This window comes from the organism of the source record quoted next, unplaced genomic scaffold, assembly GCF_019419815.1.
Source record: "Pyrus x bretschneideri cultivar Hongxiangsu unplaced genomic scaffold, Pyrus_bretschneideri_v1 Contig17, whole genome shotgun sequence".
NCBI lineage: Eukaryota > Viridiplantae > Streptophyta > Magnoliopsida > Rosales > Rosaceae > Pyrus > Pyrus x bretschneideri.
The window spans coordinates 6,448,575-6,554,031 of record NW_025999468.1 but is presented as its reverse complement, the minus strand read 5'-3'; the positions used below and the strand labels follow the sequence as shown (position 1 = coordinate 6,554,031).

Here is a 105,457-nt window from a genome sequence, read left to right as displayed (position 1 = left end):
CCAAGTTTATATATATATATATATATATATATATATAATACTAAAATAGTTATCAATATACTAACCCCCAAGTTTTATGAAAACATCAATAGTATAATATGTAATAGGTTTCTGAAAACCTAGCATGCCATACAACTTCTCATAAAACGTATCTCATATATAGTGGGCTAAATAGTGGTATCCAGTAATGATATCTCCCGACCCAATGCCAGCTCTATGTCTCTGCGCTCATAGCCAGAGATTATTTCTCCCTACCCAATGCCAGCTCCATTTCTCTCGGCCAGAAGCCAGAGATTATTTCTTCAGGCCTGTAGCCAACAACCATATCCCTCGCCCTTGACGGTATAGTGACCACTAGATAAGTACAAAACCATTGAACATAGTCTTTCCAAACATAGGTACATATATCTCAAAAACATCTTCGTAGCATATAGTCATCCATCATATATACTACAAAAAAGTGTGTAAAAGCATGTTTATAAGCAGTATATAGTCATCTATCATATATACGACAGACATGGGTTCGATAAAATATGGTAATTCAAAATATTCTCAGTAAGCATAATATTTCATAAAACATAATCATTAAATCATGTTTTTCATATATGCATTTCTACTATTAAAACATACATTTTAGAAGGGGTCGAGTCACAGATACTTAGCCGCCGAAGAGCCACGCAAATTAGCGAAGACGAAAACACCACAAATAATTACCCCTAAGCACATAAAGAGTCCAATTAATAAAACTCTATTAAAACGATTGAATTTGGGAAAACGGACATAAAAAATGGATTTAGGACATCAAATTACCCTAAGAAGGGTCCCCGGTAAATTTCAAAAAAGTTAACACTAAGAATATTCCATGAATATTCCTTGACAGAATATTCCATCCAGGTTGGGCTGGTGGGATTAGGCCAACGGGTCCTAGGCCCAAAGGCCTGGTTTCAAAGGGTCAAGGGTTTGGGTTCAACGGGCTAGGTTGGTGATGGGCCTGGGCCTAGATGCACGTCCTAAGGGCCTGGTTAGACTAGGGTTTTGGGCTTGAAAGCCCGGTTATTTAATTGGGTCCTTTGGTTTAAAAGGCTAAGGGATTGGGCTACCTAAATAGGTTAGGTAAAAAGGGCTTTGGATCTAAGGTTTATGGGTCACCAGACCAAACGAAGAAGAAGGCCAGAAATCGGCCGGAGAATTCCTAAGCTCCAACAGAGCTCGAAACTTAGTCAAAACAAGTGAACTAAAATACCAAAATGAAGCCCGTGAAGCAAGGAGTCGAAATATACCTTCCTTGTGGCCAGTCGTGGTCGGAATATGATTGGTAAACGTCTGCAAGTCCCGGCACCTCGCCGAAAAATTGGGAATATAGTCTTTGAAGGTGTTTCTTTGTATTTTAACGTCCAAAACACAACAATGTGGTCATAAAAGAACTATAGGGACGAAAAGAGAAGCATTTGGAGTGTTATGAGGCTTACCCAAATCAGAGAAGTTACAAAATCATTCGAAGTCGCGTCAGGGAACTTTGTTCTTTTTGGAGCTTGGAGTTAGAGTCTCACGGCTCAGTTTTTCCTACGTAACAGGGCTCAGGTTTAAGCTTGTGAGGTCTAAAGGGTGAAATGGGTGGTTTCTCAGGTGGTGCTTTCCCCTATGGCACCCTTCGGTGCTTGCCGATAGAGAAAGGAAAGAAGTGAGAATGAGAGAGATAAAGTGAGAGGGAGAGTAAGACTCATGGGAGGGAAGAAAGAGAGAGATGAAGGGAGAGAGAGAAGGGAGTGTGTCGGGGACAAACTCCAAAGGTGGACCCATTGGGGCACACCTATTAGGGCCCTCAAAAACAATATTTTAAACCAATATCCAAACCCAACATGAAATTACAACATTACCCTTTCGTTCCGTAAAAATCCGGGACGGGTTGTCACACCTTTTTCTAAGTAGAATTTTATTTTGTAGTAGTATAAATAAAGTTTTTTAGCCATTAGGAACAAACGCATCAATTTGGGAGAACGAAGGCATCAATTTGGAGAACTTAGCTAGGCTTTGACGATTTGTATTTCAAGGTGTTTTCTATCCTTTTTCTATTTCAATAAAATTCCTTTTGTGTTATGGTTGTTCATAACTAATTTCCGTTTGTTAAGGCGATGCCCTGAGCCTTAGCATGAATATGTAGTTTTTATTTAATTGCTTATGATATTATACATGCATACTTTGAATTATTAATCACTGTGTTTAAACTATCTCTATATCTTAATGCTTAGCTACCATTAAGATGTTTAATTAAGTAATCGGATGCAATTTGGTAGGAATGCCACTGGAGGATTGAGTATTGCTTCTTGTGATTGATAGTTGTAAGTTCGCCTAGGGCGAATGTCACATCTTAGGGGTTGCATGGTTTTTCAAAGGGTTTTCACAAAGCATAATGAGTCATGCATGTCTATATTTGATCTGAATGCCACAGATGGATTGCATGTTTGATCTATGTTCTAACTTGAATGCCACAAGTAGAATATGCATAAAAAAAAATAAAAAAAATAAAATTAACCTTCAAAGTTGCATGTGTAATTCGTAAATAATTGATAAAACTACATAAAATTGTTAAGGGGACGACAGAACCCTAGTGCTTAAATTTATTTTCAAAACTATGTTCTCTTGTTTTCTTTACTTTGACAATTTATTTATATGTTTTTAATTTAATTCGTTTTTAATATTCTAGGTCATAAAATCAACATTTTCGAAATGTTTAAATAGTTAGTTAAGAATTAGTTTAAACATAAATTATTCATTCAATCCCTGTGGAAACTACCTTATTTGAGCTGCTATACTTCGATAACTTTGTACTCTTGCAAGTCTTTTTAAGTGTTTTTATCCCTACTTTTGCAGGTGATAAAAATCTCCATCAATCATTTTCCCACTCCAAGATAAGATTTCATAATTACGCTGAGACTTTAGACATGAATTTGAAAGCAGAGAGAGAGATGGAAGGAGAGATATTAGGAAGAGTAGTGTGTGTAACAGGAGAGAGATTAGGAAGAGTAGTGTAAGATTTCATAATTACACTGACTTTTTAGATAAACAGTGCCAACCCAAAACTGGGTGATAATATATATAATTTGATTGAATTTGAAGAGGGAGAGAGAGCGAGAGATTGAGAGAGAGAGAGAGAGATAGAGAGAGAGAGAGATATAGAGAGATGGAAGGAGAGAGATTGGGAAGAGTAGTGTGTGTAACAGGTGGTTCTGGGTACGTAGGGTCTTGGCTGGTTATGAGGCTTCTTGATCAGGGCTACTATGTGAATACCACTCTTAGATCAGATCCTACAGGTAAAATATTACAAATTTTATTTATTATTTTTATGTCGGGTTTTTCTAAATAATGTGATAAGGCTTTATTGTGGTAGACTTGCAGTTGTAAATCGAATTTTTTGATTTTTTTTATATTTAATCTACACAAAGTATATTCATATCAATATATCTCGAATTTTTTTTCTTGTGCAGAAAATCCAAACAAAAAATTTAATTTTGGTAGAGAGTGTTTTAATTTTAGTTTTTTTCTTAAATTATATCTTTGCCTATTTCCATTTCCATCTCTGCTAAGATTAGTAGCAGATTTGATCAAAAAGATATCATTAGGGTAGTAAAGGCCCCAAACAAACTTATCCAAGGTATATTAATACTAACAATTTCCTTAACAAACCATATCATTAGGAAGAAGCATACTTTGACTTTTGAAATTTCAACCACCTTGAATTTCGAAACTGCCTGGAAGTTATCCAAGTTAAAAATAAAATTTATAAAGAGGAAAAATATAAAATGGTCACTAAATTTTTTTGTGACGATCTTTAAATGATGTTTTGTCATTAAAGAGGCCATTCATATCTTTAGCGATTGTTTTTAGATAACTATTTTGTCCGTAAAAGTTTATTTTTTATGGGAGAAAAACGTGAAAGACAAAATGGAGCATTTCAACAAAAATAATAAAACTATTTTGTGTTTAATTTACTATATTGTCCGTACCTTTTATTTTGGTTCTTTTCTTTAACTTTGTTGACATGGTTAATTTGGATTTTTCACCTTTTTTGGGTGACAAATAGATTTTGTAATAAGTAGTTTAGATTAACAAAAAGTGCTACTTTTACTATCTACTTGTACCATCTCTCTACCTCAATTTCTTCTTGTTGAGAATGAGTCCCATATTGACAGGTGGTAGGATCTTGCATGGGCTTATAAGAGTTGAATTACTCACCAAATTGCCATTTGTTCTTATGATGAAACCTCAACTTCTCCATAGTATCAGAGCAGGTTGTCCCACGTATGAAGCCAAACGGCTACACGCGTCCACGTCACCCTATTATGTTGTCCACGTGTTAGGATTGAAAATTCGCCACACGTGAGAGAACATGTTAAGAATGAATCTCATATTTATAAGATGAGAGACCTTGCATATAATTATAAGTAGTTGAGCCCCTCCCCATATTACCATTGGTTTTGTGGTGGAGCCCGAACTTTGTTCATGCACACCCTACCTGTTTAGAATGATGGTACAAATAAGTGGTAACTATGGAATCACTCTTAAATTAAACAATTAATTATGGTTTTAGTTTTCGATTGAGCTCCATGTTTGTGTCTCGTTCCATATTGAAACCGCTCTTAGTATATGCCAGAGAACCAGAGAGATCTAAGCTACCTCACTAGTCTACCAGGAGCAACCGAAAGGCTCAAAATTTTCACAGCGGATCTCAGCAACCCGGACAGCTTCTGTGCAGCCGTTGAAGGGTGCATGGGAGTGTTCCATGTTGCCACTCCAGTCGATTTCCAAGACAACGAACCTGAACAAGTAGTGACTAAAAGATCAATTGATGGAGCCCTAGGTATTCTAAGGGCGTGCTTAAACGCAAAAACAGTGAAACGAGTTGTGTACACTTCTAGTGTATTCGCTGTCGTGTTTGGCAGCGGCAAGGATGTGGAGGAAGTGGATGAAAATTTTTGGAGCGATACAGATTACATTAGATCTGTAAAGCCATTTGGAGGGTCATACGTGATTTCAAAGAGATTAACTGAGAAGGCAGTTCTTGAATTTTCAGAGAAATATGGGTTGGATGTTGTGACAATAATACCTTCTATTGTTGCTGGCCCGTTCATTTGTCCTAAGCTTCCCAGCTCCGTTCGCAGCACACTGGCTATGGTCTTTGGTAACCTTGAGGAGCTTAGATTTCTTATCAATATACCATTGGTGCATGTCGATGATGTTGCCAGCGCGCACATTTTCCTTTTAGAACATCATGATGCAAAAGGGAGGTACAATTGCTCATCACATGTCATAAACCTTGTACAACTGGCTGAGTTTCTTTCTGCCAAATACCCGGAATTTCAAATACCCTCAGTAAGGTACGTCAACTAGTATTCTTCATACTACAAATGTGATTCTCTCGTTGTGTTCCTACCTTGAGATTGAAATCAAAATATCATTATTTCTCGGTTCATTTGATCTTTCTGTGCAGCTATTTAAGGGAGGTTAAAGGTGATAAAACGCCTGGTCTGTCGTCAAAGAAGCTCTTGGATTCTGGTTTCAGATTCAAGTATGGGGTTGATGAGATTCTCAGCGACGCAATTCAGTGCTGCAAAGAAAATAATTATTTATAGTTTTCCGTTTTTGGATTATAATTAAGACTCGTATGTGATTATATGCACGTTTCGTTCCATACCAGAAAAACATCACCCTTGTTGGATGGAAAAGGAACTTGTACGAACGAATATATACATTGTGTGTTGTAAGAATAAAATGCATGCCCATATATACCCTCATATGTACCGGCATATGGCCATCTCGATTCTGATTCAAGTTCACAAGTTACCTTAGCTTTTTCAATTTCAAGTTCACATGTCACATGTGTATCGGCATATGGCTTCTCTCGATTCTGAATGAACATTATAAATAATTATTGAAAATGCATGCACATAATTAGTAAAATAATTAAGAAGAACGAAATTAGGATTTACCCCGCCAGATGTCTTGGTCTTGAAAAGCTGAAACCTGTCCAACGGACTATTACAGTAAATTATATCACGAAAACGAGACTGGGAGATGAACTGAGTAAATTATACATAATTGAGTAAATGTAGGAAATGGCATACCTGGATGTAGACAGAAATGAGCTGATAGTCCTCCCCTTTCTCGAGTAGACAGGCCAACGCTCTTGACACCGGTGGCGTGTACACTTTCACCAGACGCACGAAAATGAACAAAGAAATAAGCTAATCATATCAGAAATTTGTTCCGATAACTTGATCTTTAACATTAGTAGTTACCTTCACTACTCATTAAACTGAGTGGAAAAGGTACACAATTAAGGAATATCAAAGTTCCAATGATTGTGCGTAGTTAATACAAAAACGAGCATCACCTGCAAACTTTTCAGTGCTGGGGACATCTATTTTTGAGATTCCTTCCGAAGGCAGTCGGACGGAACAAGGACTTTGCATGTTGATATGTCAGTAATAAGATCTTGTAGTTGATCGATAAGAAATTTGATACAAACGTTCCTGTCCACAGGCTCCTATAAATAAAAACAAGGTAAGTAGAAAATTTTAAGGAGTTATTGGAACAAGACAAGTAGAGCTCTTCTCTCAAATTTACATTCAGCATTGTTAAATACATGAGCTCTAGGAGGGCAGAAATTTTCAGCTAAGCTGTCATCAAGATTGTTTCACTTGTTCATCTCGGTGATCCATCTGGCAGAATCAGCATTATGTTTCACAAATGGTGATATCAATAATGACGTTCGATCTGATGAGATAAGGTCCCGTATATTCATGTACATAAGCTCGTAGAAAATCAACTAGTTAAAACATATATACCTGAAGGTTTTGGCAATATGGGAGTAGCCTAACTTACTTATAAGCCCATGCAAGACCCCACCCCCCATTAATGTGGGATTTATTCTCAACAATATATATAATTTTGTGCGACTTTCCTTATACATGTCTTCTACATCTCTCTCATTTATCCGCCATCCACTCTCATCATTCCTCTTATGTTCCATGTATGCGTTTTCCTTCTAAAAAAAGGTAAAAACTGAAAAAGAAATTGTCATGCCTAGTGGTGGATGGAAATAGGGACCAAGGTGGTCCAAAACCACTTGAGTCTAGAAAATATATATGTGAAGGTCTTCAGAGGATCCTTAGAATGTTTGGTACGGGTCCATTTTGTGCCTAATAAATGTTTGACATAATGCATGCTAAGCATATCTCGGCATGTTGTGTTCGTAGCACTCAATAAGTTCTCTCTATATAACTGATCAGATAGCTTCAGCATATGCTAATATCTATTGACATGTGCATAACAAGCCCACTAAGTGAATAAATTGATTTTTTTTTTTTTTTTTTACACGCTTCGCACTCTTTTCCTATCTAAAAAATTTGTATTTCATACTGGTACCATTCAAAGTTCAATCCCGAATATGCCACTGGTTATACCCCTTAAATGAAACGGTTGAATACGGTGTTCAAGCCTTGTTCCATGCTACAAGGAGAGTTTTTTTTTTTTTTTTTTTTTTTTTTGTACGTATAAATAATCATTGTGCAATCCTCATTCCTCATTAGGGGTGGGCAAACGGGTCTTCGACCCGCGGGTTGGGATAGGTACAAGGCGGGTTTTAATATTGTGTAAAAGAAATGGGGCAAACGAGTCATGGACCCATGGGTTAGGGCAGGTACAAGACGGGTCTTAATATTGTGTAGAATAAATAGGGCAGGGCGGACCCCAAAGTTACAAGAAATGGGCCCCCAGATCGAACCGTGCAACCGTTGGATTCGATTGGATTTAATCCAGAACATATGTGGCAAGACTTTCTGCCAAGAAAATGCGTGCCTTCACCAAACCCAATGAAGGCTTTTCTTCTTCCTGCCAAGTCGCGTGTCCATCATCAAAGCAAATGAAATTATGTAACTTTTCTTCTTCCTGCCAGGAAACCAAAACCATTTCCTAAAAATCCCACAAAACCCACAAATTCCGAGAATCTAATACAGGAATCGTCTTCAAAACCGGGCTTTTCTCCCACAGAACAGCTCCTTTCCCAACCCAAATATTCTTTCTTTCTTTAATTTTAGATGGATCTTCACAAAAATTCAACAGCTATTGTTCTGGTTTGTTTCTTTGATTCTTTCCATGTTGTTTTCCGATGCATGACAAGCTTCGTGTTCTTTGTTGGCCATAAGTTCAACGGCTTTGCTTTTGAGATGGATCTGCAATTCGACCACAATGGCCATTCGTTCGAAATCGTTACTTCGCCAAGCTTGGATTGGACCCGTGGACCCGACCTGTTTTAAATAGGTCGGGTTAGGCCATCTCCAACTGAAGAAAGGTCAAGAGGCTCGTTTTAGTGGTACAAGTAGATAATCATATTGTATAGTCCTCATTTCTCACCCCAGGTAGGGGTGCAACTTAGGCACATTTGATGGTCAATCCAACCTTTACAGTTAGGGCTTGAGTTGGGTTTGGATTCATGTGCGTTCTTTCGGGCTCCAAGTTCAACTGTTTCGAGTTTTCCAAGTTTATCGAGTTTAATCTTGTAACACTTTATTTTGTAAGAGTTCTTAAATTTATGTATACTAAAGCGGAATGAGAAAAATATTGTTCATAAGAAACAGTATTTTGACGTTTTTGCCCTCATTTTAATGTTTCTGGGTTCCTACGTTTTGTGCTTTTACAGTGAAATTCCCAAATTACCCTATAGGCATACGTGTATATGGAAAAAAGTTTGAGATTTGCGTCACCGCTTCATTCCTCTCCTCTGCACCATTTCCTCTGCACCGTTTCCATTTCGTTCCGTACTTCTCCACCTCTTCATTCGTGCTACACCATGAATCGAAACAAAAAACTGCTCATCGAAATCAATTTCAGTTCAAATCCCTAAAACCCAAATTTCTCCAGATCGTTGGAATCAGTTTGCTTTTGTTGTTGCTAATCCACAGGTAAGGCTTAAATTTACGTACAATTTTTTATTTTTCTTGATTGGAGTTCGGAAAGAATTAGTTGTTTACAGAACATAGGAAAAGGGAAATGGGAAAGCGAGGAAATGCATGCAAATGGGTTTGGGAAAAAGACTTTTCACTGGCATTCGCTTTTGGCTTTCATCCTTTCTGCGTATGTCTTCATTGGATGAGCTTTGTTTTCCTTTTTTGATCTTATTGATTTTTTCTTTTCCCCCTTTGGGCTAAATAGTTCTCAAACTTCTGAGCGGTTAACGATAATCGTTGTTTCTGTGAAAAAATTTAGTCAATGACTTACTAAAACACCAATTATCCATAGATTCTCCATAGCCAGAGCACTATTAGATGACGCTGAATCTGTGGGAAAAAAAATTGGGATAGACAGGGCTCACAAGGAAATTTGAGCTTTTGTCAAATAAAATGTCTTTTTTTTTTTTTATTCATGTTAATTTGCGGTAATTTATTTTATTTAATTTGGTTTTTAATTATTTTGTTGTTGTTTTATGATTTTGGGTCCGTTGTCTTCCGAAGTCCTCTGTAATCAAGGTAAGCAATTTGAAAATTTTGGCGGATTGAAATCAGAGTTTCAATTTACACATTTGTTTAGATTGGACTTTATTTTCCATCAGCTTTTTCTTCTGTTACTTTGGATAGGTCCTGTTGTCTAGATTTTGAGCATCTTCTTTTGGGATTGATTAATATAGCTGCTGTGACAGCTTAGTTTTATACTCTTTTTTTTAAAAAAAAATTATTATGCATGGTATTTAAATGTTGTGGCATTTTAAAATTATTGCTTCTATGGTTGTGATATGATATTATTTATGAAATATAAACTAAAAGAATGTTGTAGTGTGAGAAAATGTCTTCAAAATTGGATTTTCCAATTTCTAGGCAAAGGAAAACAGGGAGAGAACACCAATGGTGGTGACGATGGAGAATCCCTTCTTTGCCGTGGAAATTGATGATCCATGTACATCATTCAGTCCAGTTTATAAGAGCAGGGGTCAAAATGAAGAACGGATGAGATGGAGATTTGTTTAATTTTATCAAGTTTTGTATTGAGTTAAAACTCTCCCATTTAACATGCTGATTAGTATTTGTGTAAATAGGATTGTGAGTATGGTTGTATATATGTAGTAGTAGAATTGGAAACATTGTTGTAATTATGTGTAACTACTAAAGTTGTAAACCCGCGGCATCGCGCGGGTTTTTTTGCTTGTTTGTTACTGGGGGTGGGAAAAAATCCAAAAATCTCAAACAGTCCCAAACCCAAACCAAAAAAAAAAACTCTTTAACAAAAAATCTCAAAATGTTCGGTATTTGAAACCGAACTGAACCGAAATTTTCAGTATTGGATTCGATTACTCTTTGTAGTGGTTCGGTAATCCCGAAGATTTACCAAAAATCCCAACGTATATAATTTCTTTATAATATCTGTAGCAAACAAATTAAGGAAGATTGGAAGACAGGTTTACAATGGAATCTGGTTGAGCAATTATGAATGCGAATATGAATTTAAACTTTACCAACGTGCATTAGTTTAGCATTTCGTCCAATTGCAGAAATGAGGTTGTGGGCATAGGAATGAGATTAATAAGTTTTAGGGTTAAGTTTGGGAATTGTTATTAGCACTCACATTTGGCACTCCAAACTTTTCATAATTGGAAAGAAAAATACATTTGTGAGGAGTGTAGAATGAGATTTTTAAAGTGCTAATAACAATTCTCTTAAGTTTTACTACTTTTTTATTTCTGGGTCAGCATGTTATTTCTGGGAATTGGATCCCATTTGGATTCAAATTGTGGGTATTTTAGGGATCCTCACATCTTAGTTATTTATCGTGTATTGTGCGGTTAGAAATCATTTGACTTTTTTTTTATTTAAAATTAAACACAAATAGTATCGATGAAAACTAGCAGTTCGATATGTGATGAAATTACAAATACAACATTATGGGAAAACAAAATGATGGCCATATCTAGCAGAAAAGAGAGGGCAAGATTGGTTTTGGCTGTATTCTTTGAAAAATGGAAAATTGCTTGAATAGGCTTTCATAATTAAGGCATTTGGAAGGGGCTGTGGACTAATCAATTGGTCATCTTTTATAGTTTTTAAGAATTAAAATGGCTAAATACGACATCGTTCTTTTGCCTATAAATTTTTTAAATAAAAATGGAATTAACTTGTATTGCTGCTAGGAATCACGATAATTCGGTTTGGTTTTGGGTTATAAAATTTCTTCCCGAAAATTATTGGCTTGGGATTCAGGTTTCTGTTTGGGATATCCTGACCCAAACCACCCCTATTTGTAACCAAAACAACGTCAATATTAATTAAAATTCAATTTATACATCATCATCCACGCAAAGCATAAACAATATAACTTAAAGACTTTTTCTAATGTTTCAACCATACGAAGTTGAAATTAAATTACTAAACAACACCAAGCCTTCAATTAAAAGAAATGTAAAAACAACATTATCAATTATTTTCTAATTGAAAATCAACAACAAGCTTCAAATATAATCATCGCAAAACATAGCCTTGATTTTTATCTATGCCCTCTCTACTCCACATAAAATCTCACTTTACCCCTACATTCTATAATGTCTCACTTTACACCCTCTACTCTTCTTAAGACATGTTTTGGATGTAAACGGACTTTGTCAATGAAGAAACATGTCAAGCAGTGCCACTCAACCACTACGAAAATTACTAGACAGAGACAGTTAAGGTGGAAAGAGTCCCCACCAAGATCAACTTTCATGATTACACTGAGGCTTCAATGACCTGGCAAATTATCAACCAGCCTTGATTTGATTGAACTTGAAGGCAGGGGAGAGAGAGAGAGAGAGAGAGAGAGAGAGAGAGAGAGAGAGAAATGGAAGGAGAGAGATCAGGAAGAGTTGTATGTGTAACAGGTGGTTCAGGGTTCTTAGGTTCTTGGCTGGTTATGAGGCTTCTTGATCAAGGCTACTCTGTGAATACTACTGTTAGATCACACCCTGCAGGTAAAGTTAAAAAATTATGAAGGTTTTTTATTTTTTATTTTATATTGGATCCGGCTTTTGAAATATTGAAATAAAGGTTTGTTTTTGTTGCTGTTTATCGGGTTTTTGATTTGTTGATTTTTTTTTTATTAAATCTATACAACTATAATTCATATCAACATATCTTGAAAAATTTTCCCTTGTATTATAAGTTCTATGTGCAGGAAATTCCAAACAAAAATTTTATTTCTGGGAGAGTGTTTCGATTTTTATTTTTTCTTAAACTATTCCTTTGTTTATTTCCATTTCCATCGCTGCTAAGGCTAGTAGCAGTTTGATAAAAAAGATAATAGGGTAAAGGCCTTAGACGAACTGATCCAAGGGAAATGATATGCATGTGCTTATTAAAATTAAAAAATAAATAAATAAAAAGTTTACTGAGAGACAAAATATAAAATGGCCATTAAGTTTTTGGGTGACGATCTTAAATTATGTTTCATCGCTGAAGAGGCAGTTCATATATTTAATGACTGTTTCTAGATAACTATTTCATCCCTAAAAGTTTATTATATTTGGGAAAAAAAAAAACATAAAGTGGAAGCAACTGATATGGTTACTTGGCTGTGAGACTTTGAACAAAACCAATAAAACTATTTTGTGTTTAATTTACTATTAGAAATTAGGGATAATTTGATATAGATCCAATTTTGTGAGAGATTAGTAGAATTAGTCCACTTCATTGAAATAGGTTCAATAATTGAGATTCCATGTATGTTTATTTGTGGTTTGTACCATATTTACCCCTTAGGCTTACGAATTGTAGTAAATACACAAAATTTCTTAATTATGAGATAATTTATGGTTTAACTAATCCCTTAATTGTAGGATTAGTTATAGCCATATAATCACCTCAACCCCCAGTCTGTTTCATCCCTCATTTTTTCCTTCTTCCAAACAATCCCCTCTATCAATCCTCCTCTTTTTTGTCTCTTCTTTTCATGGGTGATATTTTTACGTTCTTCCCTCCAAATTCGTTCCTTTAATGGAGGTATATTATATCATATTTATATTTTTATGTTCCACCATGTAGGTTCCCAGCATTTTTCTTCCAATACAATAGGTAGTTTATTTTTGTTTTGCGAGTAGATTATATCTGCTTTGTAGGTATAAAGCATTTTCTTCCTATACAATAGGTAGGTAGTTACTATATTATATCGGTCTTGTTTTCTTCATAAATAGTAGGTAGTTACTAGATAATATTTTAGTTTGAGTATTTAAATATTCAAAATTTAAAAACTGAATAAATGATAAAAAATTAAAGAATTTAAATATTTTTATCTGAAGGGGCAAAATTGATATCAAAATATGTAATTGGATAACTGGACCCGGTCCCAAAAACTATCTAAGTTTTTGGACCTAGATCCAAAAGCCCCTAGAAATTATTACTGACATTCCAAAAATTTCATTTTGCACTCCAAACTTTCTATAATTAGAAAGAAAAATACATTTGTGAAGAGTGGAGAATGAGATTTTTGCAGTTAATAACAGTTCCCTTTACTATATTACCTAGAACTTTAATTTTGGTTGTTTTTCTTAGTTTTGTTGACATGGTTAATTTGGATATTTTACCTTCTTTTGATTGACAAATAGAGTTTGTTAATACGTAGTTTAGATTAAACAATTAATTATGGTTTTAGTTTTCGATTGAGCTCCATGTTTGTGTCTCGTTCCATATTGAAACCGCTCTTAGTATATGCCAGAGAACCAGAGAGATCTAAGCTACCTCACAAGTCTACCAGGAGCAACCGAAAGGCTCAAAATTTTCACAGCGGATCTCAGCAACCCGGACAGCTTCAATGCAGCCGTTGAAGGATGCATCGGAGTGTTCCATGTTGCCACTCCAGTCGATTTCCAAGACAAGGAACCAGAACAAGTAGTGACCAAAAGATCAATTGATGGAGCTCTCGGCATTCTGAAGGCGTGCTTAAATGCAAAAACAGTGAAACGAGTTGTGTACACTTCTAGTGCATCCGCTGTCGTGTTTGGCAGCGGCAATGATGTGGAGGAAGTGGATGAAAGTTTTTGGAGCGACGTAGATTACATTAAAGCTAAAATTTCATATGGAGGGTCATACATGATTTCAAAGACATTAACTGAGAAGGCAGTTCTTGAATTTTCAGAGAAATATGGGTTGGATGTTGTGACAGTAATACCTTCTTTTGTTGTTGGCCCCTTCATTTGTCCTAAGCTTCCCGGCTCCGTTCACAGTACACTGGCTCTGGTCTTTGGTAACCTTGATCAGCTTAGCTTTCATATTAATACGCCTATGGCGCATGTCGATGATGTTGCCAGAGCGCACATTTTCCTTTTCGAACATCATAATGCAAAAGGGAGGTACAATTGCTCATCACATGTCATAACCCTTGTACAAATGGCTGAGTTTCTTTCTGCCAAATACCCGGAGTTTCAAATACCCTCAGTAAGGTACGTCAAATGTTATTCTTCATATTATGAACGTGATTCTCTCGTTGTGTTCCAATCTCGAGATTGAAATCAAAATATCTTTCGTATCGGTTCATTTGATCATTCTGTGCAGCTATTTAAGGGAGGTTAAAGGTGAGAAAGCACCTGGTCTGTCGTCAAAGAAGCTCTTGGATTCAGGTTTCAGATTCAAGTACGGGGTTGATGAGATGCTCATCGATGCAATTCAATGCTGCAAAGAAAAGCATTATTTGTAGTTCCGTTTACGGATTATAATTAAGGCTCATATATGATTATATGCACATTCCGTTCCATACCAGAAAATCATCACCTTTGTTTGATGGGAAAGGAATTTGTACAAACGATATATACATTGTATGTGTGTTGTAAGAATAAAATGCATGCCCCTATTTACCAGCATATGTTCTGGCATATGGCTCTCTAGATTCTGATTCAAGTTTACAAGTTACCTAATCTTTTTTAATTTCATGTTCACATGTCATGTGTAACGGCATGTGGCTCTCCTGATTTTGAATGAATATTGTACAGAAAGATTGAAAATGCATGCCCATAATTAGTAAAATAAGAAGAACGAAATTAGGATTTACTGCGCGAAGAGGGAGATATCTTGATCTTGAAAAGCTGGAACTGTCCAAACGGCTGTTACAGTAAATTATATCACGAAAATGAAACAGAGAGAGATTAACTGTGTAAATTATACTTAGTTGAGTAAAAGTAGGAAATGGCATACCTGGATGTTGACAGAAATGAGCTGATAGTCCACCCTTTCTCAAGGAGACAGGCAAACACTCTTGACACCGTTGGCATGTACATTTCACTGGAGTCCCCCGTCATTAGATTGACAATTTTAAAACTTGGGTGGTGTTTTCTTTTTGTTTCTACAGAATATCTATAGGAATTCTGGCGTTTCCAACATGCACGCACGAAAATGAACAAAGAAATAAGCTAATCATACCAGAAATTTGTTCCGATAACTTGATCTTTAACATCAGAAGTACAAACCTTCACTACTCATTAAACTGATTGGAAAAGGTACGTACACAAGTGAGGAATATCAAAGCTCCGTTGATTGTGCAAAGTTAATACAAAAAAACAGCATCACCTGCAAACTTTCCAGTGCTGAGGACACCTATTTTTGAGATTCCTTCCGAAGCCAGTCAGATGGAACAAGGACTTTGCCATGTTGATATGTCAGTAATAAGATGTCGTAGTTGATCGATAAGAAATTTGATACAATCTGGCAGAATGAGCATTATGTTTAACAAATGGTGATATCAATGACATTCAAGCTGAGAGAAGGTCCGTATATACATGCACATAAGCACGTAGATAATGAACGAGTCAAAACAAAGGGATTGATTGTTATGACATTTCAGGTTATGTATTGACACTTTTTGCTGCACTTTACCAAGCTTGAGATTCCAAGTACGAAGCGAGGCCACATAGTTCTTATACCGAAATCCAGCCTCTTCAAGAGATCTCCAGTACCAGGGCCACCAGCACCAACTAAGTCTCCATGGTGATGGGTACAAGCGTTTTCAGAAGAAGATGAATCGCCATTATTGACACCATTTGAGTGGGAAGAAGGACCATTTGCAGCGTTAGTAGCAGCTGGAGCGGTGGACTGGGGTTGCAGAGCTCATCACCCAACAGAGCAGCACAACAAAGGCTCTTACGAGCCAGCAACCGAAAAAAACAACCTGCATTAACCAGGAACAACGCAACTAAGCAGCAACCCACCGACCCCGAAAACAAACTGAATCAAATTACAAGGGAAGTGATACACCATACCTCCCCATCGTTGTCCCACCTTTCAATTCTCCTCGCCAGCAGATCTCCCTTATGTCCAGCAGATCTCTTCCTTATGTCACAGGTTTCAATATTTTCCAGCTCTTATATGTATAGGTTGATAGATGATTTGTATTTTCTTTAAATTTTGTATTTAAACAAAGAGAAAGTGAAAACGATGGGGCTCTCCTGTCTGTGTTTCGATTACAGTCGAAGGTGAGGCGGTCACGATTGATTTTCGACCGATTCACATTTTCGAGCTTGATTGAATCACAACGGAGGAGAGAATGTCCAAGGTTTTGCTACATTGTATTAGGAAAGCTTGGTAAATGCAGGTTCTGCAGAAAAGCAACTACTTTATTATTTTAGGATCTTAAACTCTCAAGTGCTATAAAATGTAGGGTTTAAACTGGAAAATTATACCCAAAAAAGAAACTGAATAGCTTGCACTAAAAAATTATACAATCCTCCGAAATAAACAGGAAATGGAACAATGTCGAGGGAAAGGGTTTATACAATGTGATTTGTACTATTCATCGTCATCGTCATCATCATCAGAATCTGGTTCTAGAGATCTAACAAGATTGCGGTACTTTTCAGGCGAATCATACGCAGTTGGGGTGGTGAGAATGGCCTTCTCCAACCAGAACTTATCATATTCCTTCTTCTCAGTCAACGTGTGGAAGAACCTTCCCCACTTGTACATTGCACGCTGCAAACGGATACTCTTGGACCCTGAAAACACAAACTTGATGTAGTCCTTTGCCAGCCGAGTAATCTCCTCACCACTGATGATGTAAACATACTGCAAGAAAACCATTCGAGTATGAAATGTAAATACATATTGGGTAAAAGAATAATATTACACATCCAGATTCTTTATCTGATGATCTACAACTACTAGCAATTATCATAGCTCTCATTGAAAACATTAGGATAAATAGGCTTGGCTTTTTTGCACAGAAGCCCTCCATTCAGAAAAATAAAATAGCCCGAAAAGAATTATTTTTGAACTCTGAAGACACCGACGCTCTAAATCCAACCCTATCCCCCACAAGTAATCCACCTCCTCACACACTAGCTCCTACAAAAATCCTCACATTCCTTTCCATCCACAATACTGAAAAACTTCCCATCGTCCCTGCACTATATCCTTCTTTCTCCCTCCGAAGAACTTATACTTCTCACACAATACAGCCTTGCATGAAACTGGAATATCCAAGCTTATTAGACTCCCTAAACGATCCCTGCCACAAGGACAGAGCAATGACCAATAAAGGAGCAAACGATTACACATACTCATACACCTTTGGAATCAAAGACGCCAAGACGACCATCTCCTCCGAACCATATCACAAGTATTCATCCTCCAACTAACAATAATCAAACCTAAGACTAGTATCTTAAAAGGTACTATAGACTTCCAAATGTATGATAGGGAACCAGTAAAACATCTTCTAAACAAGCCAACTTTATGAAAACAATCCAACAATTCTGTTAACAGTCAAGAGGATTAGAAGGACGGACTCAAACACAACCTTGCACTGAGAGCAGTATCAAGATGAGATGATTTGTATGAACGACAAAAAAAGTTACAGAAGCTGTTACCCCCGGCCCAACACTGTTCCCAAAGACTCATTGTTTTCCTATTTCCCAGCCTAAATCAACAAAAAGAGGTGAAACTGTAAAGGCCTTGAGAAATGTCTTTCCAAAGGCATCAACTTGAACCTCTTAACCAAAGCATGTTATTCAAAACATCACATTGAAGAAATTAAAACAGAAATCATAACTGTTTTACTCGAATACTCAATGACATTATTGCTTCTTGAAAATCCTAAATCACCCTTTGCTAAGAAAATAGTTAGAAGAACATAATTTATTGATGAGGATAAAATGGTAAAACACAAGATATACACAAAGCCTGATCAAGAAACAGCAAGAGTGTGGGATTATTACCAGAAAAATAAACCCAACAGTTGCTAGAATCACTTGCAGTGTTTCATCCATGATTCCAGCAAAGCCTTCATCTTCTGTTCCACCAGAGCCACCTAAACCATCACCACCGCCACCACCGCCCCTTCCTTTGCCACCTTCGCCCCCACCTTTCTCTTCATAGAATTCGTTCTTTTCAATCTGCTGACGTAGCACATCCTCTATCGACCCTTCCTTTTTGAAATTACCCATTGCTTTCTCAAGAGCCTTCCAGGGGGAACCCTGTTTGCATTAAGAAGTGCAGTGAGAATATGGTGTCACTGGAATGCATTTGCACGCTTACAAGAAACTTGCAGAAGTTAATGAGCATCCATCCTTCTCAACTCTTCCCTTTTTATATTTTGGGCACACATATTCATACATATGCCATAAAATACATAATAATTCCTCCCATCAATACCCAACACCAATTACTCTGCAAAATTGACTTTGATTAAGCAAAAAACATAAAAAAATCATGATAATTTTAATAAAAATGCATACAAAGCATCATTTCAAATTCAAAGAAGAAACATTACAATGATGACAAGGAAAACATGATAGGAAAATGTAGGATTTTTTTTCTTTTCATAAAGCCCTAAAAAGAGTAAGTAGAAGACAAAAAGTTTGTGCTTCTGACCCTGTTTAGTCTATATGCTTGTGTGAAGACTTAGAGATTGATGTATAAGATAGGTAATGCACCAAATACTTGCAAATTTTAAGTAAACAATAAATGTCAACACTGCTCTCTTAACTTAGAAAATGTACCATATGTTGTTGAACTTCAAAATAACACATTTATAATTTAACCCAATTAAGTGACATTATTGAGTTTAGCGGGTAAATTGTGTATTATAATTTTGCTTTTATTTTTGGTGATCATCTAAAGCATCACATGGTCATATTTACGAGCAAACTGATCTTCACTATTCATGCTAAACAAAGAGCAATTATTGTGCATGTAACCTAAAATCTGTTTGATCATGTGAATAAGAATCGCTTATTTATTTTTCTTATTATGCATGTGATTTCTTCGAAATTTCTCCTCCCACTCTAAGAATAATGATTTAATTGGTCTATATGTTATGCTGACATAACAACTGGCACTCAAAGGACTTTCTGTTAAAAAAGTACATCATAAGTTACAATTTGGACCGACTAAATATATGAATGTTAAATTAGGGAAGCGTCGGTGAAATTAACTCATTAAGTGAATGAAAGCAGGTCATGTGATTGATGCTACTTTTAAATACAGCAGATGCTCTACTTAAGAAGAATCGGGAGGGATGATTAAGAGAAAGACAAGACTTATGAGAAGATAAAGCTATCATTCGACTTAAGATCTACAGACTAATCATTCACGTAACTACTTGCATTCAATGTGGTGCGTGAAAGGTACAAAATTGGCCCCTAGCAGAACAATCCTGATATTTCTACGGTAAAGCACTGGAATCTCAATAATTTAGGTGAGGAAGATTAGATGGTTCCTATGGGACATTTGAACCAATATCAACATGGAAAGGCAGAAACTTTGAAGACAGTTAGTAACTTGAATGAAATTTCCATTACATTTAAAGGAAGACAGTTCAAGCATAATAAATAACTCAAGTATTTTGTAGCAGCATGCAGAAAGGTCACTTACCTCATCACCGTTTTCATTCTTTCCCTTGCCACCCAATAAGCAGACAGGTGCAGATCGGTGGTACTTAGATACGACCCCGCATTGCTGGTTCTTCAGTACAGCCACACATTGCTGCTGGATTCGTGCATTACGTTTTGGTTTCAATGAAGTTCCAAGGAGACATTTAGCACGGTTTGGAAGCAAATACGGATTAGAATAGAGTCGGAGAGATTGAGATGGGTTCCAGAAATAGATGCTAGGTTGGCAGGATGATAACTGAACGGTGTTCATCCTCGGAAAATAATCTTCGGGTGCCTTCTAACTCTCACATGAAGCTTCAAACTTCTAAACTAGCATTCTTCAAATGTCATTGAACAATTAGCCCGTATGAATTTGTCGAAAAACACGAAAACTAAATACAAACCAGATAGTATCAAATGCCCAATTACATAATAACTATAAACAATGCAACAAAACCAAGTAAACATCATTCCTATTCTATTAACACAACCAAATAATAGGAGAAATAAATCCCAAATTATGACGAAAATCGCAAAGGGTCCTAAAAATTCTGGAAAAAAAGGGGTTAGTTTTATGGGTTCTGAAAATCCAAGAAAAAAAAAAATTTGGAAACGCATGATCAAAAGCGAACAAATTTATTAAAAAAAATTGAAAGAAATTCAAATCACCTTCAAAAAAGAAAAGAAAAATCAGAGAGCAAAGTTATGATATTAATCTCCATGAACACAGAAAGCTGAGAGGAGGATATCGTACCTTGCTGCGTCGGGTTGTAAACTGTAATTGTGAATTGTGATGGAGGAGGAGGAGCACAAAGCCTCCTTCCTTCTCGACCCTTCTTCTTGTTCCAAAGCTTTTCGGGTCGCAGTTTGGATAATACGCGGGTTTAAGGGTTTTAGCATCTACGCCGCTCCTTTTAACTTATTCAAATCAACAGTCAGTTGCGATGTCCGGCCCATTTAAAACAGTCAACATACTTGTCTATCTCCACTCATTTTTTATTTTTTATTTTGTATGTTAAAGATTGAACTCTCAAATTTTATTAATATTACAATCTCAAACGTTATCATTAAAACAATACAATGTTATACACAAAATTGTAACTTAATTGTAATGGCATACACTTAATAAAAAGTCAATTACATAAGTTCTTTGGTGATGACGTGGTAAATAAAAACAAAGTTAAAAAAATCATTATTTAAAGGAATTACATTGTTGATGGACAGAATTGTTAAGTTCGGTGAATTGTCTTCATTTATGGAAATATAATATATCTATATATATATATATGTATGTATGTATGTATGTATGTATGTATGTATAAACCCTGCTGAAGATGAATTAGGCGCCGTTTGGTTGCAGAAAAATGATGATATAGCAGTGCTTTCGGTTTCTTAGTGTTTGGTTGATTTCTTCATTAGTTTTCGTTTTTGATAGATTGAGCTAAATAAGAGGACAAAGGAAACAATGCAGAGAGTAGCATCACATTTAGAAAGGAGATTTAATTGACAAAAGGAACAATTATATATAATTTCATTATTACAAGCAATGTTACTATTCTAAGCTACCTTGGGTGGGGGTGGGAGAGTGTCTGAATCTGGGACGCACTGGGTTGAAGAGGAAGTCCCTAACCGCTTTAAGAATTATATTATTTAAGCAGAATTGTCCCTGGCCTAAAAAGCCAAGATTGGTCTGTATAAATCTAACCTGTAAACCACTTGTTCAAAACTTTCATGAACAGGGTAATCTCTCCTTGACATATACGTCTGTCAGCTTGCTATGGCAGCTGCTGAACCTGCTTGTGCATCCCTTTTTCTGAACACATTTCATTTAACCTATACCGGTTCTTTAGAATTATTGCAATAGCAAGGTTTAGTGCAATATTTCCCTTATTCGGGTTTGAATGCTAATTTCTGGATGCATCTTTTTCGAAAATGTTCATAGTTATGCCTGCACAAGCTACCGTGTTTGACAAGAAGTGCGATCCTCTTCTTGAGCTTGGAACAGGGCCATACAATACTATCCGATGGAATCCGAAGGGAAAATGTATCCTTGACAATTGTTGCTTACTTCTTGAGAACATTAACCAACATAAGAAATAATTATATTTCTTTCTTAGAGGAGACAAAGCAAAAAAAGTCTATGATTGTGGCCTTAATTATCTGGTTTGCAGTTCTGTGTTTGGGTGGCTTTGGTAACTTACCTGGTGATATGGTAAGTTATTAAGTTACTATTTGCTGTTTTGAACTTTTGAGATAGCATTCTTTGTGCTCACCGTATATTAAATTTTATGCAAGAAACTCTATCATATGTTATTTTTACTGGTTTTCACATTTGCATCATATGCTCATTATGATTTCTCAAGTCCAATTGTCTTTTGTTTGCCACATAGGCATTTTGGGACTATATAGAGAAAAAACAGCTTGGGACAACTAGGGCTGAACTGTTTGTGACAAGCGAATGGTCTCTAGATCAGTGGCGGAGCCAGCATGAGGTCATTGGTTGTCATTGACCCCAATAACTTTAAAAACTCTATGTATATTTACTTGTATATTGTATTTGACCCCTACAAACAGCTAAGGCAAACTAAATTACGACCTCCTCGTCTTACTTCTTCTATTTTCTTCTATCATATTTGTCTTCATGTTCTTTCTTATTGTGTGAAATGTTTTAGTTGAAAAGCCTTGAAAGTCTTCAACATAACTCCACAATATCCTGCATCCACCCTCAACAAGCCTATACAAGTAATAGTAGTCGTCGACATATGTTGACATAAAATTTAAGCATATGTTGGCAGGAATTGACAAGTGCCTACTAGGTGCTCGACGAAATGATCCAATGCAGCTTTTTGGTTGATATTATGACCCCATTATTTGAAAATCCTGGCTACGCCACTGCTCCAGATGGACGCTATTTCATGACTGTGACAACGGCTCCCAGACTACAAGTTGACAATGGGTATGTTTACTATTGTGTAGATTTTCGGGGTTTGAAAGAGGGCCGAGTATATAGTATTGCACTTCTTCAAACTGATTTAGTGCACTAAAACAATTTTTACCATGTGCCTATCGAAAATTTCTCTCATGCATTTTAACTGTTTATCAATTTCCAAGTTGTGTTTATCATATTCTTCTATCTATGGTCACAAAATTTGTTCATCTTCACGTTATAGACTATTCTTACCTTCCCGGCCAATAAGAAGAAATCTATTCTCACTTTTGTATCAGTTTGGATTGTTTCATTTGAGAAAGCAGCCTGAGCATATTTGCTCATCTCTTGCATATTACGTTGGTGGTGTGTGAACATTTTTCATACCTGTTCGATTGAATACTTAGTCTGTTGTTCTTCTTCAAACAAGCTTATTTACCAGTTCACCACTTCATATTTATTCTTCTCTGCATTGAAGGATTAAGATTATTCCACTACAACGGGTCGTTATCCTTCAAGAAGATGTTTGACAAGTTGTACCAGGTCAGTTTTGCACCCCCATTTCGGATGAATTTTCCTACTTGGGGTATAAATTTAGTAGCCTCCATTGGGATATGCTTTTAGACTGTCCAAAAACAACTCTTCTATTTTGTTCACACCTGACTGACTTTTTCTTTTCTTTCCTGGCGCTAACTATTTGTTCAGGCTGATTGGAAACCAGAGTCACCAGAAAAATTCGGTGACATTGCCGAATTTGTCAAGTCCATTGAGTCATTAAAAGTTGTAGAAACAAAACCTCAAGGTTGCTCTTGTGTAGAATTCTCAAAACTTTGTTGATTGTGGATTTGAATTATCACCTGTATGTTTTGAAGTTCACTGAGGAACTTTTATAAATTTTTCAAGAAAGGTCAAAAAATTCTCAAGCTTCTGTAAAAGCTAGCACTAGCAACCCTCCTGCACAAAAGCCTGCTGCATATCGGCCCCCACATGCTAAGGCTGCTGCTGCTGTTCAGGCTCAGGTTTACATGACTTGTATTGCTTAATTTGGTTTCTGTTTTTCTAAGTTGGTTCTATCCATATCATGGCCGAGTTCATAATACATAAAATGTTGACAACCGTGTGTAAAACCTTTTGTTCTTTTTGTTGTAATGAACCATTTGCTTGACGTGACGGTGATGCTGATGGCGTCAATAATTGTTTACTGGCAGCTGTTTGGAGAGAGCCCTACGGAGTAAGTACTTACATAACGTTTTTTGTTTCCTCTTTCCTTAATGACCTGGATTTTCATATTCTTATGAAATGCTTGTCCATGCTAATTTAACGAAGGAGATTGAGCAAGAATGCGTTGCGAAACAAGAAGAAAAGGGAGAAGAAAAAGGCTGGTGAGGCAACCAGTGGTACTTGATAGAGAGGCAGGATATCTGACCGAGCGATTCCTATTACGCGTCCAACAGGATCAGTTTACAGGAAGTGGAGTTCTAGGCTTGAGCGGTGGATTTGACAGTTACCATTCGTCCCTACTCAGATCTAAGTGTGGATTTGTTCCTTCAGAGGGATTTTTTGTTTGTAGCCGAGAAATGTCCGAGCTTGTCATAGAACATCTGCAAGTAGGAGATGGAAGAAAGGTGATTTTTATGACATGTTCTGTTTTACCAAATCTGTAACAATACGAAGGAATATGCAGTTGTTGCAAAAGAACGTTCTTTTTTGTCTGTTGTTCATATGATCGATTACTTGTATTGACTGAATCTGCAAAGAATTTCCAATATTGGAATATGTTTTGCCACTTACCCAGTAGAATATAACTAACAACTTCTTTAACTTATCCCCATATTCATCGTTGAAAAGATCAAACGGCCGCTGCCACATTTGCGAAGCGGACGCTTCTCTAATTTCGTTGACGAAATAGGGTAAAGTGGGACAAATTAAAGTGAAGTATACGAATTTGAATTAAAAAAAAAAGAAAACTAATGAAAAGTTTAAAAAACTTCTCTTTTAATGAAAAGCCCTTTTTAAAAGTATGGTGAATAGTACTTGAAAAATGTATAAATGTGGTTTTGTTAAACCTTCCTTAAAAGAATGATATTAAACAGCTTACAGGAACCAAAGAATGAGATCAAAATATCTTTCTCTTTGAAGACACATGAGGAACGAAAAGAGAGTAATACAAACCTGGCTTGATTGTGCCAACAAAATAACAAAAATAATTAATAAGTAATTAGTCGACATATCAAAGAATCTGGGTCATTTCGTTAGTTGACTGCAGAACACATGCGGCGGATTTCACCATTTGCAGCAGATTTTACACCGATGTTACTCATTTTCACCATCGACTTTCCAAACTCGATGTTGAAATTCAATGCTTGTAAGCCTCTCACGCCCAAAAATCGTTGGACAAAACTTTTAGTGGTGGCGTCGGTCCATAACTTCTGATCCGACTCAAGTATTCCGCGACCATTCTTCAAATTTGTGAAGAAAGTTGCATCGAATCGACTTGCGCTGCCCGTGTCTAAATCAACACGCCTGGCCGTGTCACCATTTTCAGGGCAAATTGATCTGAGTTGAGCGAGGAATAAAGGGTTTATTGTTTCGTCGGCGCCATTTCCGGTGGTGGTGAAGTTATACAGCCTGTACCTGAAGAACTGGCATGCTGAGGTGCCAATGGTGTGTGCACCAACGAGCGTGACAAGATCTTGAGTGTCGAGACCCAATTCTTGGAACTTGGCCTTTTGTACATCAACCGAATCTCTAAAGCCAGGCAAATTACTAGTCTCTGTGGCCAGCGAAACTCGTCCATCTTTTCTTCCAGTGGGCACATTCCAAGTGAATCCTTTAGTCTGCAATAAGTAAAATTATGTACGTTAGAGGAGAGTACGAATGTATAGTTGTTTTTACCGATATATCAACTCAAAATTAACAAGCACAAGAGGAACAATCAAATAAATAATGATACTTACGAGAACCACGGAATCACGGGCAGCGATGGCGAGAATATCCGCACAAGAAACAACCCCGGGGCATGCAGCTTCGAGTTTGGCCTTTGCATCGTCAATGACTTCCCAACCTCTTAAACCGAGGTTAGGCCCAGCGGTTTTCTCAGTATTAGGGCCGTCAAGAAGGACAGAAGCATCACAACCTTGGACAAAGCAGTCATGGAAGTGCATCCTTAACAAGCCAGGAGCAACGGAAGGGTTGGAGTTGAAATGAGTTTGAATTGTTTGTTTGACAATAGACTCAGCTGCCGGACATGTACGCGAATAGAATCCAACGCGCGTAAGTTGGCCCTGGCCTTGCACCATCACCAAGGTGGTAGCCAAACCAACAAGTAGCTGTAGAAAGTACATTAATAACATTCTGGAGGAGCTCATCTTGTGGTAGATTTTGGTGCTTAAGGATGCGTGTGTGTGTGTGTGTATTGCAAGCTAGATGCAGCTTATGGCTTTGGTTTTGCGAGTAGCTAGCTAGCACGAAGATGATTACAGTGTTTTTGGCTCTGTGAATATTGTAATCTGCTGGTTATGTTTAGGAGTGAATGAAGCCTCAAGTATTTATAGGAGGTGGTCAAATAATTAAACGCGTAGAAATTGGATGAATTATATTATATATGCATGTATCGTATATGTGAGGGTAAACAAAGTCGGGCTACAACTTGCTCGCACTTGGCAGTAATAAGTTTTGGTTTACTCTTTTTCCTCACTTCTAACGCCCACACCCGCGCGTGGATGCATGGTGGGTGCTGTTGGCTTTTGATGCAGCCCAATATAATAAGAAGGATCCAATGAAATGTTTTCTCTTACACGCCCTAGAATTCACTAGGAAAAGAGAGAAAAAAACTTATGTTTATTGAATAATAGTCGAAAAAATTACAAATTTAAGACCAAAATGACCTATTTATGTTGTTCTTAACCATAGAAACTCTAGGTATCTAAATAGGAAAGGGAATGAACACATAACAAAATATTAAAACATCCTACGATATTAAATTCCGAATTTAATATTGTAAACAACTTAATTTGCCCAAATTCTATCTGAATTTATTGTGTAATAAGTCGTTTGTTAAATCTCATTGTTTTCTTTGAATACATATATTATATCGGTCTAAAACAGGCATGCAAAGCTAAAGTTGCGTCAATCTGAACAGTATAAAAGTCCAAAACATCCACTTTCGGGATATGATAACAATAAATAACTTATTAACACATAAATTACCAATTATCTAATTACTTTTCTTGATTATTTATTGTTTTCTTCTTTTAATTTTTGTTACTGTGAAATAACTTAATTTTTGTCCTACATCACTTTTTTATTGTTTTTTGTTCAAACAAGGAACCCTTCCACAGTTCCACTTCTGAAATTTCTATACCTACTTTGTCAACCATATATATATACAGTATTTTTTTTTTTAATTGGTGGGTTACTTTACAGCGTATCTTTGGCTAATTGCCAACCGTAGTCGCTTTCAGCCAATCATTTCTTTAATCGTCGCCATGAAATGCTGGAAACAATATTGTATGTCATCAGCACTCTGCATGGAGAGAGGAAAATGATTACCAAGGATTTGGTGAACACATGCTATGGTGCTAACCAAGTCTGATTAAAATATAATACAATTAAAATGACTCATTTACCATATATGAAATTTTCTTTTGAAACAAATAAACTTTATTAAAATTGACTTAAGAACATACACAGAGAAGACACGTCAAATGTAACCAAGAGGTCACATAAGTGAAAAAAAACCCACAACTTTGCAATTACAAACTTATTAAGGATACAAGACAAATCCAACCAATTAACATTCATGCTGACTAAACTTGCAAATTGTAGAACTATGGTAAAAGCACCACGAGAAAATGACCATTGCACCCTTTGACCATACAATCATCAGCAAAGAAGCACTCTATGAGTTACCTCCAAGGCTCCAACAAACGCTAAGCTTTCTTTTCATATGCACAAAAGCTTATCGCCTCCATTACCTCTAAGTATTAAAAGGAAATATAACAGCCATGCCCGTGAATGCATGGTGAGTGATGTTCCTTTTTGACGCAGCGAAATATAATAAGGAAAATCAAACGAAATGTTTTCGCTTGAACGTCCCAGAGTGCATTAGAAAAATAGAGAGAAAGCTCACGTTTATTGGATAATAGTCGAAAAGACTATAAATCTAAGACCAATATGACCTATTTATAATGTTCTTAATCCTAGAAAACCTAGGTATCTAATTAGGAAGGGAAATAACCAGCAAATAACAAAATATAAAAACATCCTACAATATTAAATTCTGAATTAAATATAATATACCACCTAATTCGCTCAAATTATATATGAACTCATTGTGTAATAACAAATCTCGTAGATCTCATTGTTTTCTTTGAATCTAAATATTATACGAGCCCAAAATAGACATGGGAAACTAAAAGCTGCATCAATCCGGCAGTATGAAAAGTCCCAAACATCCACTTCCAGAATATGACAGCAACAAATAATTTATTAACACGTGAATTAGTAATTCTTCAGTTACATTTCTTAATTATTTATCACTTTCTTCTTTTAATTTTATTGCATATACAATAGCCTAATTTCTATCCTACCTCACTTTTCTTGTTTTTGTTCAAACATGGAACCCTTCCACAGTTCCACTTCTGAATTTTCTGTACCTACTTTGTCAACCACATATAAATACATAACCTATTGTTTTATTGGTGGTGTTCTTTTCTTTACCGCGTATCTTTGGCTAATTGCCAACCGTAGTCGTTTTCAGCCAATCATTTCTTTAATCACCGCCATGAAATGCTGGAAACGTATTGCATAGTGAGGGTCATCAGCACTCTGCATGGAGATAGGAATTGATCACCAGGGATTATGTGAACACATTCTATGGTGCCAACGAAGTCAGATTAAAATATAATACAGTTTTCTTTTTTTTTAAAGGGAGAAAATTGATGGCAAGCCACAATTGTCCACCATTTCCGGGGACCAGAAAAACTAATAGAGGCATTTCAGTTTCTCCCTGACTACAAATCTAGCTTCCACACTAGTAGTGGATTAAAATGACTCATTTACCATATGGAATTTTCTTTTGAAACAAATTAAACTTTATTAAAAGAAAAACCACAACTAAAACTATAGTAAAACTATAAAATCACCACGTGGAAATGACCGCTCCACCCTTTGATGATCATACAATCATTAGCAAAGAAGCACTATGTGAGTTATCTTCAATAAACGTTGAGCTTCCTTTTCCATATACACAAAAGCTCACCACCTTCATTAAATCTAAACAACAGTTGGCATTCAAAAATTCGAGTTTGAGTAGTAAGTCATAGTTGCTACAAGGCTCTCATTGATAAAACGAAAGAGCTACATGCACAACTTAACTTTGTTAATATAAGCAATATCTCTTTCCCTTCACCAAAGCACCTAAGCAATTTCTCTTTCTCTTCACCACTTGCATGTTATGACACAATTCTCTACATATGTAAATCCGTAATAGGCAAGGTAAAAAAAGAACTTAAAGTTGAATCACTCCCACTTAATGGTACAATTTTTTGGTTAGAAGTCAATTAAGTGCAATCTCCATTACTCAAATCTCATTTACTAGCGATATCTAGTAGTAGCACACTGGCAATCACCAAATTCATGTTCAAATAAATTCCCAACCCACACGCAAGGCCCATGGCAAATTAGGGAGTGAACAACTACTAATTTTATCTTATCATATTTCACTAGCATATTTCTGCCTATATATATATATATATTTATCTATATATATATATATAATGTGAGTAATTAACTCTCTATTGTTTTAGTAACTTTCTAGTCTTCTAGTTTTTTTGAAAAAAAAAAAAAGAAAGAAAAGAAAAGAAAACAGAAAACTAGATTAACATCCTTTCATAAGATTCATTTAAAAAAATAAAAAAAAAATAAAAAAAATAAAAAAAACCGAGTTTAAGATCTAATATTTAATTTTGATCGTTTAACTTTATATTCAATTCAGCAACTTTCCATATAGGAGTTGAAGAGTCAATTGATTAAAAAAACTATTTTTGTTTGTTCCTAAATCGCCCTTTTTCTATGATTTAGCTAATAAATATTGACTAATATGCCTTTGAGCTTACATGTTTATTTTGAAATCAATAAAAAAAAAAATTTTACTAAATGTCTATACAAGTTGCACAATTGGGTCTCATTTATGAAGAGCAACATGTCCAACTCACATACACACTTCTCCTTTATATTATCTCGTATCTCTTTCAATTGTATATTCTCATGATTCGTATGTTTCTTGCATTATGGAACAATTAAGGTTTGCAAATCTATTTTTTACTTATGAATTGTGTTTATTTGTGTATGATAATTTTTTGTCATTGACAAGTACGTATTTTTAAATCTATGATTTGTGTACTTATATGCAGATACATGGAGTAAAGTTTGCATACCAAAATTATGTACCTATGTTTATGCCCTGATACTTTTGTACCTATGCCTATGCATTTATACTTCCGTACCTATGCCTATGCACTTATACTTCCATACCTATGCCTATGCACTGATACTTCCGTACCTATACTTATGCAATTATACTTCCGTACCTATGCTTATGCACTTATACTTCCGTACCCATGTATAGCACTTTGTTAATGTACTTATAATTTTTATGGGTGTTCTTCTTCTTTTTTTTTTTTTTTTTTTTTTTTTTTATGGAGATGGGAATTGTGTTAGTGATGATGTTTTGCTTTTCTTTTGTAATGTATTTTTGTCATTTCTTTCACGTTTATATTCACAATTAATCAATATAAAAATTTTCATTTATTTTCTTGTACCTATTTGTACTTTCCAACAAATTTAAAACTTTAGAATTTTGATTTAAGTGTATTAATGGGTGATTTGAGTGTGAAAGTCAATTTCCAATTTATAGTCTTAATTATGAATTGAACAGAAAAATGTAGATGGCAATTTTGTAAAGTATATGTGATAGGGGCAATTAAATATGACATGGCGTTAAGATTTTAAAATAGGGACTTAAACTGGATAGAGAAAACCATGCAAATTATAATCTAAAAATAATCTTATTTAGGTCATAAAATCTAAAAGCCCCCCCAAAAAAATATATAAATGTTAATTACTGGGCCTCATTCTTTGGTGAATATCTCTTAGTATTTCTTCAGTTCTAATGGTTTCTCTAACTCCTTATTAGGGGTTTTCAGGAAAATGCAGGGGCATGGCGACCCCCGTCCCTTGTATATATGCTCTCCGTCCCTGATTTTCTGGATAAAATTCGTCACTGAAAGTAATTTAAAACTATCATGAAAATATATATGAGGATAAAGAAAGTCGGCCACAAAAAATGAGGTCAACCAGAAGACTAGAAGAGGAAAGATCAACTCTCTAAGACTCTATATATCTATATACTTATCTTAGCAGTTGGCAGTACGTATACTATGTTTTGGTTTATTCTTTCCTCAATTGTAACGCCCGTAGCCGTGAATGCATGCATGGTGCTGTTTCCTTTTCTTGTTATAAGTTTTGGTCAAACATGGAGCCCTTCCACTGCTGAATTTTCTACTCCAACTTTGTCAACCATGTGTGTGTATATATATTATTTACTGCTGTGCATTGGTGGAGTGTACCGCGTATCATTGGCTTTTTCCCAAACATAGACGTTTTCAGCCAATTCTTTCTTTAATCTCTGTCAAATGATACTAGAATCTAAAGTGTCAATGAAATCAGGAGAAATTTTTAGTTGTGACGGGAATACGGATGGTACATCACGTGTTTTTATGTAAGTGGTGAAAATTTTTAATTTTTAAGTTATTAACCTTTTAACACACATAACCCATCATTTATATAAGGACACGTGGTGTACCATCTCATGTGACGGTCACACTAAAAAATCTCTCTGAAATCAGGGTCGCCTCCGATATTTTCAAAGACCTATGTGAATTTAATAAGAAAATCCTCCTCATTTTAAAACATAATAATTTTTTAGACAATAAATTCATACATAACTCAACAATCAATATTCAAATTAATTGAAATCAACATCTCACTCTTTCCAGTTAATCAGAGGTGTGAATAACGGCCAAGAAGTTCCAATATTGGAATATGTTTTGCCACCACCTGAGTAGAATGTAACTTACAGTTTCTTTTACCTTATCCCCATATTCATTGTTCAAAATATCAAATAGCCTCTGCCACATTGGCAAAGCTAAAGCTTCTCTAATCTCGTTGATAGGATAGAGTAAAGTGGGCCACAAGAGAAGAGTATATGGGGCAAAGTGAGACTAAACAACGTGAAGAGTACATAAGCCATAGTTAAAAATAAGTACTCTTTAATGTAATACAAGATTGTCGCACAATTCCTCCTTTCTTTGTTCGTCCCTCATGAGGAATCCTATCAATAATCACCATTTCTTCAATTTGGTAATGAAAACTGAAAACTTTTTCGAGGTCTTGTTTTCGTAAGTATTTTCCTTAAAAAAAAGTTGTCAATGTCCTTATAGGTTCGACTCCCTAGCATATACACATTATCCAGTAATACAAAAAGAGTAGTATGCAAGAAAAATTTAAAAAGTACTTGAAATATAAAACTTTCAGGTAAAAGAATGATATATTTAACATTTAACAGCTTACAGAAACCAAAGAATGAGCTCAAAGTATCTTTCTCTTTGAAGACACATGACAAAAGAAATGAAAGTAATACAACATGGCTTGATTGTGCCAACAAAAGAATAAAACTAATTAATTAATTAGTAGAAATATCCAACAATCTTGGTCATTGACTTCGTTAGTTGACTGCAGAACAAATGCGGCGGATTTCACCATTTGTGGTAGATTTTACACCGATGTTACTCATTTTCACCATCGACTTTCCGAACTCGATGTTGAAATTCAATGCTTGTAAGCCTCTCACGCCCAAAAATCGTTGGACAAAACTTTTAGTGGTTGCATCGGTCCATAACTTCTGATCCGACTCAAGTATTCCGCGACCATTCTTCAAATTTGTGAAGAAAGTTGCATCGAATCGACTTGCGCTGCCCGTGTCTAAATCAACACGCCTGGCCGTGTCACCATTTTCAGGGCAAATTGATCGTAATTGGGCAAGGAATAAAGGGTTGATTGTTTCATCAGCGCCATTTCCGGTGGTGGTGAAGTTGTACAGTCTGTACCTGAAGAACAGGCAAGCTGAAGTGCCAATGGTGTGTGCACCAACGAGCGTGACAAGATCTTGAGTGTTGAGACCCAAATCTTGGAACTTGCGCTTTTGTACATCAATCGAATCTCTAAAGCCAGGCAAATTACTAGTCTCTGTGGCCAGCGAAACTCGTCCATCTTTTCTTCCAGTAGGCACATTCCAAGTGAATCCTTTGGTCTGCAATAAGTAAAATTATGTACATTAGAGGAGGGTATGAATATATAGTTGTTTTTACCGATATATCAACTCAAAATTAACAAGCACAAGAGGAACAATCAAATAAATAATGAATACTTACAAGAACTACGGAATCACGGGCAGCGAGGGCGAGAATATCTGCACAAGAAACAACTCCTGGGCATGCAGCTTCGAGCTTGGTCTTTGCATCGTCAATGACTTCCCAACCTCTTAAACCGAGGTTAGGCCCAGCGGTTTTCTCAGTATTAGGGCCGTCAAGAAGGACAGAAGCATCACAACCTTGGACAAAGCAGTCATGGAAGTGCATCCTTAACAAGCCAGGAGCAACGGAAGGGTTGGAGTTGAAATGAGTTTGAACTGTTTGTTTGACAATAGACTCTGCTGCTGGACATATACCCGAGTAGAATCCAACTCGTGTAAGTTTGCCCTGACCTTGCACCATCACCAAGGTGGTAGCCAAACCAACAAGTAGCTGTAGAAAGTACATCAATAACATTTTGGAGGAGCTCATCTTGTGGTAAATTTTGGTAAAGGATGTGTGTGGGTGTGTATATATATATACTGCAAGCTAGACGCAGCTTACAGCTTTGGTTTTGCTAGTAGCTAGCTAGCACGAAGATGATATCTGCTGTGAAATAAAGTGCTTTTGGCTCTGCGAGTATTGTAATCCGCTGGTTGTGTTTAGGAGTGAATGAAGCCTCAAGTATTTATAGGAGGTGGTCAAATAATTAAACGCGTAGAAATGGAATGAATTATTTATTATATGCATGCATCGTATTTCGTATATATGTGAGGGTAAACAAAGTCGGGCTACAACTTGCTCGGACTTGGCGGTAATATGTTTTGGTTTACTCTTTCCTCACTTGTGACGCCCATACCCGTCAATGTGTGGTGGGTGCTGTTTCATTTTGACGCAGCGGGATATAATAAGGAAAAATCAAACGAAATTTCTTCGCCAGCAAGCCCTAGAGTCCACTAGAAAATAGAGAGAAAACTCATGTTTATTGAATAAAAGTAAAAAGGATTGCAAATCTAACACCAAAATGATCTATTTATAATGTTCTTAATCTTAGAAACCCTAGGTATCTAAATAGGAAAGGAAATAAACAAATAACAAAATATAAAGAAATCTTAAATATTAAATTCTAAATTAAATATAGTAAACGACTTATATTAATTACGAGCCCAAAACAAACATGCCATCAAATTAGTTGCGTTAATCCGCACAACACGAAAAGTCCAAAACATTCATCTTTGGAATATTACAACAACAAATAATTTATTAACACCTGAATTACTAATTTTGTAATGACTTTTCTTGATTGTTAATTGCTTTCTTCTTTTAATTTTATTGTATATAAGAAAATTTTAATTTATGCCGAATATCACTTTTCTTGTTTATTTCAAACATGTAACCCTTCCACAGCACTTCAGAATTTTCCATTCCTACTTTGTCAACCATATATGAATATGTACACATTTTTATTGGTGGTGTAATTTACCGTGTATCTTTGGCTAATTGCCAACCGTTGTCTTTCTTTAATCACCGCCATGAAATTCTAGAAACATATTAATTGCATAACGAGGGTCATCAGCACTCTGCATGGAGAGAGGAAATGATTACCAATGATTAGGTGAACACATGCTATGGTGCCAACCAAGTCAAATTAAAATATAATACAATTAAAAGAACTCATTTACCATAATTTGAAACAAATTACTTTATTAAAACTGATTAAAGAACGTACAGAAGACATGTAAAACATAATTAAGAGGTCACACAAGTTAAAAGAAAAACCAACAACTTTACAATTACAAACTTATCAAGAATACGATACAATTCCTACCATTAACACTCATGATGGCTAAACCTTGCAAGTTGTAGAACTATAGGAAAAGCACCAAGTGGAAATGACAGCTCCACCCTTTGATGATCATACAATCATTAGCAAAGAAACACTCTATGAGTTACTTTAGATAAACGTTGAGCTTCCTTTTGCTAAGTAATTTCTCTCTCTTCACCAAAGTACTTATGTAATTTCTCTTTCTCTTCACCCCTTGCATATTGTGATATAATTCTCTACATACGTAAAGTCCTCAATAGGTAAGGCCAAGAAAGAAATTAAAGTTAAGTCACTCCGACTTAATGGCACTGTATTTGGTTAGGCGTCAATTGATTAAGTGCAATCTTCATCAGTCAAATCCATCTAATAGCGGTAACTAGTAGCAGCACACTCGCAATCACCAAATTCATATTCAAGTAAATTACCGACCTATATGCAAGATTCATGGTGAATTTAGGGAGCGAACATTAATTTGCATCTTATTATATTTCACTAGCATAATTCTGCCTATATATAATGTGAGCAACTCTATCGTTTTAGACTTTTAGTAACCTTCTAGTATCCAGGTTTTCTGAAGAAAAAAAAAAATTATATATATATATATATATATATATAATGTTTATTACTGGGCCTCATCTTAGGTGAACATCAATTAGTCTTTCTTCAGTTCTAATGGTTTCTCTAGTTTGTTATTAGGGTTTTTCAGGAAAATGCAGGGGACATGCCCAACCACCGTCCCTCACGTGCTCCGCCCCTGATTTCCTGGATAAATTCGTCACTGAAAGTTTACAAAACTAGCTATCCATGAAAATGTTTGTGAGGGTAAAAAAAGTCGGCCACAAAAAATGGGTCAACCAGATGAGGAAAGATCAACTCTCTTTCTATATGCTTATCTTAGCGGTTGGCAGTTTCCTATAAAATAAAAAAATCTTAGCAGTTGGCAGTACGTACTAAGTTTTGGTTTTACTATTTCCTCGCTCGTAACGCTCGTGCCCGTGAATGCATGTGCTGTTTCCTTTTCTTGTTTTAATTCTAGTCAAACATGGAGCCCTTCCACTTCTGTATTTTATATTCCCACTTTGTCAACCATGTATGTGTGTGGGTGTGTGTATGCATATACATACATATGTATGTATACACTGTTGTTTTTTGGTGTGCTTTACCGCGTATCTTTGGCTTTTTGCGTAGTCATTTTCTGACGATTCTTTCTTTAATCGCGGCCAAAAGACAAAATCTAAACTGTCAACGAAAGAAATTAAAGTTTTACTTTAAAATAATTAATTGGTAATATAAGGAGTAATTTAATTATTTATAAGCATATATAAGTCCTTCATTTCATGAGTATAGGATTTGACCTCAATATGTCTCTCATATGTGGCGAACTGTCAGCCTAGCATATGAACAACACAAACACAATGACATGGAGCACTTGCAGCAGTTTGGTTTTACACATGGGACAACCTATGATAATACCATGAAGAAAATTGAGGTTCCACCATATAAAACTAATTGGCAATATGAAGGTAGTCTAATTACTTATAACCACATATAATATTCCTTCTTCCATCAATGTGAGATTCATTTTTTAATTTGTGTTCCAAATCATTTCTAGGGATGGGTTCTATTTGGACAAATTGTATATCAAAACTGAAGCGATATACAATTTTTGGGTTTTTTGGTATTTGGGTCGGGATTTTTCGAATCAGTTATATTTCGGTACGAAAATCCCAATCCTAATCACTTCCCCTCTTCACGTAAAGGGAATTTTCTAATATAACCAAGAGTATGGAATACTACAAGTATTTTAACAGTAGATTTTTGTTAAATATAGAAAAATTAAGATTTAATAATTGAAACACCCGGGTATCTCCATTTCTAATATTTTATGGCGACGATTAAATAAATAATTGGATGAAAACGACAACGGTCGGTCAAAAGCAAAAGATTCGCGGTTGACAAAGTACACCAATCATGCATGTATGGCTTTGCATCCATCTCCCGGGGTGGACTATTCACCATTCTAATACCAAGTTATTTCGTCATTCACGTGTATGAAATAAATAAAAGAATAATCACGAACATGAACGAAAATAAAAATATTTTTGAGTGGGGTCAACTTTGAATAATAAAATTATGTTAAAACTTTGATACATGCTATTAGTTTATTGTTCAACAACACAATTTTGTGTAATTGGTGTTTACAACAGTAATATTGTAAAGATAATTAATACTTATGTACTTACCTTTTTTATTTTGGTCCAATTATATTTAACACATGTTTTATTTTATTGTTTTAAAAAAGTAGACAATTTGAGTTTTAAAAAATAAAGAACATATGACATCTTTTGATTGAACAAAATCAAAAAAGTGAGTATCTAAGGAACTCACCTAACCATATTGTAAATTATTAGCTAATGGAAAAACTACTTGGCTCGGAAGGGTAAGAGAGGGAAGTTATCGATGTCGTTTAGACTATCAATCACAATATGTGTGAGGATATGAATCAAAGAGTGAGAACAATTATATGTTGGAATTGAATGCTCTGACAAGAAAGGTATTTGGTGAATATATAGAGATGAGATATCCTTTTTGGAGAAGTTGTAATCTTCAGGGAAAGTTACAACTTTTCTTGTTGAATACAACTGTTCAATTATATCCAAAAATCATATCCTTTAGAATTAATTAATTAATTAATTAATTAATAATTGTATTACTTTCTTTATTGAATAATCAACTTATTCAACTACAATCATATGTATATTAGTACACCAGTATTATGATGTATCTTCACACATGATTACACATATTGTGAAAACTATGTTATCATAATCATATTGCAACATAAGAGGGTAGAAAAAGTATAGAAGATCAAAGCATATTTCTAGTTGAGCATTTAGGCTGAGACTCATTTCTGAATATATAGGAATTTTATAGCTCTAATTGGAGCATTTTATGGGAAAAAAAAGGTTGGGTAGGGAAAACTGTCTCAGTGGGCATATTCTGCCTTCGATCGTGAATATGTTGGTTATGGTTGACAAACTAGGGATAGAAAGTTCTGAGGTGGAACAGTTCCATGTTTGACCAAAAACAAGAAAGGAAACAGCAACATGCCACCATGCATTCCCAAGTAATGGTCCTAATAAAAAATATTACTCTTATCATATACTTGAACCATTATTTGTATCATTTGTTTAATAAAGATGATACATATGTGTTGGTAAGTTATATCTCTATTAGAAATGGTATATTAATAATACAAATAAGTAATAAGTGATAAATGTAGCATTAGTCGGTCATAAGATATCATTCTGAACATTACAAGTGGTAACCGCCAAGTGCCAGCCAGCTGAGCAGATAAATATATAGATAAAGAGTTGATCTTTTCTCTTCTGGTTGACCCCCATACAATTGTAGCCCCATTTTGTTTACCCTCTCATATATATGCTTGCGTACAATTTAATATCTACGCGTTTAATAATTTGACCAGCTCCTATAAATACCTGAGGCTTCATTCTCTCCAACACACACAGAGCAGATTACAGTACTCACACAGCCAAAAGCACTTTTGATCGAGAGTCTGAAAATAATCCCTCACCCTAGCTAGTTATATATATTATCTTCCTCCAAACTGCAAGCTGCGTCTAGCTTGCAATATACACACACACATCCTTTAACCACAAAGTGTACCACAACATGAGCTCCTCCAAATTGTTACTAATGTTCTTTCTACAGCTACTTGTTGGTTTTGCTACCACCTTGGTGATGGTGCAAGGCCAAGGCCACCTTACGCGCGTTGGATTCTATTCGCGTACATGTCCCACGGCAGAGTCTATTGTCAAACAAACAGTTCAAACTCATTTCAACTCCAACCCTTCCGTAGCTCCTGGCTTGTTAAGGATGCATTTCCATGACTGCTTTGTCCAAGGTTGTGATGCTTCTGTCCTTCTTGACGGCCCAAATACTGAGAAAACCGCTGGGCCTAACCTCGGTTTAAGAGGTTGGGAAGTCATTGACGATGCAAAGACCAAGCTCGAAGCTGCATGTCCCGGGGTTGTTTCCTGTGCAGATATTCTCGCTCTTGCTGCCCGTGATTCCGTGGTTCTGGTAAGTATTATTAATTTGATTGCAGCTCGTGTGCTTGTTAATTTTAAGTTGATATTATCGGTAAAAACGGATAGTCATACACTAATATTAAAACACTAACGGAAGGAATGCATAATTACATTCCAAGTTTGGGAATAACATTGCTCAATATTTATGTATCTAGCTAAATTATAATGTCTAGTTAATTAATCATCTCCTTCTAATGAACATAAATTTAAGGATTCTTTAGATATAAGCTCATGCAACACTTATTTTCTTAACAAAAACCCATCTCATTTTAAACATTCAAATAAAACCCAAATTTGAAGTAGACTGTCATGTAAACAAATAAATACCTATTATTTTCAAACTATTTACAATTGTGCCACAACACTCTAATTATGTTAATGAATTTAATTATCCACCATAATTGTGGGAAATAAGTGCCTTATTATTATAAAAGTATCTACTTTATACTTCCCTTACCATCATATGTTTCATTTCTTTTATTTGTTTGACAATCATTGTAGATAAATTATTTTGCATGTATGTATTAAACACATTTTTGTTAAAATTATATATATGCGTACAAATAATTTATCTATATTTTTATGTAAAATAATATGTAATTAATTAATTTGAATTTATTGGCTGAAAAAAAAATTATTTATTTTGTAGTTAAATTATTTTTCCTGTGATATTACATATATACTAGCCACATTTTGTTATTATTAGATAGAGTGTGCAATCAATCGACATTCTTTTATTTTGTAGGTAAATTGTTTTATATATTTTTTTTTGTTGCAAAATATTGGTATTTAATTAATTTTGAATAAAAAAATATTTATTTATTTTGTAGGTAAATTATTTTGCATGTATCATTACATAATTTACTAGGCACTTATATTGTTATATATGTTGTGCAAAATAATTTACCTACGTTACATTTAAAATATTGATATTTTTGAATAAAATAATTTTTTTATGTTGTAAGATATACTAATTTACGTGTTAGCATCATGTGAAAATAACTATATAAGGAACATTGGTATCATGTAAATTTTTTTCTATTAAATGCATAGGAATCATGGCATTTAAATTTTTTTCCAAATCCCCATAAGGTATTTGAACATTTAATTGAATGAAATAATGTAAAATAAATGTAACTAATAAGTGAGAGACCCAAGGTAAGTGTCATTAGTTGGAGCCTAGTCATTGGGTTTTTGTTAGAGAAATTTATTATGATGGGTTTTAATTAAAGAAAATTGAATTTCAAGGGGTGTACTCATATTTTCAGTAAATTTAATTCTACAGACCAAAGGATTCACTTGGAATGTGCCTACTGGAAGAAGAGATGGACGAGTTTCTCTGGCAACCGAGACTACTAATTTGCCTGGCTTTAGAGATTCCATTGATGTACAAAAGGCCAAGTTCCAAGATTTGGGTCTCAACACTCAAGATCTTGTCACGCTAGTTGGCGCACACACCATTGGCACCTCAGCTTGCCAGTTCTTCAGGTACAGACTGTATAACTTCACCACTACCGGAAATGGCGCTGACGAGACAATCAACCCTTTATTCCTTGCCCAACTACGATCAATTTGCCCTGAAAATGGTGACGCGGCCAGGCGTGTTGATTTAGACACGGGCAGCGCAAGTCGATTTGATGCAACTTTCTTCACAAACTTGAAGAATGGTCGTGGGATACTTGAGTCGGATCAGAAGTTGTGGACCGACGCCACCACTAAAAGTTTTGTCCAACGGTTTTTGGGCTTGAGAGGCTTACAAGCATTGAATTTCAACCTCGAGTTCGGAAAGTCGATGGTAAAAATGAGTAACATCGGCGTAAAATCTGCCACAAATGGTGAAATCCGCCGCATTTGTTCTGCGGTCAACTAACGAAATGACCCTGATTGTTGGATATTTCTACTAATTAATTAGTTTTATTATTTTGTTGGCACAATCAAGCCATGTTGTATTACTGTCTTTTCGTTTCTCATGTGTCTTCGAAGAGAAAGATACTTTGAGCTCATATTATCGTTTCTGTAAGCTGTTAAATATATCATTCTTTTAATTGAAAGTCATATATTTCAAGTACTTATTTACTTTTCTTGCATAGTATGTGCTTATTTTGCTGGATAATGTGTATATGCTAGGGAATCTAACCTATCAGGACAATTTTGAAAAAGAAAACTTCAAGACCACGAACAAGTTTTCAGTTTTCAATACCAAATTGAAGAAATGGTGATTATCGGTAGGTTTCCTGATGTGGGACGAACAAAGAAAGGATGAGAAAGCGGTAATCTGACAATCTTATGTTGCATTAGTTAGTTTCATTATAGTTTATTATTTTTAATAAGATGTTTTATTAAACATCATAAGATAGTACACATGATAACATAATCCAAACGTGAATATCATGAACTAAAGTTGCGTCTTAATTAAAAGACACGCTATCTGATTAATATCAAGGGGCATAAACAAAAAGGTCTTACAAATATAAGCACAACTAACTATAGATACAAAGTCTTCGAAGAAAGAATACATCAAGCTGGATTATGTTCGCTAATAATGTGAATCTCGGTAAAAAAAAAAAAAAAAAATCCCAAAAAAACCACTTAGAAAAAAACTTTGAGATGGAAAATAAAAATAAAAAAAGAGCACCGAACATGCTTGAAGTACTATATAAACCAACTTTATCATTAGTCTACACCACTTCCATGGCAGCAACACTGGTATAAGGACATCCTCAATGTTAACTCTCCAAACCTCATCAAATTATTAAGAAGTCTTCCAGAAGAAAACCATGTAGAACAAAACACCGGGCCAGGGAAAAGAGCTCCGCAAACTTAAATGAATTGAGTCATAAGCTTGTTTCCATTACAGTAATTCAGGGTAACACCGTATTAACAAAGGGTTACATTGTATTAATAATCTTTCATTATGTTGATTTTTTTTTTAATGAACAAACGATATATTGTTGATTTGACTAAGTAAAGTTATTCACGGTCACATTTTACTAGTATATAATATAGATTACACTTATGCAGTAGTGTTAGTGTGAAGGTATATTGAACGCTCGAGTAATATTATGTTAAAAGTAATTTAGATAAACCAATCCATATGGTACTAAAAGAAAACCCTAGTCTCTAGAGAGAAAAATAGTAAAAAAAGAAAAGAAAAAAAAATCCTCCGGCAGCGTGTCAGGGACAAGTCCTCTTGGTCTCTTCTTTTTCTTTCCTTCGTGTTTCGCCTACCTTTTAACTACCTTTAGTTCTTGGGTGCGGTCATTCTCTCGCTATGTTGATGAGAGGCTATGATGTTCAAACTCGAATCAATGAACAATGGTTGTTGTTTAGAGTTAAGGTGGTAGCTTTTGTATTTCTTTTGATTTTGTGAGCATGCAAAAAAGACTATGAGGAAGAAGCTCGACATTTATTGGAAAACAAATAACAGTGCTTCTTGGCTAATGATTGTATGATTATCATAGAGTGCAGTACTCTTTTCATCGCGGTTCCTTTACAGTTTTAGTCTTCGTAAGTGTTATCTTTCATGTCAGTAGGATTTGTATCGTATTCCTTATAATCAATTTGTAATTGTAAGGGTATGATGTTTGTTGTTGGTTTATGTGACCACTTAATTACGTGTGACATATCTTTTCTAGATTTACCTACGTTCTTGATCGATTTTAATTAAGTTTCATTTGATTTAAAAGAAAAATCCATATGGTATATGAATCACTATAGTTGTGTGTGTGTGTGTGTGTGTGTGTGTATGTATATATTTGAATCTGACTTGGCGCCATAACAGTCTTCACCTAATCCTTGTTCGTAGTCATTTCCTCCATCCATGCAGATTGACGTCCCTCTTTATGCAATATTGTCCTAGTATTTTATGGCCGCGATTTTAAAGAAATGATTGGCTGATACGACTACGGTTGGCAATTAGTCAAAGATACGCGGTAAAGTACACCAATAAAACAGGTTAGGGTCGGAGTCACATGCATACATATAGGGTCGGAGTCAAAGGTTTAACCAGTCTTTAAATTATTTATGCAAAAGAAAAAAAAAGAAAAAAAAAGACAAATATAGAATTATTAGAGATTTATTTATAATGAAAAAAATGGACGAATACAGTTAAATAAAAAACTAATATAACAATCAATGAATTCAGCGATTATACGGTTTCAATTCGGATGATTATTTGTAAACATGATCTTTGAAAAAAAATCTAAACAGAAAATAATTGAATCGATAAAATACATTACAGAATAAGTTTGTGTCAAAAATTCGATATCCACTATCCAAACCCATATATATATGGTTGACAAAGTAGGAATAGAAAATTCAGAAGCGGACCGCTCCAAGTTTGACCAAAAACAAGCGAAGGAACAGCACCAAACATTCAGGGGTAACTGCCAAGGGCGAGCCAGCCGATAAGATAAATATATAGATAGAGAGAGTTGATCTTTCCTCTTCTGGTTGACCCATGCATTATTGCATCTTGTAGCCCGACTTTGTTTACCCTCACATACATACATGCATATGAATCAATTTCTCCTCCGCGTTATCTCCTATATATACTTGAAGCTTGAAGGCTTCATTCACTCCAAAACACAACCAGCAGATTACAATACTCACAGAGACAAAAGCACTTTGTTTCACAGCAGATATCATCTTCCTACTAGCAAAGCCAAAAGCTACAAGCTGCGTCTAGCTTGCACTATTTACACATCATTTTAACCACCAAGCTGTACCACAAGATGAGCTCCTCCAAATTATTGTTACTGCACTTTCTACAGATGCTTATTGTGGGTTTGGTGGTGCAATGCCAAGGCCAACTTACGCGCATTGGATTCTATTCGCGTACATGTCCCACGGCAGAGTCTATTGTCAAACAAACAGTTCAAACTCATTTCAACTCCAACCCCTCCGTTGCTCCTGGCTTGCTGAGGATGCACTTCCATGACTGCTTTGTCCAAGGTTGTGATGCTTCTGTCCTTCTTGACGGCCCCAACACTGAGAAAACTGCTGGACCTAACCGCGGTTTAAGAGGTTGGGAAGTTATTGACGATGCAAAGACCGAGCTCGAAGCTGCATGTCCCGGGGTTGTTTCTTGTGCAGATATTCTCGCTCTTGCTGCCCGTGATTCCGTGGTTCTGGTAAGTATTATTAATTTGTTTGCAGCTCTTGTGTGCTTGTTAATTTTAAGTTGATATATCGTTAAAAACGGATAGTCATACACTAATATTAAAACACTAACGGAAGGAATGCATAATTACATTCCAAGTTTGGGAATAACATTGCTCAATATTTATGTATCTAGATAAATTATAATGTCTAGTTAATTAATTATCTCCTTCTAATGTGCATAAATTTAATTCTACAGACCAAAGGATTCGCTTGGAATGTGCCTACTGGAAGAAGAGATGGACGAGTTTCGCTGGCAACCGAGACTACTAATCTGCCTGGCTTTAGAGATTCCATTGATGTACAGAAGGCCAAGTTCCAAGATTTGGGTCTCAACACTCAAGATCTTGTCACGCTAGTTGGCGCACACACCATTGGCACCTCAGCTTGCCAGTTCTTCAGGTACAGACTGTATAACTTCACCACCACCGGAAATGGCGCTGACGAAACAATCGACCCTTTATTCCTTGCTCAACTACGATCAATTTGCCCTGAAAATGGTGACACGGCCAGGCGTGTTGATTTAGACACGGGCAGCTCAAGTCGATTCGATGCAACTTTCTTCACAAACATGAAGAATGGTCGTGGGATACTTGAGTCGGATCAGAAGTTATGGACCGACGCCACCACTAAAAGTTTTGTCCAACGGTTTTTGGGCGTGAGAGGCTTACAAGCATTGAATTTCAACATCGAGTTCGGAAAGTCGATGGTGAAAATGAGTAACATCGGTGTAAAATCTGCCACAAATGGTGAAATCCGCCGCATTTGTTCTGCAGTCAACTAACGAAATTACCCATTTTGTTCTAATTAATTTATTAATTAGATTCATTATTATTTTGTTGGCACAATCAAGCCATTTTGTGTTACTTTCTTTTCGTTTCTCATGTGTCTTCAAAGAGAAAGATACTTTGAGCTCATTCTTTGGTTTCTGTAAGTTGTTTAATATCATTCGTTCCATTGAAAGTTATATAGGCTTATTTTTAGTTATGATACCGGTACTTTTCAGCAAGTCTCACTTTAGTCCCATATATTTTATATTGACTCACTTTACACTTGCACTCTTTCTCTGTGTTGCACTTTACCCTTACACTCTATATTGTCTCACTTTAACACATACACTCTTCCTCAATGTCTCACTTTATCTTATTTCGTCAAATAAGTTAAAAAGAGCTGTTAATTGTGATAACGTGACATGGACAATTTAATCCTTTCAACTTTGTTAGTAAGACCCATGAGTGCAAGATGTGGGTTAAACTCAAAGTCTGATTTCTCTAGATTAAGAAAAATAAAGAAGGGTAGAGCGATAGAGGTAGAGATTCCCACGACTGAACCCTAAGAATCTTTGCAAAAGCATCCAATAACATTGAAATTGATATTCGCGAATCTTGAAATTCAACCTTCTCTTATATTTTTTTTCTTAAATATGGAGAAATCAAACCCTAATTTGAGTTTAACCCACCTCTCTGTATTCTTTATTAAGTCTCCCATAATCTTATACACTCTGTTGTGTCACCCCATCGTATGTGCTCTTGTTCTGTGGCTCAGTTTACCTTATTCCGACAACTCCGTCAACAAAACCATCAAGTACTAATGTGGCATGGGCATTATAGGCGAAACTAATTAGAATTACAAATAAAAAAAGTGAACCCAAGAAGATAAAAATTTAATATTTTCAACCCACACATCTCTTTAACGATTTTGTTGACGGAATTGACAGAACAGGGACAAGAAACAATAGCATGGGAGTAAAGTGAGACGCAACACAGTGCAGTGTGAAGTGAGATTTGGGTGAAGATTATGGAAGCGTTGCTAAAAATAAGCCTTTTTTTCTATTTTCTCGATGATAAGCAGTCACTTTCCATGTAAGCATCCAATTGAGAATATCATAATCTCGAACAGCATCTTGATGAGGTTAAATTATTTGATCAAGAACATAATACCATATTCATAGAAGAGAAGCTGCTAAAGTAAACAACTGACTTGACTACCAATTCCGAACTATAGTCCACAACTGCTCGGAAACACACCAGAAGAAACTGTTTGCGATGCGATTGTTTCTTGTGCTTCAAAACTTTACGTCAGTTGTCCAGGTACCTTGCACGCTGGGATGTTTGGTTACATGTCTAGTCTTCAGCTTCACCACTTTTCTCCCCAGTTGGTTTCTTAGCCTGTTTGCATATTGAAGAACCTCTTCTGAATCCATGTTCTTCACACATACCACCTTTTCAGTCTTGTTCTCTGTGCATTGACAAAGAAAACTCTCATGAGGATTTAAGGTGTTATGCAGTGACCATGAGTGCAAGTGACTGCATGCACGGGTATTTGATAAGAGAGAGATAGGGAGAGAAAGTTACTGTATAAGCCCTTCAGATGTGGGTGCTGACCGCGGATGAGTTCAGTAATCACCTCTAGCTGAGGATTCTTCTCCTTAAATGTCGGTAGATATGTCTCCATAAATGATCTACCATGTAAACAACTAAATTCATCAAAACTTGAAAAACAAAGCAGTAAAGTTTAACATTCCATTATTATCCATCAATATAATGAAATGAAAAAGGATTCAATTCCCTTCTTGAACACCAGGAAAGAATTAGAGCCTCGCTTAGGGGGATGCGATGTTGGGAACCCCAAAAAGATTGGAATAAAATGAAAGAGAATGTGCTATTAAATGAAAATATCACCTAAATATCCTAAGAGACCCATAAATTCATTTGTGTGTGTTACGATTTAAGAAGGTCCTAAAGGCTAAAGGCTAAAAGATTATAAATATGCCTCGTAAAGAGTTCCAGTAGCTGGACCGACGATGCCATGATGACCTTCACTTCAGTTCAGCTCTTAGTCTATTAACCTCCAAACTTAACATTGTAATGCAAAATACCAGAGCACCTCCTAACACATAACACAAACCCATTCCCCAGCTGCAACCCAAAAGTCATGTCCTAAAAGTGCAAAGAATGCGGCCAAGTCACGAAGCTTAGGCCCTAGTGTCCAATTTCATACTGCGCCTAGAGAAACACATTCCCTTCCTATATTATCAAGAAAACTAACAAAAACAGTTTCCCTTCAAAATGATCTTGCAATAAATTATAATTTCCAAATTTTAAGCCACATTTGCATGGAAAAAGTGCCACTCAATACTTTATCAGAGTAGTTATGCGGATTCCAGTAAATTTGAAAAAAAATAAACACCCTGACAACTACAAGTTCTATAAAAATACAATCCAAGAACTCAGTTGGAGAATAAAAAACCACTTCTTCCATTGCAAAGAAAGAAGGGTGTTTTTCTTAAATATTGGGTTCAAAGTGTTTTTCTTAAATATTGGGTTCAAAGTGTTTTTCTCTGAACTATAATGGTATTGAGTACTTAGAGCTCACGGAAGATTTGGTGCAAAATCGAGAGCAGTGGCGTTCTAGGATTCATACAGCCAACCCCATTTAGTGGGATAAGGCTTTGTTGTTGGTGTTGTTCTAATGGTATCGAGGGCTTCTATGAGAAATTCCCATAAGTTTTCGAAATTGATAAAATCAGATAATCTAACTTGATAAGAATACACGGAGAATTGCAAGCAGTGGTGGGGTTTTGACGAACAAACCTGATGCCCCTACTGCTTCCTCCCCAATCAGAATAGCTCACAACCAGTTTTTGCAATTGCCACACTCCTCTCAACGCCATCTGCCACGCATTCATTCCCAATTTCAACATAAATCATTTCAATCAGAAATTTAAACCAAAAATTAAAACAAATAATGAGTTCAAATTTTGTTAAATTCATATAAGAATTTCAAATTACAAAAACACTAAAATATCATTTCATAAAAAGTTATCAGTCATAAGAATTACCCTTTTCTCGAATCTCTGTTACTGTGAAGCCTGTATACGGCGGAGATGGTGGAGGCGGAGATGGTGGAGGCGGAGATGGCGTCGACCAGTGCTTTGGGGTGGTGGTGGACCGGTGGCGGCGGCGCAGCAAACAGAGAGAAAATAGACAGAAAGCGAGCGAGAGATGGAGTTGGAGGAGGAAGAGTTGTGTGGCGTGGGCTTCGTACTTAGTTGAAACGATGGGCTTCTTGGTTGTGGGCCTTTAAGACTGCATGAGATTGAGCCCACTTCAACCAAACCCAAGCCAGTTTGTTACTGTGAATTTCCCACCTTGCCCCAGGTTTTATTTATTTTTTGGTAGAACACCTTGCCCCAAGTTGGCTAAGCGTGAATTGTTATGGAGAGTTAACAGCAACGTTAGCGACTTCTAATGAAGAAGTTTGAAGAAGACCAATTAGCTCTTAAGGCCTATCTGGGAATGCGAAAGCACTTTTGTTCATATGTGCTTCTATCATTTTATATGTCACTTTAGTGCTAGTTGGAAATGTGTTTGAATTAGGTGTCTATCATGCTGAAAGTTTCGTAGTTCAACACATGGTTATGGTTTTACACTCCACTCCCAGATCTAAATCCAAAAAACAATCGAGGGCTTGCCCATGATTATCAGCCTAGAACACCAAGTCTATTGACTTCTAATGCTGAGAAGTACCGTAGCATTTTTATTACAGAATGTTATTGGGACAATATTTCAAACCTATCAAATGTTGTCGATTGATGAGAAGTATATATGGTACATCACATAAATTGGGAGTTCTCAAGTTAAAAAGGTCCTCACAATTGTATGATCATGAAAACCTTGTGATCAAACCAACTGGAGATTGCCCTTACCCGTAGAATGTAACTATCTAAAGAAGAAAGATAGACAGATTAGGCACTAAGAAGCGAACAATCTTTAGGTCTAATCGTCACAAAAATGATCATTCATGCGTAAAATCTCAGCTTTTTCAACGAAACAAACAACGCACGCGTAAAATCTCAGACACCCTTCACTGCGTACTTAAATTGCATTATATGTGAAAACAAAGCGAACTCCTCGATTAATAAGTCGACATGGAGACCGCATTGTTTGCATCTTTCTCACCTATCACCACAGAATTATCTCCAATCTCCCTCACCCATTTCTTAACTACAACTGTCTTGATCACTGCCCTAGTTCTCTATTTTCTTTTACGATCCAAGAGTATATACCTTGTCGATTTCACCTGCTACCTGCCTCCTGAGAGCCTGCGGGTTCCAGCTTCGAAATTCATCGAACACATTGAAATATCGGGAATTCATGATAAAGAAAGTGTCAACTTCCAAGCCAAGGTATTGGAAAGATCAGGCATCGGATCGGAGAGTTGCATGCCTGTTACAGTGCATGAGATCCCATCTTATTCTTCATTGGAAGCTACTAGAAAAGAAACTGAACTGGTTCTCTTCACTGTTGTTGAAGACCTTCTTTCCAAACACAACATAAATCCGAAAAGCATTGACATTCTTGTATCGAACTGCAGCCTTTTCTGCCCTACGGTGTCCATTTCATCAATGGTCATTAACAAGTTTGGATTTCGAAGCAACATAAAGAGCATCAGCCTCGGTGGAATGGGTTGTAGTGCGGGAATCTTGTCGATAAGTTTGGCTAAAGATCTTCTAAAAGTTCACAAGAATTCATTGGCTTTAGTTCTCAGCATGGAAGCTGTAACTCCCAACGGTTATAATGGTAAAAGAAAATCAATGCTTCTTCCAAACATTTTGTTCCGAATGGGAGGAGCTGCTATCCTACTATCAAATAGGAAACAAGACGAGGGAATAGCTAAGTACGAGCTCCAGCATCTTGTTCGAACCCACATTGGTTCGGATGACCAAGCATACGAATCTGTTTTCCAGCAACCTGATGAAGCAGGACATGTAGGGGTCTCACTGTCGCGGGAACTTGTACATGTGGCCACCAAAGCTCTGAGAATTAACTTATCGGAGTTGGGGCCACTCGTGTTACCATATTCTGAGCTGCTTCGATATGGATGGTCAATGATCCACAAGAAGCTTTGGTTTTTTCCAAAGCAAAAGGCAATTTACGTTCCGAAATTCAACAAGGCTCTCCAGCATTTCTGTATACATGCCGGTGGAAGGGCGGTGATTGATGGAATTGTAGATAGTCTCAAGCTGCAGAAAGAAGATGGAGAAGCTTCGAAGATGACGTTACACAGATTTGGCAACACTTCATCATCTTCGGTGTGGTACGAGCTATGCTACTTGGAGGCAAAAGGAAGGGTGAAGAAAGGAAACCGAGTTTGGCAAATTGCGTTTGGAAGTGGCTTCAAGTGTAACAGTGCAATCTGGAAATGCAATAAGGATATTGATCGGACAGAAAGAAATGCGTGGTCGGACAGCATCCATTCGTATCCCATTGACGATGAGGCCCCAAATGTAACCAAATGACATAGTGTAGATGCAACCAATGATAATCTATGTCTATACTTAAAAGAACTCTTCATGTTAACCTAATGAAATCCATTATACTTGCTTTAGCCTTTGTTGCATCACATTTTCAATTCATGAGAAGTTCATATTTTCGTCCATTGCATCCATCGCACGTCGGACATTGTATTTTTTGGGTAACATGTTTAAAGTTCTTCAGTTCTTACTCTCTTGATAATCATTCGACTGAAGCTCGATAAAATATTCAATTTGGAGTGCCAAAATTGCAACCAGTTACAAGTCCATGCCACATCATTTATATGTTCATGGCTTCGCCAAACATTTTTTGAAAAAAATTATGATGAGAAATTTTTCTAGGCGTGTTTTTAATACAAATGACAAGAGGCCTAATTAGGAAGTTGTTTTCACTGCTAATATTGCGGAGAGATTTAGTTGGTTTCACACAAAATTGTAGTTGTCAAGTTAAAAGGATTCCTAATTGTATGCACATGAAAACTTTATGACTAAACAAACTAGAGATTGACTTTACCCATGGGATGCTAACATCTACAAAAGAAAGATTGACGACTAACATGGACACTTGGGATGAGGGGTCTCTCTCCGTTTTTATCGACAAAGGTAAGAGAATTCGAATTTGAAACCTCTTCCAATATAGTTTAGAGAAGTACCAGTAGACAAATAGTTGTATGGCAAAATAAGTCCTAAGGTTGGACTAAAACAATCAAGTACTACGTTTTTATTGATGGAGGGAGGTCAGGGAATTCGAACTTGAAACCTCTTCCAACGTCAAGATGACCCGAAAGGCTCCAACGTCAAGATGACCCGAAAGGCCGAGCATGTCAACAAATTAATCCCGAATTTGAAAGTAGCGTATCCGAAATAATCCAATCCCTAAACAACAATTAAATCCAACCCCATGTAGTGAGTACCCTAAGGCTAATTAGCACAAGTAAAATGCACTCTGCATGAATCTTAGGTAAGTTAGAAAGAATTTCAGACTTTCTTTCCTACTAATATATAAGCAAACAACATATAATCAAATCAAAACAAAACAATTTGAGATGGAGACTTCATTGCTTGGATACATTACAGAATCTCCAATCTCCATCGCACATTTCTTAACCGCGACTGTCCTTATCATTGTGGTTCTCGGTTTCAAATTCAAATCCAAGAGTATATACCTTGTCGACTTCACTTGCTATCTGCCTCCCAATAGCTTGCGAATCGCAAAGGAGAGCTACATTGAACACCTTGAAATTTCAAACCTCTATGACGAAGAAAGCCGAAATTTCCAAATCAAGGTAATGGAAAGATCGGGAATCGGAGAGGAGAGTTGCATGCCTATTACAATCCATGAGTTCCCTCCACATTCTTCTTTAAACGCTACTAGAAAAGAAACCGAAACAGTTCTCTTCTCTGTAGTCGAAGACCTTCTTTCCAAGCACAAAATAAATCCAACAAGCATTGACATCCTTGTCTCAAACTGTAGCCTTTTCTGCCCAACTCCGTCCATTACATCAATGGTCATAAACAAGTTTGGATTCCGTAGCAACATAAAGAGCATCAGCCTCAGCGGAATGGGTTGCAGTGCTGGACTGTTGTCGATAAGTTTGGCTAAAGATCTTCTACTAGTCCACAAGAACTCATTGGCTTTAGTTCTCAGCATGGAAGCTATAACTCCAAATGGTTATATAGGTAGAAGAAAGTCCATGCTTATTCCCAACCTTTTGTTTCGGATGGGAGGAGCTGCTATCCTATTGTCCAGTAGGAAGCAGGACAAGAAAATAGCAAAGTACGAGCTCCAGCATCTTGTCCGAACACACATCGGTTCGGATGATGAAGCATACCAATCTGTCTTCCAGCAACCAGATGAAGATGGTGTTGTAGGGGTCTCACTGTCAAGGGCACTTGTACCTGTCGCCACCAAAGCTTTAAGAATTAACATATCCAAGTTGGGGCCACTCGTGCTGCCATATTCCGAGCAGCTACGATATGTATGGTCAGTAATCCGCAAGAAACTGTTATTTTCACCACGCCAGAAGGGAACTTATGTGCCGAATTTCAAGAAGGCTCTCCAGCATTTCTGCATCCATGCTGGCGGAAGGGCAGTCATCGACGGCATAGTAGCTAGTCTGAAGCTGGACAAGGAAGATGGAGAAGCTTCAAGGATGACATTACATAGATTTGGCAATACTTCATCGTCTTCAGTTTGGTATGAGCTCTGCTACTTGGAGGCAAAAGGAAGGATGAAGAAAGGAAACCGAGTGTGGCAAATAGCCTTCGGAAGTGGCTTCAAGTGTAATAGTGCAATTTGGAAATGCATTTCGGACGTTGATCCAACGGTAAGAAATGCATGGTCCGATAGAATCTATTTGTATCCCGTCGATGAGATCTCAAATGAATCCTTTTGAGGTCAATTGTGTCGTAAACTATTTGTATCTGATTACATGCGTCGAACGTTATGTGATAAACCTAATTCATTTCTTTCACTGTACAAAGGGTCAGCCAAAACCAGTCGAACCCCGGGTTTTTATACACCAAGCAACTAGCTCGAATATGTTGATGGCAATGCCAAGCTTTGACCTCAACCATCAAATTGCACTATTTTTCTCACTAAGTGTTGAGCTAGGATGGAATACACCTGGTATTTCACAGATTTCAAACCTTTTATCCTTCTTGCGAGATTTCGAAGCTTTCGAAATCATATGCTGCTTTGAGAACATCTCCGCAATTTGTTGGCGACCAAGTAAGTGAGAGCTATTCGGTATCGGGTTTCTTGTAGCTGAATCAGCAACAGAACCTTGTCCTGGCATCCAGCGTAGCATTTGAAAAAGCATGTCTTCTTCTCAGGGAGTGAAAAATAGTCCCTGTGGAATGCAGGAAGGAAACTGAGAGTGATTTGAAAAGGTCAAAGCTGAAACAGAAGAGGTGAAAAGCTTCCACTGAACATTTTATAGACATTGAAGATTTCATTGCTCATTGAGATTTTTCGCCGCAACTCGGCATATCTATTGACATTGTTTACGCCAGCCCGCGTACCTGAGGGAAAGCGGTAGGGTTTGTTAGCAGCAAAGCAGGGTTTGATGATTCCACCATGCTAGCAAAAAATGTGACCATGACCGACTTGCATTGTCCTGACCAGGAAAGAAAAAATTAGTATTGTTACAGCAGTCGTACGATACGGGAAGAAACAGTAAGGAGGAACACAGTTCCTGAAATACAAATACCGCCACAGTTTCAAAACTAAAGTTTCTCGCATAATCCCTTTATGTATGTGTGTAGGTATTTTATGCATCTATGTATGTGTGTAAATACAAAAAAAAACACTTATGCACAAGGGGATCATATTCAAAATCTAAGAAAAATCCTGCAAGAATACAGTCACTTATTTTTGTGGAAAAGGGATTCATGTACATTTTACTGTTGGAGTGAATCCCACATCGCGAGAAATAATAGATCTTGCGTGTACTTATAACTAATTGGCTACTTTTTATATTGCCAACTGATTTTATGGTAGAATCTCAACTTTCTTCAGTTACTTAAGGTAATTTGAGAGGACCTATCTTGCACATATCATTTGTACAAACCAGTGATCTGGCATGAGCGGCCTTACCGAAGAATTAGAGAGTATGGTATTGACTGCCTGTTTGCGTCACATGTTCGTTTTGAAATTGAGTCTCAGGCAAACTCATTTTGATTGATCCGAATTTTTATAAGGGGGATGCCTCAAATTGGACAGCAATATATAAAATGCGTTTACTCTCACGTGCAATTTCTATTTAATAATACATTTTTATATGAAAAATAATTTGCACATAATAATACATTATTAGATAAGAATGTGGTAATAATTTATCCGTTGTATGTAAGTTTTTTCAAACGAATTAAAAGAGTAAATGTTATTATTACCATAATTTTATATCACATTTCTTTACCATCTTAGGTAGCGGATGAGTTGAACAAGCTACATCATTTAATTTCAATCTTTTTATTAATTAAAATACTTAAATAGTCTTAGGTGGAAGAATGAGACTTCTCGTATACCACAATCATCATTTAATTAATAATTTTTTCATTAATTATTGATTAAAATTTTGATTAAATGCTAATTAATTTAGATCGTTGTCCAACTTATTTGCCACCTAAGATGGTAAAAAAATATAATAAGAATAACATTATTGGAATTAAAATACAATTGTGAGAGAATCCGGTAAGTTGCAAGCAGAGGCTATTCCACATGGCTTTTAGGTTTAGCGGAAGACTGAAGCGACCAATGGAATCCAATTCCCCACGGGAATCACGACTCGTTTGGTGCGCCGAGATACACCCGATCCGACCCCCTCAGCCCCTAGTTAAACTATACTTTTCGTGGCTGTGAACTTGGTGTGAGTCGGCGGCTGCTTTTAGGATTCTAGATCGGGTACAACGCAGGTACACGCTTTTCCCGTCCTTTCTGGAGATATTTTTCTGTGATCGGAATCACTTGTCATTATATAACAGTGAGATATGTGTTAATTTTTTAACACATACATTATCATTTGTATAATGACAGGTGATATATTATTTCGTGTACCGATCACACTGAAAAATCTCTCGTCCCTTCCTTTCGGTCTATTTGTCAGCCAATCACATTCCATGTGGTCCCACGTGATGATGCCCAGAGCTTTTTTTGCTCACCACCATTTAGTGTGGTGTATACTCACCATCTTATTTATCATCGTTAGATGAGTTTGAATTTCAAAAATTTTATTTATCATCGTTTGATGAGTTTGAATTTCGAAAATCATGTAGTAGATAGACACAAATCTCCAAATTCAAATTCATATAACGATGATAAATGAGGTAGTGACCATATATCACACTAAATATTGATAATCCCATAAAGTAGAAGGTGAAAGAAAACAAAGATGTGGGGCCCAATCTACGGTTGCATTACACGTGGCAGGATTCCTTAGCAACGGAATCAAGGCTCTGTTTTTGGGATGGTTTTGTTCACCTTCCCCTTGTTTTCCTTGATTCTGCATTCTTCATTCCCAGCTGGCGAAAAAACAGGAAACAGCTTCAAACCAAATGATCACTTATCGGTTCTCGATTCGAGTTTTTCTTCTGGACCCGGGTGAGTTCATGCTGTTCCTCCTCGTTTAACTCACTAATTATTTACTTGTTTGTTTATGCATTTGTATACGTTGAAGCTTGTCGTACATCGGAAACCGGGTTAAATCTCTTTTATATTGAATGGTTCTACTACTAATTACGCATACGCCTTTTTGTATAAAACTCTGCACATGTTGGATTGCCGCATGTGGCGGTTAAGTTGAGGATAATATCGATGGTGATTATTCGTTAGTGGAGCCATTCAAGATTGGCAACCGTTATACAAATGTGTGATAACCTAAAAGGATCGTGCTTCTTGTCGCTAGTGCAGAAGTAAAATCAGAATCTGGCATCACAAAATGGGAAATATGATCTATGACTTTTTGTTTGATGTATGTGCTTTAATTACTGAGTCCCAAAACCCGCTTGCTGCTTCTATTGTAGATAGTGAAGCTGATTGAAGAGTATTTGTTACTACTTGATGATCTGTCTATAGTTAGAAAGCCTGTACGAGATGAAGTTTGTGAATGCTAGCTGAGTTAATTATTATATGCTGTCATGGAGTATGCTGTGAGGTAATAATTCTCAGGTTATCTCTCTATCTTCTCTCCTCTGATATATAAACCAAGTTCCATAAATGACATCTTTCTTTTTTTCATATGTTGCGTAGCGAGAAAGCCTTCTCAAATGGAGATGTCTACGTTGGAAATTTCAAGGGAACTCTGCCTCATGGTAACGGTAAATACACATGGTGTGATGGAACAGTATACGAGGGTGATTGGGAAGAAGGGAAAATGACAGGTAAGGGGAAGCTGATTTGGACATCAGGAGCACAATATGTTGGTGATTTCTCTGGAGGTTACCTTCATGGTGATGGCATTTTTAATGGACCTGATGGTTCTTTCTACCAGGGTTCCTGGAGGATGAATATTCAGCACGGGATGGGAAAAAAACAGTACAGGAATTCAGATATCTATGAAGGATCGTGGAAGGAAGGAGTACAGGAAGGTAGTGGTAGGTATTTGTGGAGTAGTGGGAATACATATACTGGGAGTTGGAAAGGCGGGAAAATGTGTGGAAGGGGGGTCATGAAATGGGAAAATGGTGATCTGTACAATGGCTCTTGGTTAAATGGGTTAAGAGACGGGTGTGGAGTTTACAGGTTTGCTGATGGAGGATATTATTTTGGAACGTGGAGTCGGGGCCTAAAGGATGGAAAAGGAACATTTTATCCAGCAGGAACTAAACATCCGTCCCTAAAGGAGTGGTGCAGCTCTGTAGGATATAGCAGTGACGGATCAAGCTCGTTGTCTCGACATTTGCTAAATTCAACGGAAGGCAACGCTAGACCAACTGTCAAGTGCAGTTTTTCAGAGAAAATATCTATTGGTGGAATTTTAAGAAATTCAAGGCGTATATCACACAAGGCCATGTCATTAGATAAAAATTGGACCGATCGCTATCCTTCTAGAGATTTTATACGTTATGACTCCTTAAGCTCAATGTCCCAAGCCTCTGAGGATATTGAACATGAGATGCGAGATAACAACACTTCAGTTTATGAGAGAGAATACGTGCAAGGGGTGTTCGTTAGAGAGAGAGAGAGTAATCATACAGAGATATCCCGGAAAAGTAAACAACGAAATAATGTTTCTGTGATGCCAAAGAGTTCATGTATTGACATGTTTGGAGCCAACAGAAGCTATTATCTAATGCTTAATTTGCAACTCGGTATCAGGTAAATCGCGTGACCCACACCTTTGTAGTCTTAAATTTTAGTACTACGATGTTCACAAAAGTGACGGTTTGATATTCAACATCTGGTTTGCATGTGTGTTCAATCTTCAATGTTTCTGATTTCATGCATATTCACCGGCACTGATCTCTCAATATTTTACCTGAAGTCTGCCAGTATAAAAATTAAAAATATTTGGCAGATCTGTTTCTGCTGAAGTCATTATTTTACACTTACTAGATATTCTGCTTGAAGCTCACAGGTACACTGTTGGGAAGATCACACCAGTGCCTGTACGTGAAGTTCGACCTTCTGATTTTGGAGATCGAGCCAGAATAAGGATGTATTTCCCTAGAAAGGGTTCTCAGTTTACACCTCCGCATTATTCAGTTGATTTCTATTGGAAAGATTATTGTCCGATGGTCTTCAGGTAATAGTTGTCATATCCACGTTTCCTAACCTCTGAAAGTGAGTGACATAATGAGCATCATGCATTTGGATTGTTTGGTTTCTGATCAGTGCATTTTTGTCTATATATGTCTCAATGAATGGAAAAATCTTAAAACCAGATTTGTTATCTTTCATCCAGCACAATACATGAACCATTAACCCATCGGTTTTGGATTAACAGCACAGTACATTTCGTCGCTACAAGTATAGACGGATTTGTCTTATTTTTCCAAGGATGATCTATGAATGATGAATTGAAATATAGACATTTCGGATCCTTGAAAAAAGTTACACAATGGGAACCACAAAAATGTGTCAACACATCTGTTGACCGCAACAGTGCTTCTCTTGGCATCTCTCTTTTTTCAATGTTATATAACTGCCTTCTGTCCTGCTCCTATGTTTTTTCTTTACTGTCCATCACCAACACACCACTTTTAAATTTATTTGAGTGAATTACATTGATTTATGGGACTAATGAAAAACAATGTAACTTCCCACTATTTGTAACATAACACTAGCCTCCTCCGTCACAGCAGATTTTAGCAGAGCTTTTAGTACTGGTTTATGCACATGAATAAGGTAACTATAGGATGCTACCTACACTTAATGATTTCCTGGCGTCGGAAGTACCAATTGGCCCTTATATTCGAGCTTGCTTGCACACTTCCAGAATGTAGAATAATTGTCAGGTGTTGGTTCAAGCTCTAATAGGTTAAGCATTTGGGAATAATAGTAACGAACAGTTGAAGATGTTACCTATGGAGGGAGAGTTTCGGTTCCCTCATGCGGCTTACTGCTTTGAAATTAAACTATTATTGGTCCATGTCCTAATAGCTAAGCTCAAGCATTTGGAAGCACTAAAAATAGACTAGCAGATAATAGCTCTATCACAAGAAGGCCTAATCGACTTATTTGCTTTTGGTAATGTGCTTGTTGTACCTGCATTTTACATGGTTGGCCTCCGTAATTGTGATATTTGTGGAGAATCTGCAGATATAGAGCTTTAAAAATGACGCTGTTTCTGTTAAATCTGTAAATTTGATTCGTTTATATTTCGACTTAATTTCTTGTTTAATTGGAGTCATATTCAAATATGTTCAAGTTAATTGGAGTCATATATGTCTTAACCATATGAACATTGTATGGTTGCAAGTTTATGTTTATGCTGTATCTGCGCAAATGAGCAATTGGATCTCTTTCTGCCTGATGAAACTTTCGCATTTCAGGAATTTAAGGGAGATGTTTAAATTAGATGCAGCAGAGTACATGATGTCCATTTGTGGCGACAATGGTTTACGAGAGATTTCTTCTCCAGGGAAAAGTGGCAGTATTTTCTATATTTCTCATGATGATAGATTTTTCGTCAAAACTTTAAGAAAAACTGAACTGAAGGTTTGAACTCATGCAAACTTCTACGCTCCATACACACACATGATAACTTCTGTGTACTCAAAATTCCTGTCGTGCCAAGCCGTTTAATTACCCTTTATATTCCTTTTGCTTCTTACTCGAACAGAATGATCAATCAGCTCCATGTGAGGACTTAGATTTTGCTTTTCTCTGTTTATTTTATTTTTAGCTTTATCTTCGGCAACTAACTTATCTCGTCCAAGTTTGGGAAGGATGTTGAAAGGAATTATGAATCATTTTCTTTTTCCCAATTCATATGCAGGTTATGCTGAAGATGCTACCTAGATATTATAGCCATGTAGACGAACATGAAAACACTCTCATCACAAAAAAATTTGGGCTCCATCGGATAACATTAAAAGGTGGAAAAAAGGTATTGAGCTACTTACCACTCTCCCGGATTGCAATTCTGCATTGGATGTCGCCTCAGTTGGTGTGACTTATTCTAAATGCATTGTTTTTAGGTACGGTTTATGGTCATGGGGAATATGTTTTGCACTGAATTACGAATTCATCGCCGTTATGATTTGAAGGGTTCAACTATTGGAAGATGTACAGACGAAGATAAAATTGATGAGAATACCACATTGAAAGATCTTGATCTGAAATTTGAATTTCATATGGACAAACTGTTGCGAGGAGAACTTTTTAAGTAAGTCCTTGTGAGTTTTTATGTGTTGCAGTCTTTTTAATTTCATTTATTACGTTTTAGAAAAGGTATTAGTGATTACCAGTGAGTGATTTTCATTGCTTAAGCATCCTTCTGGAATAACTTTTTTTTTTTTTCGGTTACAATCTCTCTGGAATAACTTCATTGATCATAAGATTAATAAACTTATGCAATATAACATACTTGGTCCGAGGTCTAATTCTCCAAAACCACTTGCAAAAGAATCTAACCCTTAGATACATGTCCTGCATTAGTTTCTTCTTCCGGTCCTCTGCATCTTATCTTTGGATTCTGACCTGTAAAGCTTGCCTTGAGCAAGAGCCAAGCCGGTTGGAGGGATATTTCAACCTCACCAGTAAATTTGTATAATGCATCTTGGTACATGGAAACTGTATAGTCCCTGGAAATCAATTCTTTGCCTTGTTGATTCGTAAGTTAAAATGCTTCAAATCTCCTGTGGTTGATTAGTTTATTTACTTTCAACGTTAAGACAGGAAACGTTTAACATGTTCCAAATGCTATTAGTCAGTTCAATAAGCTTTAAATCAATTTTAGATTTCCGAACAAAATGGATTTGATATAAGAATTCTCTTATGTTTCTGCAATTTACGTTGTTGTTTTTCATTTATAAGTTATAACACTACTTTTCAGTACTATATTTTGTTCTTCCAGTAACAAGCTTGATATTCTTATGAAGTCTTAACGCTATATGTAGATCTACAATCAATAATACATTGTTTGTTCACATATCGTAGATTTGCTGCTTATCGATTATGCATGTGTCCCCAAAAAGCTAATGTTAATTAGAATTGGCTGATGTAAGCTCTTCCACATTTTAATCATCTCTTGGAATCTTTCCTCCTCTTTGTTTTGCAGACAAATATCACTAGACTGCAAGTTTCTACAATCTCAGCAAATTATCGATTATAGCCTTCTGTTGGGTCTACATTTTAGAGCTCCCAAGGATCTGAAGGGATTTTCACAACCTCCTGCTACAATGCACAACCATGAGAGTTTACTTGCTGACGATGGTAAGCTTCTCTTTCTGATTACAAATACTTTTCAAAGGAACTTGTATTTGTTTTACGTATGTTCTGATTTCTTTTCTATTTGGTGATGCGAATAGTTTTCCGATTAATGATTTCTTTCCCTGGAAACAGTAAAGTCATACACTAATAAACGCAGAAAAAGGACTGTAGGAAAAGAATGAGCACTTAATGACAACTCGGCAGCTGGCCTAGTTCTTATTACAATTTAAAATTCTAGCTAACAGACTTCAGTACTGGTCGACATTTTGGGATTTGGAACATCCTCACGCCACAAAAGGGGTGGAACATGTACCCTTACCATGTTATTGACAACTAGGCGGCCGACTAGCGCCTAGCGACTTTTAGAACCTTGATTTTCATAACTTTGAAATGGCACGCACTTGGAAGAATGAGGAAATGGGAAAGAAACATAATGAAAATGACATCGAATGGAACAATGTTGTCTTTCCCTCCAGCCATGCTTTTAATACCAACCGAATTCCCTTATCTCCTTGCATTTTACCGTATGTCATATTTGAACTTATATTCCAATTTGAATAGGTGTGACTTTGCAAGGGGAGCTTTTGATTCCTCCTAAAGGTCTTCAACTGGTAACCCATGAACCTGGCTCTGTCAGTACTGCACCAGGTCCTCACATCAGAGGAAGTCCTTTGAAAGCTTATTCTCTTGGTGACAAAGAAGTCGATCTCTTGCTCCCTGGTACAGGAAGGTACTTCTATTATTTGTACTTTACACTTACTATTTGCACTTTTGCGCTCTGATACATTTTGAAGTTTGACGCCGTAAGCATTTGGATCTTCTGTTACCTTGGTATGAGTGAAACGACACCCTAAAAGATTCATGATACGCGGCCTAACCTTCTAATCAACTTTCATCTGGTTTGGATAGTTATGCTTATGCGAGTAACTTAGTAGCACGGTCAAGCGACAGTAATTAGATTGCTGAAAACGTAGAAATTCATTGCTCGAAAACTGTTGTTGGATTCGGTGTTTCATTCATTGTTCGAGGAGCACATAGTTACCGTCAGCTGAATCTTTCTCAGGTTAACGGTGCAACTAGGCGTAAACATGCCGGCCCGGGCCAAACGTAAGATTGCGCAGGAAGAGATCGATTCAACAGAAGTAGAACCCTTTGAATTCTACGACGTGGTTCTTTATATGGGAATAATCGACATATTGCAGGAATACAATGCGAAAAAGATACTTGAGCATGCGTACAAATCGTTGAAGTTTGACCCTCAACGCATTTCTGCTGTCGAACCGGAGCTGTACGTTAAGCGTTTCATCAATTTCTTGGAGAAAGTTTTCCCGGACCTGCCGTAACATTTTCTTACCTTCTTTCATGTTCATAGTCACTTGCGTGATCATTTGTTTGTAAAGTTGTACAATCTAAGATTTCAATGTATGAATATCAGTATTGAGTAAATAAAATCTAGAGTAAATTACGTTTTACCTCGAGAATTTATCAATAATAGTCAAAATTTAACACTCAATTTCATAAATGTCATTTTTTATAAATTCTTTCAAATATAACAGAAAAAACCACTTAGATAGACCTAAATACCCTTATAATTAAAACCAAATAAACACAAGACACAACACCTTATTAGATCAGAATTAAGAAAAAATGAGAGGCACATTTTGTGATGTCAAACCAACTGTAAATTTGGAAACAAAAAGAAGTCCTCATATGAAATTGAGAAACTCCATGTCACCAAGAAGAGAAGAAAAGAAAGACTTAAAAGGGGAGAACAAGAAACAACGCGAGCAAAAAATGTTAGGACTGTAGTAGTACTATCGACAAAAATTTTCATGCCAATGAAAATTTAGTGTCCAAAGCTGAGACGGAACAGAAGAGTAGAGGGTCTAGGCTTGGAGGAGTTTGAGTTGCTGCGGACAAAACAAGACCATAAGGAGGTGGTACAGGATACAAAGATCTTCGGGGCTTCCATCTTTCCATTTCAAAACATTGAGTTCCTAGCTCCCCAAATAATTGCCCAACTCAACATCAAAAAGTGGTCAAAATTTGGGGATGATCTGTAAAACACTAACACAGATACAACGATATGATACAACACGACATGGCGATACGAAAAATCTCTAAAAAGTAGGATACGATACGCGATAGATAAGACAATGAAATTTATATAATAATAAACAAAGATAAAAATATAATTTAGAACATATTTTGATAACAAAAGATCATTCAAATTCAAGTTCATTTGATTTATCGGAGAAGAAAAGTTGGAAATCTAATTCCCTTAATATATATAAAAGAAGGATGACATTTGTACTCATAGTTTCAATTAGAGGTTGCTCTTCATTATTCACATTCACTAATTTCAAATAAAGCTTTGTCTCTTATTAATTTTTTCTTTTTAATTTTTTATTTGAAAGTGTAAAAGTATTCTAAAAGCATGATACTTGTATCCCAAATGTGGGATACGTGTATCTGTCCAGTCAAAGTGTATCCATTAACCATGATATGTATCCAACAAGTATCCGAGAGTATCCAGCAAGTATCATTTCCAAAAAGTATCGAACACGGGACATGCAACCAAAGTAAAGTATCCGGGCATCAGAGGGGAGATGTAGATGAGATCTATTCCATTGTTTTGGTTTTTATGTGTAAATGGGTTTTGGATTTTGAGGGCATTTAGGAATATTCATGTGAATTTTCTGTTATATTTGAAAGATTTTATAAAAAGTGACATTTATGAAAGTGAGTGTTAAATTTTGGCTATTATTGATAAATTCTCTTTTACGTCATCAAGTTTTTTTTTTTTTTTTTTTTTTTGGTGAAAAGTTGCTTTATTCCAACACCATAATTACACAAGAAAATGCTCAAATACATACACATAAACAAAAATAAGGACCTCAGAAGCAACTAAAGACCCCAAAACAAAGAAAACACCGAAACAAACCCTAGCAGCTTCAACCCGTCGTCGCCAAAAAGCCGTTTACCAACCAACAGAAACAAACGTTCCTTGCACACACTTGAAAACGAGCTGAATACAGCCCTAAAACTAGAAGAAAATGGAGTGAAAACAGAATCCCAAAACAAAGCCCCAAACATCGCCGAGCACCACACTAGTAGTTGTCATGCTCCGATCCCGACATACATCCAAGACTGAGATGTGACGTCATCAAAAACCTGTATATCTAACATACCCCGCCTCCAGGATATGTACCAAGCTTAACTCATGCCTTGAATTTGTGTAGTCATTTTTTTTCGTATACTTTATGGTTGCATTTAACCTAAAAAGGGATCAAGTCATTCGTAGTTCGCCCTTTCACTACACTCGAATATTTATCATATAAACCGTCATGTATCAACATAATACACAATTCAATGCAAGCAACATCTCAAGGAACAATCGACGAAGTGCAATAATAATCTATAGCCATATTGGTCAACGGTCTATCATAATCATAACAATTACATCCAACAGAATCCAATAATCACACGAAATAATAACACATACAATACATTGAAATGCAGGGCTAAAGCGACACAGTTCGGCTGAAGCCTACATCTCTGAAGCTGAAATCAAATCCAAGGAACCAAGACACCAAAGGGATTCTAGACCTCTTAACGGAATCCAAACCAGGATACGATTCCGGACCATCACTCAACGGAATTGAGGAGTAGAAGGGATTCCGGACCATCACTCAATGGAATCGCAGAGTACAATGCATAACGAACCACTCAACAAAATCCAAGGCAGGATACGATTCTGGACCATTACTTAACGGAATCGCGGAGTATAAGGGATTCCGGACCATCACTCAACGGAATCTAGACAAAGCAGGGAACCAGACCTCTCAACGGAACCCTAGTGGATAGCCAGTTCTGGATCACTCAACAGAACTGAGCAGAGGGGCAAGGACATATCAACGACTCGAAGAAATAATATAGGAACCAAGTACTCGATTTAGAAAGGCTGAACGAAGCAAAAAGTGAAATAAGGAAAACAAGTGTCAAAACAACAAACCCCATGACAATGGGTTAACGGTCCACTAATAGCCCTCACATTTCATCACATCAAGCCAATCATACAAATCAACCACACATTCCACAACAAGTTCAATACACAAGTCAAATCACATAAAATAAACAAGCATATCACCATATAATGCCATCATTATGTAAATCGAGGTGCACGTCAATCGAGGAGACACGTCATCACGATGAGCCCATCAAGCTCCATAAAATCTCAACTGCACTCTAAGATCAGCAACACGCTAGAAGAACTCATGCTAGTTGACTAAAAAGTCAACCGTCGATCAAGGTCTAAATTAGGGTCCATAACCCTAGAAATCTAAACCGGAAGATCTTCCTATCAGACTCCTATCCGTAACTTCCCAAAGTCCACATTATGCTTCTAGAATAACATACTAAAACATCATTACGATCCAACGGTCGAATCTCCGCCAATCGCAAATTCAAGGGGCGGTCAACGTTTAACTTTACAAACTTTGAAATCCAATTCGGGAAGATACATACGTTAGATTCCCAATCCTTAAGTTTCTATGATCCTCAAATATTATGTTCTATAATGCATTAAGGTTTGGTGACGATCCAACGGTCGGATCGTCGATTCATATTTCAATCAAGTAAGGTATCGTAATGAAACTAAGTTCAAAAAATAAAATTACGTCATACAGATATCAAATATGAACTCAAGCCACCTAATAGTACTTAAAAAGACATCGTCGGCCCACTGGCCACGCATCGCCGCAGGTGGCGGTCGGCCGTCCCGACTCACCGAAAAATTCAACTATTTCCAAAAATTCTCAAATTTAACTACAATGAGGATCTCAATGAGTAAAGTAAGTTTCATACCTGTGACCAGGGCCAATTTAGCCAGGAAACACCTTAATTTTACACAAACATGCTGAAAACTTAAAAAATGGTGTGCTTCGATTCGACCCCCATACTCGCTCCGATGCCTCTAATACCGCTTGGGCTTTGTTCCTGAGGTTGAGGGGAGCCTAGCCATTTTGGTAGTCAATGGTGTTGCTTTCCCAAATGGTGGAATCGCCGCTTCCATCCCGCGCACCCACCGACGCGGTTTCACCCAAAATCAATCCAATTTTCACAATTTTGCGATTGGAAATAGGTGACAGAACGATTGGGTTAGTAGCAAAAATCATTTTGGCACTGGTCCCATTGTCAACGGTGGCCGGAATCGGAAAATATGGCCGGGTCGGGTCAACATACAACCGGGTCGAATGAGGGATCTGGTTCCCCTTATTCTCCCCTTTCTCATTTCCCCTGCTTCTTTTTTCGATTGGTCCTTCTTCCCCCTCATTTTCTCTCCTTTCTCTCCTTTCTTTTCTTTCCTTTCTATCACAGCCGTCCATCTCTTCTTTTGCTTTCATCCTAGCCACACACATGGCACATCCTTTGCTCCAGATTTTTGGAGCCTTCTAAATGAGGGGAAATTACAAAAATGCCCCTAACTTCAAACGTTAATAACTCTTTCGTTATAACTCCGTTTCACGAATGGTTTGTGCCTACGCTTTTATAAGATTGAGCTCTATTCGAAAATATAAATTGTGACCTCGAACGGTCTACGAATTTTAAACAATTAATTCCCAAACTTCACTTTTCGTAACTAGTTTAATTAAAATCTAAATTCAATTAAATTAATATAAATTCTTTAAAAATAATATAAAATATCAATAATACAAATATGTAGATTATAACAGTGAAATCCAGGAACGGGATTTCACAATAACTGCCACACTTCGGAAGAAGCTTGCGGGAAGAAGCAACCAGTTAGCAACAAGGCCAACAAAGTGAGACCCAAAACGAAGGAAACCAGTGGGAAAGAGCAACCCACTAGCAACAGTGCCATCTGACATGCCTCGACCCCGATATTCCTCGAATACCAGGATAGGCACGTGCTGGCCGACACCTGAGGGTGACGAAAACCATTTATTGAGTGCAAATGCTAAAAATAAGGGATAAATAAGGTTTATAAATATAAAAGAATAATGAATATGCAAATAAGGACCGTGTTCAGAGAACACCACTAATCTAGAACCTTAAAAGAAAATAATATAAAATTGAATAAAATCAAGGAGAGGGTCCTACACCAAGAGGACTCAAAGATGCCGATGCGGAAGTGCCTGAACGCCGGGATTGTATGCCTCGATTCTAAGTCCTGAAGGGGGCGCAAAACAAACATAAGTGGACCAAGTTGATATATATATAATAAAACAGTTATCAACATACTAACCCCCAGGTTTTATGAAAACACAAATATAATGATTAACATAAGTTTTCCGAAACCTAGCATGTCGTGCAATATCTCAAATCATAACATGTAAATATCATAAACACTAGTGAATGTCCAATACAACTCTCCAGGCCCCATGCCGGCTCTCCGTCTCTGAGCACACAGTCAGAGGAAAATACACTTCAGGCCCCATGCCGGCTCCCCGTCTCTGAGCAGACAGTCAGAGGAAAACACACTCCAGGCCCTATGCCAACACCAAATCGTCGCCCGGGACGGACCAGATCTATCTCTACGTCCCGTAGCGGAAAGGACCACTAGGTAAGTACAAAACCAGTGAACATACATATATTGAAAATCAACTTCATAGTATAAAGTCATGCATCATCTATACACTATACTATAAAGAGGTATTCTAAACATGTTCTAAATATCATATTGTCATCCATCAGATATTCTATAAGAATATGGATTATAGGAAAAATAGTAATAATTCAAACTAGCCTCAGTAAGCATGTTATCTCGTAAAACGTTTCATAAAACATAATCATTAAATCATGCTTTTCATGTATGCATTTATATTATCAAAACATGCATTTTTAGAAGGGGTCCACTCACGGTACTTCGCCATCGAAAAGCCACGCCATCAAGCGAAGAAGGAAACACCACAGATAAACGCCCCTAAGCACATAAATGGTACATTTAGTCAAACTCTACTCAAATGATTGAATTTGGGAAAACGGATTTCGAAAACGGGTTCAAGACATCGAAATTAGCCTAAGAGGGGTCCCGCACGAAAACCCAAAAAGTCAACGGTCAAAGACAACGTTGACCGTTGACTGGTCAAAGTCAAAGTCAACGCTGCGTTGACCGGGTTAGTGGTCAACCGGTCAAGGGTCAATGGGTCAGGGTCACACGTTTGGGCTTTAGGGTTTGGGTTAGGGTAATTGGGTTTAGGTTTTAGGTGGGTTGGGTTTGGGTTAGAAGGAAAGTGGGTTTGGGTTTGAAACCTCACGACCTAATGGCCCAATTAAAAGGGTAATGGGTTTGGGCTTGCAACCAGGGCCCTAAGTGACACGCCCCGATCCCGATATTCCCCGAATACCAGGATAGGCACGTGCTGGCCGACACCCGAGGGTGACGAAAGCCATTTATTGAGTGCAAATGCTGAAAACAAAGGATATATAAGGCTTATAAATATAAAAGAATAATTAATATGGAAATAAGGACCGTGTTCAGAGCACACCACTAATCTAGAACACTAAAAGAAAATAATATAAAATTGAATGAAACAAATAGTGGGTCATACACCGAGAGGACTCGAAGATGCCGATGCGGAAGTGCCTGGACATCGGGATTGTATGCCTCGATTCTAAGTCCTGAAGGGGGCGCAAAACAAACATGAGTGGACCAAGTTGATATATATATATAATAAAACAGTTATCAACGTACTAACCCCCAAGTTTTTATGAAAACACAAATATAATGATAAACATAGGTTTTCCGAAACCTAGCATGTCGTGCAATATCTCAAATCATAACATGTAAATATCATAAACACTAGTGAATGTCCGATACAACTCTCCAGGCCCCATGCCGGCTCCCCGTCTCTGAGCACACAGTCAGAGGAAAATACACTTCAGGCCCCATGCCGGCTCCCCGTCTCTGAGCAGACAGTCAGAGGAAAACACACTCCAGGCCCTATGCGAACACCAAACCGTCGCCCGGGACGGACCAGATCTATCCCTACGTCCCGTAGTGGAAAGGACCACTAGGTAAGTACAAAACCAGTGAACATACATATATTTGAAAATCAACTTCATAGTATTAAGTCATCCATCATCTATACTATAAAGAGGTGTTCTAAACATGTTCTAAATATCATATCGTCATCCATCAGATATTCTACAAGAACATGGGTTATAGGAAAAAAAGTAATAATTCAAACTAGCCTCAGTAAGCATGTTGTCTCGTAAAACGTTTCATAAAACATAATCATCAAATCATGCTTTTCATCATTTCATGTATGCATTTATACTATCAAAACATGCATTTTTAGAAGGGGTCCACTCACAGTACTTCGCCGTCGAAAAGCCACGCCATCTAGCAAAGAAGGAAACGCCACAGATAATCGCCCCTAAGCACATAAACGGTACATTTAGTCAAACTCTACTGAAACGATTAAATTTGGGAAAACGGACATCGGAAACAGGTTCAGAAAGTCGAAATTAGCCTAAGAGGGGTCCCGTACAAAAACCCAAAAAGTCAACCCCGAGGTCAAAGTCAACGCTGACCGTTGACCCTGACCGTTGACCGTTGACCCAATCAACGGTCGGCGTTGACTTTGACCTCGGGGTTGACTTTTTGGGTTTTCGTGCAGGACCCCTCCTAGGCTAATTTCGATGTTCTGAACCCGTTTTCGATATCCGTTTTCCCAAATTTAATCGTTTGAGTAGAGTTTGACTAAATGTACTGTTTATGTGCTTAGGGGCGATTATCTGTGGCGTTTCCTTCTTTGCTAGATGGCGTGACTTTTCGACGGCGAAGTACTGTGAGTGGACCCCTTCTAAAAATGCATGTTTTGATAGTATAAATGCATACATGAAAAGCATGATTTGATGATTATGTTTTATGAAACGTTTTACGAGACAACATGCTTACTGAGGCTAGTTTGAATTATTACTATTTTTCCTATAACCCATGTTCTTGTAGAATATCTGATGGATGACGATATGATATTTAGAACATGTTTAGAACACCTCTTTATAGTATAGATGATGGATGACTTTATACTATGAAGTTGATTTTCAAATATATGTATGTTCACTGGTTTTGTACTTACCTAGTGGTCCTTTCCGCTACGGGACGTAGGGATAGATCCGGTCTGTCCCGGGCGACGGTTTGGTGTTGGCATAGGGCCTGGAGTGTGTTTTCCTCTGACTGTCTGCTCAGAGACGGGGAGCCAGCATGGGGCCTGAAGTGTATTTTCCTCTGACTGTGTGCTCAGAGACGGGGAGCCGGCATGGGGCCTGGAGAGTTGTATCGGACATTCACTAGTGTTTATGATATTTACATGTTATGATTTGAGATATTGCACGACATGCTAGGTTTCAGAAAACCTATGTTTATCATTATATTTGTGTTTTCATAAAAACTTGGGGGTTAGTACGTTGATAACTGTTTTATTATATATATATCAACTTGGTCCACTCATGTTTGTTTTGCGCCCCCTTCAGGACTTAGAATCGAGGCATACAATCCCGACGTCCAGGCACTTCCGCATCGGCATCTTCGAGTCCTCTCGGTGTAGGACCCATTATTTGTTTCATTCAATTTTATATTATTTTCTTTTAGTGTTCTATATTAGTGGTGTGCTCTGAACACGGTCCTTATTTCCATATTAATTATTCTTTTATATTTATAAGCCTTATATATCCTTTGTTTTCAGCATTTGCACTCAATAAATGGCTTTCGTCACCCTCAGGTGTCGGCCAGCACGTGCCTATCCTGGTATTAGGGGAATATCGGGGTCGGGGCGTGTCACTAAGGCCTTTGGGTTTGGTGGTCGCCGGATTCCAAGGAGGGAGAAGGCCGGTTTTCGGCCGGAGAATTCCCAAGCTCCGTTGGAGCTCAAAACTCAACCAAAACATGTCATTCAATATACCAAAATGAAGCCCCGAAGGTAAGGAATCGAAATATACCCTTGGTTCCCAACATCGTGGCCGGAGTTGGCCGAAAAATAGCCTGGAAGCCACGGGTGTCTGCCGGAAACTGGGTAAGATTCAAATGAGTATAACTTCTTCAATACTTAATGAAATTGGGTGAAACAAAAAGGAAAGTTGTAGTACTCAGCGAGACGAAGAGATTGATACCTTGCACGCCGGCCAACTCGCAGTGGTTTGTCCGAAAATTGCCTCGAAAGGGGCGGTGCTTGCCGGAAACTGGGAAATGTTTCTGAGGTGGTTTCTTCGTGATTTGACATCCAAAACATAACCACGGGGTTAGAAAAGAGCTATAGGTGTGGGCATGGGTGTGTGTGTGTGTGTGTGTGTGTGTTCTTGTCGGAGAAAAGAGCACCGAGAGGGGGAAAAGGAGAGAGCACGGGTAGAGAAGAGAGAGAGTGAGGGAAAAGAAAGAGACTTTTCAGAAAACAATAAAAGAGAAGGGAAAAGGAAGGAACCGGGGGAACAAAACAGGGGGGTGGGCCTCTTGGGCTCACCAATTAAGACTCAAAAACAATTTTAAAAAGGAAGGTATCCCCCAAACTTAGTGAAAAATACAAAAAAACCCATTTTCTTACGTAAATCCCGGGACGGATTGTTACACCATCAAGGGAAATCCCAAGGAAAGTGGTGATGTGAACACCCGAGTGAAAACTCTACACACCTTCCTAGTAAAACAAGAAAAATCGCAGTACAAAGATGGAGAAGCCAAACCAGGATGTGAAGTCGAAGAATAATGGGGCTGATTGGGTGGAATATGGAGTAAAGAGCAAAGGAAAGTGGAAGAAAAATGAGAAAAAGATGGAAAGAAGATGCAAAGAAAGGGCAAAAGGAAGAAATGACAAAATGACAAAAAGGGAAAAATAAGTAGAAGGAAGGAAGAAGGAAAGTGGAAGGGGGGGAAGGGAGAAAAAAAGGGGAAAAGTGGAAAAGAAGTGGAAGAAAGGAAGGAAACTAGGGAAAAATGGGTTACAGACAGAGAAATCAGGGGCACAAGAAGTTGGAAGAAAGTGGCTATCATGCCCTTGGAGAGCGGGAAACATAAGCTCAGGGTGAAGGAAAGGAAAAGAAAAGTGGAAAAGGAAAAGAAGAGGACTGCCACCAATCCTGGCCATAATCAGGGTTGGCGGCTACATGAGGGACGAAATGGAGAACCCTCAAACACTATTGAGAAGGGCTCTCACAAGGAGAGAAAAGCTGAGAGCTTACCTCATCAAGTTGGAGGTTAATTACAACCGCTTACAACATCTTGAAAACATTTCAATGTCATATTACTTATCATTTCATTTCAATATCATACATCCAATAGAAATTCTGTTTAATTAACCATGAAATAATGAATGGAAAATATAGGGTACATATTTGTACTGAAGTGGTTGACACTTTTGTGCCACGTGAAAAAATAATTAAAAAAATTTAATTAGTACTTTGGAAAAAAAAATTATTGATAGAAAAAAACAAAGAGTGTTCATCTTGTTCTTCCCCTCCCACTCGAGCAACCACTTCCATCTCCATCTCCTCTTCTCTATCTATCACCACCCCTATTCGAACTTTGAACAACCAGAAAAACGATCTCTGTAATAAAATTATAATTTGGTACCAAATTTTAAATTTATTACAATATGATAGGTAGTTTAAAAAAATTAGGCATAAGAAATGAGTATGAAAGAACAAAAGACTCTTACTACTTATGTATATCATCATTTGTATCATTTTTCTAATAAAGAAAGAACTTACATGATTTGACGTGCCCTACCTCTATTAGAGAGATAGGTATAAACATTGGGCAAGTAATTATACAAAATTATTAAGAGAAGACGAGAAAACTACAATCCGTGAATGCTCGTGGGCCTAGGCCTTGTAATTTTCCAAATCGCACCAGTGTGCGAACCCGTTCCACAAAGTGAAATTTGAGCATCTGCTTCTCTTTGACCGACACCGTTGTTTCTTGGAAGAAGATGCGAAAAACATAAAGCATTCCTTTCCTATTCCCCTTTCCCTCCAATTTGCAGGTCAATCGAGTGTTTCTGTTCTTAAAATCCTCTTCATCTTTGATGCTCATCGGTGACCAGGTGCGATCGATCAATGGCTGCTTCTTCTTCTTCTGGCCGTCAATGGAAATACGATGTGTTCATCAATTTCAGAGGGGAAGACACTCGCAAGGACTTCGTCAACCATCTTGACAGAGCTCTGCGTCAGAAATCAATCAACACCTTCATCGATGCCCAAGAGATCAGAAAAGGCGACCACCTTTCCGAGCTCCTGACAGCGATTCGAGAGTCAAGGCTTTCGATTGTTGTTTTCTCTCAAAACTATGCTTCTTCCACTTGGTGCTTGAAGGAACTCGTGGAAATCTTGAAATGCAAGGCTACCAAGGAACAGATTGTACTCCCTATTTTCTACGAAGTTGATCCGTCTGATGTTCGTAAACTCAAGAGTAGATTCGGTGAAGCTTTTGTTCAGCACGATCACGATTCTAACGCCGAAATGGAAGAGGTTCAGAGCTGGAGATCCGCTCTTACAACTGCCACCAGTTTATCCGGCTGGGATTCGCGAAACTATGAGTAAATTCTAATTTGTTTTAGTTTCCTATTAATTTTGAGATTTTTGTAGGCTTTAGGGTTATTGTTTTATGTTTTTACTTTTCATTTTTCATATTTTTTTAAACTAGCAGATGAAAACTTGTTATTTGATGTTGTTATTATATTGTTATTTATTTATTTATTAATTTGACAGGGAGGATGCAAAGCTTATTGAGGAAATTGTGGAAGATGTTTTTAGAAAATTGATCCACATTTCATCAACACCACGCAAAGATAATGGCTTGGTTGAAATGGATTCTCATATGCACGAAATGCATTTATTATTACATCCTGATCCTTCTGGGGTGGAGTTGGATGATGTTCGTGTTGTTGGAATATGGGGTATGGGTGGTTTAGGCAAAACAACCATCGCTAGAGCTGTTTACGACGAAATCGCTTGTCGATTTGAAGCTTGTTGCTTTCTTGCAAATGTTAAGGAGGGTTTCATGAAGCATGGTGAACTACATATGCAGACACAACTTCTATCTAGTATCTCGGGCAACAAGGTAGGGAGTTCCGACATATTGAAAAAAGGTTTCCACGTGATGTTAAAAAGCCTTGGTCACAAAAAAGTTCTTGTTGTTGTTGATGATATAGACAAATTAGCTCAAGTTGAAGCCTTACTCGGAAAGGAACATTCTTTTGGTGGTGGAAGTAGAATCATTATAACAACTAGAGATGTGCAATTACTAAGCAGAGCTAATGCGATATATAGCCCCAAGATTTTATGTGGTGCTGGAGCTCTGGAACTCTTTAAGCGGTATGCCTTCAGAACAAGCCAACCCACCAGAGATTATGATTATCTTTCGTGGTGTGTCATACAATATGCTCAAGGTCTGCCTTTAGCACTCAAAGTCTTGGGAGCTTTTCTTGATAACAAAACTGTACGCGAGTGGGAAGATGTGTTAGAAAAGATAAGGAATATCCCACAAAGGGAAATTCATGATGTGCTTAAAACAAGCTTCGATGGACTAGATGACACAAAGAAGGACATCTTTCTAGATATTGCATGTTTCTTTAAAGGAATGCAAAAGGACTATGCAATTGAAATTATGGACGGTTGTGGTTTCTATCCTCATACTGGTATAAGAGTTCTAATTGATCGAGCTCTCATAACTGTCTCATGGAGGGGGGAACTGGAGATGCATGATTCACTACAGGAAATGGGTCGGGAAATAGTTCGCCAAGAATCTATCAAAGAGCCAGGGAGACGAAGCAGGTTGTGGAGTTATGGAGATGTTCATCATGTGCTAACTCAAAATACGGTGAGAAATCATTTTCTTATGCAATGTTTAGTAGAAAGCTTCAACTTTTGATCAAATCTATTTCTTAGGCCCGTTTGGTAACGATTTTGTTTACAATTTTTAATTTTTAGTTTTGATTTTTTTTTTAATAATTGAAAATTGAAAACCATTACCAAACAAGTTATGTGTTTCAATTTTCAGATTTCTAAAAAAATAATTAGAACGAAATGATTATAAAATGGCTCCTTAAGAAACAAGCATTAACTTCATAATCTAAACAAAGGTTCTCTGTTTTTTCCTTCACTTTGATTTGCACAGGGTACAGAAGCAGTTGAAAGCATAATCCTGGATTTGTCGAACTCAGATGAGGTATGCTTAAATGCTGAAGCTTTTGATAGTATGACTCAACTAAGACTTCTCAGGATCAGTCATTCTTACGGCAAACAACACCTGATTGGGCACTTAAAGTTTCTTTCTCATGAGTTGAGGTGTCTTTCCTGGCCTGGATCCCCCCTTAAGTCTTTGCCATCCAACTTTCAATTCAAAAATCTTGTTGACCTTGACATGCAATATAGTCGCATTGAACAACTTTGGGAAGGAACACAGGTACCTACAATCACCATTTACATGTGTATGTTTCTTTTAAATGTTTGGGTTCTGATTGAGATGTCTTACCAAGTAATGCTTGTTTTCATGAATGTTTTAGCAGACGCTGGGAAAGTTGAAATTCATCAATTTAAGATATTGTGAATACCTTAAGGAAACGCCTGACTTTACAAAGGTGCCAAATCTTGAGAGGCTAATTTGTGCAAGTTGTATAAGTTTGGTTGAGGTTCACCCATCTATTTTGACTCTTACAAACCTTGTTTTATTGGATCTGAGTGGGTGCAACAAACTTACGATTCTAGCCAGCAACATTCGTATGCAATCTCTTGAAACCCTTGATCTTTCTAGGTGCTCAAGTCTTGAGATGTTTCCAGAGATTTTAGAAGTTATGGAGGAACTACAAGAGCTTAATTTATCCCAGTCAAAAATTAAAGAGCTGCCCTCGTCAATTAATAATCTCACGAGGTTGAGATATTTGAAACTAAAAGATTGCAAGGAACTTAAGAGCCTTCCTAGCATTCGTATGAAATCTCTCAAAACCCTTGATCTTTCTGGTTGCTCGAGTCTTGAGATGTTTCCAGAGATTTTAGAAGTTATGGAGGAACTACCAGAGCTTGATTTATCCGGATCAAAAATTAAAGAACTGCCCTCGTCAATTAATAATCTCACGGGATTGAGGTATTTGAACCTAAAATATTGCATGGAACTCAAGAGTCTTCCAAGCCTCATTCATATGAGATCTCTCATAACGCTTGATCTTTCTATCTACTTGAGTCTTGAAATGTTTCCAGAGATTTTAGAAGTTATGGAGGAACTACTTGAGCTTAATTTATCTGGGTCAAAAATTAAAGAACTGCCCTCGTCAATTAATAATCTCACGGGATTGAGATATTTGAACCTAAAAGATTGTAAGGAACTCAAGAGTCTTCCAAGCGTCAATCATATGAGATCTCTCATAACCCTTGATCTTTCTGGCTGCTCAAGTCTTGAGATGTTTCCGGAGGTTTTAGAAGTTATGGAGGAACTACAAGCACTTAAGTTATCCGGGTCAAAAATTAAAGAACTTCCGTCATCAATTAATAATCTCACGAGGTTGAGATATTTAAAACTGAAAGATTGCAAGGAACTTAAGAGTCTTCCAAGCATCAATCGTATGAGATCTCTCGTAACCCTTGATCTTTCTGGCTGCTCGAGTCTTGAGATGTTTCCAGAGATTTTAGAAGTTATGGAGAAACTACAAGCGCTTAATTTTTCCAGATCAAAAATTAAAGAGCTGCCCTCGTCAATTAATAATCTCACAGGGTTGGGGTATTTGGTCCTAAAAGATTGCAAGGAAATTAAGAGTCTTCCAAGTAGCATTTGTCAACTTAAATCCCTATGTTATCTCTCTCTTTCTGGTTGTACAAACTTTGAGGTGTTTCCAAGCATTGAAGAAAATATGGAAGGATTAACAGAGCTTCATTTGGATGGAACATCTATCAAAGAGCTTCCTCCCTCGATTGAACGGCTTCAGCAGCTTGTGCTATTAAATCTGAGAAATTGCAAAAGCCTTGTACATCTTCCCGACACTTTAAGTAACTTGGCGCACCATTTAGCTCTTAATCTCAGTGGGTGCACAAATCTTTCTCAATTTCCTGTCAACAGTGAGGATTCAGTATTGTGGGGTTATCTAGTAGATTTTGATGATGACATGCTGACATTTTGACACGTGTACCACTCTCCAAAACATCATCGGCATCCACTACAGAGCTCCGTCTTGGCTCCACTCCGCCCCAACCCCCAAATTTCTTGGTAATCAAAATCCAAACTCAATATCTCTACATATGGAATACATTTGTTGCCGATCTTTTCGTTTGCGTTTGGCGGGGTTTCAATTGCTTTTTTCCTGCTTTTCTTATACTTTTGATTTGTGCTTGTGCAGAAACTGTGAAGATTTTGCTGTGTCAATTCCTGTTGCAAATTTGGGTGAAAGGTAGCTTGCATTTCCTTTTATCTTAACGTTTCTATATCTGCAAATTACAGTGGACGAGCCCTCTGAATTTGTGTAAATGAAGTCTTTCTCGCCAAGTGAAACCATAGTATTCATTAAAACAAGCAAGAGCTGCTATACAGCCTTTAAGTTTATAGAGCATTGCATGGTTAACATCCATCTCGCCTTAAAATCTTTCCCAATATGTGGACAGATTACTTCGTACATGTTGTGTTGAGATTGCTTCCCTTTATGTTTTTCCGCCACTCTTTGTGCACCATTGCTAGCGAGTTTGATCTTTAAGTTTCTTTGGTAGGAAAAATATCTTGGAAGTCTGGCACACAGCAAGAGGAGGAATAAATAAGAGCTTCAATGATTTCTTCTCCCGCTTCGGAAGAATGTCCCTTGTACCAACTAATGTTAAAGTTGTAGATGCTAGAACTGAATGGTTCTGGTAGTTTCAGGTTGGTATACTGCTTGGAGTATTTGTGTATATATTTGTTTCAAGAGATGAAATCGATGGGCGAAGCTCTCTAACAGACGTCTCATCCAAGCAAAGCTCTCGTAATCCTTCCATATTTCAGACATTTTCTGGAAGGGCCTCAAGCTTTGAACAACTAGAAAGATTATGAAATTTAAGAGACTTGAGTTGAACAATGTTACTTGGAAGAATCTAGAGTTCTCTTCAAGGACTTTCCGGAAAGTGTCGGAAATATGGAAGGATGGAAGGATTAAGAGAGCTTCTCTTAGTTCCTTTCCATAGGTGTTGAATGTGACTATAGTGTGTGTCAAGGTCAACAAGATTCTTAGGGTTACAGTCGGATGACAAAGATTTAGGGGACAATTAGGCCAGAATAGACAACTTAACTTTCCAGAAATAAACTTCAAATCCTTGCTTTGTCCTTGAGCAGCGTCCAAGTCGTCTTGTTGTTGGTAAATAGTATGAGTGGACTTAGTTCTGTCATTTTAACAAAAGCTGCACCACATTGTTTGAGTGCGGCCAAAGCACAATTATGCTTTCAACTGCTTTCGTAGACTAGATAACCAAGAATTGCATGTTTCTCATGAATTGGTTCTTGGTCGAAGTTGAATATAATATATATCTCACTGTGTATTTTTGAGTTAATGCATGACAAACGTCTTCGTAGCTCCACAACCTACTGCGCCTCCCCAGCTCTTTAATACACTCCTGTTGTACCATTTTGCAACCCATATCCTCTGGTAAATCATGCATCTACGTAATGACTGTTTATCTCTAGTTGTAAGAATGATTCGACTTCCGCCACCAAATGAAGGTTGCTTTCCAATTAAGGCTTCAATTTGGGATGAATTCTTCACGTTATCGAGAACTGCCGGAGCTGCTTCCTTTTCTTTCTCAAGTTGCACTGCCACTTCAGTAAGAAGCTTCTTCCGTCCTTCCTCCAACTGCCTCTGTATTTCCACTTTAATCTCATCAGAGTTTAAGCTCTCCTCAACCTTCCTAGAATTGCTTCTTCCACTCTCCTTGAAGTCTCTTCTTCTAGCAGTTTCAATTCTGCTTCCTGTTGCCGCCTGAGAGCACGAGCAGAAAAGTTAAGCAATCAAGTGGTCTCTCATATAAAGAGGGGAACCGCCGCCTGAGTACAAATAAAATGCCAATTAACGTATACTGCTTCCCTTATTTTACCCCTCCCCCTCCCCTTCTCTCTTGTCATTATCCAACTGAATAAATGGCAAATTAACCTTCATGAGGACGAAGGCACTACAGATATGCTTATACTTTTAAGACATACCTCAAAATGTATTCTAATCCAAACAAACGAGTTTCAAAACTGGTGAACAGTAGATAAACGATTCACCCATTCTGATCATCAAATATACAAGTTGAACCAAAGCAGTATCATCATTCAGAAAAGCCTGTGGAGGAGAATGTCAAGTAAACCGGCTGCATTTTAAAACAGTGTTTTACCTGTTGAATCAAAGGACAAAACTGAAAACCCATGTCCCTTTGTCCCCCTTCCCGCACCTCCCTGCCGAAAATCCTCTCCCCTAAATCCCAGCGAACCTCTCCCTCCAACCTGTCAACCCTTATGTTCCCCTTCCTTCTCTCGGTGCAGCCCATACCGCTGCTGGCTTTGCTGCACCTAGGTCTGCAAGACTTCTCATTCTCTCTTCTTCTCTATGTGCAGGCCAGAACTTCGTCTGCAACAACACTCCCACAATCCCATCGAACAAAGCAGACAACATGGCCCCAAACCCCAAACATGCAATCACAAAACTACCCCCACAATCTTCACCCCTGTCCGTCCAATCCGATATCTAAAGCAGCAAAAGAGTAGTTTTGCTTGCTTCAAGACTGGGCCGTTTTGGTCCAGGCCTTTAGGCCTCTGTCTGGGCCCCTTTGAATGCAAGCCGAACTGGAAAATCCATAACAAAGCAAAAAATCTTGTAGAATGGCAATTTGGTAAATAAATCAAAATCAGGAAATTTGTACGGTAGCTTGTGAATATCAGCGTGGTGGTAATTTTGTAAATAAAGTGCAACCCAAAATTGCACAGTGCTATACTCCCCTTACTTTGGGAACAGATCCTTTCCTCAGCTTAAGAGGTTGAGCCTCGTGAGCAAAGGATCCGGATCGTTGAAATTTGATCAAACAGCTGCAATTATCATAACTTTTAGAGAGACTCTATGTTTGTAGTCGTTGGATCAAATTTCAGCGATCTGGATCATTTGCACGGAAGGCTCAGCCTCCTAAGCTCAGGAGGGGATTCATTCCCCCTACTTTAGACTAAAGTGTTGTAGCTTAAGAATATGAGCCTGGTGGTAATTTTGTAAAGAAAGTGAAATCAACCCAAAATTGCACAGTGACATCCTTTTCCCTATTTAGACTAGAGAGTTGCTAGACTCACTTCATTGTCTTATTTCCCTACTCATGTTATATTTAGGGATAAACCCACTATAAAAAGTTAAAAAATTAAAATGTTATTTTCTCACCCACTATTATTCCTCAAATAACCCTTAATATATATATATATATATATATATATATAATTAGAGATAAACTTTTCTCTTAAAAAAAGAAGGGGATTTGTGTGTAGGTTTTAAAGACAACACATCAAGTTGGACGATTATCAGTGCCAGTTGTGACAAACATGTCTTGCTTGAATTATTACCCTAACCTAATGAAAACGAATTCCAAGAATTCTCATAGGAAAACGTGAAACAAATTGCACCCTAACCTAATGAAAATTCAAATTAAAGGTCACAGAGCTATAATTCAATTGCACGATGTCAACAAATCAAGATAACCCACATAAAATTATCTTTTTGCTCTTCGACAGAAACATAATCATCCACTTCTTCCATAGAAACGTCATCTTCTAAGTTCATTTTTTTTGCTCTCTTTGAATGATTTTGCTTTCTCTGAATGAAAAGAGATGAGAATGATGAGTTAGGGTTTAAGAGAGATAAATCGTCTAAACATAGCGTGAGAGTTATCACTCCCAAACTTTTCTTTTTCATTTTTTTATTAAAAAAAAAAAGTAATGCAAAGGGGGTTACTAGGGTCTTATTAGTTATTTTACAAATAGACAAATTTTGTAATTAAAAATTTCATAAAAGGATGGATGGAAAGATAAGACATTTAACTGTTATCTTAAACTAAAGTAATAATAGCCAAGTAGACGAACATGAAAACACCCTCGTCACAAAAAAATTTGGGCTCCATCGGATGACGTTAAAAGGTGGAAAAAAGGTTTGAGCTACTTATCACTCTGCCAGATTGCAGTTCTGCATTGGATGTCACCTCGGTTGGTGTGACTTATTCTAAATGCATTGTTTTTAGGTAGGGTTTATGGTCATGGGAAATATGTTTTGCATTGAATTACGAATTCATTGCCGTAATGATTTGAAGGCTTCAACTATTGGAAGATTTACGGACAAAGATGAAATTGATGAGAATACCACATTGAAAGATCTCGATCTGACATTTGAAATTCATATGGACAAACTGTTGCGAGAAGCACTTTTTAGGATAAAGTACAAAAAACTACCTCAACTATTGGGATTATGACAATTTCATATCTCATCTTTTAAAATTGACAATGTCATACCGCTTCTTACGAATTTGTGACAATGTCATACATCCGTCAATTTTTCTGTTAGCTTTTCTGTTAAATGCTGACGTGGCAAGAGATAAGGACCATTTTCTATTAAAAAAATTAATAAAATATTATTAAAAACTAAAAAAAATATTTAATATTTTTTAAATATTAAAATAATAAATAAAAGTAAAATTAAAAAAAAAAGGGTAAAGTACAAAAAACTACCTCAACTATTAGGGTCACGACAGCTTCATACCTCATCTTTTAAAATTGACAATGTCATACCGCATCTTACGAAATTGTGACAATGTCATACCTCCATCAATTTTTCTGTTCGTTTTTCTGTTAAGTACTGACGTAACTTGATTCGGGACCTACTTTCTATTAAAAAATTATTAAAAACTGAAAAACAATTATTTAATATTTTTTAAATATTAAAATAATAATAAAAAGCAGAAAAAAAAGCCTCATTTCGTCCCTCCCCTCCCCCCCTCCTCCCTCCTCTCTCCTCTCCCCATCTTCATCTTCTTCCCCCACCTGCAAATCTCAACAAAAAAAAAAAAAAAATCCAATTTGTCTTCTCCCCACACCCACACCCACACCTACTCTTCTCCCTCCTGCAACCCAGAAAAAAAAAAAAAAAAAAAAAAAAAAAAAAAAACCCCAGATCTCGTCGGCAGGAAGATAGGTGAGCAGAGAAGGTGGATGATGGGTGCGGAAGAGAATGTGGAGAATGGATGAAAGTGGTGGATTTGGGGTTTGATGGGTTTTCAAAATTTTTTTTTCCCTTCTTTTTTTCCTCCTCCTCTTCTTCTTCTTCTTCTTCTTCTTCTTCCGCAGGGGAGTTGATGGTTTAAAAAAAAAATTCCTTCCTCCTTTTTTTCCTCTTCTTATTCTTCTTCCTAGTTCTCCTTCTCCTTCTCCTTCTTCTTCTTCCGCAAGGGGGGTGTTGATGGGTTTTCAAATTTTTTTTTTATTTTTTCTTCCTCTCCTCCTTTTCTTCCTCTTCTTCTTCTTCCTCCTTCTCCTTCTCCCTTCTTCTTCTTCTGCGCCGACAGGGGGAATTATTTTTTTTTCCTTCCTCCTTTTTTTCCTCTTCTTCTTCTTCTTCCTCCTCCTCCTCCTTCTCCTTCTTGTTCTTCCGCAGGGGGTTGTTGGGTTTTCAAAATTTTTTTTTTTATTTTTTATTTTTTTGGGTTTGCAGGTGGGGGAAAGAAAATGAAGATAGGGAGAAGAGAGAGGAGGGGGAGGGGGAGGGGAGGGACGAACTGATGGTTTTTTTTTTCTTTTTTTTCTCTCTGCTTTTTATTATTATTTTGATATTTTAAAAATATTAAATAATTGTTTTTAAGTTTTTAATAATTTTTTTAATAGAAAGTATATCCCGAATCAAGCCACGTCAGTACTTAACAGAAAAATTGACGAAGATATGACATTGTCACAAATTCGTAAGATGCGGTATGATATTGTCAATTTCAAAAGATGAGGTATGAAACTGTCCTGACCCCAATAGTTGATGTAGTTTTTTGTACTTTACCCTTTTTTTTTATTTTACTTTTATTTATTATTTTAATATTTAAAAAATATTAAATATTTTTTTTAGTTTTTAATAATTTTTTAATAGAAAGTGGTCCATGTCTCTTGCCACGTCAGCATTTAACAGAAAAACTAACAGAAAAATTGACGGAGGTATGACATTGTCACAAATTCGTAAGATGCGGTATGACATTGTTAATTTTAAAAGATGAGGTATGAAACTGTCGTGACCCCAATAGTTGAGGTAGTTTTTTGTACTTTACTCCACTTTTTAAGTAAGTCCTTCCGAGTTTTTATTTGTTGCGGTTTTTTGAATTTCATATATTACATTTTACAAAATGTATTAGTGATTACCTGTGAGTGATTTTCATTGCTTAAGCATCCTTCTGGAACAACATTTTTTTTTCGGTAACAATCTCTCTGCAATAACTTCATTGATCATAAGATTAATAAACTTATGCAATATAACATACTCGGTCGGTCCTGCATTAGCTTCTTCTTCCAGTCCTCTGCATCTTGTCTTTGGATTCTGACCTGTAAAGCTTGCCTTGAGGAAGAGCCAAGCCGGTTGGAGGGATATTTCAACCTCACCAGTAAATTTGTATCATGCGTCTTGGTACATGGAAACTGTGTAGTCCCGGAAATCAATGATTTGCCTTGTTGATTTGTAAGTTAAAATGCTTCAAATCTCCCGTGGTTGATTAGTTTATTTACTTTCAACGTTAAGACATGAAACGTAAAATGACACACCCCGGCCTAAACCGTGACGGCTAGCATGCCTCGATTTAGGTCAGTTACATCTCACATCGTCCAAGGGAGTGGATCATGTAAGCCTTATATGTATATTTTCATCTCTAACTAGCATGAAGCTTTTTGGGAGCTTACTGGTTTCGGGTTCCGTAGGAACTCCGAAGTTAAGCAAGTTCGCACGAGAGCAATCTCAGGATAGGTGACTCACTGGGAAGTTCTCGTGTGAGTTCCCAGAAACAAAACCGTGAGGGTGTGGTCGGGGCCCAAAGTGGATAATATCGTGCTACGGTTGAGTCGAGCTCGGGATGTTGTGGGAGCCCAGGCCTAGATGTGACAATTTGGTATCAGAGCTAATCTCTGGGCGGAAGTGTGCCTGGGGTGGATTGTTGCATCCCACATTACCCAAGGGAGTGGATCATGTAAGCCTTATATGTATATTTTCATCTCTAACTAGCACGAAGCATTTTGGAAGCTCACTGGCTTCGTGCTACGGTGGAGTCGAGCCGAGATGTGGTGGGGGCCCGAATGGGGATGTGACATAAAACATGTTCCAAATGTTATTAGTCAGTTCAATAAGCTTTAAGTCAATTTTAGATTTTCGATCAAAATGGATTTGATATAAGAATTCTCTTACGTTTCTGCAATTTATGACGTCGTTTTTTATTTATAAGTTATAACACTACTTTTCAGTACTGTATTTTTTCCTTCCGGGAACAAGCTTGATATTCTTATGAAGTCTTAACGCTACATGTAGATCTACAATCATTAATACATTGTGTGTTCACATCTCGTAGATTTGCTGTTTATCGATTATGCATGTGTCCCCAAAAAGAGAATGTTAATAAGGATTGGCTGAGTAAGCTCTTCCACATTTTAATCATCCCTTGGAATCTTTCCTCCTCTTTGTTTTGCAGAAAAACATCACTAGACTGCATGTTTCTACAATCTCAGCAAATTATCAATTATAGCCTTCTGTTGGGTCTTCGTTTTAGAGCTCCTGAGGATCTGAAGGGATTTTCACAACCTCCTGCCACAACGCACAACAATGAGAGTTTACTTGCCTTGATGATGGTAAGCATATCTTTCTGATTACAAATACTTATCAAATGAACTTGTATTTGTTTTACGTATGTTTTGATTTCTTTTCTATTTAGTGTTGCGAATAGTTTTCCAATTAATGATTATTTTCCCTAGAAATAATAAAGTCATACACTCAGAATAAATGCAGGAAAAGGACTGTAGGAAAAGAAAATCTGAGCAATTAAGGACAACTCGACAATTGGCCTACTTCTTGTTACAATTTAAAATTCGGGCCAACAGACTTTAGTACTGGTCGACATTTTGGGATTTGGAACATCCTCACTCCACTAGGGGGTGGAACATGTATCCTTACCATGTTATTGACATCTAGGCGGCTGATTAGAACCTTGATTTTCATAATTCCAAAAGCCACGCACTTGGAAGAATGAAGAATTGGGAAAGAAACATAATGAAAATGACATTGAATGGAACAATGTTGTCTTTCCCTCCAGCCAAGCTTTTAATACCAACTGAATTCCCTTATGTCCTCGCATTTTACGTATTTCATATTTGAACTTATATTCCAATTTGAATAGGTGTGACTTTGCAAGGGGAGCTTTTGATTCCTCCAAAAGGTATTCTACTGGTAACCCATGAACCTGGCTCTGTCAGTACTGCACCAGGTCCTCACATCAGAGGAAGTCCGTTGAAAGCTTATTCTGTCGGTGACAAAGAAGTCGATCTCTTACTCCCTGGTACAGGAAGGTACTTCTTTTGTTTGTACTTTACACTTACTATTTGCACTTTTGCGCTCTGATATATTTTGAAGTTTGATGCCGTAAGCATTTGGATCTTCTGTTACCTTGGTATGAGTGAAACGACACCCTAAAAGATTCATGATATGCGGCCTAACCTTCTAATCAACTTTCATCTGATTTGGATAGTTATGCTTATGCGAGTAACTTAGTAGCACGGTCAAGCAATGGTAATTAGATTGCTGAAAACATAGAAATTCATTGCTCAAAAACTGTTGCTGGATTCAGTGTTTCATTCATTGTTCGAGCAGCACATAGTTATTGTCAGCTGAATCTTTCTCAGGTTAAGGGTGCAATTAGGCGTAAACATGCCGGCCCTGGCCAAACGTAAGCATGCACAGGAAGAGGTCGATTCAACAGAAGTAGAACTCTTTGAATTCTACCACGTGGTTCTTTACATGGGGATAATCGACATATTGCAGGAGTACAATGTGGAAAAGAAACTCGAGCATGCTTACAAATCGTTGAAGAATATTGACCCTCAACGCATTTCTGCTGTCGAACCGGAGCTGTACGCTAAGCGTTTCATCAATTTCATGAAGAGTGTTTTCCCGGACCTGCCGTAATGTTTTCTTACCTTCTTTCTGTTCATAGTCACTTGCGTGATCATTTGTTTGTAAAGTTGTATAACCTAAGATTTCAATGTATGAAGAGCAGTATTAAGTAAATAAAATCTAGAGTAAATTACGTTTTATCCCATCACGTTTGAGGTTAATTGCAACCACTTACAACATCTTGAAAACATTTTAGTGTCATACATTACTTATCATTTCAACATTTGAGGTTAAATAATGAGTGGAAAATATAGGGTTCATATTTGTACTCAAGTGGTTGACACCTTTGAGTCACGTGGAAAAATAATTTTAAAAAATTAATTTTTACTTCGGAAAAAAAAAGAAATCTAATGAAAAAAAAGACTGGGCATGGCACCGCAACCACCTCCATCTCCATCACCACTCCCATATCCACTTCTTTCTCCATCACCATCCCTATTCGAACTTTGAACAATAAGAAAAACGATCTTTGTAATAAAATTAGAATTTTGTACCAAATTTTAAATTTACTACAATATGATATGTAGTTTTAAAAATTGGAAATCTTAACGAAACATTCATGGTACTATTCACTTTTAACGTTAACGACATTTTTACCTTGAAAAGTCACTCTTGGTAATATTCAATTACACCTGTATTTTGTCATTTTCGTTAAAACTAAAGTTTTTGAAGACTTTTCATTAATTTTCCTTTAAAAATTAGGCATAAGAAATGACATATGAATTTGTCATCTTAAACAAAAATGCTACTCTTACCACTTATTTATATTATTATTTGTATCATTTTCTTAATAAAAAATGATTCACATACTTTGACGAGTCCTACCTCTGTCAAATAAAATACAAATTATAATAAAAATACGTGATAAACATAGCATTATATGTCTTGTCCAAAATTATTAAGAGAAGATGAGAGTGACGGACGAATAGTGAATGGTCGTGGGCCTGGGCCTTATAATTTTCTAAACCACACCAATGTGTGAGTGCATTTTAGCCCATTCTACAAAGTGAAATTTGAGCATCTCTTCGGCCGGTGCAATTATGCGGAAAACATAAAGCATTCTTTCCTTCTTTCCTTTTGTGCTTTTTTAGCATCTCTTTTCGACCGACACCGGTCTTTCTTGGAAGAAGATGCGAAAAACATAAAGCGTTCTTTCCTTTTTCCCTTTTCCTCCAATTTGTTGATCAATTGAGTATTTCTGTTCTTAAATTCCTCTTCATCTTTGATGCTCGATCATTGGTGACCAGGTGCGATCGATTGATGGCTGCTTCTTCTTCTTCTTCTCCTTCTGGCCCTCAATGGAAATACGATGTGTTCATCAATTTCAGAGGGGAAGACACTCGCAAGGGCTTCGTCAGCCATCTTTACAGAGCTCTGCGTCAGAAACCAATCAACACCTTCATCGATGCCCAAGAGCTCAGAAAAGGCGACCGCCTTTCCGAGCTCCTGACAGCTGTTCGAGAGTCAAGGCTTTCGATTGTTGTTTTCTCTCAAAACTATGCTTCTTCCACTTGGTGCTTGAAAGAACTCATGGAAATCTTGAAATGCAAGGCTACCATGAACCAGATTGTGCTCCCCATTTTCTACGAAGTCGATCCATCCGATGTTCGTAAACTCAAGAGAAGATTCGCGGAAGCTTTTGCTCAGCACGATCACGATTCTAACGCCGAAATGGAAGAGGTTCAGAGCTGGAGATCTGCTCTTACAACTGCCACCAGTTTATCCGGCTGGGATTCGCGAAACTATGAGTAAATTCTAATTTGTTTTAGTTTCCTATTAATTTTGAGATTTTTGTAGGCTTTAGGGGTTATTGTTTTAAGTTTTTAGTTTTCATTTTTCATTTTTCTTTTAAAACTAGCAGATGAAAACTTGTTATTTGGTGTTGTTATTATTATTTTTTTTTAATTTGACAGGGAGGATGCAAAGCTTATTGAGGACATTGTGGAAGATGTTTTTAAAAAATTGATCCACATCTCATCAACACCACGCGAAGATAATGGCTTGGTTGAAATGGATTCTCATATGCACGAAATGCATTTACGATTACATCCTAATCCTCCTGGGGTGGAGTTGGATGATGTTCGCGTTGTAGGAATATGGGGTATGGGTGGTTTAGGCAAAACAACCATCGCTAGAGCTGTTTACGAAGAAATCGCTTGTCGATTTGAAGCACGTTGCTTTCTTGAAAATGTCAAGGAGGGTTTCATGAAGCATGGCGAACTACATATGCGGACACAACTTCTATGTAGTATCTCGGACAACAAGGTGGGGCGTTCCGACATATTGAAAAATGGTTTCCAGGTGATGTTAAAAAGCCTTGGTCAGAGAAAAGTTCTTGTTGTTGTTGATGATGTAGACAAATTAGCTCAAATTGAAGCCTTACTCGGAAAGGAACATTCTTTTGGTGGTGGAAGTAGAATCATTATAACAACTAGAGATGTGCGATTACTAAGCAGAGCTGATGCGATATATAGCCCCAAGATTTTATGTGGTGCTGGAGCTCTGGAACTCTTTAAGCGGTACGCCTTCAGAACAAGCCAACCCACCAGAGATTATGATGATCTTTCGAGGCGTGTCGTACAATATGCTCAGGGTCTGCCTTTAGCACTCAAAGTCTTGGGAGCTTTTCTTGATAACAAAACTGTACGCGAGTGGGAAGATGTGGTAGAAAAAATAAGGAAAATCCCACAAAGGGAAATTCATGATGTGCTTAAAACAAGCTTCGATGGACTAGATGATGCTGAGAGGGACATCTTTCTAGATATTGCATGTTTCTTTACAGGAATGCAAAAGGACTATGCAATTGAAATTATGGACGGTTGTGGTTTCTATCCTCATACTGGTATAAGAGTTCTAATCGATCGAGCTCTCATAACTGTCTCATGGAGGGGGGAATTGGAGATGCATGATTCACTACAGGAAATGGGTCGGGAAATAGTTCGCCAAAAATCTGTCAAAGAGCCTGGGAGACGAAGCAGGTTGTGGAGTTATGAAGATGTTCGTCATGTGCTAACTCAAAATACGGTGAGAAATCATTTTCTTATGCAATGTTTAGTAGAAAGCTTCAACTTTTGATCAAAATCTATTTCTTAGGCCCATTTGGTAACAATTTTTTTTACAATTTTTAATTTTGATTTTTTTTATTAATTGAAAATTGAAAACGCTTATCAAACAAGTTATGTGTTTTCAATTTTCAGATTTCTAAAAAAATAATTAAAACAAAAGTTAAAAACTGAAAACGAAATGATTATAAAACGGCTCCTTAAGAAACAAGCATTAACTTCATAATCTAAACAAATGTTCTTTGTTTTTTCCTTCACTTTGATTTGCACAGGGTACAGAAGCAGTTGAAAGCATAATCTTGGAATTGTCGAAGTCAGATGAGGTATGCTTAAATGCTGAAGCTTTTGATAGTATGACTCAACTAAGACTTCTCAGGATCAGTCATTCTTACGGCAAACAACACCTGATTGGGCACTTAAAGTTTCTTTCTCATGAGTTGAGGTGTCTTTCCTGGCCTGGATCCCCCCTTAGGTCTTTGCCATCCAACTTTCAATTCAAAAATCTTGTTGACCTTGACATGCAATATAGTTGCATTGAACAACTTTGGGAAGGAACGCAGGTACCTACAATCACCATTTACATTTATATGTCTCTTTTAAATGTTTGGGTTCTGATTGAGATATCTTATCAAGTAATGCATGTTTTCATGAATGTTTTAGCAGACGCTGGGAAAGTTGAAATTCATCAATTTAAGATATTGTAAATACCTTAAGGAAACGCCTGACTTTACAAAGGTGCCAAATCTTGAGAGGCTAATTTGTGCAAGTTGTATAAGTTTGGTTGAGGTTCACCCATCTATTTTGACTCTTACAAACCTTGTTTTATTGGATCTGAGTGGGTGCAACAAACTTACGATTCTAGCCAGCAACATTCGTATGCAATCTCTTGAAACCCTTGATCTTTCTAGGTGCTCGAGTCTTGAGATGTTTCCAGAGATTTTAGAAGTTATGGAGGAACTGCAAGAGCTTAATTTATCCCAGTCAAAAATTAAAGAATTGCCCTCGTCAATTAATAATCTCACGGGGTTGAGATATTTGAAACTAAAAGATTGCAAGGAACTTAAGAGCCTTCCTAGCATTCGTATGAAATCTCTCAAAACCCTTGATCTTTCTGGCTGCTCGAGTCTTGAGATGTTTCCAGAGATTTTAGAAGTTATGGAGGAACTACCAGAGCTTGATTTATCCGGATCAAAAATTAAAGAACTGCCCTTGTCAATTAATAATCTCACGGGATTGAGATATTTGAACCTAAAATATTGCATGGAACTCAAGAGTCTTCCAAGCCTCATTCATATGAGATCTCTCAAAAACCTTTATCTTTATGGCTGCTCGAGTCTTGAGATGTTTCCAGAGATTTTAGAAGTTATGGAGGAACTAGCAGAGCTTAATTTATCCAGATCAAAAATTAAAGAATTGCCCTCATCAATTAATAATCTCACGGGGTTGAGATATTTGAAACTAAAAGATTGCAAGGAACTTAAGAGCCTTCCTAGCATTCGTATGAAATCTCTCAAAACCCTTGATCTTTCTGGCTGCTCGAGTCTTGAGATGTTTCCAGAGATTTTAGAAGTTATGGAGGAACTACCAGAGCTTGATTTATCCGGATCAAAAATTAAAGAATTGCCTTCTTCAATTAATAATCTCACGGGGTTGAGATATTTGAACCTCAAAGATTGCAAGGAACTCAAGAGTCTTCCAAGCATCATTCATATGAGATCTCTCATTGCCTTTGATCTTTCTGGCTGCTCGAGTCTTGAGATGTTTCCAGAGATTTTAGAAGTTACGGAGGAACTACTAAAGCTTGATATATCTGGGTCAAAAATTAAAGAACTACCCTCGTCAATTAATAATCTCACAGGATTGAGATATTTGAACCTAAAAGATTGTAAGGAACTCAAGAGTCTTCCAAGCGTCAATCATATGAGATCTCTCGTAAATCTTGGTCTTTCTGGCTGTTCGAGTCTTGAGATGTTTCCAGAGATTTTAGAAGTTACGGAGGAATTACTAGAGCTTAATATATCTAGGTCAAAAATTAAAGAATTGCCCTCATCAATTAACAATCTCACAGGGTTGAGATATTTGAACCTCAAAGATTGCAAGGAACTCAAGAGTCTTCCAAGTGTCATTCATATGAGATCTCTCAAAAACCTTTATCTTTCTGGCTGCTCGAGTCTTGAGATGTTTCCAGAGATTTTAGAAGTTACGGAGGAACTAGAAGAGGTTAATTTATCCGGGTCAAAAATTAAAGAATTGCCCTCATCAATTAATAATCTCATGGAGTTGAGATATTTGAACCTCAAAGATTGCAAGGAACTCAAGAGTCTTCCAAGCGTCATTCATATGAGATCTCTCATTGCCCTTGATCTTTCTGGCTGCTCAAGTCTTGACATGTTTCCAGAGATTTTAGAAGTTATGGAGGAACTAATAAGGCTTGATTTATCCGGATCAAAAATTAAAAAACTGCCCTCGTCAATTAATAATCTCATAAGATTGGAAATTTTGATCCTAAAAGATTGCAAGGAACTCAGGAGTCTTCCAAGGAGCATTTGTCATCTTGAATCCCTATATTATCTCTCTCTTTCTGGCTGTACAAATTTTGAGGTGTTTCCAAACATTGAAGAAAATATGGAAGGATTAAGAGAGCTTCATTTGGATGGAACATCTATCAAAGAGCTTCCCCCCTCGATTGAACATCTTCAGTGGCTTGAGTTATTAAATCTGGAAAACTGCGAAAGCCTTGTACATCTTCCCGACACTTTATGTCATTTGGCGCGCCTTGCAGCTGTCAATCTCAGTGGGTGCACAAATCTTTCTCAATTTCCCGTCAACTATGAGGATTTAGCACGCTTGTGAGATCATGTAGTAGTTTCTGGAATGGGGCATGCTGATATTTTGACACGTATACTACTCTCCTGAACATCATCGGCATCCACTACAGAGCTCCGTCTTGGCTAGGGCTCCTCTCCGCCCCAACCCCCCAATTTCTAGGTAATCAAAATTCAAACAGAATATCTCTACATGTGGAATACATTTGTTGCCGATCTTTTCGTTCGTGTTTGGCGGGTTTCCATTGCTTACGTGCTGCTTTTCTTATACTTTTGATTTGTGCTTATGCAGAAACTGTGAAGATATTGTTTTGTCAATTCCCGTTGCAAATTTGGGTGAAAGGTAGTTTGCATTTCCTTTTATCTTAACATTTCTATATCTGCAAATTACAGTGGATGAGCCCTCTGAATTTGTGTAAATGAAGTCTTTTCGCCAAGTGAAACTGAGTTTGCATTTTCAACAAAGCGAACCTCATTCGCCCCGCGACATAACAGTGAATCCATTTTCTGTAACCGGGAATCCATTCCAACCAAGCCGTTCTTTTCACTTGATGAGATGTTGAGCAATTTCTTAAAAATATCATCTACAATCAACTCAATAAACTCAATTTTGATTTAATTACGTTTCTTCCATTGTCTCTGTGTGTGGGTTGTGCTTCGCCCAAAACCGCCGGTTGGGCTGTTGTTATTGGGGCCGAAGGGTGGGGGCGTGATTTTGGGGGAGAGAGGAGAGGTGGTTGGGTGCAGAAGATCTGATCTCGTGATTTGGGGGAGAGAGGAGAGGGGGTTAGATGCAGAGATTTGGGGGCGTGGTTTTGGGATTTTGGGGAGAGAGGAGAGGGGTTTGGTCGCAGAGAGTGGGTGCATGATTTGGGGGATTGTATCTGTCATTCCTCACGAAATGGCAGCTGCCCTTCTCAACCCAATTTACACTGGTCTCTCTCTCCCCTCCCTCTTCTTCTTCTCCATCAAAACCCTAATTTCCCCAATCCGATCTGTTTTTCAATACACCCACCTCCCCCTCTCAAGTCTCTAGCTTTAGCCGGCAGCAACCCAACCAAACTAACCCAAATCCTCAAATGGGCAGCCCACCCGAACCCATCACCATCCATCCCCATCTTCACCGCCTACACCACCGGTCCACTGACCCACCGTCCCTCCACTGCCTCTGCACCCAAACCAACGTCCAAATGCACTCTCTTGCTTTGTTTTTGGAATTTGTTTTTAAATTTGATATCTTTTTTGCAGCTGCTGGAAAGAGGTCACGTGAAAATTTCTCTTCTTGGAGTTATGGTGGAGTTGGGGAGGAAGAACAGAGTATTCAGCAGCTGAGATTCAAAGCTGCTTCACTTTCTTTCTCAAGTGTTTCATCAAGGAAGAAGATGGTCAGTTCTCTATTTTTCGAGGAAAAAATATAAAATTATGATTTCAAGAATTTTAGGGAAAGTTAAGAGATTTTGAGCTCATGCATTCATATTTTGCTGAAACCAAATGAACCCAAGATCCGGATTCCGAAATCTTCAGGACCTGTAGAAGAGGAAAGGCCATTGAGATTATTCTTAGTGCATGCTGAAACAGAATCTCAACAAAACATTACGCTGTTGATTTAATCATCAACTATAGTGTTGTGGTCTGAATTCTTTCTTATTAAATTCAGCTGGTATTTTACCCATATTTAGATCTGTATGTGCATCATTCGTTTTTGAGGTCTCTCTAATCCCATAATCTTTTTTGCCAAATCCTTTCAGTAAATTAGCATGCCAAATTCATAGGAATTTAGGAATTAATGCACGCTTGTTGATTTTTTCTCAAAAGCATATTCACTGAGTACACGACCTGCATAATACAGGCTGAGGAAGATATCAAAATTTATGTTTGGGAATGAGCTTCCCGCCAAAAGAGAGGTAATTGTCTTGTATCTTCTCCTCTCGTGTTTATATTTATTTTTCCTGAGTTTTGTTTGAATTTGACAAACAAGAACTACAAAGGCAGCTAAGAATATCCTGCGATCTATCAGCCGTTGAAGAATTAATTGGCCGTATATCTTGGATTTGTAGCTTTTTCGTTTCGGAAACATGTGAGACTTTATGCATCATGTATATTTGTGCAATGTATATACCTTATATATTTGTTGTACAAAATATTAGTTCACTTACAATTTAATTCTATTCATTGTTGTCGTGTCTTTTCAAGGTGAACGGTTAATATTGAAGTCTATTGATACTGCAATTTAAATCTATTCAATATCACTTTTAGTTATTTCTGATCAAATTTTGGTATCTAGAAACGCTTTTAGCCTTACCGAAGCATTCTCAGACACTCTTTAAGTTGATCAATCATTTGTTTTGTTCAACATGGCATGTTGCTCTTTAATATTTATGCGTATATGTTAAAAATTGAATCAATTGATTAGGATAAGAAATTCAGTTTCGGGTTTTGTTCCACAAGGACCCTGGTTGGTCGTTTATATCTGTGTGTGAATTTTGCAGTGAAATTAAGGAGAGGATTAAGAAGACCAAGTAAAAAAGAGGCTTGGTTTTGGCGTGGTTTTGCAATCTATGACTGCTACTGTTACAAAGCTTTTTGAGGGGTTGGGTTTGTTTGTTTTGGCGTCAACATCCCCATCTGAGCAAATCCATGCTCAGAAATCAGAGATGAGAGCCCCAATACCGTTGCCTACACCACTGTCTCAGAAAAGCTGAACCCAGATCTCGCGAGATTCAAGCTCCACATGAGCGGATCCAAAGGCCAAACCTCCAATCTTGGAGTCGACACACCCAGAGGTAAAAATTTCTCATCCTCTCTCTTCAATTTCATATATGTTGTTAGATTAAAGGGGAAAATATGAGAACAAACACACATGATTGATAATTTAAAATGTGCATTTCTTTCGACTGTGAGGCAGGTTTGGGTTTGGCAGAGTAAGTAATTTTTTTCGAAAGTTGAGATATTAGTATCTATCATTGATGATTGGTTTTGAAGTTAAAAGTTCACAGTAGTTTGCTTTTGTTTGATATCAGGCAAAGCCTTGAGTAATTTTCTGGTATACGTTTGCTTTTGTTTGATATCACCGATATAACATTATTCTATGGTTTGTTTTTTAAATGAATTAGGAGACTTAGAAGGTCTATTTATTTGTTTCATTTCTCTCATTTTGAGTCTTCTTCTGTCCGTATGTTCTTTGTTCCAAGGTGAGTTAGCTGTTTTCTTTTTCTGTGGTTTTATTTGTTGTTTTCAATTTGTTAATCTGTGACTGCGTTGATTCACCGTCTTCACTGCACCATTTGTTGTTTTCAGTTTGTGAATGTCTTCACTGCACCATTTGCATAATTCACTGATGTCTTCACTGCACCATTTACGTAATCCAGTAATCACCAGTAAGAACAATAAATATAAAACATCACTAGCATTCGCTAAAATTTGGTGTATATATTGATGGGATACTGATAAATGTAGACGTCTGTGGTGTTAATTTCTTAATGGTTCAGTTACCTTAATTTATTTGTTCATTATGTCATTGATTCGTAATTTTTCGCTACAAGAAAGTGATTTCGCGTTTTTTTTTTCACATTTGAATATCATTATAACAAAAACCCGTATTCTTCCCAGGAGAAACATTCACTGATGTTGTTGGGAGCCCTTACTGTGTGGTGCCAGAAGTAATACGGAAGCACTATGGTGAGTTATTTTCTTATAATAAATCTAGCTTTTTTTTATTGTTTTTTTTTTTGCTCCTATTTTAGATTGTGCCAGCCATTTTGTTTGCTTTTTGGTGAGTTATGAGGGGCAAAATTTTGTTTGCTTAGAACGTATATCTATACAATCTGGAAGTCTAACTCAATTTCATATTATTAACTTCTGAAATCAAGAATAACTGCAACCAAACTGAGGGATTCCCAGAATAAATTTAGACGAATTCCAACTCACATAGGAAATCCGGTGGAATAATCTTTAGAGGTTAGCTGATGAAGAAATCCATAGCAAGGTCTAACAAACATGCTCAAACACAAATTTTCCTTTCTTTAAACACAATTGCAAGCCTCATATCACTGAATAGTATCGTAGAGCATTGGATTTTGATACCTCTTCGGTATTGTGGTTTTGGAGATTTGGTTCACACTCCACTATTGAAGCTGACATTCTTTACAAATTAAAAAAAGTTGTGTGCATCTCAATTTTGCATACGTAAACAGCAGCCATACTTAATTTAATTTTCCGAGAAAGTACTGTATAAAACTGAAATGTTAACAAACAAGCATGTTCCACAGAGATGTCTAGTAGGGTAATTCAAACATGAACCTGAGGTTCTTTCCCTTATGTTAATTACACTATCGTTTCAATGAACTAAACACAATAGTAAGCATCCAAAACAAATACAGTAATTTTCATGTAGAAATCAAAACTCATAAATTTGTGGGTAACAATGAAAACAGTCCCACATTGTTAGCGCATTAGTCAGGAAAGAATTAAAACTGTTAGTCTACTCGAAAGATGAACTTAAAAAAGATCATAAAAAAACTTATATCATAAAAGAACTGATGTTAAGTGATTGTTATACCTTATGTTCTCTTCTTCTTCTTCTTCCTTTCTCAATTTCTCGCTAGCATTTTTCTGCTCCAACAATCCAAGACTTGAACTAGAGAACGACTTTTACGGCATCGTGGGGTTGGAGAACGACTTTTATGATGTCTTGGGGTCAGTGAACGACTTTTATGACATATTGGGATTGGAGAACGACTTTTATGATGTCTTGGAGTCGGAGAACGATTTTCGGCGCTTAGGGGTAATTGAACGACTTTTCCGTCTGTATACTAAAAACATAGCTATTAGCAGCGGCAATTAAAACTGGACAAGACTACACATAATCAATAACCATCAAGTCAGTCCACCATGTAGCGCAAAATATATAGAAACATGTACGGTTACCTCATACATTGTTAAGTATAACCCTTGTGTGCTCCATCTTTTATCACATGAAGAAGCGAAGGTCACAATCGAGCAACAAAAGGAAATCCAACAACAACCATCACCTGCTCACTTCCCATTTGACAGGAAGCATCTGAATTCTTTTAAATTCTTAGGAAGAGAATGCAACCTTAGACCCCATTGGAGATGGCGAACGCCTTCATTGTGACCGTGCCAAGTCACGAGGCATCCTTCCACCTCAACTTAAAGACTACTAGGAATATTTCTTAGAATGAAACCTGTACACTAACAACAATTTTTCCTACTTTGCCCTATAAAAACCAAAACAAATCAATCATTAACCGTTCGTTTGCAGCTGAGAATCTGTCAAATGATCAATTAAGCAATAAAAACAACAATTCTTAACAGTTTGGTTGCAGCTGAGAAACAGGCAGAAAATCTAATGAATATACAAAATTTGTCATGTAAATAATTAAGCAGAATGCTGAAAATACAGCAGATCAAAATTAATAACGACCCCAAGCCAACAAGGCTCCCGTTTTGCGAGGATCGGGGAACATAGACTGACCTTGTTTGCAAAGAGGTTGTTTCCACAAAAACCACAAATCAATAAGCATAAATTAAACAATGGTGTCTGATTTTTAAGGGCTAATTAGGAACTGAATAATCAGCGAAGAACAATCCACTAAATCATACATAATTAATAAATAAAAATTGAATATTCTACTGACAATTTAATCGCCGAGAAACTGCAAAATTAACCATCTCCATGGAACTAAAAAATAAAAAAAATAAAAATCGGTTTGTTCATTGATTTTGTGATGGGGAAAAATTAGAAATATACCTGTGAAGCACAGAGCACAGCAGATGGTACCTACGACAAGAGAGCAATCAGGGAGATCGGAAACCGCCCAGCTCCGCCTTGAACGAAACCCTAACTCCTAACAGAGGCAGTATTGTAATTTGGCGCGACAGACAGACGGACGGAGATTTTGATAAATTTGGTATTTTGATAAAATGTTGGGCCTCGGATGAAAATACGAAAGACGGAGAGGGCTTTTTTCTAAAAACATACTCATAAAATGTAAAATAAATAATAATAAAACATGACAAACCATAAACCCCTGCGCACCACCACCACCACCTCCTAAATCCTCAGCCCCGCCGCATCAACATTCAGGGTCCCATCACGGTCGCCAACCATCGCAGCACCACCACCACCCCAACTACCACACCTCCACCCATCTAACCTTCCCCTCTACACGATCTCTCTTTCTTTCTGTATATCTCTCTTTCGCTCTCTACCAAAGCTCGAAAGTTTGAGTGATGGGGAAGCCAGGTTCACGGTAAGACCTTACCACCATGCAGCGCAACCCATTCTCTCTCTCTCATTCTCTCTCCCTCTCTCTCTCTCTCTCTCTCTCTCTCTCTCTCTCTCTGAGTTTTAATTTATGGGTGCAGATCAGAATCGTCGACCAAAGCCGACCGCAAGTTCGAAAAGAAGCTCGAATTTTATGCTAGTAAGTATGGATTTTCTGGGTCTCTCGAAAATGAATCGTATCAGTAAATATCGATACAGATTTTGATCCCCAATTAGTTTCTCTCTGAAGGATGATTGCTTTTCGATATATAGCTTTTCCGAAGATTTAATTTTGTCAATGAACAATGCAGAGGTTAGAGATGCAGTTTCTTCCTTGGGTGCACAGAAGACTATTGTTAAGTTGAGGATCTCCAATTCATCAACTTTCGCTTTGTTTGACGAAATACCAATGCTTTTCCGGTATTATCACCGGAGTTTTTGTGCTACATAATTTTTCTTGGTAGTTTAGATATGTCATTTGATGAGGTGATATTGGAGGAGGTCTGCAATGGCGGAAGATGTATTTGAGTTTTTAGACTTCAGAGCAATTAATTGGCGGTGACATAATGTTTAATGTTCATGGTTTTCCGGTTGGTTGCTTTGAGCTCATTTTTAGGTATTGGTTGTTTGTCTATGGTATTCTCAATCGAATTTGAGGCTATGTTGATGTGGAGGATTAGACTATAAGAAATTGGAATAGTTAAATGACTGGATTTTATGTGCAATCAAGGAAGAGTATGAAATGTTGTGTTTTTATATGGAGGATTAAAATGGATTAATCATAAGAGGTTGATGACTAAATCATATCCGTACTAATCCCACCATTTTCAAGGCAATTAATGGGGAAATGCTTTAGGCATCAACCTCTTAGGAATATTCCATCGTAATCCTCCATGTTAGACTACCGCATCCACGTTCTTCCTTGATACACACATGAAATCTAGTCAGTTAGCTATACCACATCCATATTCCTCCTTGATTGCACATGAAATCTAGTCATTTAGCTAGTCTAATCTAGTTCTCATTTCCAACATGGCATGAGAGGAATATGTTTCGTTGTATTTTTTGTTATTATTTGTGAGAGTGGGAGAGAATGCGAGTTATCAACACTGGTGGTTACTCGTAGTGTGGGTGTGGATGTTGGTGTGGGTTGATCAAGATCATTGAGTGAAACAGAATGAGAAGCTACACTATGAAAATAGACATAGGATGTGTTTATTTAACAATGCTTCATGGAGAGGGGCACAAAAGTAATTACATAGGAAGTTCCTTTCAAGTTTGGAGGGAGAGAGACAGTAATCAAAAGTCACGTTTGTTGTCCATTATCAAAACCTGGGTCTGGGAAGTTTAAAACTTCGCAGCTTTATTTGGCCTCCCACTCATGGAACCTGAGCGAGTTTCAGCCCTATTTGTAGTGGACAAAAAGACGAGTAACATTTTTGAATAATCAAGGATTGGCAAGAGGGGACTAGTGACAGGGACTCTTCCGAGTTCTCTTGGGATCGAAGGGGTGATCACCCATTTGGCGTCAACACATATCAAGTTGCGAGAAAGCATCCTTAGTACCTTACACCATCTATTGATGGGTGACAATAAAGGTGCAGGAGGGTTGCTGACTTTGCACGTGTTCCCCTTGGTTTCAAACAAAAGTATGGAAACACCTAAGCTCTTCTGCAAAAACTAGGTTCTTTCACAAGAATGGGGTTTAGCAACAAACAAAAAAGAATACACATTAGTGGGGTCTTGCATTTCGTTTTCCTGGGCAACTTAAAGCTTAGTACGGACTGCATATTGGGGCCATACAAGGGATGATAGGATGTCTTCTGGCCTATTTTCAGTGTACAGGGATTTTGATCCCATTTTTAAAGGTTCAAAATGGGCCCAACAAAAACCCAACACCGAGCCACTTCGTACGGCTTATAAGAGTTGTGTAAACTGATGAGGAAAAAGTTACCACAGCAGTGATTTTGAAAACCGTGGTTGCTCTATATGAACTTGAAGTAACTTAAGGCAGGAAAAAGGCAGTACTAAATTTCTAGAAATTCTGGATTTTTCTCTTCAAATATTCCCCCACCCCAAACAAAATGCTGTATCAGACTTCGACTTGGCATTTTGTTTTTTGGTCAAAACTTGGCATTTTGTTTTTTGGTCAAAACTTGGCATTTTGTTTGTTGCGATAACAATTGTTTTCTGGATTTTTTTTTATTCTGTATGTTACTGCTATAACTTGAACCCTTATCATTATGTTTTAGTGTTCTTTTACAATGCGTTGTATGGTAATGAGTTAACTTTATTTTTTACCAGAAGAAGAAACTACGTAGTCGACAGAAGAAACTGAAAGCATATGATCTCTCTTCTTTCTCAGAATTCCTTCCGGAGTTGAAGGAAAAGCGACCCACACCTGCTTCGGAGTTCAAGATAAATTGTAAATCGAAGAAAAAGCTAGTGTAAGTTTTCCAGTTCCTTTGATTCTAAATCCGGTTGCATTCTTCACTTTTCATTTTCACATTCTCCAACGGAATTTCAGTTAAGTAATAATGGTTTCCATTTCATCAGATTGAAGGAAGGAAAGCAGTTGACTACAGTTCTCAATCATCCCACTTTCAAGTCGAATCCCCTAGCTGCCATTCATCAACACTTGCAGAGTACTCAGCCAGTCGCAGATGTCAAGCCGGAGAAAAGGAAAAACAAAAGTGGAAGCAAGAAGAGGAAAGAAAACAAATCTAAGGTGTCAGTCGGACCCCAAGCTATGGATATGTGAGTTGATATTCAGACCCTCATCGATCCAACCTTCCTGACTCTGACTCAGTTTTGTCCATACATCGTCGCGAATGTTACAATGCTCAAATTTTGAATTCGCAATTTTGTTAGTCTTGCTGGAACTTGTAACAGATTCTATATTTCAACACAACAACCTGAACCATATGTTAATTGTGAGCATGTATTTAATCGGCATGTACTTTAGACCGGCTGGACGAGTCAATAAAATTGTCTTTAGACCGGCCGGACGAGATCTTCGTGTGACATAATACTTTCATGTTTCAAATACCATCTTGAATTGGTTCTGGAAATGGTGTGCTAAATTTTGCTTAGCTGTTTATTTACCAGGCAATGAGGCTATGGTTAATTTTGAAGAAAGAAATATGCTTTATTTCCCTAATTAGCCAATTCAGTATTCAGGCTCATTGTAAATTAATTTGATGCTGGAAAGAAATCAATTGGTGAGGGGAAAAAATAATGAACACTGTAGGAAAGTAAACTTGGAATTTGAATAAAAGTTAAAATTTATATATTAACATGCATTAATTCTTTTGTTTGTATTCATAAACATAGAAATTTAGAATTTTCGCATGAAAAAATACTCCGAATTTGAGACTTCAAATTCTCAAGTTTAAATTTTATATAAAGGCTGTTATTTCTAAATATTTTATGAATGGAAAGTTTACAAATAAAGTATTAAAAAAAAAAAAAAAAAAAAAGAACCCTGAGTGACCACTACCACCACCACCATCATCACCATCACGGCTGCTGCCACCACCACATATCAATGTTTCCCTGCTGCTACGGCCGCCACTACCCATCTACCCATCTTCATCACCGTTGCCACCACCACCCACCATTATCACCATCGTCTCCAGCACCACTACTAGCACATTTCCTAACTATTATCTCTCATTTATATATTATTAATTTTATGCACACATTAAACATTAAACTCTGTATCTAACCAAACAATAAATTTTACAAATTCTAAAAAAATAAAATTTCGTGATTTCAATTTCCTTTATTTTAAATTTCTTTGGTAATTTTAAATTTGCTAGTACATACATATATACGCAGTATAAAAAAAATTTATTCAGACTCAATTATTGATGTCAAAGCAGTCAACAATGAACAACAATCCACATCCAACCATCAACGGCTATCCCCGTTTGCTGCTTCTCTTTCTCCAAATAAAAAAATTAAAAATTAAACAACTTAGCTGATATTATAAATTAAAAATTATAAGATCAAAACACCACAAAACACCACAAGATTAAAAATTAAAAATTAAAAATTAAAAATTAAAAATTTTTTTTTCACTTAGGTGATATTATAAGATCAAAACACCACAAAACAAGAAACTCGTTTTACGCAAGTTGCTCTCCAAACAAAAACTTTCCTCTTGAAAGATTGTTCCTTTACGCCATGATCTTTTTCTCACCGTCCACCCAAGTTAGAATCCGCTCCCGGTAATTAGAATAGTTTTAGATATCGTTTCTAAAAAGAACAAAAAAAAAAAAAAGGAATTTATATGCGTTTGATATGATTCATGCATCCTGAACAAAAACAATATTTCAGAAGGTGTTATTTTATTCTCAACTGTATTTTGTAGAAGATTATGATCCTTAATTCCAAAACGCCTCATTCTTTTACACTGACATGGCCCAAATCCCAGTTTTCACATATGAAGATTAAGCAAATACAAAGGCAGTAATTATACTTAGAATCCAATTATTACATGATTAATTAAGAAGGGTGAACCTTCTTAGCAGAAATGCCCTTCCAAGCCGATTTCATTGAAGCAGTAGCAGAGTTGAGTGCAGCCTCAATATACCTCTTGGCAGCAACAGTCGCTGCATTTTCCACCAACATCCCCATCCTCCTAGCCCCTTCCGCCGTCGCCTCCAGTTTGTCCAATTCCGCTTTCGACATGCGTTCCATCTCCTCCTCGAAGCGTCTGAACTCGTCCATGGCGCTCTCCATCACCGAGTCCATGTAGTCCTCCGCTTCCTGCATGGCACGCTCAGCTTCTTCCAACTCTTGTTGCATTTCGAGCTCGACTGCTGCCCACGAGTTGTAGGCTTCGAGCTCGAACAGCTTCATGAGGTCCTCGATCTTCGAGGGGTCGAAGGTTTTGTCTTGCAAGGCTTGGTTGGAGAGGAAGCTGAATTGGGCAATGAGATCTTCCATGTTGTTTCTGCTGTTGTTGGTAACTTGGTGTTGTGGGAGGAAGAATATTATGGTAGATTTAGCTTCAAGATTAGTCTAAGGTGGGTAAGATAATGGAGGGAGGCTACTTTACCCACTTAAAATGTTTTTATATAAAAGTAGATGGGGTATACAGGAATCTTCAACTTTATGTCAACTCATGGAGTCATGGGTGAGGTCAAGTGCATGATGAGACAAGTATCGCCCAAATAATCTGAAAAGATCATTTTCAGATCCCTTTTATCAAATTCTATCAATCGCTCGATAAATTCGGACCTTTAAAATTTGATCAAACGATTAAAGTTATTATAATTTTTAAACAAGCTCCTTATTTTTAATCGTTGAATCAAATTTCAGATTGATAGAATTATGTAGAAAGGATCTGGAGATGATCCCTTTCCAAAATAATCTAAGGTGCATTTGTTGAAGCAGATTATTTAGAATTGGATTAACTTTAGAGGCTAAGTTAGATTAGCTTGACTTGAACTAAGCAAAATAAAAATAGTAAGGAATGTGCTATCCACATACTCTATTTTACTTCTCATACACCTTTGATAATTTATGTCTGTTGATCTTCTTTAATTCATCCAATCCGACAACTGAAAATTAAGAAGGTGTGTAAAAAGTAAAATGAAATGTGTGGATATCACACTCTAATAGTAAAGTGTTTTATACAATACTGTACTATGTGTCGGACTAAAATGTTTTAGGCCCAATTTTTTTTTTTTTTTTTTTTTTTGTTGTCCATTTTGCAATGGAACTAAACTTTGTAATTTGCCTCTGGGTCCAGACGGCCTTTGTGGATGAACTCGAACTCGTCGAAAGGGATGATTGGGCATCAGTTGGATCGGATCGAGGTGAATCGGATCTCGACTGAGCAGAAAGAGTAGAAAGCCAGGAGGGGGGGGGGGGGGGGGTTGGTTGGGTTTGGTTTGCCGTTTCCACATGAGTCCCTTTAATCCTATTAAACTTAATTTTTATACGGATCTACATTAATAAGTAATCCAGTCAAAATTCAGTGAAAGTTAGCGAGGTCAAACAAACGTACTTTTAAAGGATTGGGAAGTGATTTACACTCTCTTTTTAGCTTTTTACATATTTTTTTTGTTTTTGATTACTGATATGGATTAATAAAACGACAATAATGATTGGAATTAAACAAGAGTCCATGTTAAACTAAGAGTCTTTTTAGCTTTTTACATATTTTTTTTGTTTTAATCAAACGAAAGCAATGGCTGGAATTAAACAAGAGCCCATGACAAACTAAGAGTGCATGATAAACTAATTGAGTAAACTGTTGATTTACTTTCAATTTCCCCCCTGAACTTTTCTATTGGAAAATTAAGGACTCAAACTAATTTTTTAGCCGATTTGCCTCCTACTGTTAGTTTTTCATATATTCCATCCATATTTCTGTTAATTGAGACCATGTACACAACATGTGAGGGTAGTTACGTAATTTCACTCTTAAAAATGATTAAAAAACTGAAAATAAATTTAAAAACTGAAAATAAATAAAAAAACAAAACTTTCCCTCTATTTTTTCCTACTAGTTCCTATTCTCAATTTTATTTTTCCCTCTCAAACCTATGCACGAGAAATGACATAAGGTGTTATTATCTTCATGAGTAGCTAGGTTAGTCTTTTTCTTGAAGCATGTACTACAAATGTAGCTAAGTTATATACCTTATGGATGGTAAAATCTCTTACGTTTTCTAACTTCTTAGGGATCATTTTGTAGAATTGTATTGGGATTATTATGACATTATGAAAAGTATGTAATTATCTTGAGCATTTTTTATGAGTATTGTGAACATGTTTCTTATATTAATGCACTGCTTTGAAGACAATAACACCATGAATATTTGTCAAATTATTAATTTGTTAGAGAAAATAAAAATGGTAATACATGCTTCAACAAAAAGACTAACTTAGCTACTTATGAAACAATAACACCATATGTCATTTCTCATGCATAAGAATGAGAGGAAAAAATAAAATTACATACTTTATGGGTTTTAATTTATGGGTTAGATTGGCTTAACTTGAACTAAGCAGGATAAAAATAGTAAGAAATGTGTTATCTACACACTCTACTTCACCTTTGATAATCTATGTGAATAATCTTCTTCAATTCATCCGATCCGACAACCGAAAATAAAAAAGGTGTGT

The 105,457-nt window shown here is 37.1% G+C and overlaps 14 protein-coding genes across 30 annotated transcripts; 8 read left to right on the top strand and 6 right to left on the bottom strand.

Annotated features, from left to right (window-relative positions):
• Positions 1 to 2,959: 2,959 nt before the first annotated feature.
• On the top strand, positions 2,960 to 5,829 carry LOC125467908 (vestitone reductase-like). 2 transcript variants are annotated; one of them, XM_048581655.1, is made up of 4 exons: positions 2,960 to 3,311; positions 4,191 to 4,289; positions 4,652 to 5,375; positions 5,489 to 5,829. In XM_048581655.1, the coding sequence occupies exons 1-4, from the start codon at positions 3,182 to 3,184 to the stop codon at positions 5,628 to 5,630; spliced, it is 1,095 nt and encodes a 364-aa protein (XP_048437612.1). In that variant the 5' UTR covers positions 2,960 to 3,181; the 3' UTR covers positions 5,631 to 5,829. The 2 variants fall into 2 exon arrangements, with proteins under 2 accessions (XP_048437612.1, XP_009355218.2); XM_009356943.3 differs by lacking the exon at positions 4,191 to 4,289 and having other exon boundaries at positions 2,961 to 3,311.
• Positions 5,830 to 11,702: 5,873 nt separating this feature from the next.
• Positions 11,703 to 14,881, top strand: LOC103946291 (vestitone reductase). Its single transcript, XM_048581654.1, has 3 exons — positions 11,703 to 11,989; positions 13,729 to 14,452; positions 14,565 to 14,881. The coding sequence occupies exons 1-3, from the start codon at positions 11,860 to 11,862 to the stop codon at positions 14,704 to 14,706; spliced, it is 996 nt and encodes a 331-aa protein (XP_048437611.1). The 5' UTR covers positions 11,703 to 11,859; the 3' UTR covers positions 14,707 to 14,881.
• Positions 14,882 to 16,597: 1,716 nt separating this feature from the next.
• On the bottom strand, positions 16,598 to 20,783 carry LOC103946290. 3 transcript variants are annotated; one of them, XM_009356940.3, is made up of 4 exons: positions 20,625 to 20,783; positions 19,872 to 20,208; positions 18,215 to 18,472; positions 16,598 to 17,063 (listed from the first exon to the last, which is right to left on the bottom strand). In XM_009356940.3, the coding sequence occupies exons 2-4, from the start codon at positions 20,139 to 20,141 to the stop codon at positions 16,788 to 16,790; spliced, it is 804 nt and encodes a 267-aa protein (XP_009355215.2). In that variant the 5' UTR covers positions 20,142 to 20,208; positions 20,625 to 20,783; the 3' UTR covers positions 16,598 to 16,787. The 3 variants fall into 3 exon arrangements, with proteins under 3 accessions (XP_009355215.2, XP_009355216.2, XP_048437610.1); XM_009356941.3 differs by having other exon boundaries at positions 19,872 to 20,262; positions 20,625 to 20,768; XM_048581653.1 differs by having other exon boundaries at positions 19,872 to 20,200; positions 20,625 to 20,763.
• A 4,181-nt stretch (positions 20,784 to 24,964) lies between these two features.
• Positions 24,965 to 26,336, bottom strand: LOC103946288 (peroxidase N1-like). The gene is made up of 2 exons (XM_009356939.3): positions 25,754 to 26,336; positions 24,965 to 25,633 (listed from the first exon to the last, which is right to left on the bottom strand). Exons 1-2 carry the CDS (start codon positions 26,162 to 26,164, stop codon positions 25,049 to 25,051), a joined length of 996 nt encoding a protein of 331 aa, XP_009355214.2. The 5' UTR covers positions 26,165 to 26,336; the 3' UTR covers positions 24,965 to 25,048.
• A 6,051-nt stretch (positions 26,337 to 32,387) lies between these two features.
• On the bottom strand, positions 32,388 to 33,881 carry LOC103946287 (peroxidase N1-like). The gene is made up of 2 exons (XM_009356938.3): positions 33,290 to 33,881; positions 32,388 to 33,168 (listed from the first exon to the last, which is right to left on the bottom strand). The coding sequence occupies exons 1-2, from the start codon at positions 33,698 to 33,700 to the stop codon at positions 32,584 to 32,586; spliced, it is 996 nt and encodes a 331-aa protein (XP_009355213.2). The 5' UTR covers positions 33,701 to 33,881; the 3' UTR covers positions 32,388 to 32,583.
• Positions 33,882 to 38,488: 4,607 nt separating this feature from the next.
• Positions 38,489 to 41,213, top strand: LOC103946278 (peroxidase N1-like). The gene is made up of 3 exons (XM_009356929.3): positions 38,489 to 38,594; positions 38,632 to 39,137; positions 40,431 to 41,213. The coding sequence occupies exons 2-3, from the start codon at positions 38,727 to 38,729 to the stop codon at positions 41,013 to 41,015; spliced, it is 996 nt and encodes a 331-aa protein (XP_009355204.3). The 5' UTR covers positions 38,489 to 38,594; positions 38,632 to 38,726; the 3' UTR covers positions 41,016 to 41,213.
• Positions 41,214 to 43,707: 2,494 nt separating this feature from the next.
• Positions 43,708 to 45,292, top strand: LOC103946279 (peroxidase N1). Its single transcript, XM_009356930.2, has 2 exons — positions 43,708 to 44,277; positions 44,505 to 45,292. The coding sequence occupies exons 1-2, from the start codon at positions 43,879 to 43,881 to the stop codon at positions 45,087 to 45,089; spliced, it is 984 nt and encodes a 327-aa protein (XP_009355205.2). The 5' UTR covers positions 43,708 to 43,878; the 3' UTR covers positions 45,090 to 45,292.
• An 823-nt stretch (positions 45,293 to 46,115) lies between these two features.
• LOC103946280 (54S ribosomal protein L51, mitochondrial) lies at positions 46,116 to 48,333 on the bottom strand. The gene is made up of 4 exons (XM_018647255.2): positions 48,147 to 48,333; positions 47,899 to 47,978; positions 46,660 to 46,766; positions 46,116 to 46,543 (listed from the first exon to the last, which is right to left on the bottom strand). The coding sequence occupies exons 2-4, from the start codon at positions 47,976 to 47,978 to the stop codon at positions 46,371 to 46,373; spliced, it is 360 nt and encodes a 119-aa protein (XP_018502771.1). The 5' UTR covers positions 48,147 to 48,333; the 3' UTR covers positions 46,116 to 46,370.
• A 902-nt stretch (positions 48,334 to 49,235) lies between these two features.
• LOC103946445 (3-ketoacyl-CoA synthase 7-like) lies at positions 49,236 to 50,606 on the top strand. The gene has a single exon (XM_009357152.2). The coding sequence runs from the start codon at positions 49,236 to 49,238 to the stop codon at positions 50,604 to 50,606; it is 1,371 nt and encodes a 456-aa protein (XP_009355427.2).
• Positions 50,607 to 51,667: 1,061 nt separating this feature from the next.
• LOC103946444 (3-ketoacyl-CoA synthase 7-like) lies at positions 51,668 to 53,017 on the top strand. Its single transcript, XM_009357151.2, has one exon. It carries the CDS (start codon positions 51,668 to 51,670, stop codon positions 53,015 to 53,017), a length of 1,350 nt encoding a protein of 449 aa, XP_009355426.2.
• Positions 53,018 to 55,573: 2,556 nt separating this feature from the next.
• LOC103946281 (phosphatidylinositol 4-phosphate 5-kinase 8) lies at positions 55,574 to 62,468 on the top strand. 4 transcript variants are annotated; one of them, XM_009356934.3, is made up of 10 exons: positions 55,592 to 55,722; positions 56,145 to 56,275; positions 56,371 to 57,438; positions 57,698 to 57,865; positions 59,115 to 59,280; positions 59,561 to 59,671; positions 59,763 to 59,950; positions 60,845 to 60,999; positions 61,558 to 61,726; positions 62,060 to 62,468. In XM_009356934.3, the coding sequence occupies exons 2-10, from the start codon at positions 56,259 to 56,261 to the stop codon at positions 62,337 to 62,339; spliced, it is 2,322 nt and encodes a 773-aa protein (XP_009355209.2). In that variant the 5' UTR covers positions 55,592 to 55,722; positions 56,145 to 56,258; the 3' UTR covers positions 62,340 to 62,468. The 4 variants fall into 4 exon arrangements, with proteins under 4 accessions (XP_048437606.1, XP_009355209.2, XP_048437607.1 ...); XM_048581650.1 differs by having other exon boundaries at positions 55,601 to 55,722; positions 56,197 to 56,275; XM_048581649.1 differs by lacking the exon at positions 56,145 to 56,275 and having other exon boundaries at positions 55,574 to 55,722.
• A 10,438-nt stretch (positions 62,469 to 72,906) lies between these two features.
• LOC103946442 (disease resistance protein RPV1) lies at positions 72,907 to 100,757 on the top strand. Of its 11 annotated transcripts, none has more exons than XM_048581638.1 (13): positions 72,909 to 73,547; positions 73,720 to 74,830; positions 75,128 to 75,415; positions 75,516 to 76,142; positions 90,074 to 92,191; positions 92,321 to 92,371; positions 93,277 to 93,413; positions 93,878 to 93,932; positions 94,518 to 94,811; positions 95,638 to 95,706; positions 97,008 to 98,300; positions 98,416 to 98,474; positions 98,626 to 98,948. In XM_048581638.1, exons 1-5 carry the CDS (start codon positions 73,069 to 73,071, stop codon positions 92,054 to 92,056), a joined length of 4,488 nt encoding a protein of 1,495 aa, XP_048437595.1. In that variant the 5' UTR covers positions 72,909 to 73,068; the 3' UTR covers positions 92,057 to 92,191; positions 92,321 to 92,371; positions 93,277 to 93,413; positions 93,878 to 93,932; positions 94,518 to 94,811; positions 95,638 to 95,706; positions 97,008 to 98,300; positions 98,416 to 98,474; positions 98,626 to 98,948. The 11 variants fall into 11 exon arrangements, with proteins under 11 accessions (XP_048437603.1, XP_048437602.1, XP_048437595.1 ...); XM_048581637.1 differs by lacking the exon at positions 97,008 to 98,300 and adding an exon at positions 94,046 to 94,105; XM_048581635.1 differs by lacking the exon at positions 97,008 to 98,300.
• Positions 78,504 to 79,958, bottom strand: LOC103946284. The gene is made up of 2 exons (XM_048581647.1): positions 79,333 to 79,958; positions 78,504 to 78,935 (listed from the first exon to the last, which is right to left on the bottom strand). Exons 1-2 carry the CDS (start codon positions 79,483 to 79,485, stop codon positions 78,507 to 78,509), a joined length of 582 nt encoding a protein of 193 aa, XP_048437604.1. The 5' UTR covers positions 79,486 to 79,958; the 3' UTR covers positions 78,504 to 78,506.
• A 1,892-nt stretch (positions 100,758 to 102,649) lies between the features above and the next one.
• Positions 102,650 to 103,388, bottom strand: LOC125476026. The gene has a single exon (XM_048581648.1). The coding sequence runs from the start codon at positions 103,265 to 103,267 to the stop codon at positions 102,824 to 102,826; it is 444 nt and encodes a 147-aa protein (XP_048437605.1). The 5' UTR covers positions 103,268 to 103,388; the 3' UTR covers positions 102,650 to 102,823.
• Between the last annotated feature and the right edge of the window lie 2,069 nt (positions 103,389 to 105,457).

Bases quoted from the DNA above. Each gene is read 5' to 3' on its own strand.
- LOC125467908 (XM_048581655.1), top strand. From the start codon at position 3,182: ATGGAAGGAGAGAGATTGGGAAGAGTAGTGTGTGTAACAGGTGGTTCT. The intron at 3,312-4,190 runs GTAAAATATTAC...CCATATTGACAG, and splicing joins TCTTAGATCAGATCCTACAG to GTGGTAGGATCTTGCATGGG. The intron at 5,376-5,488 runs GTACGTCAACTA...CTTTCTGTGCAG, and splicing joins TTTCAAATACCCTCAGTAAG to CTATTTAAGGGAGGTTAAAG.
- LOC103946291 (XM_048581654.1), top strand. From the start codon at position 11,860: ATGGAAGGAGAGAGATCAGGAAGAGTTGTATGTGTAACAGGTGGTTCA. The intron at 11,990-13,728 runs GTAAAGTTAAAA...AGTATATGCCAG, and splicing joins TGTTAGATCACACCCTGCAG to AGAACCAGAGAGATCTAAGC. The intron at 14,453-14,564 runs GTACGTCAAATG...CATTCTGTGCAG, and splicing joins TTTCAAATACCCTCAGTAAG to CTATTTAAGGGAGGTTAAAG.
- LOC103946290 (XM_009356940.3), bottom strand. From the start codon at position 20,141: ATGAACACCGTTCAGTTATCATCCTGCCAACCTAGCATCTATTTCTGG. The intron at 18,473-19,871 runs GTAAGTGACCTT...TAATGCAAACAG, and splicing joins AGAATGAAAACGGTGATGAG to GGTTCCCCCTGGAAGGCTCT. The intron at 17,064-18,214 runs GTAATAATCCCA...GTTTTCTTGCAG, and splicing joins CTGTTGGGTTTATTTTTCTG to TATGTTTACATCATCAGTGG.
- LOC103946288 (XM_009356939.3), bottom strand. From the start codon at position 26,164: ATGAGCTCCTCCAGAATGTTATTAATGTACTTTCTACAGCTACTTGTT. The intron at 25,634-25,753 runs GTAAGTATCATT...TACTTATTGCAG, and splicing joins CCCGTGATTCCGTGGTTCTC to ACTAAAGGATTCACTTGGAA.
- LOC103946287 (XM_009356938.3), bottom strand. From the start codon at position 33,700: ATGAGCTCCTCCAAAATGTTATTGATGTACTTTCTACAGCTACTTGTT. The intron at 33,169-33,289 runs GTAAGTATTCAT...TACTTATTGCAG, and splicing joins CCCGTGATTCCGTAGTTCTT to ACCAAAGGATTCACTTGGAA.
- LOC103946278 (XM_009356929.3), top strand. From the start codon at position 38,727: ATGAGCTCCTCCAAATTGTTACTAATGTTCTTTCTACAGCTACTTGTT. The intron at 39,138-40,430 runs GTAAGTATTATT...TTAATTCTACAG, and splicing joins CCCGTGATTCCGTGGTTCTG to ACCAAAGGATTCACTTGGAA.
- LOC103946279 (XM_009356930.2), top strand. From the start codon at position 43,879: ATGAGCTCCTCCAAATTATTGTTACTGCACTTTCTACAGATGCTTATT. The intron at 44,278-44,504 runs GTAAGTATTATT...TTAATTCTACAG, and splicing joins CCCGTGATTCCGTGGTTCTG to ACCAAAGGATTCGCTTGGAA.
- LOC103946280 (XM_018647255.2), bottom strand. From the start codon at position 47,978: ATGGCGTTGAGAGGAGTGTGGCAATTGCAAAAACTGGTTGTGAGCTAT. The intron at 46,767-47,898 runs GTTTGTTCGTCA...TTTACATGGTAG, and splicing joins GGAAGCAGTAGGGGCATCAG to ATCATTTATGGAGACATATC. The intron at 46,544-46,659 runs GTAACTTTCTCT...GTCAATGCACAG, and splicing joins ACATCTGAAGGGCTTATACA to AGAACAAGACTGAAAAGGTG.
- LOC103946445 (XM_009357152.2), top strand. From the start codon at position 49,236: ATGGAGACCGCATTGTTTGCATCTTTCTCACCTATCACCACAGAATTA.
- LOC103946444 (XM_009357151.2), top strand. From the start codon at position 51,668: ATGGAGACTTCATTGCTTGGATACATTACAGAATCTCCAATCTCCATC.
- LOC103946281 (XM_048581649.1), top strand. From the start codon at position 55,589: ATGGTTTTGTTCACCTTCCCCTTGTTTTCCTTGATTCTGCATTCTTCA. The intron at 59,672-59,762 runs GTATTGAGCTAC...CATTGTTTTTAG, and splicing joins CATTAAAAGGTGGAAAAAAG to GTACGGTTTATGGTCATGGG. The intron at 61,727-62,059 runs GTACTTCTATTA...AATCTTTCTCAG, and splicing joins TTGCTCCCTGGTACAGGAAG to GTTAACGGTGCAACTAGGCG.
- LOC103946442 (XM_048581640.1), top strand. From the start codon at position 73,069: ATGGCTGCTTCTTCTTCTTCTGGCCGTCAATGGAAATACGATGTGTTC. The intron at 74,831-75,127 runs GTGAGAAATCAT...TGATTTGCACAG, and splicing joins ATGTGCTAACTCAAAATACG to GGTACAGAAGCAGTTGAAAG. The intron at 76,143-90,073 runs ATTCATATGAGA...CTAGCCAGCAAC, and splicing joins TCAAGAGTCTTCCAAGCCTC to ATTCGTATGCAATCTCTTGA.
- LOC103946284 (XM_048581647.1), bottom strand. From the start codon at position 79,485: ATGGGCTGCACCGAGAGAAGGAAGGGGAACATAAGGGTTGACAGGTTG. The intron at 78,936-79,332 runs GTAAAACACTGT...TCGTGCTCTCAG, and splicing joins TTTGTCCTTTGATTCAACAG to GCGGCAACAGGAAGCAGAAT.
- LOC125476026 (XM_048581648.1), bottom strand. From the start codon at position 103,267: ATGGAAGATCTCATTGCCCAATTCAGCTTCCTCTCCAACCAAGCCTTG.